Below are 108861 nucleotides of genomic sequence, written 5' to 3' on the forward strand. Positions count from 1 at the left end.
GAAGTAAATCCCTTCCTGCAGCTCTTGAAACAGACCAGAGTTCCTGAAGATGCAAGCGTCATGTACCTTTCCCGGCCATCTTACACTGATGTTGGTGAAACGTCCCTTATGACCCACCAGTGCTTGCAGCACTATTGAAAAGTACCCCTTGCGGCTTGGTGCTCCGGTGCCATGATAGGGTTATGGGTTCCATCTATGGCCCCACCACAGTTAGGGAATCCCATTGCAGTAAAGCCATCACCTATGACCTGCACATTTCCCAGGGTCACTACCCTTGATATCAGCAGAACTTTGATTGCATTGGCTACTTGCATCACAGCAGCCCCCACAGTAGATTTGCCCACTCCAAATTGATTCCCGACTGATCCGTAGCTGTCTGGCGTTGCAAGCTTCCACAGGGCTACTGCCACTCGCTTCTCAACTGTGAGGGCTGCTCTCATCTTGGTATTCTTGCACTTCAGGGCAGGAGGAAAGCAAGTCACAAAGTTCCATGAACTTATGCATGTGAAAGTTTCGGAGCCTCTGAGAATCATCCCAAACCTGCAACACCATGCGGTCCCACCACTCTGTGCTTGTTTCCCAGGCCCAGAATCGGCGTTCCACATCATGAGCCTGCTCCATTAACACCATGATCTCCAAATTTCCGGGGACCGCGGTTTTAGAAAAATCTGTGTCCATGCCCTCATCACTCTTGTCATCACACTGCCGTCACCTCCTCGCCTGTTTTTTCAGGTTCTGGTTCTGCATAAACTGCACGATAATGCACAAGGTGTTTACAATGGTCGTAACTGTTGCGGTGAGCTGAACGGGCTCCATACTTGCTGTGCTATGGCATCTGCTCATGCAATCCAGGGAAAAGGGCATGAAATGATTGTCTGCCATTGCTTTCACGGAGGGAGGGTGACTGACGACATCTACCCATAACCACCCGCGATAAATTTTTGGCCCCATCAGGCATTGGGAGCTCAGCTCAGAATTCCAATGGGCAGCAGGGACTGTGGGATAGCTACCCACAGTGCACCGCTCAGAATGTCGACGCTTGCCACAGTACTATGGATGCACACTGCCAAATTAATGTGCTTAGTGTGGACACATGCACTCGACTTTATACAATCTGTTCCCAATAATCGACTTCTGTAAAATCGGAGTAATTTCATAGTGTAGACAAGGCCTTACTCCCATGCAGAAGATCTCTCGTAAGTGTGGGGCCTTAGGACACGATATTGCTTCTCTTGAAAGATAATTACAAAACTTCAGTGATGGTGGATTGGGTCTTAACAGAGTTAAAATTGTATCTTTTTTTTTTTTTTTTTTAAAGATTAGATCTAGGGATGGTGCAGAGGATTTAATTTGGAACCTAAATGGTGGGTCCTAAACCCATTAACAATGTCCATTTAAAATCATTCCACGTCTGTTTTAACTTTTATAGCCATTTCAGGTTGTCCACTTTCCCGGTACTTGTTCACACAAGTCTTGCTTCTGAGCATGTCTGTGACGAGCTGTGATATGGCACCTTTCCTTTCAAACGATTCCCTCTGAAACACTTCCCACATTTTAGATCTATATTGATCTCCTTCCCACAGAGCCTTGGGGACCAATTCTCCTCCCTTGGTAGCTTGGGTATATTTATTATTATTATTTACCATAGGCTAGCCAACCTGGGGCCCTGTTGTTCTAAGTGCTGCACAAGCATATAGAAAAGGAGGATGGATGCCTCAAGAGCTTTGCTTATGCTCTAGTGGCTGTTTTCAGGACTGTCTTGATTTAAACCATCCGCTTTTAACTGATATGGTATAAAGACTGGTGCTGAAAAACCTATGTTAATAACAGTGGGAATTTTCTGTGTAAATTCACTAGTGTAGACAAGGCTCATGTATTCAAATATCTCCCTCTAGGCTGGAAGATTTTTCTCTGTGTGTGCAGTTGCAGCTTCCGTGGAAGAAAGATCTTGTTCGATGTGGGTTTATTACAAGCTTCTTCCTCTCTAGGGCAGGAGGGTTGTGGGGGAAGGGCAGTTTCTCTCCAGCACAGAAGGCTGGTAGTAGGGGGTATCAAGCAGGGCAATTGTCCAGGGGCCCTGAGAAACTAAGTTATGGGCGGCGGGGCTCAAGGTGGGGACCCACTCCTTAGTTTCTGCCCTGGGTCCCAGTGAATCTAACACTGGCCCTGCTAGCACAGAAAGCGCATGTGTGTCGCAGTCCCTTTTCTCTCTGGGTATGGAGCAGGGCCAGATTAACTCTCCTGTGGGCCTGGGGCTATTAGATTTTCTGGGGCCCCTGGGGGTTTGGAGTGGGTTGGGGCAGGGGATTGGGGGGCAGGCTCTGACAGCGAGGTGCTCACCTCCGAGGGCTCCTGGTCGGCAGCGCAGCAGGGCTAAGGCAGGATCCCTGCCTGCTCTGCTCCCTGAGGTGGTCAGCATGTCTAGCCCTAGGCAGAGGGGCCAGGCCGCTCTGCATAGTGCACGCCGCCTGTGCATGCAGGCACCGCCCTACAGCTCCCATTGGCCGGGGTACCAGTGGAGCCGGCTCTGGGGGCAGCACGCATTGATTCCCTGAATGCCCCTCACCTATGGCCTGCAGGGGCACATTGGCGAGCCAGCGCTTGCAGCTCTAGGCCCGGGGGGAGCACCAACGTTCAGGGACCGGTGTCTTGCCCGTGGCGTGGAGATTTGCTGTGGCCCTGATGAATGGAAGCAGCGGGCCACATCTGGCCCGCAGGGGCCCCCTTAGCCCGAGGCCCTGGGCTGCAGCCCCTACATTAATCCGGCCCTGGGTGGGAGAGAATTGGGAGGGGGGTGTTACAGTCCCTTTTCTCTCAGAGGTGGGAGAGGATTTCGCTGTGTGGATTTCACTAAGGAATAGGGTGAGCTCTTCAGAGGTGAGACTGCCCCTCCCCAGCGTGTATCTCCCCTGTACAGCACACTAGGCCACGGACCTGATTGGGGGTCTCTGGCTGCTACTAGCATATAAATAATTAACAATAACGCTGACGGTTTTTTTTTTTTTTTTTTTTTTTTTTTAAATCTTCCCCAACTCGAATCCTCGCCACAGCGGGTCTCAGAGCAGGGCCCTGCCGCAGCAAAAGCCCGCGCTACCCGCTGCCCCCGCAGGCATCCCGGGAGCTGCTCCGCCTTTGGAGCGCCTCTCTCGTGTGCAGCCTCCCCACCCTTCCGCGGCGGCCTCCGCTTCTCTCTCGCTCTCGAAACGTCAGTGGGAATTTCCAGCCAGGAAGGAAGTGAGAGCAGCGGCAGGGGCGGGAGAGGGGAGGTAACTCGCTGCGAAAGGGCAGCTGCTGACAGGTCTGTGGGACGGAGCCGCCCGGGCCGCTCTCCAGAACACGGGGGAAAATCCCCGCTGCGCTGGGGCTGCAGGGGAGGAGGACAAGGCGGCTGCTCCCGCCGGCCGCTCCGCTTCGCAGCCTGGTTTACATGGCGCCGCGCTGACTCTTGCAAAAGGCGGCGGCAGGCGACGTGCAAGGCTGAGCTGCTGCCCCGAGCGGGGCTCACCCCTGCCGACGCACCGGAGCGCGGCCAGCCTGGAGGAGGAGCGGGGCCGAGCCGGAGTACGCTCCCGCGTGAGGGTGAGCACATATATCGATGTCGGGTCTTTGTCCGCATGGGCTGGAGCCGCCCGGGCGCTTGCTCTGGTGCCTTTTTAAACATTCACCTTCACCAGCTGCTTCACTTCCTCATTCCTGTTCGGGCTGCCCGCCCGTCCGTCCGTCATGCGTGTGAAGGGGGATGAGCTTCACACCCGTCAGCTGCTGCCGGGAGAGTGCTACGCTCCCTTTAACCGGTGCCGCTGCGGAGTAACTCCGGATTGACGCTGGTACAACTGACAGCAGGTTTTGGCCTGGCGGGATTTGTAATGTAAAAGAAACTGATCCGGAGTGGGGGGGGAGGGGTGGACGAGAAGGTGTGAGGATACTTAACATGGGGAAATAGATTAAATTTGTGTAATGACCCAGCCACTCCCAGTCTCTATTTTCAAGACCAAGTTAATGGTATCTAGTTTGCAAATTAATTCAAGTTCAGCAGTTTCTCTTTGGAGCCTATTCTTGAGTTTTTCTGTTGCAAAATTGCCACCTTTAAGTCTGTTACTGAGTGGCCAGACAGGTTGAAGTGTTCTCCTACCAGTTTTTGAGTGTTATGATTCCTGATGTCAGATTTGTGTCCATTTATTCTTTTGCATAGAGACTGTCCGGTTTGGCCAATGTACATGGCAGAGGGGCATTGCTGGCACATGATGGCATATATCACATTGGTAGATGTGCAGGTGAACGAGCCCTTGGTGGCGTGGCTGATGTGATTAGGTCTTATGATGTTGTCACTTGAATAGATAGGTGGACAGAGTTGGACATGTTAAGTATCCTCACAGCTGCTTGTCAACTGTCTGAAATGGGCCATCTTGATTATCTCTACAAAAGTGTTTTTTCTGCTGGTGATAATAGTGCATCTTAATTAATTAGCCTCTTAGAGTTGGTATGGCAACTTCCACCTTTTCATGTTCTCTGTATGTATATAAATCTTCTTACTATATGTTCCATTCTATGCATCTGATGAAGTGGGCTGTAGCCCACAAAAGCTTATGCTCAATAAATTTGTTAGTCTCTAAGGTGCCACAAGTACTCCTATAATGTTTTTAAGTTCTCATCCAAAAGACTGATATACAGTAAACGGCATAGAGCTATTTCTCCAGAGTATATCCAGATTCATTAGTATTAGCTTTAAAAGCAAACAAAGGAGAAAAAAATGGGGAATTATTGTTAAAATAATCTGAGCAGGTCCAAAGCAATAGGTGTCCAGCAGGTGCTGCCTGCTAGGAGCACATATGGCTTGGGACACTCTACAGTAATGTAATGTACTGAACCTTAGGTGAGTTTACAAAATGAGAGCTTAAGTGTGGTGTGTTTCTTATTCTGAAAACCTCATTGCTTGTAAGGGCAGTGTCTTACCTGTATATGAGAACCTGTCAATATGATTGATTTACCCCCTTTCCTATCTCCCTCCTCCATCGATTTATGGAGTCATTGGACCAGAAATTAAGTGTTACTGGTCACTTAACTAGTCTTTCAGTAAATGAATGACTTATTGTGAATGACTGTGTTGTGGATTTTCCTTAAAGGGTGACTGTCCACTTGATTTTTTTTTCCAATTATGCAAATTCAAAAATTCCAGTTTCTGTTAGTGCACACTTTAAATTTCATGCTGTGATATTTCTTCGTAAAGAATACTGCAAATAAAAAATGTATATGGTTTTTCTACTCTTTTGTTAAAGTTTGTAAAGGTTTGTAAGCTAGGGAGAAACTCACTATGCATAAAGTGCTTTCAAGTCCACAAAAGAAACAAACTGAAAAAGGAAAGGGGGAGAATTATTTTTTAACTTTGTAGGGGTTACTTGTAACTAGAGGAGGCACAGAATTTCAGTCTGAAAATACAGTGATTTTTCAAATGTCCCTTTGATTTTACATGTGAAATTCCTACTTCATCTGAAAGAAAAGTCACGGTTTCTACTACGTTGCATCGTTTGGATTCCCTTAAAAACTAGTCACTTACCAATATGACTGGTGTAAGCATTATTTCTGATATTTTCAATAATTCCATTCTAAGTGTAGGGAATACTGCAGCTAATTTAAATAATTTCAAAAGCAGTAAATGGGATCTTCAGTACTAAATAATGAAAATGAAATTATCATGGATGGAAAATAATAGCTATTTAATTGTTTGTTACATTTGACCCTAAAAAATAAGAGGATTCAGCTCTCCATTATTTTTTATTTGAGTGGCATTTGTTGACATGAATGAATGAGCATTTTTAAGTTACTCACTTCACGTGAACAAAAAATAGGAAATAGTTTCTGAAACTTACATACAAAATGGAGTCTGCATTAAGATGAATTACATTATGTGCCCTGATCCCCCAAATGCTTCTGTATATGATCATGTGTTATTCAGACAAGTGAAATTAATTATGCATGTAAGAGTTTGCAGGATTGTGGTTTTATGAATTAAGCATTGCTATTGGTTTAACGATACATTTCAGTTTTCAGTTAAAAATGGTAAATTTTAAAAGGCACTAGTCCTTGCAAAAACTTATACACACTTGCTAAAATGAAGAGTTTGAGAGGAAAATATAGATAACATAAATTGACAAATTTAAGTCCTTTTTTTCCTCTCTTTCTCTTCCGAAGAAGAAAAATCAAAGCAGTAGTAAAGGGTTTGATGCTCCACTCCAGTACACCAGATTTGTAGCAGTGTTACTCCACAAAACTGATGTAATGAGTGAATTATGTGACCAACTGTTTCATTTTGAATTCTGGAACTTATTTGCAGTTTACTGTGAATTTGTTTACTTTTCTAAATATTCTGCTAGCCAAAGAAGGGTTGGGTTTGTTTGTTTTTTTTCTGGTTTAGAGCCTCACTTCTGTCATTTGAAGAAAGGAAACTATTGCTGATTTTTTTTTGGGGGGGGGTTGCAGTATTTTGTCATCTATATCAATTAATGAGCAATAATTGAGTTGCTAAAATGCAAAAACAATATGCTATTTAAAGACTCAAATGTGGTTCTTCAGATGGTGTAAATTGTCATAGTTCTGTGATTCATTGACATTCAAGCTGTGGGGCAAAGGGGGGAGGGGCAGTGCCTTGCCCCGACCTTAGTTTGCCCCCCACCCAGACTTTTCATAGGGCTATATGCTCCATTATGTCTTCTACTTCCTCTCCCCCACTTTCCTGTATTCGCCGCCCCCCCCCCCCCGCGACTTTTCAGGCTACAATATAATAACATATAATGTTATATATACTGAAATACAACTTCCTCCTGCCCCCCCGCCCAAATATTTCTGAAATGGCGCTCCCAGAGCTATGATATGCACACTAGCAAAGGATCTGTCCACAACATTTATACACTTGAATTTTTATTTAGCCTTCTAAGAACTAGCTTTGGTAAAGTGTCTGCAAGAATTGTGAATAATTTCAGACTGTAGTATTGATTTTAACAGGTGGAAAGCTTTTCTTTCCCCTTCCTGCCCAGACCCCTCCCCCCCATATCCCTTTTAATGGAAGAAATTTACATTAACAAAAAAAGTCATCACAAAATTAAATTAGTTTCATTAATAACTAGTCAATAGGTGCTGGAGAGAGTTAACATTATGAAACTGAGAATGATTTGGTTTCATTTTAGTGTGGAGTTGTGTAGGTCTAAAAAATACTGACTTCCTCAGTGAAGTAATTTTGTGACTGACAGGGAACCCTGGGTTATCTCAATCCTTCGGTGAATTTTGAAGCTGTTTTGCACAGTGAAAAATGCCCTGGAAAAAAGTACTTGTGATTGAAAAGGAAAATGAGGAAGGATTGATGAGGGGGAGGGGAGAGGGGAGAATGGAGAGCGCTGGTTAATTTAGTACCATCTTTTAAACATTTCCTACTTCTTACAATTATATATATGTAGTTTCACAATGATTTTAGGTATTTTTCTTTAAGCTTGATTTATTACTCTTATTTGGCTGAAACTATGTGATTTCAGTAATGCTTAGCAATAGATATCTATAGGGAAGCATCACTACATCACAAACTCAACACTTCGTAACTATTGGAATTTTCATGAAAAATCAAGTTCCCCTTTCTAATCAGTGTTGCTTTGTCCTTTTTTGCTTCCCGTATGCTGCTACATATATAATGCTCCATGAGCTAACCCAGAAAATGCCCTTCAATTGTAGGACCCCATGTATGGTGTTTCTTATGTACAGTGGACCTGTTCTAGGAGCATCGGAACCAAATTGGCAGCCCTTTCTGTGTATGAGGGTTATGGAGTATGTTGTTATAATTATTAAAATTCATAAGCTAATTTATGGAACCAAGTTTTCCCTTTTAGTTACACACATATCCTACCCCACTGACTCAGAGGTTGAAAAGATGTAACTGAGAAATGAATGTTTTTATTCATTTATTGTTAGCTTTTTGTGCCGAGAGAGACTATGGCTCAGAAACCTCTGTGATCTTTGGACACACTGTTTTATCAGACGATCATGTTTCGTGAGAGACCACTTGAGAAAAGAAATTAATCTGAACAAAACGTTCCTGCCTTATAGATCACTGTTGTTTCCCAGCTATACATTTACATTTAAAAGTATCTTGAAGGGAGAGAGAATCTTATTTACTCAGTTAGCAAGCAAGAACATTTCCAAACAACTTTCTGTCAATTTACTGATGGATTTATCCTGCAGGGGATTCCTGCTCCAAAGGTGAAAATAGTGGAGTAAATTATTTTTAAAAAATGGAAAAAGAGTTTAGACACTCAACTCTAGGTCACTTTCAGCCCCAGCCCTTAAAGTTCCCATATGATGGCCACTATGTGGACTGTGTGATAGGCTTAGAAAAATTTCTGCCTTGCCAAAATCATAATCACAACAGTCACTAATTATGAAGTTAGTCCAATGTTGGACTTACTTATTGTCCAATATTGTCTCAGTAATTATGTCCTCGTTTCCAAAAGGTACTTAAGCACGTGCCTAGTTTTAAGCACATGAGTAGTTCCATTGAAATCCATGGGACCACCCCATCTTTATTTCAAGCGTGTGGTTAAGTTCCTTGTTAAATCAGGGTCTGTCTTCGTTGACAATTTCATCTGAGAGGCCAAGGACTAAACCGGCGTGTTTCTGAATTATTCTGTCTCTGTCCCATTTTATAAGTAAAATCTCTAGATTAGTATTGAGCTACACTGTCAGACTGAGCACCAGTGAAATCCAGCATCAAATTAATTAAATTTTTCCTGTTGTAAGGCCCAGAATTAGTTAAGGTAAAACACTGTGGGCTAGACTAACAAAGAAATGTACATGTGGTAAGGCTGAGCATTACCATGCCTAATTTTTAGGCACCTAGAAAATTACTAGGTTAGGCACTGAGGTTCCCTGTACAATTAATGGGGAGAGATGTGTGCCTCAGAATGGGATTATGCAGAAGCCAGCACGCTGGGTGGCTCGTTGTCTAATTTACCTAGGGAGAGATGCCACGTCAAGGGGTGTGTGCTAAGCCCTGCTTCTCTCTTGGAGATGGGTGCCTAAAACCAGGCTGCAGGGATATATCTCCCTCTCATTGAGATTCCTAGCTGCTAGTCTTGTCCTCAGGTTAGCCTCCTATGCTGTTTCAGCAAGATGTCAGGGACCAGAGGGAGAGACCTCCCTTTTAACCTTTAGACCAGTGGATAGGGTACTCACGCAAGATGAAGAAGACTTCCCTCCATGCCCCCCATTTCAGATCCCTCGTCCTGATGGGGAGAAAGGTGGCAAATCTCTCTTCAGAACCTCTCTCAAGCGAATGCTCTAACCACTGGGCTAAGGGATATTCTGATGTGGGTCTCCCTTAGTCTCTCCTGTTGAAGCTGTCCCACTTTGAATTAAATAATGAAAGAATCATTGGGCAAGAGAGAGTGTGTGCAAAGGTGAGAAGGACGGTAACCTGGTGATTAGAGCACTCACCTGGGAGAGCCAGGATCCAGTCCCCCTGCTGCAGTGACTTTTTTTATTACTCACAATGGAATAGCTTCAACAGGAGAGATTGAGGGACCCCATCCCCTCAGAATATCCTGTAGCTCAGTGGTTAGGGCAGTTACTTGAGGGTGGCAAAGCCCAGTTCAAATCCCTTCTCCCCTTATGTGGAGGGTGCACTTGAACTGGGGATCTCCCACATCCCACGTGAGTATCCTAACCACTGGGCTAAAAGTTATGAGGGTGGTCCTCTTTCTTACCCTCCCCCTTCCCCATTTTGTGTGAGTTCACCTACTGGGGCCCCGATCCAGTAGACAAGGTCTGAACACGTTCACTGGATGGGGCCCTGCAGGCGAGTTAGGTGGAGGAATGCCTATCTTCATCCAGTTTGTGAATCAATCTGGGCCTGAGGCCTCCATAAGCTGGCATGGAGCTGCAGTGTGCATGCCCAGAGGCTGAAACATAGTTCCTTGGAAACTTTTATTGCACAAATGTAGGCGGTGAGTGATTTTTCTAAGCACTAACAAGGTGTGGGAGGCAGCTGAGTGGGGGTTTTGTGAATCCCAGTGGAGCCTGATTCTGGGATTTAGGCACCTACCATGGCAGTTAGGGATACATTCACAAAAGGATTTAGGCACCTATCAGCTTCAATCCAGCGAGTGACTCCTATTGGTATTTCAAAGATTGAAGAACAGATGAGGCCCTAGGTGGGATGATGTTCTTTAAAATCAGATTTCTTGCCTCTCACAGACCTATGGATAGTTTGAGGCACGTAAATAAAATAAGCAATAGAGGTACTCCAATGATTTTCTAATTTTACTAGTGATGTTTTGAAATATTTTATGTTGTATAATATGAATTATACTACATACAATTGCGGCCTAAGCGACTGTTGTCATGTGTTTTGTTTTATGTGAATTAAATCCCAGACAGCCTGAGTTCTACCTCCCAAATCTCATTTTGAAAACAGGTTTCAGCCTCCCCAAACCCAGACTTTTAAAACTCACGTTTCTGTCCTGAGTGTTACCTGTGTTATTTGCTTATTGACATTGCACCACCGACCAGTCAGAAGGTCAGCACTTCCAATTTTCAGTGTCAGCTTGCAAACAAGGGCCATTGAGAATCCCTGGCCACCACCATCACGAAAAAGAACTGATGGAGCTCTTGCTACCTCCAGAGCCCCCTCTCTCCACAATGTATGTCAGTGTTCTTGTTTAAATGGGAAATCCCACCCTGTCTGTATTACACTCCAGAGCCTGCACTGAAAGTGCAACTGGTGGTGCATGACAATGTGTTGGAGCTTAGAAATGTGTTGGGGGGAGGGGGTTTGTTTTGTTTGTTTGTTCGTTTTTAGTTACTTGAGAAATTATTCATTCGCCGTAAATGATCAAGTTCGACTCTGGATACTCATGTGCAATTCTCATTTAGAAGAAGGGGAAGTACGTATGTTTCCTGGGTTACAATTTGACTGTTTCACAAAAAATTTTAATATCATACAATTACAAACAGGGCCGACCTTAGGGAAAATGGCGCCCTGGGCAAACTTGTATTTTGGTGCCCACTGCCTCCCCCTCCATTGCCCTCAAGCTCAGTTGCCTAGAATTCTGGGCTCCCCACCCAGCTACACATATATCACCTCTGGACCCCAGCCCCCTCTGCCTTCCTGGACTCCCCACCCATCACCCTGTCACCCCTGGCCCCTGCAGGCTCCCACCCCTGTTGCTTCCTCATCCATCGACCCTAGCCCTTGCTATTCCCTGGGCTCCCCGTTGCCCCTGTGCCCCACTGCCTCCCTCCCATTGTCCCAAGCTCCCTTCTGCAATATTGCACCACAGACCTGCCCCCGTCCTTGCCTCTCGACCACGGAGCCCCATGACCACAATGCCCTAGGAAGTCGCACACCCATAAGTCCGGCCCTGATTACAAACATAAAAATTAAGGGTTTTTTAAAAGCCACTCCAAAATTATTGTTTCTTCATTTCTTCTGATATTTTTAAACTTGATTTTTTAACAAAAAATAGATCATCCAAAATCCTGGTGGCTCATACAGAGTCCTCACTCAGATTACTTATTTTTTAGAGGTAGTTCACTGCAGTGGATATACAGCTGTTAAAGCTGAATAGTTTTCTCATCATATTTTATTTGTATTTTGAGAACATATTTTGTAGCAAGTTTGAGAACTGTTTATTTTTTTCAGTTTCATTAGTCTGAATTTGTTTAACAAAACATTGAAACATTTCCAAGAAGTGCACATTGGAAACATAATCCCCAACTATACATATAAAATGATGGGGTCTAAATTAGCTGTTACCACTCAAGAAAGAGATCTTAGAGCCACTGTGGATAGTTCTCTGAAAACATCCACTCGGTGTGCAGTGGCAGTCAAAAAAGCTAACAATTTTGGGAATCATTAGGAAAGGGATAGATATAAGACAGATAATATCATATTGCCTCTATATAAATCCATCGTACACCCACATCTTGAATACGGCATGCAGATTTGGTCGCCCATCTCAAAAAAGATATATTAGAATTGGAAAAGGTTCAGAAAAGGGCAACAAAAATGATTAGGGGTATGGAACAGCTTCCATATGAGGAAAAATTAATAAGACTGGGATTTTTCAGCTTGGAAAAGAGACAACTAAGGAGCAATATGCTAGATCGGGAGTGGCCAACCTGTGGCTCCAGAGCCACATGCAGCTCTTCAGAAGTTAATGTGCAGCTCCTTGTATAGGCACCGACTCTGGGGCTGGAGCTACAGATGCCAACTTTGGCTATGAGCCACGATGGGCAGGGATGGTGTCCCTAGCTTCTGTTTGGCAGAAGCTGGGAGTGGGTGACAGGGGATGGATCACTTGATGATTATCTGTTCTGTTCATTCCCTCTAAAGCACCTGGCATTGGCTACTGTCAGAAGACAGATACTGGGATAGATGGACCTTTGGTCTGATCCGATGTGGCCGTTCTTTTTCTTATTTTACTCAGGATCAATATGCTTGAAGCACAGTTTATGTGTGTAGAGCAAATATTAACATATCGCTATCTGTCATTAGGTCACTACTTCATTTTTTATTCCTTCCCTAAGTGCTAGTCATAATCTAGAAGTCCCCTTAGTAAGGAAAGTCATTAGGTTTCCAGGGATGCTCAGTGAAGTAAGATTAATGAGGGAACACTGCCCATTCTGCAGGAACAAAGCAAAACACAGGTGTAAGTTACAAGAACTACATATTCCTCACTGATTTTCACATTACATTTAGTGCCAGTTATTATTTACAAATTTTATCTTAAACAGTTGGCATCAGTTGCACAGTATCGGGGCAATTAACCTTATTAGGCTCAATGGTGGAGCATATTCTGCAACTTTTATGCAGATTATTCCCAATCTGTCTTAAACCTTAAAGGCAGCAAAAAGTTTGGTTGTATTGTACATGGATTAATTATACAGATAAGACAGCCATTCCCACAGTATTATTACTGTTTGTCTGATAAATTTCCCCATGCTATCAAATGTTTAGCTCAATGAAGTAATTGTTTCTTGTAGAAAATCTGTGGCCATATTTTCAAAAGAGCTCAGTCAGCATCCAGTTGCGCTCATTTAGATTTTTTAAAAAGTATCTACATTTTCATAAGATTTCAGCTCCCATTTCAGGTACGATATTAAGTGGCCATATTTTCAAAAGTGCTCAGCATCCAGAAACTTCTGTTGAGAGTAGTTGTGGGTGTTGAGCACATTTGAAAATGTGTCCCCTAGTCTTTGTTCATCATTTTATTGTCACAAGCACTCACAGACTTTCTGTAGGCTATAATTCTATGCAGATTCTGTGGGTAGACATCCTTGATGGCTGGTAATGCATCCTTTGCTGAAAGAATTTTTAAGATGGAGTGTAAAATTATTGTTTAAAAAGAACTAAAATATTATCTAAGATCCCAAATCAAGAGGAAAAATCATTTTCGTCTGAAATTGTATCAGTTTTAAGATACACAAGGCCAAAACCTCCTGAGTCCCATCAAACAGAAAATCATAATTAGCCACAGCAAATAACAAAGATTGTGTTAGTAGAAAAACCAGCGTACGATGTCATCATTCTGGGTTGACGTAAAAAAAATTAGACGATCTACAGGTTTGTTAGAGGCTGGAGAAATGTAGCAATTTAAATTCTGCAGCCCCTTAACAGCACTGGAGAAGGCTGCCTCTCTGTGATACCCTAATATGCAACTATTTTTAACATGTTTTCTTTTCAATAGCATGTCTAAAACTGTACATTCAGTATAACACTCTTTTAAAAAAATCTCAAACACACCCAGTACTGAAGTCACAGAGGGGGAAAAAGACATTAGTAATATGTAAAAAAGGAAAGGATCTGCTGAGAGATTAAAAGGATGATGTCAAGTTGAGATTTAAGCAGTTTCTGTAATGTAGTTTCACATGTTTCAGCTGCCTCAGAGACCCCCGTCAATTTTTGTAATTTTTATAAACACCTTTCATGTTTTTTAAAATGTTCTTTCCCCTCTTGCTGTATAAAAGATCCAGTCATACGATGAGTGTAACAGTGAAGTTGACTGTATACAAAATGATGTTAAGAGCAAACAAACCTAAAAATTGAGGAAAATAATTTTGCATCTAATCTCTTTCAGTTATAATAATTTAGGGGGTCTCACTTGTAACAGTAGCAGTTAGGTGTACATATAAAATGTGTAATTATGCATGCCATACTGGTGAGTGTGCATGCAACTTTCAAATTCCCAGTATTTCCAAAGCCATTCCTCAGAACAATAGTTTACCTTAATGATCACATCTTATTCTGCCATTACCTAGGTATTAGGTAATACTGCCAGGTATTAGGACTAATACAAACCAAATAGGTAGTGGGATACCTGTGGAAACAAAATGACTGCCACAGTGAACCCTTCTCTGCAACAGACGTTTTTTTTTCCCTGAATAATTTCCCATTAGTGCAGCTCCATCCGTGGTAGCAATGATGGGAGTGCAAGACACAGGTAGCTGCCAGCGATTATACCTCTTCGTTGTAAATACCTGCTTTAAGCAGGTTTAGACAACATGGTCTTTAAAATGCCAGCGACTGCGTGGAGCTCTGCCTGCGCTAGTGTTTCCACTGGTGGTTCCACTCATGGAGCTGCACCAATGTTAGCAAAGGGAATTTTTTCAGCAAAAAGCCTTGTGTAGATACAGTCTAAAAGTTTTACAGTGAACTAAAGGCCAGACATGGTTAAAACTACAAAAAGCAGGTTCCTCTGTGTAGCTGTTGTACATTATGTTGATGACCTATCTTGCCCTATGAGTATCCTCTCCAGGAGTTTAGAAGGCCTGAGGCTTTGTGCATACAATAATATGATGTGCTTCTTATCAGTAGATCTTAAAGCACTTTACAAAGAAGGTTGGTATCATTATCCCTGTTTCACAGATGGGCAAACTGGGGGATCTTAAACAAGTCACTTCACTGCTCTGCGCCACAATCTGCCAGAGGCAGAGCTGGGAATAGAACCCAGGTTTCCTACACTGAAATAAAACAGTTTACTGTATACAGACATGGATTATGTATCAGTAGAGAAAAATTAGGACTAAGGATGATACTGAGGTTACAGAAAATAGGGTGAAGAGGAAGTCCTAGTGGAGGAGGAAGAGATACAGGATGAAGTATTGTGTGAGAATTATGTAGTACAACAATTATCATTTGTATCTGCAGAATTCACCACTAGAATTTCTAAGCCCGCAACACCAATGGGCATATCTCCAAAACCACAGTCATCTATAAGCAAACAGAAAGCCTGCCATATTTTGTAGCTGTGATGTAGTACAACATGATATATATTTCTGGTATCACTCTTGTGAAATAGTGAAATATGACTTCAGTTCAGCTCCCCATTCCCTGTTTTTCCTTATTTTGAGTAAGCAAAAGAAACCTGCTAACAGGATTAGTAATGATGGTTTATCTACAGCAGCTGTTGGTTTACACGTTTTTATTTGGAAAACCTTTTTTATATGTAAATACTAGGGAAGGACAAACACATTTGAATAGAAAATAGAATTGACACACACATGTGGGAGCATCCCTGGCTAGAAAACTTGCAGCAGGAGCTGTTCTTTCAGGATTTCCAGCCAGTTGAGGGTGGGAGTTGTTTGTCATTATGCTGTATTTACTTTCTAGATTCCCCTTTCTGAAAGAAGAGGGTGTTCTTAAACACACCAATATCAGGAGAGAAAAACAAGCTGTTCTGTAAAAGTCTTGGAGGATATAATAGAGGTAGATATCCTTCCTATAGAACTTTTAATAAACCATCTGAATAATTCTGTTGCAGAGGTATTATCTTTTACAAAGTGTATATGAAGGAGACATTCTCTATTCAGTTACATAAATTTTCAGAGTAACCTTTATAGAATTTTACTTAATTTCTAGAGATCCCTATTAGTTTAATCTCTATTAAATTCAATAGGACATATCTATTGGACTGAATTTAAATATCTTGGCCTAGGAGTTTCTAAAATAAAATAGCAAGAAACCCTTCTAAACAGGGAGGGTTGGCATGTATGTTCTCTGAAGAGGCTGTCAGCGTCATGTTAGCTTGTAATTGACTGTTTTAATGTAGTTTAGGTGGCACAGAAAATTTGAGAAGAGAGATCAGTAGCTGTTTAAAATGTTTTCACCAACTATCACTCTTCACGTGACTAGGCTTTAGATGTAAAAGCTCTAGAAGGTATTACAGGGATGTTATTGGCACTGTTTTTCTTTGATCTTTCAAAACTGAGTTCTCAAGAACACTTAGACCATTTGTACTCAAACTGCATAGACTAAAAGCAGAGACCTTTCGACCATATCCCTTCTTGCAGGGTGGGATAAATGAAGCGTATGTTGTCTGGGGTTTTTTTCTGTGGTTTCAGGCCCCATTGAAGTATGAGTCTTACTCATAATTTACGCTTCAAAACATGAATAGGTAGATCTCTGGGAAAAAATCTAAAATTAGTTTTTGTTTTAACTTCTATAAATAACTTTTGGATCAGACTTTTTTTTTCATGTCTTTACTTCCTGTTTGGATTTCCCAATTCATTAGTACATATTTGCTATATACATGTTTCCAGCAAGACCCGTGTCATGCGACCAAAGCTAATAGGTAAACATGAAGTTAAAAAAAATTTTTTTTTGGGAAGGGAATTTTGAAAAGCCCCAGTAGCTGCTTGAGAAGACCTTTGTAAATGTTTGCTGAAATGACTGGTAAACCAGCATCTGCATCATCATCAAGTCTGGTTCCTCCCAGACTAAGAAGTCAATATCAGGTTCTGCTTGTTCTCAAAAGGGTGAATATTTTTTAAAAATCCAATCCTGGTCAGTTTCTATTGTGTATGCCAGTATGGCTACTAATGTAGAGGATAGAAGTGTCTTTGCTCACCTTTTAAAATCCAAACCTAATAATGAGACAGTAACAGTGGCTGGGAAAATAGTAAAAGCGCTTGCTGGCATTGTCTGGAAAGGCATGTCTTGTTTTGTTTTTTAAAAGGCTACATCTTGTCACATATAGTCATCAAATACAGAGAGATATCTAAAATATACTGAACGAGCTACAGCAGCATTCCTCAGGTTTTGGTTATTCTTATTGGCTCGTACTCAAGCATTAGTTCCAAGCTTTAACACCAAGTAATAGTTGACATTATATTCCATACTCTTCCCTCAGTTAGAGCCATGCAATCCTGTTAGCTTCAGTGTACATTGTAGAAACAGATATTTGTTACTTTATTATTTAATACCAACAAAGCCGTAAATGACTTTTCCCTGTGAACTTCCCTGAAAGTGTCTAACCCTTTCCTCTTCCCCAGTCACCTTTTCATACATCTAAAAATAACACTAAAGGGAACATTTTCCCCTCTGCTTCTATGAAATCTTACAGTAGCCAACCTGCTGTGGGGACAAGGACGTAAAGTAGAGACACAGAAATTCAGCATGGGTCTCAGCAGATCAGGGGCCTCCGGCCCGTGCTCTAAGGGAGTAAATGTTCCTCCATCCTCCCAGGGAGCAGTCAGAGGAAAATTCCATGAGTTCAGAACTCCAGTCCCCTATGTGGGAATAACCCAGAAATGATTTTCCCCAAATTGAAAGAGTTCAAATTGTGCCGTCTTTCTCTTTCACTAGACACCTCTCTTTCACGTCAAACCCATTCATTCATCTGCTCTCTACACTGGCTTCCCACAGAATATTGAGTCAAGTTTAAGGTCTCAGTCCTTATCCTAAAGGCACTCAGTGGCCTGGGCTCAGGATACCCAAAAGATCATCTGAGGTTCCAGGATGAGGAACCTCATGAGGACTATGGTTGACAACTCTCCCCCTCAGGCATATTGGAATTTTCTACCACAAAAGTTAAGGCTTGTCTATGCAGGAGACAGAGCTTTCTTAGGGTCCAGTCCCAAACTGTGAAACTGTCCCACAGGAAGTGAGGACCATTACAAATTTCACCATCTTCCACACCGAGTGCAAGGCACGGTTCTCTGATCAGGCTTCTCTAATATAAAAACATAGCAGCATATACATTTACAGACAAATTCCCTAAACAAAAACACTATATTGCACATATAGTTTTCTTTCTAGGGAGAAGTTGAGAGAGTGAATGAATCACACATGACAGATGTTAGTCACATCATTTAATATACATGTGGAAGGTGCTCAGATACTACAGTGAGGAGGGCAGTGTAAAAATTCATTGGGGAGGAGTTATTCTCAAAGTCTCCTATTTTTGGTGATGTTATTGGCTTTGCTCCAATTTCCTGAGTATATAGAAAACCTAAGAGATGGGTTAGAATTTATTTAGAGAACAAAAATCTTGTATACTGGGGAAATGTTCTAAGGGCATTTTCAACATTACTTTGCTTTGAAGATGGATGAAATGCTTTTAGTTTGAAATTGAGAGTCTATTAGTCATTTGGAGGGGATTGTTTTAGACTTCTTGGGGGTGAATTTTTAGCTAGTCCCTGAAAAAGCACCCAATCTATTTACATACATAAAGCAGAATGTTTGCATGCCCAAGTCAGCATGTGTATGTACCACACTGCCTGTGTGTGTGCGAGAGAGATCATGTTGCCTTTTACTGCTACTGAGTACAAAAGAGCTTGAGTGAGAGGCACCTGTGTAGTTGGTGTCAAAGAACTTCTGTATGATGCCTCCTAATGAGCATGGCATCTGTGTATATATAGCCACATTGTAGTCCATGTGCAGTTTGTTCTTGTTAAGCAAAATCTGTATTTTTTTTAAATTATTTGTCTTCCTGGCATCATGTCAGGATCCAAATAGCTACTCATTAGTTTTAATGATAAAGCTATCCATTGAATCATTTCAGAACATCTTTTAATTTTTAATAGCAAAGTACAATAAATGGTAGCTATTTGGAAAATACACTATATTGCCCCTGCTTTTGTTTATGAGTTATGACTGATAAAAGTTCTAATTATGGATTCTACATGAAATACATATTACCATGAATCAGAAAAAGGAATATGAAATAACCTCATTTCCCGCATGAAGTTCTCTTGTGAGAATAGGTGAGTGAGATAATTTCTTTTACTGGGCCAACTTCTGTTGGTGACAGAGACAAGCTGCTGTGTGTTGAACCAGCTGGAGCTTATGTGTGGCCTTTGTCAGCCCCAGGTAGCGAATGATGGTGGAATCAAATCTGTAGGTGATAAATGCATGGAGCTTGTGCATCATAGCTCGATCATCCTCCAGCGGCAATGAGCTCAGTTGCCTAATTAACCAGACTTGGAAGGAGGCATTACATGTCTTTCCACTGTTTCTGTGTACATGTTTAGGAGTAGTGATGAATCCAACAGGACCCAGAGACTACACACTACCTTGACAATTGGCAAGCAAACACCATCGATAGAGAGAGAGGTTCACATTCTAGCCATCCCCTCAAAGTGTTTCCTTCTTCCTATCAACATCATTTCTATTTTGCTTGGCCTTGAAGGACATTTTGATCATCACTTAGCTTAGAAGACTCATGGAATCATAATTTGATTGAGTTAAGTATTCTTCGGCCAAATGGGGGAAAATGGTTTTAGACTTTCAGAAACAATTTTCATTTCACTTCTGTGAGTGGAATCTGGGATTTGTATGTATGGTTACCCACTTTGGGAAATAAGTAATTGTGCTTAATAATAAGCATTTCTGGTGGCTTCCTGAATATTTGGCTTTTTGTGCTCTTCCAGTTTCCACTTTCCACTACTTTGTATCTAAATAGGAAGTCATTACATGGCAAACTAAATATTTGTTTTTAGTAAGTATTTAGTCAGCAGGGTTATATTCCTCTATAATCCAGAACTGTAAAAAACAAAACAAAGCCTACTTAGAATGTCTCATTGTTTGAAGTAGCTGTACTAATTTTGAACACATTTGTTGGAATGATTAATGGTATAAATAAATAAAGTCTATTACACAAAAGGATGTTGCATACAGAGAGGCTACAGATGCTCTGTCTGCCAGGCTTTCTTCATAAAGGGTTATAATGTCAATAGCAAATTATAAAACGTAATAGAAAAGACAAGGCTTATCTTTCTGAGTTTTGTACGGTTATATAGTTGACAAATGATGCTTTGATTACTAACATCTTGCTGTAATAATTGATCAAATACAATTTATTATTGTATCCACTGTTCATCTTTGGCTGAATTCCATTTCCAGTTATTTGATGTATGTCCAATACTGCAACTAGACATTAGGTACACTCCCACTTTAAAAAAATCTCTCCAATGTTTAAGTTAGGGGAAAAGCAAGTTTGTACTTGCTGTGCTAAGATGTAGTTTTACCTTCATGAACTCCTGTTTTCTCAAAGAAGGTTTCTGTTATTCCTGTTTTGATTTTCTCTCCCTTTTACAATGGTGCTGGAAGGCTGAGCCACATCTCCTTTGGACCCTGTCAACACACCAGGTTTACTTTCTGCCCAAAGAAAGTATGTGAATGTTCCAGTTTTTCTTTTCAATGCCTGCCTCTCTAGTGATGTAAAGGTCACTCGGTGACTCAGTTTTCCTTACAGATTCTTAATCATTTCCCACATTTTTGCATGACAGTAGATTTTCATAATTGGTTTTTAGCTCACTGGAAAATATTGTTAATAATATTTGTGATGAAAGGTGAGAGCCATTGACTCCTGTCTATCTTTGTAAGGTTATTGTCCTTTATTTACAACATGTGTTTGCATGTTACAGTCAAATGACTCTTTTAGAGTTAATACATTTCGTTAGCTACATTATACTGTCTACTCACTCATTTCCCTGAGAAGTTTTTTTTTAATATTTTAACATTATAAAGGAAATTTAACTACATTTAACAAAGTTAAAATAAAAAAAAGCAGTCTTTTGTCACAATTAGACTAGAGAACTAGGAGCCAAGATTCCGAGATTCATTTCCTAGCTCATTTCCTAGTGACTTGCTCTATGGCCCTGGGAATATCACTTAGGCCCAAATTTCCGAAGTGTCCACCAATTTTGGGTGCCTCTCTTTGGGAGCGCTCACATTAAGACATCTGGAAAGTTAGTTGTTAGAGGTGCTGAGCACCTGCAGCTCTTATTGGCTACACTTGCAGTTGTGGGTACTCAGCAGAAGTGTTAGTTAGGCCACAGATGTCTCACATTGGGCATCCAGAATCAAAAGCATCCAAAATTAGTCAACACTTTTGAAAATTTGTACTGTACCTTCTTTGGTCCTCATTTATACTGTGCAGGGTTTCTGTGAGACTTAATTCATGAATGTTTGTAAAAAGTTTTGAGATCTTTGGAAAATGGATTCTTTAGATGCACAATGTGTGTTTATTATTGCTTAAAATATGCTAATAGCTTTGCTTAAACTGCCAAAGCTCAGAATATTCAGAGTAAAAACCAGGATAAATTGATTTAAATCATCAAGCAGAAAGCCTTGATTTAACTTGGTGATTTTAATTAGCTTTTCCATTTGTGCTTCAGTTATTTTGATAAAGAAAGATGCATTCTCATTGGTTGATATAACAATTAAAACATGGCTATTCACAACTAAATAGAACCTTTACATTAATCTTTTTGCTATGTAGGAGGGTACACAATATCTGCATACATTTATTTAAGCAATTATGTAGCTTAATATTTTCAGATTCGTATTAATTGTACATATTTAGTATGTTGGAAAATGGTGAATGCTATTGCTTATTTACTAGATAATTAACTTTTTGCTCATGATTTGCATCAAGTTGCATTATGATGATAACTGGAATTTAATTAAAGACACAATAGAGCATATTTATTTTTCATTTTAATATTTTAAGAGAGTATAATAAATTTGGGTCTAAACATATTTTATATTAAATTCAGATTTCATTTTAAACAGGTCTATTTTTAAAAAGAAAAACTTATAATTTAAATACCTCAATCAAAAAATCTGATTTTTTTCAAAAAAATCAATTTAAATTAAAAAAATTGATTTTTATCCACCCTGGGTAAAAAAAAAAAAAAAATTATTCCTGGTTTTAATGACATTACAAGGGGAGATGAATTTTGACCCTAATACTTTGTCCGGGATTTTCAATTCAATGGGAGTTGAAAGCAGGAAACCCCAGTCTTTGTTCTGAGTCCCACCCTTTGGAGGTGCTGAGCAATTTTAAGGGTATCTGGGCAGTGGATGATGTTACTATTGCAGTTGGATAGTTCAGAGATGGGTTGTCAGAGCTTTAACAGTGAATGCATGTGACTTTTCATTTGAAAGCAGACTAATGTTATTTTGATCCAGGTATTATTATTATTGCATACTGAAAAAAATGTGGTGGTCAGTGAACAATCATCCTCTTTGTGCTTTCATCGTTTCAGCTCTTAAAATGGCAGAAGAAGATGCATATATCATGGGAGTATCTGATCATCAAGTAAGTATTAACACACAGTTTATATGCTCTCAATGTGTCAAAAGCATATGAGTTTATGCTGTCTGGCTATCTTAGCTATTTGTCAGGTGCCAATTCCCATAGTATCTAAACTTTCTGTAGTCTGACATCATCAACGAGAAAAATATCAGAATAAACCTGTCTCAATAAGAAGCCCTTATCAGTAAAATGTAAATTTCTCCCACTGTAGGGCCTACCCTTTGACATTGCCTGAACGGTGTAAGTGTGGCTTTAGTAGAATTTCCTACATTTGTTTTTATTTCCTAGCTGCCCGATCCAAACTTACACTGAAATTAATTCAATGATGGCCATGACTGAAGTTAAAATAATATATAAAAATGCTCTGTTGTGTAATTATCTCAGGTTTGTTGATATGATATTGACCTCAGTGTTCCTTCATTCACAGCCATTTTGGTGAGACTCCAGAACTCCCAAACTGTTCACTGATCCAAAATGACTTTAGGTCACTTTGCATATAATTAATTCAAGTGATGAAAACTGTGCTTGATTCAAAGGTTCCAATTAAAAAATACGTTAATCTCCTAAGGCTTAATGTATGTAAATACATGCTAAGTGGATTACGTTTGACATTTGGGTCTGGCTTTGCCCAGGGCAAGAATACAGTATTGCCAGTCCCAAACTTTCAAAACTCAGGAGATTGATTTAAAAATAATGAGATTAAAAAATTACATTTGATGTTTTTATTTGCCTTCTGGTTTTGGAACTATCAGGGTGCATGGGTTACATTTTTGTGCTTTTTTCCCGAGCCATGAGATCTAGAAACATACTTTTTTAAAATAAAAGCTCAGAGTCTCACCTATTCACCTGATTCCAGAGATTTAAGAATAACACCAAATATGGTGAAACTTGCAATAAAATCACTAGGGTTGGTAACACTGAGAGTAGGACAAACTTTTCTTAGAGTACATAAAAAAAGAAACGCGAAATCCTGGTCCAATTAAAGTAAACTCAATGAGTTCAGTGGGCCGGGGTTTCACTATTCAGGTCTATTTTCCCCTTGAAATACTCATGTAACCCATCATGAGTGACAGTGAGGAATATACGTACATATAGGAAGGAGAGAAGAGATCTCATAGTTCATGAAACCTATTGAGTTTAATTCTAAAATCAGGGAGCTGATTTGTGTACATAAATGCACCCCCTGGAGAAACCAGTGTGACTGAAGTCCCCGGTCTTCATTGACGGGCAGTCACCTTCCTTTAAGAAGACAGTGAAAGCCTTCACCTACTTATCATGGGAAGGGCCCTCCCTACTCCTTGTTGACCACAGCTGAGAAGGACGAGGAAACAGTCACTGGCTTGTGATTACAATGCAGTTGACTCCAGTGTTTTCCCCTGCTGAGGTCAGTGGGTCTGGACACTGCTGCGGGGGAGAGGAGAGAGAGGAAGGAGAGAAGAAAAGCAGGGAAGGACCGTTGAAAATTCCCAAACCCTGTCCTTAGAGCTCAGAGCAGAGTTTGCACAGCAAGCTGCCCCTATGGGTACAGAGGGAGCAGCCTGGAACCATGATGCAGTCAGTAGACTTTTGAAGGGAGATCTGTGTATTCACCGCCAGTGAGCTGTCCCTGTGGTCCTGTACTGGCAGAGTCAACCCAACAATTTGCTCCAAACTAGTGGATTAATTGTGATGAAAATAGAGTAAGACTTGCTGCTTCTGTGTTAATTGCTAGACCAATAACAAGTACCACATCATCCAGTCCAGGAAGATTCTCTCTTCTGTCGTATTAAATACCTTCTGAAGCAAATTTGTTTTTTTGTTTTGTGCTTATCGTCCAATTTGAAAAGTGATGAATTGAGATGTGGTGTTACTTACAGTAGATCAAAAAGGCTTTTCTATATTTTTTTAGTATTCAATGAGAACTTTTTAAGTTGAGCCCACAGAAGCTGCTCGTTTGGTACTGTCATTTTAACATGGTGTGTCCCTTTTGAGTATGTTTTAAATGAAGATGGTGGCTAGATGATGGTTAGATAAGGGGGTTGGGAGTTGGAACTTTTTAGCTCTGTCATTGACTCTGAGTATGACCTTGGGCAAGTCATCTGGGGCTAGATTTTCAAGTGCTCAGTGGCCACTATTGGGGCCACATTTTCAAGAGTTCAGCTTCGAAGTGCTTTTGTATATTTGGCCTGTGGTACATGCACACTGCCAGTTTGCACTGCTCAGCAACACCTTTCCATGCTTGCTACAGAGCTACAGGTTACACTGGTCAAAATGCTGAGCCCTGTCTGCACTACCAGGTCCACAGGAGCTAGCACTGGTGGAGTTGCACCATTACAAGAATCATCAAGGAGTGTTAGTGTGGACAAGTCTTTAAACTCTTTGAGCTTTGATTTATCCCACCTGTGAAACATGAATAAGAATGTGTACCTATCTCCGAGGTATATTGGGAGTCCTAATTAATATTTGCAAAGTGCTTTGAAATCCTTCGTTGAAAGATACTGTATGTGTAAAAGTATTTTTGTGTATTAATAATGATTAACTCTGTTCAATACAGATGTTTGCAATGGATCAGTTCATGGGAGTGAATGCATTATTTAATAATACAGGTTTCATTACCTCAGATTTACCACTACGAACAGGTAAGAGCCACTGTTATTTGGTCATGGTGATTTGTCTTCCTAGTGTTTCTTCCAATTGTGTGTGTGTGTGTGAGAGAGAGAGAGAGAGAGATCTTTCAAAGAGAACTGTTTGTTTATATTTATTATGTTCTGTTAGAAAACACCTTGAAGTTTTTAACCTTACTTCCTCATATTGTTGTTAAAATGCCAGATTTTAAAACACCTTTAAGAATCCCCCCAACCTCACTTCACCTGTGAGAAGAATCTGTGACTGTTCTACTACCAAGGATACTTCTATGCCTAAATATAGAAACTAAATGTTTTAACCAGTTAAATGTTCTGATTGACCAAACATCAATAAATGATGTGTTTAATTTTTAAAGGGACAATAGCATTTTTAGATTCCTCCAGTTGTTGTATTTCCTGCATAGTGTAACAGATACATTTTTTTGCATGCTATCTTGTGCTGTGTTTCACTTCTTGCCGTTGTTTTTAAGGGGATATGTTTCTCACTAGTGAAACCTAGAATATATTCAGCTTCCTGTATCATTTTGAATCTGTTTTCCTTCTCAGTGACTTCTGTATTTCCTATAAAGTGTCAGGTTGATATTAAAAGCACTTAACAGTTTCCTGAATATTAACACAAAGTTGAAAATGCAGAGCTAAATTCTGGCATTCCCCCTCCCCTCCCAATCTCTGCAAAAAAAAAAAAAAAAAGAGTATTTTGAGTCAGTATGTGGATCAATTATCCTCAGTGTGGGACTGATTTAGGGGTGTTGAAATGTCTTGGCAGAGATCAGAAGAATAAACATATATTGATTAATATTACCTGGAATTTGTTCTTGGAGGTTTTTTGAAATGTCATTTATCAATATTACTTTTAATTTGAAAGTAGGAGTCCTGAGCCTCCCCTGTCTAGTCTATTGGATTAACAGATTTGGAGAAGAAAAGAACTCTGAGTCCTTATTTATAAATAATGTTGTTAGAATTTTTCTCTGACCTATTATTAATGTCTTTGCTGCCGATTCTCCACTGCAGCTTACATGCTGTCATGTTCTGTTGATGATCCGTTTAAATCCACAATCTGTCAGGATATATCTGGTACTTTTGGCATCACAGGTTGCCTTGTATCACAGAAAACAAAAGTGCAGTTTGTTGTATGCATTTGCAAATTTGACAGCAATAAAGGGCATAAAAGTAATATCCTTGTGCAGAGGGCTGTGTAAATCCCATTTAAACTCAATTTTAAGGGCTTAAGTGATGCTTCTCTGCACAGGGGTAAATTTCACCCCAAAAGAATAATACATATTTTTGAGAATGCCGTAGAGGTTAACAATTTGTTGTTCGTTTAGCATGTCCTATTGTAAATCACTCTACTTTTTCCTAGAATGAGTATGAATACATTAGGGTCAGGAATTGCTTACAGTGCCAGTGATATTGTTTCAAGAGAAATTATTTCTCTGAGCAGCAAATCTCTTAACTCACTAGCATTCAATAAATTGATTTTGCCATCAGTTGGTATAGCAAAAATGTTTTATTAACACAGAATGGAATTTGCCACTAGGATTTAATTGCAAAGCACAGAGGCTTGCTACAGAACATAGCCTCCCCCTGAATTTCCCCAAGTCTCTGTGGTCTCTAGTTTGAAACAGTTTTAAGTAGCAGGTCCTAACTCTGGCATGATCAGTGTTACACATACCTCTGGGTCCTTCTGCCGTGATATGCTTCTCACCGCATGTAGCTTTTTAGTTTACCTGATAATCTTCACTGCTGGAGCAGCCAACCTCACTCCATACAGATGAGTTAACACAACTATTTCAGGATCAGAAAAATGATTTTCAGATATCTGGGCCCTGTTTACACTAGAAAAGGATGTTTTAAAAACCATCTAGACCAGCGTTTCTCAAATTTGGCCACATGCAGCCACCATGGGCTTTTCTTGTGGCCACAGCCTCCTCGGTGGTGATTGGGGCGGGAAGGCAAAGCAGCTGCCCCTCCCCAGGGCCACCAGCAGGGGACTGGTTCTTGCTCCCTTCTGGAGCCACTAACACTGTAGGAGCAGGCGACCAGTGTGGATCCCTACACTCCTGAGGGCTGTAGGGCTCGGGCTTCGGCCCTGGGGTGGTGGGTGACAGGCTCTGGCTGGGTGGCAGCAGGCTCTGTCCCCCAGTCACAGGGCTTCAGGTTCTAGCCCCAGGCTCACCACCCCCCACCCCGCATCGCCCCTGGCCCTCCCCGCCTCCCTCCCCATCTAGGGCTTAATTTGTCCCCCAGCTTGCCTGGGCTGAGTAAATCTGCTGTGAAAAGTGATTTTAACAAATATACAAATATCACTTTTCACTGTAGCAGATTTACTAGCTAGCACGTCTTTTAAAAAAAAATCAACCAAAACCAGCAAAACACGCAAAGCAGCTTGTGTTTCTATTCTGTTTAGGTCCAGTAAAGAATAGAGACAACTGGGCATTATTTTTATTATTGAGTCTGCCAAAAAAAAAAAAAAATTACAATGATTTGGACATGTATATGTGCCTATTTATTTGTTTTTCCTAAAATTAATTATCAGAGTGGTCACCAGCAAGAGTTGGTGGCCACACTCTGAGGCCACCAAAAATTTTGTTGTGAGAACCCCTCATCTAGACAGCTAACACATGTTAAAACTACAACTCATCCTCAAACTGCGAGCAGTTTATTTGGTGACTGCATCCTCCTCTTGCAGTTCTTTTCTTTGTGCTGTCTGTTACTGCAAGATTATTGACAAGTTTGCTATGCTTATGGCAGGGGACTGATTGGGTATTTATCGCAAGCAAACATTTCAACTGAGTTTCAGAAACGCTGCTCACCCGCAGCTTCCACCGAGTCACTCAACTTCTTGAGTAATGTCACCATAACAAATCATGGGACATTAATTTCCTACTGTTCTTTGAATTGTGCTGTTGTCACTGCTGTAAGTCTGCCTTTTAGCCACATTTTAATGTGGTATTGTGAGATGGGGATTGTATTTTAACCACTGAAAACAGAAACTAATGCTCTTCCGTACTCAGTTGAGATTACTTGCAGTTTTGTAGTGGGATTTTCAAAAGTGCTCATCCTTGGTTTAATTCAGCTCTGATTGAAATCTGTAGGGGTTTTACAATTTACTTCAGTCAGAGCAGAGATAAGCCAACACAGAGTGCTTTTGGAAATCCCACCCTATTTTTGTTTGTTTGTGCGTGTGTCCGTCTAAGAAAGCGATCCTCAAACCAGCCTGAGGAGCTTCCTTGGTAGTCTTCAAAATGAAGCACTTTGACAACCAAGTAGGGAGAACTGAGGTGGGAGGTGTCCAAGAGAGAACTTCTCTCTCACAAAGTGGTCTGCCAAATGAAGAAGTTGGAGAGCCAAGGCGTCTAATATCTGCCACTGATGCACCCCAGCACTTAAATCTTTCAGGCAACCATGGACAATGGCTGAGTTACTGATTTGACAAGGAGCAGGTTTAATGTATAACTATGGGTTATAGTGCCATGTGAGTGTCATATAAACAAGTAATAAACAACTAGGGCGTTTAGGGACTTTCTGACAAGTAGTCATGCCTATGTGTGTAAATATAATGCAATGATGTACTGCTGTCCCTCCAGCTTCATTGTGATGTATGGTAGGGTATGCCCTGTATGAATAATACACTGCACTGCTCCATGGGAAGCGTTGGGATGCATTCTGCCTTGGAGACAGGGTCTCCAGCAAATCCTTGTTGTTTAGAGAGTCGAGGGAGTACAGGCTACGACACCCCTGAAAGAAGAATAATTTACTCACCCAATGTGGCAAGCCACTCCAGTCTAGTGTGGGGTGGAGCGGCAGAGCTGTTGCTCGGTTCACTCCTTGGCCCCTTTTTTGGCAAGTTACACACAGAGTGCATGGGCTGCAATTGCGGCTGGTTCCCTACTGCCTCCTCCTCACTGCACAACCATTCGCAACCTTTCCCCCAACATATAGGAAAAAATCAGGTGCAGCAGTGTAACAGTTTGGGGAATGCGTCTGCATCAGCGTAGGGAAAGATGCCATTTTATGACCTCTGTTTAAGACTGTAGTCTTCAGTGCGGATTAAACCTTCCATTGTATGGCAAAAGACAGACCATGCCTGCAGATCTGAAGCGGGGCCATTAACAACTGAATAACCACACCCGGCAGCTGCCAAGGACTATTATCTTACTAATGACTCTTCCCCACTGAACCCTGCTCTGTGCCGAGCAGCCATGGGGCGTGTATGTGTGTGCTGAAGAATGGAAAATCCCCAGGAGAAGGCCAGAAGGAGAAAGGGGTGATAGACTGATTGTAAAAAGAGACATGTTCTCGAAGCAAGGAACCCATATCACCACCAGAAAGAGAAGACACTCTGGAGGAGAGGGGCAGGACAAACTTGTCTTCTTCCAGCAGAATAGCCAAACCTCAAAAGAGTCTCAAGAGTGAGGAAGACTCTGTGGGGGAGAGGGATTGCATGGAGGTTTTGTTGTCTTACCTAGATCTATATCTCTTGTGCTCTCTATGAGTAAAGTGTGTGTGTGTGTGTTTAAGAAGTTCCTTGGCTTTAACTGTCATGTGGTTCCTGAAGAGACAAACTATAAACCAGAGTGCCCACAAGGTTAGACCTCTGGGGAGAGCATTTATAAGCTACAGGGGCAATCTGGAGGGCTGAGGCACTGATTCCAGGGTTTAGGCTGCTGGTTGGTGGGGCCCCACTGCCAGTGGGGCATCAGACAGGAGATGCTCACCTGGGAGTGCACATGAGTGACCCAGAACTGGAGACAGTGATCAGTCACTGCCCAGACCCAAGGAACTTAGCAGCACATGGGATCCAAAGGTTGGGTGCAATACAGCAGCCTGATCACCATCCGGAAGTCAGGGCTATCTCAGGGGCTAAAATTAATTGTTTCAGACATTAACTAGCCAGGCTGTTGGCTAGGAAAATCCACCGGTCCTGCAACTCTGCCAGCCTTGCCTGGGTAGTGCCTGAGTGAAACCCTCCAATCTCACAAACCCCATTCTCCTTGGCATTTCTGTGGTGGGAGGGATTAAGGAAGTGGCCCTATCCTGAAGATTGGTACTCCTCCAGAAAGTGTGTGCAGGATCAGGCTCTGATAGAAAAAGGAGGAGTGTGGCAGTGAGAGGTGGCAAGAAACATGAGGTCTGTGACTCAAGAGTGAGAGGAAGGAAGGAGAGTGAAGAAACACAGCAGTTGAAGGAGATGAGGGAAGTAGGCCTATGACTCAGGCAGGAGGGCAGGTAGCAGGACAGAAGTTAGTCTGAACTGAGTGAGGCGAGAGGAAGGAAAAGGAAGCTAGGTAAATAGCTAGGTTCAAAATGAAAATGTTGCCAGTCTTCCCCAAAATGTATCCATGTTAGGTGGCTGTTAATTTCAAATACAAAGCCCTCCTGTTTGCAGCGGGAGTGTCAGGCAAATCATGAGGAATTGTGACGTTAGAACTTGGCCTTCTGTGGGAGTGAAATTCATCCCTCTGAGAAGGGCTAAAGCACTACTTAAGTGGTGCATTGGCTGCACAGGGGTGAATTTCATCCAAACAGCACAGAATTCTGGGTAATATACACTAACTATAGGTTATGCATTTTGAAAATGTAGGAATGAAAAAAAAAAGATGGAGATGTTTAGTGTTTGATTTGCTGCTGTGCTTTTTTGTGCCCAATTAACATTTATAAATTATTTGTTTGTTAGAATGAAATGTGCAGGAGGCAGAGCTTTCTTGATAGCTGGTACCAAATCGTCAAAAAAAAAATCTCACATGAACTGAAGACCATCACAGGTCTCCACACCTTCTCCTCCAGCACACCTCTTCAGTGTGTGCCTATATTCTCAAAGCAGCTTCTACATATTAAAATAATCAAAACTCAGAAACTCTTTCCTAAACAAAATACTGCACTGCACACATTCTCTCCCCAAGAGAGAACAAGAGAGAAAGAATGACCTACACAGGACAAATGTTAGCCACGTTGTTTGATGCATTTCTGGAAGGAGTTCAGACACTACAATGATAAGCGTGGTTTAAGAACCTGTATAGAATAGAATATAATCCTCTCTAGCATTCAAAATAAAATGACTAGGGCATTAATGTTTGAAAGTCAATTAACATGCTTGCTCTTTATTTTTAAATAACATTTCTAAATACACATAACAGTACTACATCAGAATGACTTATTTCTGCAGGGCTTTTTTTTTCCCTTCAGTTAATCCGGTTCAACAATCTAATTTTTACTGGTGGTAAGAAGGTGCAACTCCAGGCCTACTTTGTTTAAATAAAACTATGATTCATTTAATCTGACTAGGCTATAACAAGCCATTATGCCAACCTTTCTACATTTCCAATAGCTTTTTCTTTTAGCTTTCTCTCAGTATTAATATGTGAGGAGTCCAAAGTCATGTTCTGCCTTGGTATTTTTGTCTACTACTATTAGAACGTAGTTCAAAAAGGGACCCACTGTTACAGACAAAGAGAATAAGCAAAATGGTATATCACTCTGTATCTGTTAAAATTTTTAGTAAGCAAAATGTTCAGTTGTGGTTCTAGAATGCCAGCAAAATGTTTAATTGCATAGGAAGAATATAACCCAATTTTCATATTTGTTACTTTGGCCAACTTAAATATTAGTTTGTTTTATAGTTAGTTGCATGTAAAAGGAGCTTTAGATTCAAGATTGTCATTGCTGATCTTTGTAATATATCTTTGGCATGAAGGCAATTGCTGAGTCAACTGATTTTGACAGATAAGCAATGAGGGCTCCTAATATATCTGCCAGTTAGAGTATTTACCAAGATTCCCTTTTTTATTTTGAGAAGATTGTGTGATATTTTTATGTAAGGAATAAAAAGCTATTTTACTAAAATTGAATGGTCTCAGTGCCACAATCACACTACTACAAATACATGAATCCTATAGTATTTCAACCAGTCAGTGAACATCAGGTTGCAAAAAGATTAATGGTACTATTCTAAGATTCCCCCACTGAAGATGTCAGAACAACGTGCCACTTGTGGTGGATTGTGCAGTTGTTCAGAATGTGGTCATGAATGTTCTGATGAGCTCCTGGATCTTATCATCTCCTCAGTGGAGTATGGAAATACCCATAGGATCTGCTACGTTACTGTGGTTTGGCTCCTTTTGGTGGGGTTCTGGTGTCCTAGCGGGCTCTGTTAGACTTTTTGGACTTGTCTTTCTCTTGGCTGTTGGAAAAAAAAAAAGGAAGATGGTACCCACTTGTGGCACCAAAATGATATACAACTCATTGTAGATTGTGCAGATCTTCCTGAAATTATTCTCTTTTATTACAGACTTTGATAAACAGCTGATTGATAACATTATTAACATTTAAACGTTACCATTGGTCATATGAGTTAACACCTTGTTAAGATGAAGGGGCAGTTTACATCTCTCAGAACTGTTTTTTCAAGCTCTCTGGAAACTCCTGAAGGCATCTCTGCATCAGTAATACTTGGTTCACATTATTAAAATTATCTTCACAGCCATAAGGGCAAGAGATGAACTTTCTCTTTTCATAACTGAGAATCTGAACGAGATGGCAGGCAAGGGGTACTCCTTAGCTCCATGTAACTTCTTCCAATTTAAGCCCTGATTAGACCGAATTCTGCGCTCAGATGCCGTACAATGAATGCCTTCATGGAGAATTTCTCACCTAGGGCCTGCTCCAAGGCCATTGAAGTCAATGGAAAGATTCCTGTTGATTTCAATGGGCTTTGGATCAGGCTTATTAGGGTCAAATTGACCTCTCTTCAGAAGACCAGCACAAGCCAATGCATCGCTTAGGTCCTCCAAACCGGGCTTGGCTTAAGTAGGATTTAAGTGGTGCATAGCCCTTGTGCTGGCCCGGTGCACAGGGTGGATTTAGCCCATTGCATCTGATTATGGACCATTTAAGTCAGTTGGAGTCTGACATTATTAGTGGAGCAGACCCAAATACTTGATGTCAGAAACTGGCTCATGAGTAAAATTTTTGAAAGTGTATACATGAATTAGGCTCCTAAGTCCCATTTTCAGGAGTGAGTTAGGCACTTAGAACAGGATTCATAAGGGGGACATAAGGACCTAAGTCCACTTTAGTAAACTTAAGTTGAAAATTTAGATCCTCAAAAATCTGGCTCAACTGCATCTAACCCTCTAGGTGCCCAAAGTCCCTAGGTACCTATGTTTCCACTGGTAAAGTCCTCACGGTGCTTACATTTCTGGTGGTGGGCAAGTGCACAGCCACCTAAACCCTGACACCACCGAGCAGCTGGGCACCTAACTCACACTCCAGTGGGATTCATAAACTAGGCGTTCCCCAGCCTATCTTGCCTACGGGACCTGTTCTGGTGGACATGCTCAGATGCTGCTTTAGAGGCTGTGCACAGGATCAGGCTCTGCACAAAACACAGCTGTAGGAGGAAGTGGTAAGATATGAAATACTAAAATAGTCATTAGAGCAGAGACTGGAACTTGCGTCTCCTACCTCCCAGGGGAGTGCCCTGTTAGCCAACCTCTCATTTTCTCTGGTGCAATGAATATTTAATTATTTCATACCAAGTAGAATGGCTTCAACAGGAGAGACTGAGAAAGCCCCTCCATAGGATGCCCCATAGCCTGGTGGTTAGGGCAGTCACTTTGTGGGTGAGTGACCTGGTTTTAAATCTCTGCTCCACGTTAGGCAGGGGGGGAATTGAACCAGGGTCTCCCACATCTCTAGTGAGTGCTCTAACCTGTAGGCTAAAGTTTACAAGCAGCCGCCTCTGTTTTTCTTGAAAAGTATTTGACATAGAATATCTGCCTAACTCCAGGAAAGGGTTCACAGCTGTTAATCCCAAATCCAGGGAAATGCCACCCTTTGGCCTGGAGTTGAGATCCTTAACTCCTTCAGGGGCCAGGGCTTCGGCCACCCACCTCTCTTTGGCATTTCCTACTAGCCTGCTTAAGCAGCTTCCTGCTCAGCTTGCTGGCTTCTGTGAATCTCTTTTTAGGCACCTCGCTCTCCCCAAGGCATTGTGTATGCAGCCTGCATGCCTAGCTCAGGATTGTGAATTCCACTTGCTGGCAGGATGCTAAAACATTGCAAGTCTCAGCCTTAGCTCCCTTTGGGAATCCCACCGTTCAAAGCCTAAGGCATTGTCTACACTGCACACCTACCAACGGTGCAGCTGTGCTGCTGCAGCCGTGCCAGTGTAAGGTGCCCTGTGTAGCTGCTCTTTCTCCCCAGGAGAGAGCTCTCCCGGTGACAAAATAAAACCACCTTCAACAAGGGGCGGTAGCTTCATCTATGGGAGCTTGGCTCCCGCTGATGAAGCGCTGTCCATGCTGGCGCTTTTCATCCTTAAAACTTCTGTCATTCAGAGGGGTGTTTTTTCACACCCCGAGGGACAAAAGTTTTAACAACGAAAGTGCCAGTGTAGACAAAGCCTCAGTCTCATTGAAAGTCAATAGGATGTCAGCTCCCAACTCACTTTTCAAAATAAAACTCAGGTTCTTAGGCATATTTGAGAATTTTACCCCATGTCTTTTTCGGAGATCTAATTTAGCCCTCTGACTTCTTATATGTGATGCTGATGTAAATCAGAGGTGTGTTATTATTTTTCTTTTTTTTATTAGCAGATGGACCATATCTTCAAATCATAGAACAGCCTAAACAGGTAAGAGGAATACTGCATTTTGAAAATCTTTTGGGTAGCTGTGGCAGCATATTGTCTGAGTACAGCTGTAATCCAAGATGGAGGGATACTAAATAATGCTGTTATTCACCTCCGTTGATATTCACCTTTTCTTGTCAACTGTTGGGAATGGGCTACATCCACTCTAATTGAATTGGCCTTGTTGGCACCGACCGCCCACTTGGTAAGGCAACTCCAATCTTTTTGTGTGCTGTATATTTATCCCTGCTTACTGTATTTTTTACTCCATGCATCTGATGAAGTGGGTTATAGCCCATGAAAGCTTATGCCCTAATAAATTTGTTAGTCTCTAAGGTGCCACAAGGACTCCTCATTGTTTTTGAATAAAGTATCTCATTGTAAAGCATTTTGAACTAATAAGAATTGTGGTGCATTATTAGCAGGGTTCTGTTTTGTTTTTTACGCTTTTATAGCAAGGTTGTTTCCTGTTTTGTTCTGTTCTTATCTCTTGTCATCTGTCTGGAAGTGTCACAGCACAAAAAAATTCTGAGGGTTATATTAAATGTATTTTATTAAAGGTAGAAAACATTTCCATCTAGGAAAGAGCCTTAAAATAGGTTATGAGAGGAAAATATCCCAATATATGAAACAAATATGAGTCAATGAAATATTTCTGGAAAATTTGTAGGGTTTTTTCATATTTCTTGCTAAAATGAAAAATAAAAATAACATATATAATGGCCCTTTTCCGCACTCTTTTCAAAACCCTTGCAGGAAATTTTAACTCATAATTTGTATAGCCCTGTGGGATTCCTTTTGTCACACGCTTGGTAACGCTGAATATCCCAAGAATAAATTAAGGTAATTTTGGAATGCAATTTTTGTACAAGTGTAACACTGACAGACCCCAGTTGTCAGCAGGTGGGATCAAACCTGGAACCTCAGTGCATGAGTCTCTACTGCATGAGCTAGAAGCCACATGGCTCTTGCTAAGGCTGTAATAGACTCATTAATCTCTAAGTGGTCTCGGTGCCACTAGAGGGGACAGAACACCACATCCAGGAGGTGTATGGGTTACACAAGCACAGAACAGCACTACTTTTCACTCTTCTGTCAGTATGATTTTCATCTCACTGCACTACTTGGGCTTCATGCAGGTAAAGTGTATGGGAATTGCTGGGGATGGAAACCACCTTCCCACCCAGGGCAAAGGTGCAGAGTGCTCACTGTGATTGATACTCCAGCCTCTCTGTTGGAATTGTGGCTTCAGCCCTTCTAAGGCATTTGCACATAATCCTACATCCAGTGATTCCTCCCTTGGCCAATACAATACTGAAACCCTTTTCCTACCCCTCCCACACAGTCACATACAAGGCCAGATTGTGATGCTCTTGGATGGGTGCATAGGGAGATGGAAGTGACCAAAGATTGCTCCACCCCGGGCATACCCCATGTGAAGGCCTGTCACAATACAATCTGTGCACTCGGGAATGCAGTGACTGCTCACTCCATGCACATCTAAAAACATAAATTAGCCCAAAGGAAGTTGGGGGAAGGTGCGTCCCTGACCCCATCCCTAGCTTTGCACCGGGCTGGCCTGGCACACCAGGGGGGTGCATGCTGCACTCAGTGAAGTGTGCATGCTCTGTGCACCAGGAACTCTGGGAGCAGTTCTGCTTCTCATGTGGTTCTGAATCATCCCAAACTCCAGGCTGTGCCTTAAATACATGATTGGGTCTACAGTGTGCAATGGCTGTAAAATGGCCACCCCACCCATGGCTCCCATTGTAGAGAGGCCCCAAGGCGCACCAGACAATTTAAGGTTTGTAGTGTGGCTGTGCAGGGTGAGCCATGGACAGAGCACTGTGCAGGCAGTCTCATCACTGGCCCCACATAGGTCAGTCATGGGGGCAGGACAATGCCGGGTAGGGAGGGTTATACAGGCAATTACATGGATCCAGCGGCCTTGGCAGTTTGCAGTGGCTTCGGTGTGGCTGTTCTGCAGCCCTAGCCCTAGATTCAGGAATGAATTTCAGCCCTGGCTCCCACAACCCCAACCCCCACTTGGGCACTTCACAGGCAGAAAGCCCAATTGCTCTGCCTTAATGTGTTGAAGTGAATTTTAACCTTAGTGTTTCATGAGTATCAGTCTGTTCTGTGGGTATGTGAGTGAAAGTCAAACATTGTATGAGGCACAAGTATTTAAACAGCAAAGTCTTTAGCAGGATAGATATTGCGGAGGCTTTGAGGTTGATTACTCATTTTAAGAGCAATTGTGTGAGCGTTGTGAATAACTGTGGGCTGACAAACACTTACATTCAGATGAACCTGGTGTCAGATGTCTGCAGCCTGATCCTACCATGCAAATGTTGTCTGATTAAGGTTACAACCCAATAGTTGACATTACTGGGCAGGCTGCTGCACTTCCTAGAATCACACTGAACTCAAAAAAGCTCTGTCAATCACAGGATTGGGGCCAAAGAGGAGAAACCTTCCTGACTGAAAGTATAAGAGAGGTAGTGCCATTTGTAATACTACAGTGAAAGGTGTGTTAACATTTCTTTGTAGTAGATCCTGCATGCATCCGATGAAGTGGGCTGTAGCTCACGAAAGCTTATGCTCAAATAAATTTGTCAGTCTCTAGGGTGCCACAAGTCCTCCTTTTCTTTTTGCGGATACAGACTAACACAGCTGCTACTCTGAAACCTGTTATTAAACACTACTCTCTCCCAAATCCCCTCTCCCAGGTGGCTTTCATTTTCAGTAGTTTTTTTCATCCCTGGTATGTCAATGACTATAGCAATGACTTAGAACCATCTTGTTTACATTTCTCTTTGATAGAATAAATCCTTTGAAATCTTATGTTTATTTACTTCACTGGGGTTATGCTGATTTATACATTTTGAGGATCTGACCCATGTGCATAAGCGTAACCTTAGAACCGCAGATAAATTGTGTTATCTTGGTTACGATGGTGTGGTTATTGTTGGTAAAGGCTGACTTTCCGGTGGCAATCACTGTAAGCTGGCAAAAATTTTCAGTGTCCACTCATGTTTTATGTCCAGTGTAAAAGTAATCTAATCATAAAAGTGAATTATTTTGTGCAACTTTCTTAACCTGGACACTTCCTACTCCTTTCCCCCCACTTACAGAAATAAATAAAGGGAAAGTGTTCATAAATACAGCACATCGGATCTCATGGATTTCAGTTCACCAGGGCTTTTTTTATTATTGAAATTGCTTTTGTTCCTATATGGAACAAATTTCTTGGAGAACTGCAGATCCCTGGAAAACTTGTTTTAGAAATACCAAAATATGATGTTCCTGAAATGAAATGTGAAATTGACATTCTTGTTGGTTTCATGGCTGCTATTCTGTAAGAGGGAGAAGAACTCTTTCTTTCCCCGCCCCCTTCACCTTCCCTTCACTGTTGGGGCTCCTATTCTATCTCTCCCCACCTCTTGACTACTACCATGATGAAGAGAGTGTCTTCACTATTCTAAATCTTTCGTCCACCTTTTGACTGGTTTCTGGGGTGAAAAGGGATCTCTGCACCCACGTCCATTTAGTATAATCACATTAGCATTGGGAGAAGAGATTCCTACTGCCACTATGTGTGTGAATAAGAATAAAACTGTTTGCCACCCATTGGAAGTATCCAGAGTGTGTTTCAGGAATTAGCAGCCATAACATTTCAATTTGTCAGTGGATAGTTGTTTTAAAATGATGATTTTCAAAGGTTTTTTTGTTTTTCTTTTTCTTTTCAATTTCCACAGAGAGGGTTTCGTTTCAGATATGTGTGTGAAGGGCCTTCGCATGGTGGACTTCCGGGTGCTTCTAGTGAAAAGAACAAAAAATCATACCCTCAGGTCAAAGTAAGTTCATAAATTATTATATTTAACAATATGATTGTGAGTGCCGTACAAGAAATTCTTACGTAGGATTCATTTGTACATCACCATGAATCTATTTGAAGTTATTGAGATGAACTGTGTATTTCAATGCCAGTTTTTAAATTGAGAGACTGTCGTGCACATAAATAAGGCACTGGCTGGTTTTTTGTTTTTGGCAAGTGAAAATCCATCCTGTGAATTAAAAAGAATCTGCTGAATGTCTCTGGTTCTTCGCAATCCAAGTTTGTGTGTTTGAACTGCTAAGTTTTTAGGAGTGGAAATTAGCACAGGGCTTCTGAAACTACTTTTTTCCCCCTTAAAAGAAGAGGTAGGTAGTTTTTCCAGACGTTTGCTTGTGCTCACTGTTGTGGTAGTGGTTGAAAGCACATAATGCAGCTAGTGCTCCTGGGCCCAGGTTTTTAAAAAATGGCTGCCTAAAGTTAAGCTCCCTGCAAAGACAGATTGACTTCAACAGGAGTTGGATCAGGCTTATAATGCAGTATTTCCTAAGCAGCTTTGTCTTTATTATTAAAAGCCATCAACCAAAGAAAAATACCTATGCTAATGCAATGTTAGGGTTGAGATTATAACAGAACTAAAGTTAGGAAACCTCCAACTTTAGGCTCCCTCAGCAATCATGTTCTCCTTGCACTGCAGAAGAAGGATATACTATATTTTATTTGAGCTTTTTGAGCTCATGAATTAAGAGCCATTGAGGTTAGTGAAGAAAGCATTAATTTGCTCTTCACGAGGTAATATCTAATGCAGTGGTTCCCCAATTATCCTTAGCAGTACCACTCACAAAAGTCTGTATCAATATGGCAGTGTGTACTTTCTGAATTGTTCCATTAGAGATTTCCCCATTAAGAACGAGAATTAATAGCTTTTAATTCATGAGTTCTTTCTCCCTTCCTACTCCTCAGTGTGCTAAAGATGAGTTTCTGTGCTGGACCGTGCTCACCATCCATTCAGGTGCATGTGCTCTGTTCTTCTGTGAATCTTGGGAGAGACTAGGATTTGGAACAACTATATCTCTACCATGAGTTAGAATGAGCATCACTCAACGTAATCAGCTCTGGCTGTTATAGCCTCGGATATTAGTCTGGTAAATTAGAAATCATAGATTTAATGTAGCCTTGCAAAGCTATTTTGAAAAGTTACCAGCCCTGGCAAAGAATCTACTCACTTTCCCTTTCACATGATGATGGTGATGAGACTATGAACAAGGTATCATTTCCTGGTTTAAATATAAAATTACTTATCTCAGTAGTGGGATCTTTTTTTCCTGGTACAAGTCACCACCCAGCAATACCTTGTGGGAGAGGCTGGCAAAGGAACGAAGTCAGTTCCTCCTGGCCGCTGCCTGTTAGCGCATGTTTTTGATTCAAGTTGTGCCAGTAAAGAGAGACGTGTTTCACTCCTTTTCCCATAAGCCTCCTTTGTGTTTTGCCTCCTTTAGTCTTCACAGTTGAGCTGATCTCGATGAACCCAATTGAATATTCAGGAACAATAGTCTATAAAAAATAAAGAGGGAGTGCCAGAACCTTGGGTGTGCTGCTGCGGTAGATGTGAATCACTTCTGATGTGCACAGCTGTCTGAAAAAAGAAAAGGAGTACTTGTGGCACCTTAGAGACTAACCAGTTTATTTGAGCATGAGCTTTCGTGAGCTACAGCTCACTTCATCGGATGCATAGCATATCGTGGAAACTGCAGAAGACATTACCAGGTTACCAGCAGGAGAGTGGGGTGGGAGGAAGTTTTGTTTCATGGTCTCTGTGTGTATATAATGTCTTCTGCAGTTTCCACGATACGCTATGCATCCGATGAAGTGAGCTGTAGCTCACGAAAGCTCATGCTCAAATAAACTGGTTAGTCTCTAAGGTGCCACAAGTACTCCTTTTCTTTTTACGAATACAGACTAACACGGCTGTTACTCTGAAAGCTGTCTGAAAGCATCTGCAAAAGCCTTGGCCAGCTCAGCGCTGGTCCAACTGCAGTAATCTATGCTGACGAGCAATAGCCCCTACAAGCCATTCTGACAGTCAGAAATTGCCAAGACATAGGGGAACCCCTGCAATACCCCCATTTGTAGAATCATAAAATTGTAGATTTTAAGGCCCGAAGAAGGAGCATTACGTTGATATAGTCTGACCTCCTGCACAACATAGGCCACAGATTTCACCCAGTTATTCCTGTATCAAGTGCAAAACTTCCAGCTGAGCTGAAGCATATCTCTTAGTATACAGGGCTGGCCCACAACATTTTGACACCTGAGGCGGGGAGCTCAAATGACGCCCCCATTCCCCCTCGCTGGGGCCAAAATTTTGAAAGGTCTCAATTCTGCCTTCTTCCTGTTCCACTCCTCTCATGGTACTGCTCTGCTACCTACCCCAATAAAAGAGAGCTAACAACTTAAAATGCCTTGTTCAAAAATTTTAAGTTACACTTACATTTGCCGTTCAGGCGTTTGAAAGTTAACTTTTCTTTTCTTCACTGGCATTTTTATCTATTTGAATCATCAAACTGATGCTTTCCGTGCCTTCTTGGTTGCAAAGATTTGAACTGCTTCCTGAAGGTCCCCACTCTGGGCCAGCTCATGCTCTTTTAAGATGGTTGCAAGACTGACCAGCCTCTCCGGTGTCATTGTGGAGCATAGATGTGTTTTTATTAACTTCAGCTTGGAGAAGCTGCGTTCTCCACTGGCAACTGTTACAGGAAGTGTTAGAAGTATGTGCAGAGCAACAAAAGCATTTGGAAAGAGGGTGGTCATCTTATTTGTGCACATATATTCCAGAACAGCCTTTGGAATTGATCCTGCTGAAATGTATCTTGAAAGGGCTTTTAGTTCATCACCTAAATCACTCGCATCAATATCACGCATGTCGTCGGGTGTCAACACTGTCTCTAGTGCCCTGCATTGCTGGTGTAGGTCTTCATACAACATCCCAAATATACTGCTGTGTTCCTTGAGCTGCATGAAACATTCTTCAACTGACTGTACTGCACAATCTAGCACCTGGTTAAAGAATTCAACTTTGAATTGTTGTTTGGGGTCTCTTATGGGATTATCCCGTGCCTCGTAATCAAAATGTCGTCTTCTTTGGTGATTCTTGTATTGTTGAATGGGTGGGAAAATAGCTTCAGTGTGAAGTTCCTCTGTCAACTTCTGTGCATTTTTCAGAACATTTTGAAATCCCTCATCTGACTGGTAAGACTTTTGCTTTTTCCAGTTGTTCCATTGCTCCAGATATATCAAGGTCAACACCTTGGAGTCTCTTGCTTACAACATTTATTTCAAACAGTATGTCATGCCAACACACTAAGCCACACAGAAATTTGAAGTTATGTATGTTTCTGATGATTTCATTTCCCTCTGCCACTGTTCTCCCACGAACAGTTCCTGTCATAGCATTATCCTCCATAATGGCAACTATGGCATCATCTATCTTCCCAATTTGGTGTTTGATAGGCTTTATCTCCTCCACTCGACTTTCCCATCATGTGGCACTCAGTGGTTTCAGTGTCAGAGAGGATGTTCCCAGATGTTGCTTCAAAATTTGCCGTTGATGAGTTGATGCAGAGAAAAATACATAGATGCTTTGAATTACATTAAAAAATTCAGCAGCCTCACTAGAAGCTGATGCTGCATCACTACCACCAAGTTCAATGAATGAGAACTGCATGGGACAAAAAAAGCTCGAGGGTTTAACTCTCGGATCCGTGTCTGCACTCCTCTGTTCTTTCCTCTCATGTTGGCACCATTATCACAGCCCTGTTATACCAATAAAATAAAAACCAGCAGGATCTTATTAAAGGGGATAAGACAAAATCTCACATTTATTGTGAATACAAAAAGAATCATAGTAGGCAGTCAGTTATAGCTATAACATTTCATTCAGTTTCACATTCATTCACACATTCGTTCATACACAGACACAGGTTCTGCAGCTGCTGTATAGTTACCAGTCATGAATGTAGCTTGAGTTCGTGGCTTGGGTTCATAGCTTATGACAGCTAACTGGCCAGGAAAGCTGGGCACAAGGAAGAGCTGGGTCTCTGTTGGGCATGCACCGATGCCCTTCCATGTTGGCAGCAGAATGTTACCCTTCAAAGTCTTCCATCTCACCCATCCTTTTTGTAGGCTTTAGTTTGAATCCAGAGTCTATAGGTCTTGCTGTGTCACGCTGCCTCTGGGTCTGGTGTGATTGATCACCCGTCAATTGCAGACATGACTTTCAGCCTGGGACCTGGCTTTGATGTTTCTTCAATTGTACTTTTCTTCTTTTCTTTTGAGGATGGACTCCTCTTACTTTGTCAGGGCTGTTGTCTGCATCCTCAGCCGTTGGGTGTTTACACTTTATTTCATCAGGACAGGCTGGGGCTGGAGGTTGATTCCATTATCCATAAATACTTCATTCACACATCTAAACTAAACTAATGAGATTACAGGCTGGTTTTTCAAAAATGATGTTTGCAGCAAGCTTTTACAAAATGAAGTGAGCATTTTAAAATGGCGTTTGAATTACAATATGGACAAGTGTAAGGAATGGCAAACAGTGCACAGAAGTTACCATGTTGAAACAGTGTAAGTTTCAGCGATTTAAGCAGCAATTGGATTGAAAGTGAAACTCAATTAGCCAGTTATTGGGGTAACCGGTTTTATGAATGAATGTTGTTTCATTCATAAAACTTTGCTTATGAAGTTATATTAATAAAGTGAACAATTAACAACAATTTCATTGATAAGTTTTACATGACCTCTCATGTCAGCTATCGCAATTCCCATGTCTTCCAGCTTTTTAGGAAGCACATTTATCATACCAGCTCCTGTAGTATCATCCATGTCAATAAATTCTAGAAAATGCTCTCTGACAGTCACCATTTGCAGGGACATTTTCACTAGGTTCTGTTGTTGTTACAAAACGCACCATTAAAGTCATTTATTCTGTATGGCCGATGTCAGGTGTGCAGTCCAGAATAATAGAGTAATATCTTGCTGACTCCAGATCTGCCACAATCTTCTGTTCGACTTTTGTTGCCAGGAACTATATGATCTCATTTTGAATTGTTTTTCCAAAGTAGTGGTGTGTGTACATTTCTTGGGTGGTGACTCTTCTTAGATGCTCCTGGAGTACAGCATCAAACTCAGCCATCAGCTCCACAATTTTAAGGCAGTTTCCATTGTTTGGCACCTACAGCTGATCTGAAGTGCCACGCAGTGCTAGGTTTTGGGTAGCAAGCATTCTCACAATGGCAATGAGCCTTTTCAGAACATTTTGCCAGTAAAGAGACTCCGATGCAATCTTCTCTTGATGCTGATCATCTATGCTGGTCTTTAACCTTAGTCGCATCTCAAGCTCTTTCCACCTATGGAATGCTCTCTGGTGATTTGCTGCCTTCTCATGGCATGCCAGATTTCTAGCCAGATTTTTCCAGTCCTTTGTTCCTGTAGAACCCAGTGTGGCTGGAACACTAGACTGGAAGAGTTTGCAACAAAAACAGTATGCAGCATTCTTGGGTTTTGAGTACATAAGCCATGGCCTCTCCACTTTGTCACCATTGGGGATTTCATGCCAGTAATGTGTTGGATGGACTCTTCTGTTTTCATTGTCTTTGGGGAACATGAAGTTTTTCACTTGTTGTGGCCCATGCAGAACAAGGAAGTCCCTCAGGCTACTGCTCAGTGGGTCCACAGTCCTGGATCATCTAGACTTAAGGAACTAAATTCACCAGCAGCTGTTTCTTGCACCTCCACCACACACTTCTCTGATCTACACTTTTCTTCAGGAATGGTTACATCCATTTGAGATGGAGCTATGGATGCTGCAGTAGCTGCCTGGTCACCTGCACTCTGACTAACTGGAAGATCAGGCATCTCCTCACCACTCACATCCTCACTGGGGCCAGAAGACTCACCGTGAACGTTTGTGTCTGTGTATCTCAGGAGAGCTCCTTCCTGCTTAGATAGAAAAGCTTCCTTTGCTTGCTTTCTTTTTCTGAATGCTGCCCCAGAGGGGCATTTTCTTCTTTCACTCATGACTGCTGTTCTGTGCCAGCTATGGTGGCTCTCAACACTCAATTGAAGGGGACAAATAAGCAGGCTGGTAGTAGGGCCTGAGTGAGGGAAGATATCAGCGTCTTAAGGGCCTAACTGGCTCCTACTACTTCAGTTGACTGCCTGTTCTCCTCAGTTGGGTTCAGGGAAGCAGCAGGAAACAGGAAGCTTCCAGAGAAGCTGGTGTTAATCAGTCCAGGCTCCTGGAGATGCTAGAGAGGTGCTATAAGAGGCTCCTCCTCCTCTCTCTCCCTGGAGCTGCTGCTGCTTTCTGTTATTCCCTCTCACCTTTTCTCCTGCCTGCCTGTTATGTCTCTTGTGCCCTCCTTCCTCCAGCACAGCACTCCACCATCTCTGTGCATCTAGAGCAGAGAGACTACATATGCACCAGCAGCAGACACAATTTTCTACACTCTGGGTCCTAGTGGCGCCCCCCACAGTCTGGCACCTGAGGCGGCCTCCTCTATTTGCCTCATGGTAAGGCCAGCCCTGTTGTTATTTGTCTACACTGCAAAATTAACTTTGGTTAGCTCACCCCCATTAACTAACTCCGGTTAAAATAGCTTTGAATACATAGTGACTTGGTTTTTAACTCTGGTTAATGGCTCAAGTTAAAATCCATTCGTGTGCCTGGGGTTTAACTGGAACTGTTAACTGAGTTAAAAGCCAAGTTGCCATGTCTGCACTGATTTTTTTTGCACAAGTTAGCACTCACGGATCTGGCACTTTAAGTCTATAAGAAATAGAAATCGGTAACATTTGTATTGTAAGACAAAAACTCGTGTGTGTGTAGCCTTACATTGTATGGTATTATATTTTTATGTGTACTGTTATACTTTTAACAACAACAATAATAATAGCACTTACAGAGTATATTACATTTTCAAAGCACAATATAGTTTATTATTTAATTATTTGTGTGTATCTACAGTGTAGGGTATGAATATTAGACATATTACAGTAAAGTTAGATTTCAGAGCTACCTAAAGCTACACTGGAGAGCTACCAGTAATATAATCTAAAAATCTACAATAATTTTAACTTGTGTCCACTTAATACAAAGAATTTAACATAGGAAAACGATGATATATAGAACTCTACCGCTGCCATCCGAAAGCTGTTGAGCTTCATATTCATAATTACAGTTTTGTCATCTGGAGAAAAAAGGAGAGAATACATACTGTGCTGATCACTGAGTGTAAGCGGCTATGCACGCCCTGCAAGGTGTTCTTACAAAGAAATGGTAACCACCACAAGAATGAAACTTGATTGGCTTGTGTCATGACACCTGATTGGCCTATGTTATCATCAGTTCATTGAGACATCTGAATAGCGTTATTCATAATTTTTCTTTACATACTTTATACATTTGGAAGGAAAGACTTTACAAGAATAGTCTACACAAAATGTCCTTCTGCCTTCTTTCATGTTTATTGCTCAGGGAGATCCTGCAACAGAATCCATGCCGATGGACCTGTAAGTTCATGTGGACCTGTGTGTTATTCTTTGAAGAGCCTAACCCAGTTGGGGATGCTATAAGATAATGTGCTGAAAAGTGAAAATACTAGAAAGCTTTCTAATTTTAGTTGTCTGGGATTATTGTAATTTACAGCCTGATTCAGGAAAGCGTTCCTGTGGAAGTCAGTGGGATTTTAGCATGTACTTAATTTTAAGTCTTAGTCGGTGGTTTCCATGGGAATTCACAGAACAATAAAGCTACTCAGGTAATGTGCTTCCCTGATGAGGAAAGGAAAAATATATTGTTTTTCTTTTGGTAGAAATTAAATTCTAGAATGATTGATTACTGATTAATATTAAGAACACATGTTAAAAAATAATTAAAGTTACTCTTTATTCCCCAGTTGCTTTTAAATGAAATGATCAATATTCAAGCATGAACATAACTTGTTATAATAAGTCTTTGTTTCCTTTAAAGCAAAACGCATTGGACCAAATTCATCCAAGGCTGAAATCAATGAGAGTTGCATCCATTATTGCCAGGACTGAATTTGAGCCATTGACTTCCTTTAGGCCAAAATTGCCAAACTTGGTTTCTTCTTCGAGTGCCTGCTCATGTCAATTCCATTCTATGTTTGTGTGCGCCCATGTGCACAGTCAGAGATTTTTGCCTTAGCGGTACCGTAGGATCGGCTATAGCGCCCTCTTGAGTTCCGTGTTCTTGCACTGGTATATTAGGTGCTGCTGACCCGATGCCCTCTCAGTTCCTTCCTACCGCCCATGACGGTTGGTTGGAGCACCTTGTCTGGCATCACAAGAGCATTAGCAGTTCTTACTGTCTATTGTTCTGTCTCCTTTGTTGTTAGTTGATAGGTATTTAGTTAGACCTTTAAGTTAAGTGTTAGAGTAGTTGTTTAGGAGTTAGAGTGATTGGCCCAGCCAGGGACCCATCTCCGACTTCTGGGAGCAGCAGGGGGTTCTGGCCCCTTGTAGGGTCATCCGTGCCCGAAGCAGACCCAGTGGAAAGGCCGATCGGCACTGCAGACATCAAGCCAGGCCCCGGCATCTAAGGGCAAGCCAGTTATGGGGCTGCCCCCTAAAACAGCAGAGCATTCCCAATCCCTGGACGACAGGTGATGGTCCGCATCACCGCAGCTTTGGTCCCTGATTAGAAAACACAGGTCCCTGATGCCAAGGTCTCCGCCTGCAAGGCACAGGACACCTGAGTCACAACGCCAAACCCCGTACCCATGGTACTGTCAGGCATCCCACCAGAGTTCGCCACTTCACAGATCTCCATCACCTAGGCGGTCTCCCAGGCGTCAATCCCCCTTGGTGTGGGATCGTTCCCAGTTGCAACACCAGTCTCCAGCTCCCTGGTACCACTCTTTGTGCAGCACTGGTCCTCGCCCTGTCCTTACCGGTCACCAAAGAGGGGCAGTTGGCAGACTCAGGCATCTATGGCTCCTCCCTGGTCACCAGAAGGGCAGTGGTCCAAGCCTGAAGGGGAGTTCAGCCCCTCATCTATAAAAGGCAAAATGCCACTGACCCACAAGAGCAGTGTGGCTCCTGCAGCGGTGGCATGGAGGTAGGGGCAATGGCCTGCTCAGTGGCAGTACTGGAACCCATGGGGGGTACCTGTTATACCGGTCCTGTACTCCCACCATTCCTCCCAGGCTGCATTGGACGAGCTGCCCCCAGCACAGCTGGCACCCGAGTCAGCACAGTGCCAAATGCAATGCAGGGGCAACACAGTGGGCCCCAATGAGCAAGAGTCAGCTACCCCTCCCCCTGCCATGCAGTCATCTTCTTCGTCTCCGGACAAAGCTGTGGCGGGCCCCTCGCTAATGAGCAGTGCCCCCGACGACTTCCGGGAGCACCAGGCCCTGCTCAAAAGAGTGGTTGCCAACCTGAACTTGGAGGTTGAGGAGTTAGCGGAGGAGTCCAACAACTTCGTTAATGTTATACCCTCCTCCACCCTGGGCCGGATCGCATTGCCCTTCCACCCACAGGTCCTTAAAATTGCCTTGTCGGTGTGGCAGACCCCCTCTTCCATTCTTCTTACCTCCAAGAAAGCGGAAAAGAAGTACTATATCCCCGCAAAGGGGTTTGAGTACCTGTACACCCATCCTCCAGAGGGATCCTGGTCGTATCTGCCATGAATGAAAGGGACAGGAGAGCAACATGCCAAAAAATAAAGACGCCAAGAGGCTGGACTTGGCTGGCCGGAAAATTGATTTGACAGCCAGCCTGCAAGTTTGGGTGTCTAACTATCAGGCCCTGCTAGGCAGGTACAACTTCAAACTGTGGGACTCCATTAGCAAGTTTAAAGAGGGCCTTCACAGGACCGAGCCAAGGAGTGAGCCGCCTTGGTGGACGAGGGCAAAGCGGTGGTGAGAGGCGCCTTCCAGATGACCTGGGATGCAATGGACTCGGCAGCCAGGGTAGTCACCTCTGCGATGGTCATGAGACGCAGCTCTTGGGTATAGTCCTCTGGGCTGTCCCAGGAGATGGAGACTACCCTTCAGGACCTTCCGTTTGAGGGAGCCGTGCTCTGACCGACGCACAGCTCTACGGCCTTAAAGACTCCCATGCCACCCTCCGTTCCTTGGGCCTTCACATCCCTCAGCAGGCTAGAAAGCCTTTCTGTCCGCCTCCGTTGAGGTCCTGGGGTGCCTCCTGGTCCATCTCCTACAGGAAGAAGGACAGAGACAAAGGATTTTAATGGCTTCACCTTTCATCTTCCTGTTCCTCTGCCCAGCTTGGTTCTTCCAGAGGCCAAGGAAGCCAGAAGCAGGCGTTATGAGGATGCACCCGAGGATGGCGCCCCAGTCACTTCCCAGGATCCTCCCCCCTTTCCTCAACCGCCTGCACTCCTTCCGGTCAGCCTGGACGTGGCTGACCTCAGACCGTTGGGTGCTCGACATAATATCTTCACCCTGCAGTTCGTGGCCGACCCTCCCTCCCACTCCCCTTCCCCTTCCCTCTTCAGGTACCCTTCTCACGAGCAACTCCTTGTTCAGGAAGTCAAGAGCCTCCTATGCCTGGGGGCAGTAGAGGAGGTCCCTCCAGACTTGAGGGGAACAGGGTTCTATTCCCTGCTATTTCCTAATCCCAAAAGCAAAAGGGAGCCTCAGACCCATTTTAGACCAGCGCCGCCTCAACAAGTCTCTCAGGAAGTTAAAGTTTCACACGGTCTCTCAGGCCTCCATTATTCCCTCCCTGGATCCAGGAGACTGGTGTGCTGCCTTCCACTTAAAGGACTTATATTTCCATTTTCCTGGGGCACAGGCGTTTCCGCCATTTTGTGTTGGGCCACTGCCATTTTCAATTCACAGCACTGCCCTTCCATCTCTCGTCAGCCCCAAAAGTGTTTACAAAGTGCATAGCGCCAGTGGCTGCTTATCTGAGGCTCTGAGGGATGCAAATGTATCCATTCCTCGACGACTAGCTAATAAAGGGCTGGTCCCGGCATCAGGTGCAGCGGCATCTCAATCTGATTTGCTCCACCTGTCACAACCTGGGGCTGTTGATAAACAAGAAAAAATCAACCTTAATGCCTGTACAATGCATAGAGTTTATTGGAGCGGTCCTTGACTCTACTCAGGCCAGTAGAGTCTTCTTCCCCGAAGCTCAGTTCCAAGCCATGGCGGACCTGATCTCATGCAAACTTACCCTCTCACCACCACTCTCACGTGCCTACGATGATTGGGCCACATGGTGGCCTGCACGTAGGTAGTCCAGCACGCGCAGCTCCACCTAGACCACTACTGTTGTGGCTGGTGTCGGTCTATGTCCCCAATAGACACAGCCTGGACTGTGTGGTCAGGGTCCCAGTCCACATATTATCGTCACTCACATAGTGGTGAAATCCTGCATCAGGGTTGGAAGAAGCCACACACCTCCCCGAGGCCAGGAACGCTTTGGCAGATTGCCCTCAGCAGGACCTTCTCATCCCACCATGACTGGTCCCTCCATCCGGAAGTGGCCAGCTTCATCTTCCATAGGTGCAGAACTCTCCAGGTGGACCTGTTCGTGTCCAGGCAGAACAGGAAATGCCACGTTTTCTGCTCAATTCGGGGGATCGACAGAGGCTCCGAGCCTGTTGGACACTTTTCTGCTCCTGTGGTCGGGGGCTCTGTTGTACGTCTTCCCTCCGGTGTCGCTGATTCACAGAGTCCTCATGAGAATCAACCAGGAGAAGGTGAAGGTAATCCTCATAGCACCGGCTAGGCTGTGCCAGCATTGGTTCAGCATGCTGCTGGACCTCTTAGTGGCTGCTCCATTATGGCTGCTGCTCAGGCTGGACCTGCTATCCCAAAACCACAGCAGTCTTCTGCATCTGAACCTGGCGGCGCTGCACCTGATGGCTTGGCTGCTACATGGTTAAATGCGGAGGAGCTGGAGTGCTCAGGGCCTGTTGGGCAGCAGAAAGCCCTCCACCACAGCGATTTACCTGGCCAAATGGAAGCGGTTCACTTATTGGACCTTGGACAAAGGCAGTCGACCTGAGCGGGTCTCGCTGCAGTTGATCCTGGACTACCTTCTGCATCTCAAGCTGCAAGGCCTGTCCCTTTTCATCTATCAAGGTCCACTTGGCTGCTATTTCGGCCTTCCGGCCACTGCTCGAGGGCAGGTCAGTTTTCGCCCAGGACATAACTGCCATGTTCCTCCAGGGCCTTGAGTGCCTCTACCTGCACATCAGGGACCCCGTTCCACCTTGGGACCTGAATCTTGTGGTGTCACAGCTCACAGGACCCCCTTTGAGCCTTTGGCTTCCTGCTCTCTCCTTCTCTTGTCCTGGAAGGTCACGTTCCTAGTTGCAATAACATCCGCCCGCTGGGTCTCCAAGATGAGGGCGCTTACCCTAAACGGTCTTATGGAACCACCCTAAACGGTCTTCTGAAAAGACCGGGTCCAGCTGCGGCCACACCCGGCTTTCCTGCCCAAGGTGGTCTCGCAGTTTCATACGGGCCAGGACATTTACTTGCCTGTCTTTTTTCCAAAGCCACATAAGGAGGAGGAGGAGGAGCATCTGCAGCATTCCCTAGATGTCAGGAGAGCACTAGCCTTTTACATTGAAAGGACCAAACCATTCTGCAAGTCAATGCAATTGTCATCACAGTGGCCAACAGGATGAAAAGTCATCCAGTGTCCGCTCAGAGAATTTCTTCTTGGATCACTGCCTATATTCACTGCTGCTTTGATTAGGCAAAGATGCCACCTCCAGCAATTGTCACCGCCCACTCAACCAGCACGCAAGCCTCTTTGGCAGCTTTTCAAGCCCAAGTGCCTATCCATCTGTAGGACATCTGTAGGGCGGCCACCTGGTCAGCCATCCATACGTTCATGGCCCATTACGCATTTACCCAACAGACCCAGGGATGATGCAGAGCAGTATTGCAAGCCGCTAAACTGTGGACTTTGAGCCCACTTCCAAAGACACTGCTTGTGAGTCTCCTAGAATGGAATCGACATGAGCAAGCACTCGAAGAAGAAAAAATGGTTACCTACCTTTTTGTAACTGTTGTTCTTTGAGATGTGTCGCTCATGTCCATTCTATTACCTGCCCTCCTACCTGTTGTGGGTTGCCGGCCAGAAGGAACTGAGAGGGCATAGGATCAGCAGCGCCTAATATACCGGCGCTTGAGCGCAGCATTCAAGAGGGCGCTACAGCCGACCCTATGGGTACTGCTAAGGCAAAAATCTCCAACAACTGTGCATGTGGGCATGCACATTCCCAATGGAATGAACATGAGCAACATATCTCGAAGAACAACAGTTACGAAAATGTAGGTAACTTTTTTTTTTTTAAGCTGAGCACCTAACTCTGTAATTTGGCACCCAAATAAATTGCCTGATTTTCAGAGGAGCTGAAGACCTGCAGCTCCCACTGACTTCAATCAAATTAGGAAGTCATTTATATTTAGATGTAGAAGTATGTACGCAGTTGTCTAAATTTTAGGCACCCAAATTTTAGGGACACTGTCAACTGAAAATATCACACTGTGGCCTAAAAATGTTTTACTTCTAAGTAACAGCTAAGGCTGTGCAAATCCTGCAAACACCTACACAAGTGAGTAACTTTACACCCAGAAATAATGGAATTACTCACGTGTGTAAAGTTACTCACATTTTGAAGTTTTTTCAGCGCTTCGGCCAAATGTTGCTATAACTGAAAGAGATTTGAAAGAAGGGGCGGCTTCCCAATTTTTAGTTTATTGACTTCATGCATTTCACAGCACTTTGTATAGTTAGTTTTGCTGTTTGGTCTCTCTAATCAGTAAGTCAGTTTCACTTGCTTGTATGAGGTACAGAAAAACATCTTTAAAATAGGAAAATGTGATTTGTAAACCATAAAAACTGCTGAGCAGACTCATGGAGCTGTGAAGCAGTTGAAACTACTTTCAACTTACGTTTTGAAATTCACTAGCTCTCAAGATGTCCCTTTAATCTCTAAAACAAATCTGTCTCTTAAACAGAAACATCAGATAAATGTGACTGTGCAGCATTTTTAACTTTATCAGATTAGGTAAACTGAACACTGCTTCCCTATGGTGGATGCACAGCAAATTCTGCAACTATACTCTTCCTGGGACTCCTTATTTTCTTTTTCTTGTCTTTGATAGTAATTGGCTCCTTAGAAACCAAATATTTAGTAATTTCCTTGTTAAACAATAGGCTTGGGTTTTTTTAACTGTACATTTAGTGACATTTAGATATTCTTGTAACAGCTGAACACATCCTTCTTGCCACATTTTATTTTATCTTTCTTGTTATGTTGGCACAAATCACTGTAGTATCTGAATGTCTCTAGATGTTCAGCACTGATACATTTTGTATAACTTTCTAGAAATAATGTACTGGACAGTAATTAATGTCTGTGGCTGTTTTTGGAGTTCTTAGTGGAAGAAATTTGACGAATACATATGCAACTGATCTATTACCAGATATAACTTAGAATTAATTGTGAAGGACTGTGAATGGTGTCCACAATTCAAGAAGGATGTTGAAAAATTGGAGAGAGTTCAGAGTAGAACCGTGGGAGTGGTTAAAGGCTCAGAAACCATGCCTTAAAATGAGAAACTCCAGGAGCTCAAGCTGTGTATTTTATGAAAGAGAAGATAATGGAGTGATCTGTTTATTTTATCAAAGAGAAGATTATAGGGTGACTTGCATCGAACTCTGTAAATAGCTACATAGGGAACAAAACTTTTGACAATGGGCTCTTCAATCTAGCAGACAAAGGTATAACATGATCCAGTTGGTGGAAGTTGAAGGTAGACAAATTCAGACTTGAAATAAGGCACACATTTTTACCATTGAGCGTAAATAACCACGGGAATAACTTACTCCGATGTTTGTGGTGGATTCTCCATCATTCGCAATTTTTAAATCAGGAGTGGATGTGTTTCTAAAATGTATGTTCTAGTTCAAACAGGAATTAATTTGGGGAAGTCTATGGCCTGTCTTATGCCAGAGGTCAGACCAGATGATCACATTGCTCCCTTCTGGCTTAATGATCTAACAATCTATATGCAAAGTTACGTTTTAGAGAACTTTGGCTTCTCTCCCGATGCAGATTACAAAGACTGTGTTGAGCTGAGTAAACCATTTGAAGATTACAATCTTGGTACCACGTAGTTAAATGTTCTGCTTTCAGATGTTTTGGAAAGTCCTTAAAACCCAGCAGGGCTAGATACAGTTTCCCTGTGGTTTGAACAGCTGATACAGAACTGTCTTGAGCTATTTTGACACAAATACGGAACATGCACGTTGTTTATTATTTATCATTTATATAGCAATATAGATACACAATGCACCTTATAACAGTGAAAATGCATATGTCAAAAAGAGGAAATGATGTGTCCTAGAGAGTTATTAATCATTATCATCATCATCATCATACTTGGGACATAAGTAGCAATTTTCATTCTCAGATCATTTTGTAAATGTTAATTAATCATCATACCTCTTTGAGGTTGACAAGTAGGTATTATCACACCCATTTAACAAATGAGGAAGATGAGGCAGTGTGACTTGGCCAAGGCTGTAGGTTGATTCACTATCAGAGCTGGGGTTAGTTCATGTGAGCTAGACATATGTTTAGACCACATCACGCTCTCAAACTAGAGGCATTTTTATTGTACGGTACAGGTAAAACAAGTAGCAGACAAGTGGGTTATGAGAGGATTTTCACAGACACATGCTTCCTGGAAACTGGTTAGCTTTAAGTAGTGAGTAGGAGGGAGTCGTGTGGGAGGGCACTTGGCAAATGTTGAGACTGTTCCAAGTGTAATGGACTAAAGAAGAGCTAAAGGAAACAAAAAAAGTAAGCAACACATGTTAGAGTGGTGAAATAATGGTGAGTTCTGATTATCAGTCTTATCAATACAAGAAGCTGAAGTAATTTAGTCATCACTCTTACTGTACAGTAGAACCGACATTTACAAACTCGTTGAGGATTGAGGAATTCATAAAATCAAAAAATTCATAAAATTGAAAATACCAGTGAGTAACATGCATCACTTTCTTCTTGTCTTTCTAACCACTGCAAAGTGATTTCCAGTGCGTTTCAGGCCTGAGAATGTGATGGGATGTCAAGTTGTTCTTCATCAACCTCACTTTCGTTATATGATTGTTATTTTTTCCTTCAGGAAGAATGGTTTGTAGAACTGGTTGTTTGTCTGACTGGTTTTGTAAAATTGAGGTTCTACTGCATTTGTGTATGCTTATCCTTCGATAGCCTGGTTGATTAAATATACAAGTTTCTGTAATGCTAATGACTTCACCTGAGGCTAAATGTGAGAAAAGACTTCTTGATAAACTGGTTAGTTAATTAAGTGAAACTGTGGGAAGGGCGTTTAAGAAACAATGGGTATGGGTTTAAAGATTTTACACTAAGTATAATTTAAAATATGTAGATAACTGATAATCAGCTGGTGAACTCATCTTGTGAGAGAAGCTAGTCAGAGATGTGAATGATGTCATGGATAAAATAAAGCCCTTATAAAATTGCTATTTGAGCAGTGCTTTTTAATTTGTACAATTTCTGTGGCATCACTTATTTTTATAACCATAATTTTTAACATTGTGTCAGAAAAAAAGATGTTGTGAGAAGGTAGGAGACAGAGTTCTGCACAATTCTGCACGAGTGGTCCTGCACACTCAGTTTACCATTATCCCAATCCCGCAGAAACTTATGCATGTGCTTATCTTTTTATCTCATGTGTAGTTCATTGGAACTATGCATGTGAGTAAAAAAAAAACAAACCATGTGCATTCGTATTTTCAGAACCGGGCCTTGTGTGTGAAGTGGAAGATGGTCCGGTTGTTAGGGTGCTATCCTGAAACCCAGATTCAGTTCCCTGCTCTGTCACAGATTTCCTCTGTGATCGTAGGGGAGTCTCTCTGCCCCTCAGTTCCCCATCTGTAAAATGGGGACAGTACTTCCTTGTCTGACAGGGGTGTTGGAAGGATAAATGTGTTGATTGTGAGTACTAAGATACTGTGGTAATGGAGGCTATTGTAAGTGCCTAAGATCGATGCAGTTTTTTGAGCCAATGTAGAATACTTTCTTATGAATATTGAATGAATTCCATGCCAAATGTCTGTCTGTAAAACCTCTGCCAAAGGGGATTATTAGAATGAGAACACAGCATTGTAAAGAAAATGCAGTCATCTGTATAATATTTCAATCTTAACTTTTTGAGAGCACTTTTACATTCAGCAAAACAATGCACTTTCTTAATGCTAAACACATACCATTTCGCTGAACTTCTTAACATGCTTTAATGTCTACTGAGAATGCAATCTACTGAATGAATTTAACCTACTTAGCGCAAAAGGCCAAAGTGAAATATTTACTTTATTTATTTTCTGAAAAATGGGTATAAGTGCCTCTCTTGAACTGTTTTTCTCATTATTTTTGTTTTCACTCCTGCTATTTGTACGTTGAGTTTAATTTATTTTTGTTGCATTTAATTTGAAAAAAAATAAAACAGTTAGTAAATGGATTGATAAAACTCTCCTCTTTGGTGATACGGTACAATCATTTTATCTTGTTTGTATTTTACGAAGGAAGGAATGAAAACATACGTGTTGTATGCAAATTTGTTTGTGCTCAGATATCAAAGTGACAGAAAATACCTACTTAGATTAATGATGATGTTCTGTTTTTTAAAATATTTGTTATGCTTGTTTACAGATCTTCAATTATGTTGGGCCTGCAAAAGTAATTGTCCAGTTAGTTACTAATGGAAAAAGCGTACACCTGCATGCCCACAGCTTGGTGGGTAAATATTGTGAGGAAGGAGTATGCACAGTTAATGCAGGACCGAAGGATATGGTAGTAGGGTGAGTACACTGATACATTTGGCAAAGCTAGTGGGCAGAGAATCGAGTATAAAAACTGTAACTGGTGAGACAAAAATTGTAAAGGTAAACCATTAAATGGAGCATTAGTCCTTCACTTTCTGCTATGTACTTTGCTCATACCTTAAAATGGAAAAATAAATGTGGTCTCAGTTTATCCCTAGTTAGAAGACACTGACATGTAGGAGATAGAGGGTATATTTTGGAATTATAAGAATCTGGAAAAGTTAAAGAGATATAAGCAAATAATTTTTAATATGATTTTGGAGATCTGCAAACAGGCACCTACCAGGTGCAATCCAGATCTGTATTAAAAGTTTATTAAAGAATGTATTTAGAACTGGTCAGAAAATGGGTATGGCAGAATTGTAAAATTTTTCTTGACCTCTTGTTACAGTTTTCATTAGTTTTCCAGTTTCATTTAAATTTGCCAATCATCTCTTATAGTAATCCATCAGAGCAGAAAAAGAATTAAGAAAATAGAAGTTAGTAAAATGGAAATTAAAACAAGACAAGTATAAACATAAGAACATTAAATAACTAAAACTGTTTAATCAATAAAGATCATACTAAAATAACAGTCTGGTCTTGGTTTAAAAGAGAGTAAATGTTAATATCGCTATACGATACTCAGGCTAATGTCTGATTTCAGGTGTGTATCAGGTGTCAAGGAGGCGCTTAGTTGTGAGTTTTACTCCCATGATCTCCTGAATGTCTTTCTTAGTGAAGATGATGAAGTCTAAAAAGTAGAGAGGGAGTGAGACTTCTTTTAAATGCTGTAACTTTTTGATGTTAAAGAGCAGTGTGCTAACTTGGCTTGTTGTGGGCGTTTAAATAGTTTTATCTGAAATAATCCTTTAACATATTTCCTATTAAACTTCTGTGTAGTTTCTCATATGATATTTAGAAACAGCCTTTCTGTCCTCAACTGACCCATATGAAAATTGGAATATCGACTTCATTCCATGCTCGTTCCAGAACTAATTGATCATTTTTAAATGTTCCAACAGCTCTTTTGAAACATAGGTCTTATATTTTGGACATTTTCACTCAACTTGATATCTGGGAAAAAAAACCAGGGGTCCTTGTGGCACCTTAGAGACTAGCAAATTTATTTGGGCATAAGCTTTCGTGGGATTCATTTATACCTGCTTACTGTATTTTCCACTCCATGCATCTGATGAAGTGGGTTATATCCCGCGAAAGCTTATGCCCAAATAAATTTGTTAGTCTCTAAGGTGCCACAAGGACTCCTCATTTTTACTGATACAGACTAACATGGTTATCCCTCTGAAACTTGGTATCTGCAGTGTCTCACTGAATGCCTAATAAAAACCATACTAGTAAATTTCTTATCCTTTGGAAATCGTTGCACTGTTTTTAGCTTGCTCCCATAATCCTCTAGGACTCTGATTTAGCTTCTCTGAATAGGATTTTTGCACAGTAGTTAAAAAATATAGAAGACCACTAGGGGTCTTTAAAATCTAACTCTTCTCCCTACAGAATTCATGAGTTTGAACATCTCTAGTTATGACATTACCAAGATAGAGCACACATAGATAATGAGAGCCAAATTTTCAAATATTGTTTCCTCGGTTCTATCCACAACATGAACACATGCACAAAATCAGTAACTGCTCATGCAAATGGTTACTTGTGTGTCAGGTTACCTGTTTTTTGCACCCACAGGACCACTGGCACACGGTGATTTAGGTTTTGCATATGCAGTGGGTGCCCACACATTTTGTAAGTACTGCTCGATCATCCACATTTGAAAATTTAGTCTTTCCATTGACTTCGGTGGACTTTGGATCAACCCCAAGTGATTATGGTTACAAAGAGAGACTATGGGCAACTTCTGCATAAGGGACTAAGAAAATATTTCTCCAATCATATTGTGTAGGTTTCCAAACCTAGGGATACTTCATGTCACAAAGAAGAAAGTGTTTGAAACTCTGGAAGCACGAATGACAGATGCCTGTAAAAAAGGATACAATCCTGGGCTCCTAGTGCATCCTGAACTCAACTATATACAAGCAGAAGGTGGTGGAGAGAGACAACTAACAGGTGGGTGGGATGTTATTCATTTGATTATCATGGATCTTGAGAACATGTGTTGTTGATAATAGATTTTGCTCCAAGAAACACAGATTCTCAGCCAGGATGATGTCTCAGTAGGCTCCATAGGTAGTCTGCCCCCAGCTGTGCATTTTGAGAGGTCCTTTGCTTTTGGGATCTCCATTTCATCAGGCATGCAGAACCAAACAACCCTCTCTCCTAGATTTCTACAACATTTACTCCTGTGCACGAGTTCCACCAACAGTGCCGCCATCTTCAACCCCTGTTCAGTAGGCTGGGAAACTGAGTCACTTTGTGTTACCGTGGAGAGCTGTTGGACCCTTTAAGTGGTTGTAGGCAGAATAGAGATCCCTCTGGGGCAAGATCATCCCTCCAGCCCCTGCTTGACACAGGTACCTGCAAAACCTGGGGCCGGCATTGCTCCCAGAGAATTAATGAAGGACTGAAGGGCCAATCCAGCTCTGACTACGGCACAGCCAGAAGTTAGAGAATACTTACTTATTTTACTGCTGGTTAGTGCCAGCTTCTACAGGTGAACTTTGCTTAAATAGCTGCTGTGTCTTATCATTGTCCTTCTTTATTGTATTTCCACCCATTGTAAACTCCGCAGGGCCAGGACTGTGCCTGTTTTTGTATGTTTGCGAGGTGCCTGGCACAATTTTGGGTGCAATATAAATAATAATTTGCAGGCAACAAATTGCATGTCACTCCATTTATTACAAGTGCAGAATGCAGTGAATTACCCCTTTACTATTTTCCAAATAAAAATAAGAATTGAAGCTCATGGTTTAAAAAAAAAAAAAAAAAAAAGCAGCTTTTATCAGTGCTTTTTGGAGGTAGAATTATTTTTCCCCTTATTGTGCCAATTTATCTCTGCTATTGATTGGTTCTAGAGCGGGAAAGAGAAATCATCCGTCAGGCAGCCCTTCAGCAGACTAAAGAGATGGACCTCAGTGTGGTGCGACTCATGTTCACAGCCTTCCTCCCCGACAGCACTGGCAGCTTCACAAGAAGACTTGATCCTGTCGTATCAGATGCAATATATGACAGCAGTAAGTACATTTGGCTTTCATGTCCTTTTTAACAGGCATGGTCTTACTTTCTCTTTCTAGGAACGTAGGCCATAGGAATCGCCAGACTGGATCAGACCCAAGGTCTAGTTAGTACCTATCCTGTCTCTGACAGTAGCCAGTGCCACATGCTTGAGGGAGGTGTAAGAACCCCACATTAGGCTGATGTGGGATAATCTGCCCCTCACATTGGGTGTCATCCAGGTCTCTAGTAGTAAGAGAGTGGCCTAAGCCCTGAAGCATGAGGTTTAACATCCTGTAATGGGGTTCTTGGTGGGCTGAGGGGCCTAACGGTTAGCATCCACTCAGTTGTAGGGCAGTGGTAGGAGAGCCCAGGCTCACCCATTCCACTAGGCTCCAACCCAGAGCCCTAGGTAGATCAGCAGTGTTTGGCCTCTGGGAGGAGCCCTCTGAGCAACCTTTTTTGGGTTGCTTCCTACCACCCCTTCCTTCCCTCAGCTTCTGCCCCCAGATAAGGAGAAAAGAACAAGGAAAAAGGAAACTAAATTGCCAGCCCCAGCTGGGCTCTGCATACAGTCCTTTTTTTTCAAGGAGGCTTCTGCAGCCCCTTTTGGCAGGCGTCTTCAGGATAGGTTTCCACTCCTCCCTATCCTCCCCCTTCTGAGCTGGGTTGCTCCCTTTTCAACCCTGTCTCCAGTTGGAGCACGCTCTGCAGGGTTGGAGGGGCAGGGCTACCTGGACCCAGTATAGTCCTTTAACCCCTTCAGCTCCAGTGAGAGGTTTGTATACCCCATCACATATGTCTTCCAAAATAATTTTACTATTATGACAACCTTTGTTATTCTTGTTGTTCATATAAATGTCCAGTTCCTTTCTGAATCTTGATAAGTTCTTGACCTCAACAACTTCCTGTGGCAAAGAGTTCCACAATCTAATGGGTATCCCTAGCTTCTGTTTGCCAGAAGCTGGGAATGGGTGACAGGGGATGGATCACTTGATGATTACCTGTTCTGTTCATTCCCTCTGAAGCACCTGACACAGGCCACTGTTGGAAGACAGGACCCTGGGTTAGATGGACCTTTGGTCTGACCCGGTATGGCTGTTCTTATGTTCTAGTTGTACATTCTGGGAAAAAAGTATTTCCTTGCAGCCCTTTTGAATTTGCCATTTTATAATTTAATTGAATCTCCCCTTGTCCTTGTGTTATGAGATGGGAAGAACAGAAGTTCCTGATCTACCATCTCTAGACCATTCATTATTTTATATACACTTTTATCGTGTCCACTCTGTTCATCTCCTTTCTGAGGGAAACAATCCCAATCTTTTCAATCTCTCTCCATATGAGAGCTTTTCCCATTCCATTGCCCTTCTCTGAACCCCCTCTAATTCTGCAATTCTCCTACCTGCTACTTATGACTACCAATTTAGCAATATTCATGCAATAATAATCCAGAAAAAGTATATGCTATTTTTTGCATTATATTACTTGCATTTTCTGGAAGAGTAAAAGCCCCAGACTCTTCATCTGGAGGGTGATGTGAACTACCAAGTGGTGTCTTTGAGAAATGTTGTTGGTTTACTTTAGTATCTGTTATAATTCCAATATGCTTTCATTACGGTAACACATATCTGCATAGTGATACAATAAGCAGAGGGGGGAAGTTACAATACAGACTGAGGTATAGTGTATGCCAAGCCACATTGAAAGGAAGTTGAATGTTGCTTTATGCTTTTTGTTGTTGTTTTTAAGTCTGAGCATCAAAGTCTATCTTCCATTTGTGGGGAAGGTGGAGGAAATAGATGCACCTATCTCTCTCACTGTCTAGGTTTTCATGCCGCTGCCAGTGACCAGAGTATCTGAGACCACCAATTGAATTCATTTATTTCAAAAGAAACAGGGACTTTTTTTTTCTTTTAATATGTTTTTAAGTGAATCTGGTGCACCGCAGTACGGGTGCAGCATGTGGCAGTGCAGCCATGCTGTCCTGCCGTTGTGTCTCACACCTCACCTGAAGCTGCTATTTGGAATGGTGTGAGGACAGTTCTGTGTCCAGGGCCCTTTTAATTCTTGACATATCTACTGAGACTGCAAATAATCGCCAGTTTTGATGGTGGCGATGTGGACCCCAGTCCACTGTGAACTGGACAGGGACTAACAAACTCTTTTTAGGTAGGCCACAGAGCAGTAAAGAAACAGGAGATGTAAAAGTATATAGTGATGTACACACAAACACACACCATATCAAGCAGTTAATGGTGCCACACTAACCGATTTCAAGAGCGCAAGAGAGAAAATGTGATGCAGTTCTCACATGGCTTTTTTTTTTTAACCTAATTAGTAACAATGGAGGGTCTTGAGTCCTGATTCCCCACTGCACTACTTGACTGTATAGTGCTCATACAGGACTAACACAGTAGTGAACAAAGAACAGGAGGACTTGTGGCACCTTAGAGACTAGCACATTTATTTGAGCATAAGCTTTTGTGAGCTACAGCTCACTTCATTGGATGCATCCCTTATTTGTAGTCCATAGTCAGGCAAAATTTCTACAGAAGTCAATGGGAGTTTTGCCTGCATAAGAAGTACAAAATCAGGCCCTTACGTTGAAAAATTATTGGTTCATCCTTCACTTTCACAAGACAAGGAATCCAGTCAGTACCATGTGATTCTTGTTTGAGGTTTGCCTTTTATCCCATTTCTGTGCTTTCTTGTTCACTAGGCGTGGCAGAATTTTATATTTTTTTCTAATTTTGATGGTTTTTCTCCATTTCTGTTTTTAAGATTTTATTTTCTGTTTTTAACTATGTTTAGGGTTACAGCTGGGATGGCAGGGTTGGGGTTAGAGTCAGGGCAGTGCTGACAGTGGGGTTGCAGGGGGCTCTCTGTGCGGCTGACGGGCCAAAGACACCAGAGTGCAAGGCGGGGGAGGAGGCTCTGGTCGTCCTGGCCCTGTGAAGCAGAGAACCCCCTGGCCAGGGAGGCCGAGCCCTTGGCCACAGGGCGCTGCTGAACGTGTTGCTGCCTGGGGACAGCTCCCACATTCCTGGCTGGTGTGCAAATCGGGCCGTGACAATAGAGCTGAACAGGGCTCCCTGCACAGCTGCAGGGCCAGTGGCACCCAGTCCCTGCAGGCATGCCAACCGTTACCCATTGATACGTTTTTCCTCGATTTCAGTGCATCAGCCCAAAGTAACGTTTACTGACCATTATGGATTAAAACCAAACCCTGACAAACCAATTTTTAGCCTACAGCTGTCAGCAGAGTCAGTACTGCTGTCAGCGGAATAACGTCTTGTTTCAACTCTTCCCTTTTGACAGAAGCCCCCAATGCATCCAATTTAAAGATTGTAAGAATGGACAGAACAGCAGGGTGTGTGACAGGAGGAGAGGAGATTTACCTTCTTTGTGACAAGGTTCAGAAAGGTAAGAGCCCCAAACTGTCTGGTGTTCTGAATCGGCCCCTTTGATTGGGATTATAAAGTAGCTTTGCTGTGTTTCTCATGGTGGCCTAGCAGTCAAAGGTCCTGTGCCAACACCACTCCCATTAACTTTGGCAGAATTTGTGAGTTCTCAGCATTTCTGAAAATCAGGCCAGCAGTGATTAGGGCAGCGATTAGTGATCTTACACAGCTCACCCACAAGTAATTTGTAGGGGGAACAGCCTGGAGAGTTGGGGGAAAGAAATTCACATACCCTTTTCCCTCTCCCCCAACCAGCAGACTGATCAGGACGCCACCCCAGCCCCTCTGAAGTTTCTGTTCTAGCCCCCCAGGCTGTCAGGGTTTGTGAACACTGGATATGTGCAATTGTGGACCCATGACCACACCCCTATGGTGCCTCCAACCCCTTGTATAATGTGTAGTGGGAGCTGCAGGTGCTCAGTACTGCCAGTAATCAGGCCATATTTATGTAGATGTCAAAGGGAATGAACCTGTAAATAGTTACTACCAGGTGTCAGGCTTGTGCAGTGTGAGGCATCCTGTGGACTCACAGTTGTAAACATTATTCCTGGAATGCAGTGTTTGCGGGATCAGGCTCTAAGTATGGATTTGGATGCTTAATTTAAGATGCTCAAATTTGAACATATTGGCCTTTGTTTATAATATTCTGGTTTCCTATTCATAGATGGAAGTAAACAGAAAAGAAAAAGGGGGCTTGGAGTGTTTCAATCTGTAGATTAAAACAAGGACCTACAGATATACTTTATCGCTACAACAGCATGTACGGTTCTCTACCTGACTGTAGAGTAGAGTTGTTAAATGATTCAGGCATTTTCTGTTATTCCACGCTGCAGCAGAGAAGGGTGTGGGAGAAGACAGCATACTATGTAGTTCTGTAGGGAAGAGATAAACTGGTTGAGTTTGGGGAAATGTTTTTTTCTCCTTAACACTGTAAATCCACAGCCTTTCCAGGGGATTAAGTAAAATGTAATTTTTTTAAAAAAAAAGTCTGAATAAATGGAAACTCCGAAGTGGGGTTTCCCCTTAGTCTGAGCGGGGTTTCCCCTGACACCGTCACTCTCTCAAACCTCTGTGCTCTCGGAAACTTGAATGCACACGGCAGCAGAGTTGGAAGGAGTGTTTCTAAATCTGAGTGCTGCCAGATTGGGGATCAGGAGGAAGCAGCCCACCTACCCCAAGGCCCCTTCCCGTTGATTAGGAAGATAAAGAGTTCCTTGCCATTAGCCAAAGGCAGAAAATGGGCGTTTCATATCTCCCCTCCCCAGGATGCCGAGGAAAGAGTCCTCAGGGTGGCCTGTTTTCCCCACCTCTCCAAAGAGGTCTATGCAGAGGGCCCCCAGCCTGACAGAAACGTCTCTACCCCTCGCACTGCTTTGTGAAGGGGAGAGGAAATGCGTTGCTGGAGAGCACTTAGCTCAGGACTGCTGCTGAAAGTAGCTGCTGCCACTCTAAGCAGTAGCTGAGAAGTGGCTTTTTGCCAGCAGTAAATAGAACTTGAACCTGAACAATTCAAGTTTCATTCAGTTTTCAGAATTCAGACTGGTGGGCTGGGGGTCCTATATTTCACACCATAAGTTATCCCATCTCTACAGTTATTCTGTATCGAGCTACTGCACTAATCCTGTTTAACCATAGAACAGGAAGAAGAAGTGAACCTGATTCTCCACTCACACCAGTTTAAAACATGAGTAACTCCACTGAAATCACAAGAATTACATCAGCGTAAAACTGGTGGAAATAATGTTCATATAAATCTTCCTAAATGTATCATACTTGAGAGGGGTAAAGTTCTTGATGTTTAATGTATTCTTCTAAATGTGACACATTACCACAGAAAACAAATACTGGGTGAAATTCAGCATCAGAGAGAATTATTTTCCTTTACCAAAAATCATTTATTGTTGTTTATAGTATACAGTATGAATCAGTGCTAGGAAAAGTATAATCTCCCAAAATCCAGTGTTAGAACTGCCATCCACCATATTATTTTTTATTCGAAATTGATTTAACCAAAAGCTTTAAAAAAACCCTAGAGGAATTAACACTCTCACACTGTTTGCAGATGATATTCAAATTCGTTTTTATGAAGAGGATGAAAATGGTGGTGTATGGGAAGGCTTTGGAGATTTTTCTCCTACAGATGTACATAGGCAGGTAAGTGACCAAATAACTGTCATTTGCTAACAGCTTTCAATTCTTTAGCTAGTAGGGCCCCATTTGAACCAATGGCTTAGTCGTGAAAGGCTCTAAATCCCAATACTAATTTTCACAGTCACCATCTTCCTTCTGTTACTTCAGAAGAATAAATATGGCCCGGATTTAATTTAATCTGTAAATCATAGTGCCGATGAAAGTTAGAAACACACTAAAAGGAAATTTGAAAACTATGGTGCGAAAGTAATGGTAAGGGAGAGATGTAAGGCACGTCTGTGGAAAAATAATACGGGGTAAAATGTCTCCAGAGTTCCTACAGGAATACTAAGGACACCATGAAAAAAAGATAAAGCAAGAGAGAAAAATACAATACCTACATGTATTAGATAAAAGGCAGTTAAACTGTAATTAGCTCCAAACTAGAAGTGAAAAATAAAACGGGAACGTATAGTTGTGGTAGCCTTCACGCAAGTGAGATTTTCCTCTCAGCTGTAACTAACTAAAATGCCCCCAAATACAAAAAGTTAGATGTAAAGCACTATCTTATTTCAGAAAACTCTATTCCTGACAACCTGCCGGTCAATGTTTTTCACAGTTTGCTATTGTATTCAAAACCCCGAAGTACAGAGATGTCAATATCACAAAACCAGCATCTGTGTTTGTCCAACTACGGCGGAAATCTGATCTGGAAACAAGTGAGCCAAAGCCATTTCTGTACTACCCTGAAATCAAAGGTAATTCATTGAACCTGTTCCATGCATTACAAAGGGAAATATCCTGTTTGTGAAACAGCAGAGTCCTCACCTATTTCCTAATGTTGGGTAATGTCCTTGTTCTATGGTTTTTTACCTCTAGAAAATACTATACTTGACTGCTCATATTGGGCAGAACTAATGGAAAAACTGGTCGGGGCAGAACTAGTCAGGGCAGAATGTGTTTACTTCGATATTTTATGTTGGACTGTTGTGCAGGAAACACACAGGTCCCTACAAGGGATTAGTGTCAACTGGTATCTTATACACATAGAATGTATATATGCAGTAGGTGGCACTTTTTTCCCAAGTCACTTCGGAAACAATACTCGAGGTTATTGTACTGCCCGTGCTGCCTTTCAGATGAAACATAAAACCAGGGTCCTGACTAGAGCTGGTGAGAAAATAGAAAATATATTTTGTATTTCTCTTTCATTGACCAGCTCTAGTCCTAAGCACTTGTGTTCATTAAATAACCCCCTGACACCCTTTGCAAGAGGAAGGGTGTTGTGATTGGTGTGGTTTTTTTCCATGACAATATTGTAAATCTTTTAGGTGAAGTGTAACAGTTGGAATCAGACCTGGTGACTATGTTGTTCAGTGTCAGGAAGCTTACCCAGTGGATGAATACTTTTTAAATCACTATGCTGTGAATTAATCTGACTGAATTATAAGGTTGTTCTTCGTGTTCGTGTTAGCATTAATAATAAATAGTAATAAAAATATTTGTATGATGGCCGAGCTCAGGGGTCCCGATCAGGGATCAGGGCCCTGTTCTGCTCGGCACCATACTACGCAGATGTAATAAAAGGCAGTAGCTTATGATCTTAAGCCCTGATCCAGTAGCATATGCATGTGTGCTTAACTTTAAGCGCAGGAGTAGTCTTGTTGAAGTCAATGACTACTCGTGTGCTTTAAAGCATATACATAAGCATTTGCAGGATTGAGGATTTAGCTTGTGACAAGAGAAAACAGGTGGACAAAACAAAGACATGTGCGGGGATAGTGAGTTATTTATATTTTGGTATAATAAGCAGCAGAAAGTGATGTTTGCTGAGAAATTTCCATGTTTGCAGGTGGATATTTGAATTTAGGTGAACTCTATTTTTTAATATCCAGGAACTCGTTGCCCAAATTGTATAGAAACATTTCACACTGCTCCAGATATAGCCCACCAATTTTGAGGCTGACTTTTTTGTGGTTTTTAGAGGGGTGAAAATAATTGAATGATGATTTCTGTAAATGCCTTTTCATAAACTCTATCCAACATATTATGAAGGCTGGCATTCTAGCAACTGTATGGTATTCTAGCAACTGTACTGTGCTATTTCCCTGTTGAATAGTGCTCACATGAGCTCAGAAATGTGTGTCTTTTTTTGTTTCCTGGGCCAGATTCATTAGCTGCTTTTTAGGGTTTTCTCTCTTCTTGGGTGTGAGTATATTTGATGCAGGTACACTTATCTATGTACTGTATATGTCTGTAACTGCATTCATATTCCAATCCAATTCATTATATTGGTTCATATGTTAAGCGCTTGGGTTTGATGCATTGATTGATACTGTTCTGCATGCAGTTTCCTTACCACGTTTGGCATATGCCTGTCAGGAATTATTACATTGTTTGTTGGGGGATATTTTGTTCTTTCCTCAACAGTGTTGCTGGGCTTCCTCTTTGTTAGAATTTTTGTGTCACTTTTTGATAGCTCCTCTTTTCATGACTGTTTCATTTTCTGTATGTTTAACTTTAGAGTGCTGTTTTTTTCCACAGAGTCTTCGGGATTTTTTTGATGGAGCTAGGGACTCTGTTCTACCTTTATTTGTTGTACTTTGTATAAGGCTAGTTCTCCTTCTACTGACCTGCATGAGTTTTTTATGTCTTGCTTTAGACTCATTTTTCTTTATGGCCTTTCTGGTACAAAAGTATGCTTCATTTCAGTTGGGCACTGATTCATCGTTTTTGAGCACCTCCATCCCCTCTTTCTAAAGTGTATTTGCTTGGGAGAGAAAATTGCCCTTTTGTTCCCAATGGGTAAAATTTTCAAAAGCATATAAGTGACTTAGGCTCCTAAGTCCCATTTTCAAAAGTGATTTAGGCACTTAGGCGTGTCTGCCATGTCCTGTCCTAGTCATCTTTATTTGGGTATTGTGGCACCAGATACAGTATTAGAGAAGCCATATGGACTTATGTGCGTGATTGTGTCTTTGGTTCAGTGGTCTGTCTGAGAATGTCGCTCTGATTGTTACTTACTGGAAGGGTTCAGCAATTTTTGCTGTACAAAAATAGTTTGTTGTTTGGAGCTGAAAAAGTTTACCCTACTTACAGCACTTCTGATTTCCCCTTAAACTATTGTTTTTCAGTAATCCAGTCAGTACCAATGCTCTTTTCTGTCCCCAGCTGGTGATAGAAGTGACTCATCCTCTCCTTTTGCTGTTTCTCTTTCATTCTCTCCCTCACCCCAAAACACAGATAAAGAAGAAGTTCAGAGGAAGCGACAGAAGCTTATGCCTAATTTTTCTGATGGTTATGGTGGAGGCAGTGGTGCTGGAGGTGGAGGGAGTGGAATGTATGGAGGCGGAGGAAGTGGTGCTGGCTCAGGTAAAGAGAAAAGATCATTGATCTGAAGCATAAGATTTAAACTGTAACATGTGTGGTTTGTCCCTCTAGGCCATGGAGAAAGGACATGTGTTCTTTATTATTGAAACTGACATGGCGAATCTCTGTATTTCTATAGGTATAGAAGACCTGAATCTCATTTCACTTACTCTGATATGGAACCAGTGTAACTCCATTGACTTCAGTGAAGTTACTCCTCATTCTTACTGGTGTGAAATGAGAATCAAAGCTGTAATATTTTCAGTAAATCTTCTTCTTTCCTGTGGGACACCACATAACCCCCTCATTATTTTTCTTCCTTGAGGTTGTGTGTCACAGATAGCTTCCTTCTGGCCAAGGAAGACTGGGCAGAAATCCTTCACAACCCATCATTGTCAATGCCAATTAGTTAATGGCAGTCACTGTTGAGAAATTCGAGGTGTTAGGTGCTCAGTGAAATGTCTCTGCACTGCTGCCATTTCTGCTCCAGTTCCAGCTGGCCCACAGAGCAAGGGACCAGAATCTGATTCTATATCTACTGTATGGCATTGCGGAGCAGTATGATATGTTATCATATGATGATCATTTTTGTTTCTTGCAGGAAGGTGGTATACTGTAGAGTAGCTAGGCATCATTTGAACAGTGACATCCTGGAAGTCATTATCAGCATAGCTTTTCTACTAGAGAAAGGGAGAGAGCAGCTGTTCTCCAACTGTGGAACATGTACCACTGGGGGTAGAAGAGTTAGTCTAAACCAGTGGTTTTCAAACTTTTTTTCTGGGGACCCAGTCAAAGAAAATTGTTGATGCCCGCCACCCAACAGAGCTGGGGAGGAGGGGTTTAGGGTGTGGGAGGGGCTCAGGGCTGGGGCAGAGGGTTGGGGGGGGGATGAGAGCTGGGGGGTGGGGCCAGTAATGAGGGGTTCACGGTGTGGGAGGGGGGTCTGGACTGAGGCAGAGGGTTGGGGTGCAGGAAGGGGTCAGGGCTCTAAGCTGGGGGTACAGGCTCTGGGGTGGGGCGGGGGATGAGGGGTTTGAGGTGCAGGAATGGGTTCCAGGTTGCTCAGGGCTGGGGCAGGGGATTGGGGCATGGGGTTGGGGCACGGACTTACCTCCGGCAGCATCCAGTCAGCGGTGCAGCCAGGGTGCAGAGGCAGGTTTCCCGCTTGTCCTGGCACCGCGGACCGCGCTGCGCCCTGGAAGCACCCAGCAGCAGGTCCGGCTCCTAAGCGGAGGCGCGCAAGCAAGTGCAAGTGCGGAGCTGGTGCTCCGGGCAGGAGCAGTGCGCAAGCCCCGTGGCCCCCCTGCCTAGAAGCTGGACCTGCTGCTGGCCGCTTCCGGGGCGCAGCATTGTGTCGGAACAGGTAGGCACTATCCTGTCTTATCTGGGCAGCACTGCCAACGGGACTTCTAACGTCCCGGTCGGTGGTGCTGACCAGAGCGACCCAGTGCCTGACATGCCACGGCAACCCAGTACTGGGTCGCGACCTGAAGTTTGAAAAACGCTGGTCTAAAGAACGGTATCAGAATAAAAATCCATTATAACTACACTAATTACAATTATTCAGGCAGCATGCCAAGACCTTTTTTGAGCAGTAGAAGTGGTATGCTACCTCTTAAATTTTGAGAACTGCAGAGATAGAGGATGCTGCTAGCCAGACGTCTAGACTTTCCTTTGATTGACATAAAGATGGGAGGTGGGGCTTTCATCCGGAACATGTTATTTTAGTAGGGCGGAAAATCCATAGGACAAAATACTAAAGGAGCTGCATGTGAAATAGTGCTTTTGTCTGAGCATGTGATTTTCATTGTATTGCTTGTTTTTGTTCTGGAGAATAATTCCAGTGATTCTTTTTCCTTTTACATTGCTGTTGTTTTTAGGGTACGGTTACCCTTCCTATGGGTATTCTGCTTATGGAGGCATGCCTTTCCACCCAGGCCCCACGAAGTCTAGTGCTGGAATGAAACATGGTAAGAAACAAAATAGCGTGGTTGCAACAGTAATCTTTAGTTTACCATCTTTGCTTCACTAATCAGCAATTACTGTTAATGACTACCAGAGTTTTGGTCTAAACTGGACTCAAACAGGATTAAAATAGGTGTGTAAACACTCACATGTGTTTACAGTGATCACTAAACATCAGCATTAGCCAACAGAACCCCTCACTGCTGTCCCAAATACCACAGTTTCCCTCTATGGTTAGAATAGAAAATAATTAGATGGCTAATGCTGACATCTTAATGGTGAACTATATATGCGATTGACTGGATTTAATGTTTATAAGCAGCAAAAACTATTTTCCCCCAAGGACTTAAAAATTGACCAATGGACTGTGGCTTTTGTCATTATAGCCCACTGGAGGCCACTTTTTTAACCTGCAGAATATTCATTTTCCCTGAAAATGAAAAATTCCAGTCTTCAGAAAAACTGTATTATGTGATATCACATGACGTACATATTACATGAGTACAAATGCACAGCAAGACATATTTGTACATTGGGTAAGCACAATCAGTGGGGTAGACGGTGTTAAAGTGACAGAACCACAGAGACAGGGCTGGCCCACAACATTTTGGCACCTGAGGCGGGGAGCTTAAGTGACGCCCCCATTCCCCCTCGCTTGGGCCAAAACTTTGAAAGGTCTCAGTTCTGCCTTCTTCCTGTTCTATTCCTCTCATGGTACTGCTCTGCTACCTACCCCAATAAAGGAGAACTAACAGCTTAAAATGCCTTGCTCAAAAATTTTAAGTAACACTTACATTTGCTGTTCAGGCGTTTGAAAGTTAACTTTTCTTTTCTTCACTGGCATTTTTATCTGTTTGAATAATCAAAGTGGTCCTTTCCGTACCTTCTCGGTTGCAAAGATTTGAACTGCTTCCTGAAGGTCCACACTCTGGGCTAGCTCATGCTCTTTTAAGATGGTTGCAAGGCCAACCAGCCTCTCCTGTGTCATTGTGGAGCGTAGATGTGTTTTTATTAACTTCAGCTTGGAGAAGCTGAGTTCTCCACTGGCAACTGTTACAGGAAGTGTTGGAAGTATGCGCAGAGCAACAAAAGCATTTGGAAAGAAGATGGTCATCTTATTTGTGCACATATATTCCGGAACAGCCTTTAGAGTTGATCTTGCTGAAATGTATTTTGAAAGGGCTTTCATTCATCACCTAAATCACTCGCATCAATATCACGCATGTCATCGGGTGTCAACACTGTCTCTAGTGCCCTGCATTGCTGGTGTAGGTCTTCATACAACATCCCAAATATACTGCTGTGTTCCTTGAGCTGCATGAAACATTCTTCAACTGACTGTACTGCACAATCTAGCACCTGGTTAAAGAATTCAACTTTGAATTGTTGTTTGGGGTCTCTTATGGGATTATCCCGTGCCTTGTAACCAAAATGTCTTCTTCTTTGGTGACTCTTGTATTGTTGAATGGGTGGGAAAATAGCTTCAGTGTGAAGTTCCTCTGTCAACTTCTGTGCATTTTTCAGAACGTTTTGAAATCCCTCATCTGACCGGTAAGACTGTAGGTATGACTTTGCTTTTTCCAGTTGTTCCATTGCTCCAGATATATCAAGGTCAACACCCTGGAGTCTCTTGCTTACAACATTTACAGTAACTCCTCACGTAACATTGTAGTTATGTTCCTGAAAAATGTGACTTTAAGTGAAACGATGTTAAGCAAATCCAGTTTCCCCATAAGAATGAATGTAAATGGGGGGTTTAGGTTCCAGGGAATTTTTTTTTTTTGCCATACAGTACAGTACTATAGTTGGGAGGTGCCCCTGCCTTACCCTACACAGGCACAGCCCACTGGCACTGGAGACAATGAGGCAGGCAAGGATGCTGAAGGTGCTGTAGGCTAGGAAAAGCACATTGCACAGCAGCAGCGGCAGCTTCCCCTACTCTGCAAGCACCAGGGGCGGGGGGCTCAACTGTCAGCCCGCCCACTCCACCCCTTCCCCCAAGCCCCCACCCTTAACCCACCTCTTCTTTCCCCCCCTCCTCCCCCTTTACTCTGCACGCAGCGTCCTTGCTCCTCCCCCCTTCCTCCCCTGCCTCCTGCCCACAGCAATCAGCTGGCTTGCGGCGTTCTGGAGGGAGGAGCAAGGACACGGCACGCACGCTCCCCCTCCCTTCCCTGCCTCCTAAACACTGCAAGCCAGCTGATGGCAGAAAGGAGGGGAGGAAGGGGGGAGGAGCGCTGCGTCCTCGCTCCTTCCTCTTGCCCTCGGCAATCAGCTGACTTGTGACGTTCAGGGAGCAGGAGGGTGTGGGGAGGAGCGAGGACTCAGCGGACAGCCTCCCCCCTCCCTCCCCTGCCTCCTGCCTGCGGCAATCAGTTGGTTTGCGGCATTCGGGAGGCAGGAGAGGGAGGAGGAGCCTGCGTGCCGAGTCCTCGCTCCTCCCCGCTCCCTCCAGAATGCCTCAAGCCAGCTGATTGACACGGGCAGGAGGCGGGGGGAGGAGAGGGAAGACGCTGATCCACGGGGTCTGCCAGCGGGCGGGAGGCACTGTTGGGGAGGTGGGGTGAAGGGGAGCTGATAGGGGGCTGCCAGCTGTGGACAAAGCAGGCAGCCAAACGACATTATAGCGAAGCATTGCACAATTTTTAATGGAGCATGTTCTGTAATTGAGCAGGGACGTAAGATTGAAACAGCATTAAGCGAGAGGACGTTAACTGGGGAGTTACTGTATTTCAAACAGTATGTCATGCCACAACACTAAGCCACCCAGAAATTTGAAGTTATGTATGTTTCTGGTGATTCCATTTCCCTCTGCCACTATTCTCCCACGAACAGTTCTTGTCATAGCATTAGCCTCCATAATGGCAACTATGGCATCATCTGTCTTCCCAATTTGGTGTTTGATAGGCTTTATCGCCTCCACTCGACTTTCCCATCTTGTGGCACTCCGTGGTTTCAGTGTCAGAGAGGATATTCCCAGATGTTGCTTCAAAATTTGCCGTTGATGAGTTGATGCAGAGAAAAATACATAGATGCTTTGAATTACATTAAAAAATTCAGCAGCTTCACTAGAAGCTGGTGCTGCATCACTGACCACCAAGTTCAATGAATGAGAACTGCATGGGACAAAAAAAACTCGAGGGTTTAACTCTCGGATCTGTGTCTGCACTCCTCTGTTCTTTCCTATCATGTTGGCACCATTATCATAGCCCTGACCTCTCATGTCAGCTATCGCAATTCCCATATCTTCCAGCTTTTTAAGAAGCACATTTGTCATACCAGCTCCTGTAGTATCATCAATGTCAATATATTCTAGAAAATGCTCTCTGACAGTCACCATTGCAGAGACATTTTCACTAGGTTCTGTTGTTGTTACAAAACGCACCATTAAAGTCATTTGTTCTGTATGGCTGATGTCAGGCGTGCAGTCCAGAGTAACAGAGTAATATCTTGCTGACTTCAGATCTGCTACAATCTTCTGTTTGACTTTTGTTGCCAGGAACTGTATGATCTTATTTTGAATGGTTTTTCCAAAGTAGTGGTGTGTGTACATTTCTTGGGTGGTGACTCTTCTTAGATGCTCCTGGAGTACAGCATCAAACTCAGCCATCAGCTCCACAATTTTAAGGAAGTTTCCATTGTTTGGCACCTACAGCTGATCTGAAGTGCCACGCAGTGCTAGGTTTTGGGTAGCAAGCATTCTCACAATGGCAAAGAGCCTTTTCAGAACATTTTGCCAGTAAAGAGACTCTGATGCAATCTTCTCTTGATGCTGATCATCTATGCTGGCCTTTAACCTTAGTCTCATCTCAAGCTCTTTCCACCTATGGAATGCTGTCTGGTGATTTGCTGCCTTCTCATGGCATGCCAGATTTCTAGCCAGATTTTTCCAGTCCTTTGTTCCTGTAGAGCCCAATGTGGCTGGAACGTTAGACTGGAAGAGTCTGCAACAAAAACAGTATGCAGCATTCTGGGTTTTTGAGTACATAAGCCATGGCCTCTCCACTCTGTCACCAATAGGGATTTCATGCCAGTAATATATTGGACGGAAACTTCTCTTTTCATTGTCTTTGGGGAACATGAAGTTTTTCACTTGCTGTGGCCCATGCAGTACAAGGAAGTCCCTCAGGCTACTGCTCAAGTGGGTCCACAGTCCTGGATCATCTAGACTTAAGGAACTAAACTTACCAGCAGCTGTTTCTTGCACCTCCACCACACTCTTCTCTGATCAACATTTTTCTTCAGGAATGGTTACATCCATTTGAGATGGAGCTATGGATGCTGCAGTAGCTGCCAGGTCACCTGCACTCTGACTAACTGGAAGATCAGGCATCTCCTCACCACTCACATCCTCACTGGGGCCAGAAGACTCACCGTGAACATTTGTGTCTGTGTATCTCAGGAGAGCTCCTTCCTGCTTAGATAGAAAAGCTTCCTTTGCTTGCTTTCTTTTTCTGAATGCTGCCCCAGAGGGGCATTTTCTTCTTTCACTCATGACTGCTGTTTTGTGCCAGCTATGGTGGCTCTCAACACTCAATTGAAGGGGACAAATAAGCAGGCTGGTAGCAGGTCCTGAGTGAGGGAAGATATCAGCGTCTTAAGGGTCTAACTGGCTCCTACTACTTCAGGTGACTGCCTGTTCTCCTCAGTTGGGTTCAGGGAAGCAGCAGGAAACAGGAAGCTCCCGGAGAAGCTGGTGTTAATCAGTCCAGACTCCTGGGGGTGCTAGAGAGGTACATAAGAGCTCCTCCTCCTCTCTCTCCCTGCAGCTGCTGCTGCTTTCTGTTATTCCCTCTCACCTTTTCTCCTGCCTGCCTGTTATGTCTCTTGTGCCCTCCTTCCTCCAGCACAGCACTCCACCATCTCTGTGCATCTAGAGCAGAGAGACTACATATGCACCAGCAGCAGACACAATTTTCTACACTCTGGGTCCTAGTGGCGCCCCCCACAGTCTGGCACCTGAGGCGGCCGCCTCAGTTTGCTTCATGGTAAAGTCAGCCCTGTCCAGAGAAAGCACTGAGAAGCATCCTGTTTCTGTGAAGCAAAATGCCTCTTAGAGGTGCCTTATTGCTCTGCGGAGAGAGTGATCTGCAATAGCTCTTGAAAAGATACTGCATGGTCCTTGCTATTCCCCTTCCCTTTCCAGTGAGTTGCTCCCAGCTGGCCCTTCCTCTCCCTATTGTCTGGCTGGGTTAAGGGAGAGCCACAGTCTGGCCCAATGTGATAAACATGCATGGCCACCTGAAAAATTAAGTTAACAGTAAGGACACACTCATTCTTTGTGCCCAAAACCAGGGGAAATCACTTCAAACCCAAAAGCCCCAGAGCTTTGGTGAAAAAGACAGGTGGGGCCATTTATTTCCAACATCTGCTGGATAAATTGTACGGTCTGTTACACCAATATCAGTCTGGAATAATCCTGTTGGCTTTGGTGGAGATACTGCAGATTTGTAACATTGCAATTGAGATCAGAATTCATCCCTACATTTATTGTTAGACAATTGGTTTGTTTAATTTCATACTTTAATATGGGTGTCAGTAAAGTGAAAATCTTAAATAACTTGAGAACAAGTTACATTTCTCTCTGGGTAATGAACTTAAGTGCAGTGACTCTGTAGCATTTAATGATATAGGTCCTGATGCAGTGCCAATTGAAGTAAATGGGCATCTTTCCATTGATTTCATTGGGGTGTGAATGAGACCCATAGAGCATTATCATTTGTACAAAAGAATCACAGTATCAAAAGACTAATGCTTTTCATTTGTGTTGTAAGGAATTGCAAATGACATGGCTGAACAGGATGGGGAAAGCTGCAATAAGCACGATGACAAACCAGATATGAAACATAACAAGAAAGTGGAAATCACAGAGAGGAGTGAGTCCAGAGTTTGTAGCGGTGATAATAAGGAGGAGGATGTTACTTTGTCATGTACAGCTGAAGTAGCTGAAGCAGATTGTAGGTTACAGGGTAAGTGAACCAATCAGTTTATTTAGGGCCATTCATAGAGCCAATCTCGCCGTGGGAGAAGTCTGCATTAAGGACTGGAAATGTCAAAAGTTCCCGCTCACAGAGTTTCCATCTTTGCAAGGGTGGGAGGGTTTAATTTGCTCCTACTTGGAAATGGCAGGAGATCAGTCTCCTAAACCTGGGATCTCCCAAGATCCACGTATGCCAGGGCTCTCTATGCAGAAGCTTTTGTCCCTCTGCACTGTCTCCCAGTGACTCTGTGATCCCATTGAAGTCCGTAGAATTAAACAGGTTGTAAATCAGCAAAAGGTTTGGTCCTTAATATTTAACAGGCTTCATTATATGTGTGGAAAGGTGTTATTTCCAGGTATGTAATTGTTGCATCATTGTTCCATGCAATCAATCAATGCAAATCTATTTCTAAATTGCATGCGGAGCAGTTTATTAAATGTTAAATTTAATATAAACTGCATCCATTGCCAAATAAAGAATAACTTCAACAATCAAATCAGCACTGCTTCACAGCAAAGTCTTTATACAAAAAAAAAAAAACAGAAAAGAAGGAATGGTTGAAGGAAGTCTTTGTACTAGGATATTAGCCCTCTGGAGATTACAAATTTACACCTTTGCCTTGTCAAGTTTCCTTTTATTGACAGTCTGATCAGTCCATATTTTGAGGGTTAGATAGCCAGATTTTTAGAGGTCTTGAGTGCCCATAACTCCCATCATAGTCAACATCTATCAAAACCAGGCCATATGTGTCTTGGATGATTCACTGGAGACATGCTATTGGTTGTTTGTTATAGTAGAAATGACAGAGAAGGAACTTGCTTTCCCTGTCCCATGTATAATGCGATATGTAGCTCTTTCATGCAGAACACTCCTCCTTTCTGGAATGGAAAAAGGGACATATTATGTTGTGTGCTGGTTTTGTTATGTGTCATTTACTATAACAATTCGACAGGCATTGGATTGGGAAAACAAGTTCACACAGTAATAGAGTTTCAGTATTGAAGCCTTCCCTAAGTCGCTTCTTGGCACTTGAGAGATCATGTGGTGCCCTGGAGAGAAATTGCTGCTTGCTGGCTCTGAGAGTCAACTCCTGGATTAGTTCAGAAAACAAAACTAGCAATTGATGGGTGTGCACTTGTGTGAGGGCGTGATGTTGTCTGTCTGTTTCCAATGAAAGGAAGGGCTTGGATTGTTGAATCTAATGGGTGAGTAAGAGACAGCACATCAGGAAGCTGACGATTATTTCTTTATCAATTATACAAAAAGAAAAAGGAGAGAAACAGGGACTCCAATTTGTGTGAAGAATATATGCAGAAGAATTGGGTCTGTGAAGTGCACCCATTTAATGTAATCTGCACAGTTTTGACAACTGGATTTAAGGGAAATGTATCTTCTCTTATTCCAGTGACAATGTAGTAGGCCTTTTTCCAGAGCTCATTATGACATTTAGTGTCCTGCTTATACAAAAGTCTGGAACAGAGTTTGACGAGAAAGAGACCATGTTGCCTCTGGTGTCCTATCTTGACACACAAGTAGTGTGTTGATTGCATTAGCATTAGACTCTAAATCTGTTATTTAGTGCTGAGAGGTAATAATAAGTTATAATTGTCAGGCTAATCATGTGTCTACAGGAGCCACTGTCCTGTGCAAGTTGCAATGTCAGCCTGACGTGGGTATAATTATGTAACCCTTAGTGAGTGGCCTAAAAAAAGAACACAGGCATTAATACTGACCACAGTTGAAGAGTCTCTTTTATCCCAAGTGTTACAGTGTTATTTTTTACATAGCAAAAGATCCTGAATTCCTTTCCTCAGTGTACACATGTGTGTTTTAGCTCGCAAGTGCTGTTTTCCTTGCTTGCTCATACTAATTTGTTACAAGGTCCCATGAAATCTCACTTTGGAATCGTTAGGAATATAGACTGTCTGGTACAATTCACAGTCCTCTCCAGAATGGTAAATGTGGTTTGAAACTTTGTCTCGCCTCACCCTCTTCACCATATTCCCACTCATTTGGAGCTGTGGATTTTATTTGGTCAGCAGTTTGTGACTTGGTTCCACCGATGACATGCACAAATCTTTCTTTCCTTTTTTTTTTCCTGTAGTGTATTTGGTAATTGAAATTGCTGTGGTTATGTTGCTTTGACACTAATCTGAAGCTGTCGTTTAATTTTAAAATTCTCTTTGATGTATTTATGAAAGGAGGAAAGATGGTATAATCTTGCGGTTAAGGTACAGGACTGGCTGTTGAGACCTGAGCTCGATTCTTGGCTCTACCACAGATTTTCTGTGTGACCTTCGACGTCAGTTAACCTTCCTTTTCCTCATCTGTAAATTATGAAGGTGATGTGTCGCGAGGCTGTTTGTAGAGCAATTTGAGATGCTGAGAATGAGCCAAAGAAACATGAAGTATTTCAAAGTTCTGTGAGCAGGTTCTCTTCCCAAACTGCTCTCAAATATAATCCACTATTATGCATAGTCCAAATTTACCCCCTTCACAGAGTGCAGCTCAAGTCTTCTCCTCAGATGTGGTTGCTCCTAGGATTTCTCTTCCCTGACTATTCAGCCCATGCACTAGTTCATCTTTCTAGAGAGCCACTACCTCCATCTGTATGTGGTAATTAGCTGTAGGCGCCTCTGTGAGTCAGCAGAATGTACTTAACAGTATGCATTCCCCAGGCAGAATCAACACCTGCTGAATGGTGTGAAGTGCCTCAGGAAAACACTGCCAGCCTGTTACAAGCTCCACACCTGCTGTGTTATGTCTGGACATTGCACTGAGATAATTTGTAACTCTGATGAACGCAATGATTTGTGTTGCAGATGGTCTGTTCCTGGAGAAGGCAATGCAGCTGGCTAAACATCATGCCAATGCTCTTTTTGACTATGCTGTAACTGGTGATGTGAAGATGCTACTAGCTGTTCAGCGACATCTTACTGCCGTCCAGGATGAAAATGGTGACAAGTAAGTAGCGAGAAATCTACTTTTTCAAAACTAAATCCAGGAGATGTAACTCTCAGTACAGGTCAAGAGCAAAGCTATTGAATAAGAAGTTACCATGTTTGCACTGCAGCTTTTCAAAGGATGACTGTGTTTTAAATGACATGGAGGGCTTGGGCTAGAGATTTCCTCTAAATTGAAGCATAACATACGGTAGAAGCTGTTCAGAGCTGACAGTCTGTAGCTGCCACATGAGAAATTATGCATGACTAACACATACTATCAAGTGTTTTGATAACCTAGTGGGAGGCTGCTATTCTTGTTCCAGTTTCTGTGGAAATGGATTTCAGATTACTGAAAAAGCAAGGAACATTAAATGTTTCAAAATGTTCGCTAATTTATTGTTAGAGACAGTGGTTATTTTAAAGCACTTTGCTTGCCCAATTTTGGGCAATCCAATGTCTGCTTTGAAAACAACAGGAATAAGAATGAGCAGGAACTAGCAATAAAATTGTTAGAACTTTTGGTGATGAATTTTCTGGGTGAAATGAGTTGTTATTCTCAGTCCGGTTCCCAGTTAATTTATTGATAGTTTCAGCAAAGGCGAAGAACTGAATGATCCGTGGAAAATAAACTACCTAGAGGCAGTCCCTCCGGATCAAGGTTGTGATCCATGGCGTGGGAGCTTACACTGCGGCCCCCAGACAGCTATTTATCCCCAGACATGCTGTAGCTGTCATGGGGATAAATGGTAGATTTCAGTCTCCAGGATCTTGAGACCTAGTTCCTTTCCTGAGCGCTCAGTTCCTATACACACTTCAGAAATACCAAGTAAAATAGCAAACTCTTGATGATTGTGGCTGCTAGCTTTCCTGCAAGAGTTGTTTTACAGCACAGAACTGCAGACTCTAGGATCAATACCCATAGTTTTTCTACTGAAATCTACTGTTTACAAATCTGATTGCCTTTAATAAAAATATGTAACTGATGAAAGTATCTTTAAATGACCCTAAAAAAATTTTAAATATGTTGAATTTGAATTCTGAGATAAAAAATAAAAACAACTTATTTAATAAATTCAGTAACATACTTCAAGAAAGACAATTCTACTGGATACCCACAATTCCCTGGATGCCTGGCGGCCTTGTGACCTTGTGCCTTTCACTGTAGTGCCAAAAGATACATTGTTAAAGCTGCCCACCTTATTAGACCATTCGATGAATTAATGGATTTTTCATGGAATGTATATTCAACTATTCTTTACAGAGTTAAATACAGTTACAGGGTAGAATAATAATATTAGGAGAAGGAAAGAGAAATAAGGAATGATGGGCAAAGGAGAATCAGTATCTTTGAGATATGAATATAGGCAGACTGTCAGCGTTATAAGAAGTCTGTTCCATTTGGCAAGAGCTGCAGAGGAGGCAGCTCTTCTATAGGAGTGGTGAGACAGTAAGAGGAGGCCAGTGCTAGACAAGTGGAGAAAGAAAGGGAAGAAGTAGCACAGTATTGCCAACCCCAAATGTTCAAAATTAATGAGCCACCCTCCCACACCTCCCAAAATCATGAGATTGGCTTTAAATAGTACATCTGGGGAGGGGGCGTCATAAATATAAAGGGAAGGGTAAACACCTTTAAATCTCTCCTGGCCAGAGGAAAAACCCTTTCACCTGTAAAGGGTTAAGAAGCTAAGACAACCTCGCTGGCACCTGACCAAAATGACCAATGAGGAGACAAGATACTTTCAAAGCTGGAGGGGGAAAAACAAAGGGTTCTCTCTGTCTGTGTGTTGCTTTTGCCCGGACCAGAGCAGGAATGCAGGTCAGAACTACTGTAAAAAGTCAGTAAGCAATCTAGTTAGATTCTGTTTTGTTTAAATGGCTGATAAAATAAGCTGTGCTGTATGGAATGTGTATTCCTGTTTTTGTGTCTTTTTGTAACTTAAGGTTTAGCCTAGAGGGATTCTCTATGTTTTGAATCTGATTACCCTGTAAGGTATTTACCATCCTGATTTTACAGAGGTGATTCTTTTACTTTTTCTTTAATTAAAATTCTTCTTTTAAGAACCTGATTGCTTTTTCATTGGTCTTAAGATCCAAGGGTTTGGATCTGTATTCACCTATGCAAATTGGTGAGGATTTTTACCAAGCCTTCCCCAGGAAAGGGGGTGTAGGGCTTGGGGGGATTTTGCAGGGAAAGACATTTCCAAGTGGGCTCTTTCCCTGTTATATTTGTTAGACGCTTGGTGGTGGCAGCAACAAAGTCCAGGGACAAAAGGTAAAATAGTTTGTACCTTGGGGAATTTTTAACCTAAGCTGGTAAAAATAAGCTTAGGGGGGTTTTCATGCAGGTCCCCACATTTGTACCCTAGAGTTCAGAGTGGGGAAGGAACCTTGGCAGGAGGTGTTTACCTTCTGGTTTCTGAACTTTTTGGGTGCGCTACATTAACTGTTTCAAGCTTTCCTCCACAACCATGAGGGCAAGAAACTTTGTTTTTTAATTAAAGCTCAGATTTTCCCTTATTAGAATAACTCCAGGAGCTGGAGGCTTAAGAAATTTTATATATTGCAAGAGACACAGTAAAACATGAGAGCCACAGAAGAGAGGTTCAGAAATTAGACCAGAGCAAGTCCAGGCAGGGGTTCAAAACAAGCAGGACAGTTTTGAACTGAATCTGGAAATGAACGGAGGGGCTATTAAGGCATTTTATGGTTTGGGTGATAGGATTGTACTTCTTAGATGCTGTTACAATGTTGAGAGACCTGGGACTTGGGAAGAAAGTAGAAAATGGAGTTATAATAGTCTGAGTGGTCTTGTCTTGTGTGGTCACTTATATATTAAAGGGTTTTTCCCTTGGGCGTGACATCTTCAGCTAACTTTGAGTCTGGGGGTCCTTAGTCACCTTCTTTTTGAAAATGAAGACAAGAAGAAATGACAAAGTTGGGGAAATCCCCATGGGAAAATCTGCTTTAGTTACACAGAATCCTGTGGAAATTCTGTATGCAGGTTCTGAAAGTGTGAAACTTTTCATGTGCTTTATGCTTCTAAAACAGTGGTGGGCAACCTCCAGCCCGTGAGCCGCAGGTTGCCCACCACTGCTCTAAAATATTCCAGGCTTTTTAACACTCAGCATCTCTGTGATACAAAGCTTGTTATAAATAATACTAGATTTGGAGTAAGAGTCTTCTTTATACAATACACTGTCTTTTTAATAACACTCTATTTTGTGCACTAAGGCAGGTATTTAAGTCTTGGATTTCAGATGTGAAACCCCATTTCCACTGAAATCAATGGGAATTAGGTACCTAAATACCTTTGAGGATCTGGACCTTAGAGCCCAGTTGAGCTGTCATGACAATAAATGGAAAAACACCTGTTGTCGTCAATGGGATTTCGATCAGAACCTTATTGGAAATTATTTGATTTTTGCAATTAGAGTGAACTTGGTTTTGTTTGGTTTCATTTCAGTGTCCTTCACTTAGCAATTATCCACCTTCATTCTGAGCTGGTGAGAAACCTCTTAGAAGTGGTGCTGGATTTTAATTCTGATGACATCATCAATATGAGAAATGACCTTTATCAGGTACGCCAGAATGCAGTGATAAGTGATACTAATCATCCAACTGGTAACAGAAATTTTCTGCAACTTATTTTTCCCTTTTATCCATCACACAAAACCCAAGTAAAACTATAATGCAAGCAGTTCAGAAGTTCATAGATGGTGGGACACAATGACAGACTGAAAGGTGGTAACAGAGGTTGCACACTCTCATTGGTGCATATGTGTAACTTCAGTCATTGTTACAGAATATGTGTTTATTGTAGAACAGAACCCATATTTTATACCATGTATCTTGTTTTCTGTTCAGTCCCTTTTTACCAGGCTTCTCTGTTACTAAACTACTGGTATCAATCGCCGTGTGCCAACCTTGTCAACATGTTTTGAACTTTCATATGCCATACTCCTTCAGGCTGGCGGATCAGTTGCTGGGTCACATATAGGTATTTGTAACAAATAATGCCCTTTACAGTAGCCACTTCAAGTCAGTATCAGCACACAGAAATTGAGCTCAGAGATTCCCCTTTCCTTTCGTCGTTCACATGTGCAAAAAAAGAGATGATTAACCCCATGCTCCCTTCATTTAGAGAAGAATTGTTAGGTCCTGGAAGCATGAGCCTGAGATTTTCACGTCCCCAGCCCAGACATGTTCTAGAAAGCGCTGTGGAAATCCTCCTATAAAGTGTCTCTTTCCGTATCCCCTACTATAAACACTAAAGGTCTAGGCCTGCTAGGAAAACACATCATACTCCCTGGGAGAGGTGCACCCATGATAGGAAGAAAGAAAAGCAGACATGGTTCGGGCAGTGTTCCTGTTTTATTGAACTCCGCTCAGAGCTGCACCAGGAAAGCGTTTCAGGTCTGATTTTTCTCCTGCGTAGATAAACCCAAAGGGCTTGATTTTTTCACTTTCTTGCACCTTTTGTAGTTATTTTCACTGGTGTAAAATGAATCTAACAATGGTGTAAATGAGTGGAGAACTCTGGTTTGGTAGTGTTTTACACCCACTCCCTTTCTACAGGTAGAATGGCGATACAAGGAACAAGGCAGTAGTAGGTATCAGGTTCTCAGCATCTACTACAATCCCTCTGTAAGCCTTCAAAGTGTCCGTAGAGTGGGTATTTTGTAAACCAAAGGCTGGAGAGGGTATAATACTTTAAATCTACAGTATGGGCTGGGACTTCATGACAATACAAATATAGTGGAAATGGATTTATACATGTGCTCCAAAATAATTAACAACTCTAGACGTGTTTCTGTACTTACGATTCTGGTGACATTCACAAACAATTCTAGCCTCACCCCCATAGTTTACATTATCACTAGACTCTTGGGATGGAATTAATCATTTTTTGTGTATAGTTGAGTATACACTATTCCTTAATATGTAATCAGAATATGAAGTTGGGTTTGGGCTTGATTTTGCTATTATATTATATTATATTATATTATATTATATTATATTATATTATATTATATTATATTATATTATATTATATTATATTATATTATATATTTTTTAAAGGCTAAGAGTCTGATTTCCCTCACAGTAAGAAAGCTCGCTGTACAAATACAATAATATTTGTATAAAAGGTTCAGCATGATGCTGCTTACCCACCAGAATGTCACTGCTGCAGTATACAGTCCCTCCTGTTGAAGTATGAACACAAATCTTAGTTACAGGTTTCAGAGTAGCAGCCGTGTTAGTCTGTATCCGCAAAAAGAACAGGAGGACTTGTGGTACCTTAGAGACTAACAAATTTATTTGAGCATAAGCTTTCGTGAGCTATAGCTCAGTTCATCGGATGCATCACAAAACCTTATGCTCAAATAAATTTGTTAGTCTCTAAGGTGCCACAAGTCCTCCTTTTCTTTTTGCAAATCTTAGTTAGAGGCAGTAAAAGCCTTGAAGTCTAATGTTGGTGTTGCAGCTGATAGCATTGTTATGCTAATGGAGAACATGCAAATTACATCACCTACCTAGACAGACATTATATAAATGCAACGTTCTTCTGTGCTTTGTCAGGTTTTAAAAAGAAAACAGCAGATTTACATTTAATGTACCCTAGTCATTTTAAAGGATTTAGGGGACATAGCCATGGAGTTTTTCCTAGGAATGGAATCAGCGGAGTGGCTCAGCTGCAGATGGGAAGGCTGGATTTGGGTTTATACTCCCTGTGTGACACAGAACTCAGGTCCTTTTGGGTCCAGGCAAGCATAGGGACTGATTTTAGGCCAGAGAATCCACTTCCACGTGGATCCTTTCACTTCCTCAGTCCTCCACCCTGTTCAACTCCATAAAAGCTTGACTACTTGGTCTCGACGATAGAGAGTGGATTTGCCTCTTAGAACCCAGTCCTTGCACACCTAAAGCTCCCATTGACTTCACTGGGAGTTTTGAGAGCCTGAGGAACGAATGATCAGTTCCTTAATCTGAATGCTGATACTGGGCTATGGAGATTTTATGACCTTTAAGTACAAGTATGAATCGTGTTCACAGTTCAGTGGAAGGAAATATATACTAGTTTGCATCGAGCATTTCAATTATCGTAGTACCTTTTTTTGTGTAAGAATAAAACATTAAAATTGTGGATCACTGTGAGTAATTTTTAAGAGGCTTCTGTGAAAATGACATATATGTTGCTCACTTTCTTGTGGTTACTTTTCCCTGCCTTTTCTAGACACCATTGCACTTGGCAGTTGTCACAAAGCAGGCAGATGTGGTAGAGGACTTGCTGAGGGCTGGAGCTGATGTCAGCCTTCTGGATCGACATGGCAATTCTATCTTGCATCTAGCTGCCAAAGAAGGAGATGACAAGATTTTAAATATACTCCTTAAGCATGAGAGGACATCTCCAATGATCAACAATTCAAATGGGGAAGGTATGGAAGGATCACAGCGATTTTTCATATTATTTCTTGGACAAGCATATTACCATATATACTTGTTCATAAGTCGAATTTTTTTTGTAAAAAAGGGAAGCATCAGAGAAGGGGGTCGGCTTATGAACGGGTATAAAGAGGGGAGAGGTGGGACATGGCCCCTCCCTCCAACAGAGGGGGCAAGGAGAGGCAGCACAGCCAGCAGAGCCAGAAGGGAAGAGGCGGGGCCAGAGTCTCTCCATTTCTGGCCACGCTGCTCTCCCCACCAGCCTCCAGAGCAGCTGCAGCTCTGGGGCTGGCAGGCTGCAGCCATGCCGCTCAGCCCTTCCCCCCAGAGCAGGCTGTGGCCGCACCGCCCGGCCCGCTGGAACATGATGTGGCCGCGCCCCCCGGTCTGGCCTGCTGGAGCAGCTCTGGCCAGGCCAGAGACATCCTCCCCTTGCCCTCCCCAGCTAAGGTGGGAAGGGATGGGATGGGGAGAGTGTGGGGGTCACAGGCTAGTGGTGGGGTCATGTGGGGGGTGGTCACAGGGGTTACTCCCCTGACCCCCAGCATCTCCCCCTCAAAAAAATTTCCCCACCGGTTGCTGTCCCGGCCCGTCTGGGTAAGCAGCTGGCGCACAGGGACACTTTGTTTACTTAGATTTACCTCCGTGCCCTCGGACGCTCGAGATAAACAAACCATCTTGGCCCGCCAGCAGCTTATCCTGATGGTCCGGGAGCCAAAGTTGCTGACCCCTGAATTATAGGGTTGGCTTATGAATGGGTCATTAAAAATTTTCCATTCTTACTTATCCATCTTGCGGGGGTCGGCTTATAAACGAACCGGCTTATGATCGAGTATATACGGTAATTATGCTTCCAGTTCCACAGGCAGGGCCAGTTAGACAGAATTGCAGGGTCTCAATGTTTGGGGAGATGATGGTGTTTTAGGAGGGATTTAGGTTTAGTAGGAACTGGAGAACCCTTTGGGAAGGAAGGATGGGCTCCACCTAAACCAAAACAGAACCAGATTGCTGGCATGTAAAATTTAAAAAGTCATAGAGGAGCTTTTAAACTAAGAGGTGGGGGAAAGCCGACAGGTATGAAGGAGCACACAATTGAGACAGACACATCCCTTAGGGAAGGATTTATTAATCCTGTAATCTCTGTATCCTAGTAAAGAGGAGGTGATAGAAGTTGATAAAGTATAGGTAGGAACTGAAGAGAAACAGTCAAACAAAAAAAAGTCCCATTCAGTTACATCACATGAAGGCAGAAAATTAAATGTTGACAAATTTTTTAAGTTCTTCTATACAAATTCAAGAAGTCTAAATAATAAGATGGGTGAACTTGAATGCCTGTTATTAAATGAGAATATTTATATAATAGGCATTACAGAAACTTGGTAGAATGATGGGACATAGTAATATCAGGGTACAAAATATATAGGAATGACAGAGTAGGTTGCATTGGAAGGGAGCCGGGGCACTCTATGTGGAAGAAAGCATAGTCAAAAAGAGTAAAAATCTGAAATAAATCAAACTGTACCATAGAATCTCTGGATAGAAATTCCAAGTTTGAATAATAAGAGTATATCAGTAGGAATATACTACCAACCGTCTGACCAGAATGGTGACTGTGATTGTGAAATGCTCAGGGAGAATAGAGAGGTTACAAAAACAGAAAACCTAGTAATAATGGGGGGTTTCAACTGTCCCCATATTGACTTGGAACATTTAACCTCAGGATGGGATGTAGATATAAAATTTTTAGACACCATTAATGACTGCTTCTTGGAACAGCTAGTTTTGGAACCCATAAGTGGGGAGAGACAATTCTTGATTTAGTTCTAAGTGGCGCACAGGACCTGGTCAAGAGGTGACTATAACTGAACCTCTCTGTAGTGACAACCATAGTGTAGTTAAGTGCAACATCCTTGCAGGGGGGAAAACCCACCACAGTAGCATTTAACTTCAAAAAGGGCAATTAAACAGAAATTAAAAGGAACAGTCATAAGAGTGAAATGCCTGCAAGCTGCATGGGAACTTTTAAAAAACATCATAATAGAGGCTCAAACTATAGGTATACCCCAAATTAAATAAAACAGTAAGTGGACCAAAAAAATGCCACCACGGCTAAACAACAGAGTAAAAGAGGCAGTTGGAGAAAGAAAGGCATCTTTTGAACATTGGAAGTCAAATCCTGTTGAGGAAAATATAAAGGTACATAAACTCTGGATAGTTAAATGTAACATTATAATTCGGCAAGCCAAAAAAGAATTTGAAGAGCAACTAACAGAAGACACAAAAATTTATAGCAAACATTTTGTTTAAGTACCTCAGAAACAGAAAGTCTGCCAAACAGTCAGGAGGGCCACTGGACTATCAAGGTGCTAAAAGAGCACTCAAGGAAGACAAGGCCATTGAATCATAGAATATCAAGGTTGGAAGAGACCTCAGGAGGTCATCTAGTCCAACCCCCTGCTCAAAGCAGGACCAATCCCCAATTTTTGCCCCAGATCCCTAAATGGCCCCCTCAAGGATTGAACTCACAACCCTGGGTTTAGCAGGTCAATGTGCAAACCACTGAGCTATCCCTCCCCCAAAACCACTGAGCTTTGCATCAGTCTTCGCTGCAGAGGACGTGATGGAGATTCCCACACCTGAGCCATTCTTTTTTTCAGTGACAGATCTAAAGAACTGCCCAAGATTAAGATGTCAATACAGGAGGTTTTGGAAGAAATTGATAAATTTAACAGTAATAAATCACCAGGGCCAGATGGTATTCACCCAAAAGTTCTGAAGAAACTCAAACATGCAATTACAGAACTACTAACTCTGGTATATAATCTATCGCTTAAATCACCCTTTGTACCAGATGACTGGAGAATAGCTAATGTAATGCCGATTTTTTTAAAAAGTCTCTAGATGCAATCTTGGTAATTACAGGCTGGTAAGCCTAACTTCAGTACCAGGCAAATTGTTTGAAGCTATAGTAAAGAAAAGAATTATCAGATACATAGATGAGAATCGTATGTGGAGAAGAGTCAACTTGGCTTTGGTATAGGGAAATCATGCAACATCAATCTATTAGAATTCTTTGAGGGGGTCACTAAACATGTGAAGAAGGGTGATTGAGTGTGTCCTGTACTTGGACTTTCAGAAAGGCTTTGACAAAGTCCCTCAGCAAAGTAGGCAGCCATGGGATAAGAGAAAAGGTCCTCTCATGGATCAGTAACTGGTTAAAAGATAGGAAACATTGGGTAAGAATAAACAGTTTTCCTGGTGGAGAGAGGTAAATAGTGGGGACCCCAAAGGTCTGTACTGGAACCAGTACTGTTCAACATATTCATAAACGATCTGGAAAAAGGGGTAAACAGTGAAATGCCAAAGATTGTTGATGATACAAAATTACTCAAGATAGTTAAGTCCAAAGCAGACGGTGAAGAGATACAAAGGGATCTCACAAAGCTGAGTGACTGGACAACAAAATGGCAGATGAAATTCAGTGTTGATAAATGCAAAGTAATGTACATTGGAAAACATAATCCCAAGTAAACATACAAAGTTATGAAGTCTAAATTAGCTGTTACCACTCAAGAAAGAGATCTTGGAGTCATTTTGGATAGTTCTCTGAAAACATCTGCTTAGCTAACAGAATGTTAGGAACCATTAGGAAAGGGATAGATAGAAAGACAGCAGATATCATAATGCCATGATATGCCCACGCCTTGAATACTTCATGCAATTCTAGTCACTCAATGTCTAAAAAGATTTATTAGAATTTCAAGAAGTGCAGAAAGGGACAATAAAATGATTAGGAGTATGGAACAGCTTCCATGTGAGGAGAGATTAATAAGACTGGGACTTTTCAGCTTGGAAAAGAGACAGCTAAGAGGGGATATGATAGAGGTCTATAAAATCGTGATGAGTGTGGAGAAAGTGAATAAGGAAGTGTTGTATACTCCTTCACATAGCACAGGAACAAGGGTCACCCAGTGAAATTAATAAGCAGCAGGTTTAAAATGAACAGAAGGAAGTACTTTTCACACAGCGCACAGTCAACTTGTGGAATTCCTTGCCGTGGGATGTTGTGAAAGCCAAAAATATAACTGGGTTCAAAAAAGAATTAGATAAGTTCATGGAGGATAGTTCCATCAATGGCTATTAGCCAAGATGGTTTGGAACACAACCCCATGCTTTGGGTGTCCCTAAGCCTCTGATTGCCAGAAGCGGGGGCTGAATGACAGGGGATGGATCACTCAATAACTTGCCCTGTTACGTTCATTCCATTTGAAGAATCTGGCAGACAGGATACTGGGCAAGATGAACCATTGGTCTGATCCAATATGGCCATTCTTATGTTCTTACATTCTAATTTTTAATACATATTACAAAGATGGATAAACTTTATACTGGTGCTGTTCATAGCTATCTTCACTGCTCACAATTTTCCACTCTTGCTTTCTCTTTCACACACTCACAGGGGAGAGAGAGAGAAAATAACAAAACAGATTTGTATATATTCATTTTATATGTATTCGGATGAAGTGTTATAAAAACTTATTACCACAATGTTTCCATATTTGTCAGTGTTCGTGTGTATTTTGTTTTGTAGGTCTCAATGTGATTCACATGGCAGTGATGGCAAATAGCATGCCTTGTCTCAGACAGATGATTGCTGCTGGAGCTGACGTCAATGCTCAGGAACAAAAGTCTGGGCGAACTGCGTTGCATCTGGCTGTCGAACAAGAGAACATCTCTTTGGCGGGCTCCCTTCTCCTTGAGGTGAGTGCTGTGCTGGCATAATTGTTTTTTGTAGTTCATTTCTCTTTGCTATTTAAGAAAGCTTTATGATAAATTCCTAACAGCTTATGATTTTGTTGCTTACCCTGGCTGGTAGAATGGCAAACAAATGCTGTAATAATGAACAATAATAGTGATAGTTTATTTGTTTAGCACTGATAGTGAGCTTGGTTTAGTGCCTGAGGAATTTACAGTCCAAGACCCTGATCCTGCAAAGACGTGCACATGCTTAACGTATACTGTGAATAATCCTCTTGAATCTAATGGAATTACTCACTAGTGTAAAGTTAAGCACATCATCTTTGTAGGGTTGGGGCATAAGCAGACAAAGAAGACAGAGAATATACTTTGTGCGTGTACACCCATGCACATATACTCAATCATATCCTCCTCCCATTCAAGAGCAAAATTCTGGTTGATTTCAGTAGACACTGGTTTGGACCCATAATAGAAATATCATAGAATCATAGAAGATTAGGGTTGGAAGAGACCTCAGGAGTCATCTAGTCCAACCCCCTGCTCAAAGCCGGACAAACCCCAACTAAATCATCCCAGCCAGGGCTTTGTCAAGCCGGGCCTTAAAAACCTCTAAGGATGGAGGTTCCACCACCTCCCTAAGTGACCCATTCCAGAGCTTCACCAGTAATATCACATTGGGTGCAAAGTTTAAGCTTTTTAATAACCTATAATATCTATCTGATCCTTCTTGGATTATATACTGTGCCTAATATCTGAGTACATAAACACCATCTCTTCATGTATACAGAGAAGTAATTTGTTCATTATATTTTCCAACTCCTTTTGTTCAGGGTATGATTAAAGGTTTTATGTGCATAGGGATAGAGGTGCTTATTTGCATGGTTACAGTGTTTATGCAGACATGAGGCTCCAGCTGTATTCTCTGCCAGGTAGCGTTACTTTTTTATTTCCTCCCTCAATAAAATTTTAGGGTGATGCAGATGTTGACAGTACTACATATGATGGAACAACTCCACTTCACATAGCAGCTGGAAGGGGGTCTACAAAACTGACAGCTCTTCTCAAAGCAGCAGGTATGAGGGGTTGGAAGTATTGTGGAGAGTACATTTCTACTTGAATGAAAATGTCACTTATTGCTAATTAAGAATTTAGATTTGAAGCTTGGAGCCTTCTCTGTTGGGCACAAGGGATTCATTAATGAGTGTGACCCTCTCCCACCCTTTCAGCCAGTAGAAATGAGATGTGTTAGAGATATGAGGAACTAATTCTATGGGGTAGAAGGGGAGTTTGTTGTTAACTGTGCGGCTCTTTACCTCTATCTACTGGCTAAATTATGATGATGTTAGTACTTGGGATGGGAAATGGGCTGAATCTCACAAGCAAATAATCTCATATGAGGTTCTGAGCTGTGTTTTGTTTGTAGCTTCCTGTAGCTGAGGAGATTTTTCCCTGAATGGTTCAGTGTTACATTAGTTTGCTGCTGGAATGCTTTAAGAAAAAAAAGAGAGAGATCACTGAAATTTTACCACCATCTCTTATCCTCTGAACAGCCTGGAGAATGGCACACTTTTGGTGATGAGGATTCTTATCCAGTTTTGATTTTTGCACCTTTCGTCTTAAACTATGATGTTTAGTGAGACAGTCTCTATTTCTCTCTGCCTCATCTCAGATCTCTAGCAATGCTAGTGTTACAGCTGTATCTGTCTTTTGGAATAAAAATCCAAACCTCCCTATTAATTCAAGAGCAAGACAGAACTCTCTGCTTACCATCCTTTGATTTTTCTGTCTGATGGTCTATCGTGAGACATCCCATATCACAATTCAGCATAGACACATTTATTTTTCATGATCTGAGCTCATGATTTGGAAGCCAGGAACTTCCAAGTTCCTGTCTCAGTTCTGATGTGATCATGACTCCTTCTGTGGCCTTGGACAAAGTGTTTAACCTTTCTGCCTCCATTTTTCCCCTCTGTGTAGCTGGGATAATTCTTACCTCACAGGTCTGTTGTGAGGCTTCACTTTTTAGCTCATATTTGCAAAAACATTTTGAAGGTGCAGAATGCTCTTTGGTGTTATATGCTTGATTAAAATATATGTATTTATTTTGCTTATATCAATTCATCAACAGTGTATGAAATAGCACATTTTCTATTTAAAATCTGGAGACAAATTGTCTAAGTAAAATGAACCCATGCTAATGTCTTTTGTACAAGGATGTGTAATGAGACCTCTTTCCACCCCCCACCTCCCCAAATAAGACATAAGTTTGCATAGTTGAGTATGATCCAATGTAGTGAAGTCTTAGGAAAACCTTTAGTTGTTGTAACTGCGCTCTGTAATTCTCCAGGTGCAGATCCTCACATTGAGAACTTTGAGCCATTGTTTGACCTAGAAGACATGCGAGACAAAGACAGTGAAGATGAAGGAATCGTACCTGGAACGACACCTTTGGATATGGCCTCCAGTTGGGAGGCAAGTGATCTGTGTGGTTTATCAGTTATTTGGACAAACACAAAAAACCCACAAACCCTATCTTTTAGTTTAATCTGAAGAGGAAAGTACATGACAGTGGCACGTTTCTGCAGTCATTCATTCGTTAAAGACCTTGTTCGCTATGAAAATCTAGGGAACTGCACTGTTTTCACAAATCACAGCTCTTGGCACAACTCACTGAGTGCGTCCACCCCTGCAATGCTTTTGGTTCTGTTTTTTGAAGAGCATTGCTTCATTAGGAGTCTTGGGTAATTTGTCACTGCTGAACTGATGCAGGCAGCTGTGCACTCACTGTGGCTGGAGCAATCTCTGTTGTCTCGGAAGGGGTTAGGAAAAGGACAAATTAGGTTAATGTGGGCTTCAACGAGTACGAATATTAATAGACTGCAAACTCTTGAAATGTCACACTTGAGACTTCAGGAGGAAAAACAGAATATAAAGTTTGGCTGAAAGGATTGCGTATTCCAATTCACCATGAATCCTTTTCAGGGCATCAGTCCATCAGGATCTATCTCTAGTATCTGTATGGGGCACCTTTCATGGGTATTTTTGTCATGAGTTCTTAATGTCACACTTTATAGTATCCCATTTAAAAACTTTAGATAACCCCCAGATTTTCAAACTTGGCTCCCTTAAATTAGGTCCCTAAATCTGTATTTTGGCAATTGCATGAGTGGACCTTATTTTTCAGATGTGATGAACACCTGTAGTTCTCTTTGGGTGTTCCTACAGCACAGTCAGAGGGTGTGATTATATACAAAGCAGTCAGACCTCCTGATTGCATTTAGACAGACCCTGTGACCTCAGTGGGAGGTGTAGATACTCAGCACCTCTGATAATCTAGCCACCTTGTTCAGGTGCTTAAATATGGGTTTAGAAGCCTAACTTTAGGCAGCCACGTTTGAAAATTTATGCACAATTTTTGTTTTAAATTTTTAGTTTTCTCGGGTGCAGGTTACTGTGCTTGGAGGATTTTCCATCTCCCTTAAAGAATCTCTGGACCTTGGGGAGGGTTGCTATTTGCCAGATGAGCTACTTAAAGGGCAACAGAAGGCAATCTCTCCATTTCCCACTTGGGCAGAGGCACCATTCCTCTGCAGCACTTTTAGTTCTGTTGACCCTACAACAAGAAAGAAATGTGGCTGTTGATCTATTAATACATAAAGTATGGAGAATATAGAGCAGTGTAAACATGAGGGTTGGATTTGATGAAATGCAGGATAAAGACCAAGTTTCTTCCAAACATTGATATTAATGACTAATTCTTTTCCCACACTACAGGTATTTGACATATTAAATGGCAAACCCTATGAATCAAAGTTGACTTCTGATGACTTACTGATGCAAGGTAGAGTATTTAAAAAAGAAAAGCTGCAATAATACCCATTTATTAATTGAGGAGTACTGACAATATGCTCAGAACATAGAGGAGAAACAGCTTGCAATATAAATAATAGAACAGGGATAGCCATGTCATGCTGTCTGGAGTGCCTGATGACCTTGAGTGCCAACCTCAGGGCAGATTGTCAAGAAGCAGGACAGAGACTCCAAACTGGCTGCATGTTGTAGAATTAGATTTCACCAACCTAGTAACAGATGTAAACTCTTGAAAGACTATAACCGTCTTATCGGGCAAGCTGAACTTAGTGATAGTTGGTTGCTATACACTGACGATCACAAAATATTCAGGTTGCTTACAGTTGCAAGAGACCTGTCTCTTTGACCCAGGTCAAATTGTATCTTAGATCTCTCACCAAAGACAGTGTTTGTATCCAACCCTGTGATAAATTAACTAAAGATATATTAACTAGGAAAAAGAAGTGAGAGAGTTAATACAAGGTTAAAAAAGGCAAACGTATATACGCAAATGAGTTACAGTCTATGGTTTTAAAAGACGATGGAGTTGTCTTAATCTGTCAGCTCTGAATGTCTTTCAGGGCTAACCCAGGTTGACCCTGGGGATCTCTGCTTTTGTTTCATAGCTCCAGCTCTGTGAGAGTCCAAACAGCAAAAGAGAGATGAAAATTTTTCTTGTCAGCTATTTTTATTTCCTTCTTCCAGAATTCAAGCTGATGGGATGAGTCCTTTTGTACGTAGCCTTTTCTTGGGTGAGAAGGGGCAATTAACAAAGTCTTTGTATTGTGATGTCCCACAATGGCCCATATAGTTTTGATAGGCCTTCTTGATTGTTAGAAGACAGTCCCTCCTGACTGGGTTCATAGTTGCAGAGCAAACATTTTTTACAGTCACAAAGCAAAAAATTAAATATTTCTTTGTAGCATGTGATAAGGATGTTATAAGCGAGATTAGTGCATTCAGCACCTTACAGGCAATTCATAAAATCTACTCACATTGTTATAAATGCAATACCCATCTTAACCATACTAACACAAAGGTGAAGCAGACTGGTTTCCGGTGCTCAGCTGATGCCTAAACTGCTGGCAAGAGCTGGCACCTGGTCTGCCAGCGTCACAAGCCATACATCGGAAGCGCCACTGCTAGTAGAATAAATATGGTTCTTTTTATAGTCGTATGTTATTTCTGACTTTGGAATTACGACACGACATAGTCCACATGCTCGCTGTTATGCTACAGTGTGAGTACATATATTGAGTAAATACTTTCATGTCTACCAATCACTTTTTAATTAAACAGTTTGCCTCTGCTTCGGGGCAAAAAATGTGACTGTGACTGTGATTGCATAAATAGGTGCAGGGTTTATGTATATAATAAACTTGGTTTATTTCTCTGTTTCACCAGGAGATATGAAAAAATTGAATGAAGACTCCAAGCAGCAGCTTTACAAGTTACTAGAAGTACCAGATATAAACAAAAACTGGTGTACACTGGCACAAAAATTGGGTCTGGGCATACTTAGTAATGCCTTCAGGTTGAGTCCTACCCCAGCCAAAACTCTGCTGGATAACTATGAGGTAACTCTTTTTTAAAAGATGTTCTAAAGGACCAAGGGAACACAAGGTCATTTGCAACTGCCCTCGATAATGTTCTCCCCTTGCGTGGATAGATGGTGCCACACTTTGTTTTGTAACAAATCTGCCACAGTGATATGTATATTATTTTCCTTTCTGTTTTGTCATAGGTTTCTGGTGGTACGGTGAAAGAGTTGGTTGATGCCTTGAGACTAATGGAGTACACAGAAGCAATTGAAATCATTCAGAAAGTGCTCTCCATCCCATTAAACCAGTCTAGCAATGAGGATCATGCTGTGAAGGCTCCACCATCACCAGCATCTGCCTTCTCCAACAAAGAAGAGATGGGTAAAATAGATAGGCATAGATAATGTGTTTTGAAAAGTGTTTTCCAGCAAGATTCATGTGATTCTGATACATTTCAATCCAGCTACCTTTGCACAGAACAACCCTACTCAGTTGCCTGTCTGGGAAGTACTAAAATATGTAAGGATTTCTCATTTTAGACTTGCCAGGCCTAAGAGTGAGGGGAGATGAAGCAATGACTCAGGGCAAGGGTTATTTTAGTCTGTTTTCTAAAAATAGATATTTGCCATGTCATCGGTATTGATTCATCCTTGCCCGCAGCAAGGGACTAATGAATCTCCTTTGCCCATGATTCTACATCATTGTCCAGACTTCCCGGGGTTTGTACAATACCCCTCAGTTTTCTTTTACTAGTTTTTTCCTATGATCTTGATTGAACTTAAGTGTTTTGGCCTCATTAACTGCTCCTCAAAGTAGTTAGGCTATACAGCTTGATATTACAATTAAAATAGTTGCCAATTCTACGGATTTCAAATGCTACATAGAGATGGGTAATGCCGTCCTTTAGCCCCATCTTACCAATAGGGAAACAGACGTTTGGAGGTAAAATGAATTGTCTACGGTCACATAGTGAGTCAGTTTCAGAACAAGGAATAAAACCCAAGTTTTCTGACACCCAGTCTCGTGCCTTATTCATTGACCGACACTGCCTCTGTAGCCCATGTACAGTATATACTGAGACGCAAGATAAACCAGTCAGGTTTCACTTCCATCACCTTTGCTAGTTTAAATTTTATAGGGCCATTCAGTTTAAACTGCATGCCTATGTATATGCTATATAAGAGCAAGGTATTATTCTCTCTATGTTCCTGAAGAATACAAATATCAAATCTAAATTGGCAGCACCACCAGTGAAAGAGCTTTGCCACTTAGTCACATTAATAAGCCACTCCTTATTCATTGATTTGAAAATGTGTTTTAAAGAGTTAGTAATTTAAGATCTTAAAAATTCCAAAATATGCTGAATGATCTGTTTCAATTGCATCAAGCCCTTTGTTGCAAGTGATGATGGGTCTCTGTGCCATTAGCACCTTCAACTGAGGAGACATAACTCACATAACAATCAGTTATTCCTTTGTAGCTCTTGCATGGATGGCAGCTGTCGCTGAACTTTTCAGATTTCATACTCACCTTAACTAGATGCAAATTATTTAAGTACTTTGACAATCCATCCTTTGTTCTTTCATGTAAAGATGTCTTAATAGCAGAGAGGCCTCAATCTGGACACTATAGTTCAGCAACAGTTTATACTTCTGAGATCCAGATTGCCTTTATCCTGGTACTGAGAACACTCCTTTGGGCAGGACCAGCATGAGGATAGTAGTAACTTTTATGGATCAATATGGCTGCTAGTTATTCGGCATGGAATCACGCTTAAATACCAGGCGTCTAACCCTATCCATCCTCCCACCATTGATACCCATTTCTGGCCACTAAACAACCCTGCAGATTCAATCAGCATAATGTGATAGAAGGGCAGCAAAGTAAGTAGGCTTTGGTCAGTTCCTAAGCAAAAACAACCAACATCTTCCTACTGCAGTACCGAACCCAAAAATTGCAGTATTTTGATTGTGCTTTACAAGTGCCTTTGTCTATTGGACTTTATTTCTCGTGGCTCTTGAGGACATTAAACTAGCTTACAATGTTTTTAGTGCAGGATGAAAAACAAATGTGTATTCTTTTCTGTTTTCTTTCTCAGGTGAACTTCGTAATGTAAAATTACAAGACAATGAAAGCATGTGCGATAGCGGCGTGGAGACCTCCTTCCGCAGACTTAGCTTCACTTATTCTGAGTCCCTTAACAGCAAGTCATCAATAACATTTAGCAAAATGGCCCTGGGATATGGACAAGAAGGCTCAGTTCAAGGCAAAATGTAACCAGTTAGCAACATGCAATTATATGAACCAAAATGACAGTTAAAATTATGCCTGTATAATTCTCTTCAGCAGAAGTGATCTTACAACCAAAAGTGCACTGGAAAATACTTGTCTGAAGTGTTCAAGATTTGAAAACATGACTCATGAACATTGCTTCTTTCTTTGTTTCTTAAGTACCTTTATTTTTATTCATTTACAAGCTGTATAGTGTTACCAGAACCAGTAACCAGTGCCGCATAGTACATAGAACTGGATGACGTGACTGATTGAGCTTTTCTGGTTGCCAGCATTTTCTGTATGGATGGACGTTGCTACTTCTTGATAATGTTGAACACCAACTCACCTTTCATAAAAGATGTACTGCACACAGACCAATCAGAGGATGCATCTTCTAGCAACCTATTCCCCAGTTTTAGCACAGCTACATGGAATGGGAGCTCATAAACCAGTTAAAAGGATTTCCCTGATGTTAAAGACAAATTGTGGTTTTCTCAAAGTAGTCATGGTTGCAGTTTAAAAAAAACTACAGAAAAGAGATCATGTATATTTCAGTGAATGTATTTAAATTTAACTCTGGTGCCTATAATCATTCAAAGCTTTAAAAAGTTTGACATTTTACTATTGTAAATATTCTTTTTAGATCAATTCCTTTTACAGAGGAAATTTGTGCTTTTTAAATGCTTATTTTTATTTTACTTTTATAATAAAAACAAAATTAAATTAAATCCTTCATCTTCATTAACCATTTTGACTTCCCTTTGTAGAGTCATAGGAAGATTTGTGTCTTTTTATTTTTTCCCTCTGTTCACCATTTCAATTATAGGATCTGAGAGCAGATAATACAAGATTAACGTGATGAGGGTTTTTTTGCGTTAAAAATACCTATGAGGCTGAAAAGAATTCTTCTTCAAGCATTGCCCATTTTTACTTGAGAAGTCAGGGGCCTGAGGTATAGCTGAGCAGAGGTGCCGTGTGCAGGCTGTGGTTTGTGGTTTTGGAACTATGACCTCTAATGCTAATCCTCTTTAATCCCATTTGTGTGTCTGTCCTGTTGATTAATAACAGTGAAGGAGAGTGCTCCACAGGAGGATGTGCACACACTACAAAGTAGGGCTCACATCTGCGCAGAGCCATGCCTCGTGCTTTGAATGAGGGGGATATAGGGAGGTGCAAGCCTGCAGTCACTCAGTTCCATCTGGGCTGCAAAGCCAGCGACACCACAGCAGAAGAGAAGGAAATGGGGAAGTAGAGCCCCAGTAGGGACAAAACATAGAATCATAGAATATCGGGGTTGGAAGAGACCTCAGGAGGTCATCTAGTTCAACCCCCTGCACAAAGCAGGTCGTATCCCCAACTAAATCATCCCAGTAAGGGCTTTGTCAAGCCGGGCCTTAAAAACCTCTGAGGATGGAGATTCCACCACCTCCCTAGGTAACCCATTCCAATGCTTCACCACCCTCCTAGTTTCAGAGTAGCAGCCATGTTAGTCTGTATCCGTAAAAAGACAAGGAGTACTTGTGGCACCTTAGAGACTAACAAATTTATTAGAGCATAAGCTTTCATGAGCTACAGCTCACTTCATCGGATGCATACAGTGGAAAATATAGTGGGGAGATTTTATATACACAGAGAACATGAAACAATGGGTGTTACCATAGAGACTGTAACAAGAGTGATCAGGAAAAGTGAGCTATTACCAGCAGGAGAGCCGGGGGTGGGAGGGGACCTTTTGTAGTGATAATCAAGATGGGCCATTTCCAGCAGTTGACAAGAACAGTAGGAGGGGAAATAAACAAGGGGAAATAGTTTTACTTTGTGTAATGACACATCCACTCCCAGTCTTTATTCAAGCCTAAGTTAATAGTATCCAGTTTTCAAATTAATTCCAATTCAGCAGTCTCTCGTTGGAGTCTGTTTTTGAAGTTTTTTCATTGAAGAATTGCCACTTTTAGGTAATCGAGTGGCCAAAGAGATTGAAGTGTTCTCCGACTGGTTTTTGAATGTTATAATTCTTGACATCTGATTTGTGTCCATTTCTTCTTTTACGTAGAGACTGTCCAGTTTGACCAATGTACATGGCAGAGGGGCATTGCTGGCTCATGATGGCATACATCACATTGGTAGATGTGCAGGTGAACGAGCCTCTGATAGTGTGGCTGATGTGATTAGGCCCTATGATGGTGTCCCCTGAATAGATATGTGGACACAGTTGGCAATGGGCTTTGTTGCAAGGATAGGTTTCTGGGATGGTGCTTTTGTTGTGTGGTGTGTGGTTGCTGGTGAGTATTTGCTTCAGGTCGGGGAGCTGTCTGTAAGCAAGGACTGGCCTGTCTCCCAAGATCTGTGAGAGTGATGGGTCGTCCTTCAGGATAGGTTGTAGATCCTTGATGATGCGTTGGAGAGGTTTTAGTTGGGGGCTGACGGTGATGGCTAATGGCATTCTATTATTTTCTTTGTTGGGCCTGTCCTGTAATAGGTAACTTCTGGGTACTCTTCTGGCTCTGTCAATCTGTTTCTTCACTTCAGCAGGTGGGTATTATAGTTGTAAGAACACTTGATAGAAACCCTGTAGGTGTTTTCTCTGAGGGGTTGGAGCAAATGCGGCTGTATCGTAGAGCTTGGCTTTAGACAATGGATCGTGTGGTGTGGTCTGGATGAAAGCTGGAGGCATGTAGGTAGGAATAGCGGTCAGTAGGTTTCCGGTATAGGGTGGTATTTATGTGACCATCGCTTATTAGCACTGTAGTGTCCAGGAAGTGGATCTCTTGTGTGGACTGGTCGAGGCTGAGGTTGATGGTAGGATGGAAATTGTTGAAATCATGGTGGAATTCCTCAAGGGCTTCTTTTCCATGGGTCCAGATGATGAAGATGTCATCAATGTAGTGCAAGTAGAGTAGGGGCATTAGGGGACGAGAGCTGAGGAAGCGTTGTTCTAAGTCAGCCATAAAAATGTTGGCATATTGTGGGGCCATGCGGGTACCCATAGCAGTGCCGCTGATTTGAAGGTATACATTGTCCCCAAATGTGAAATAGTTATGGGTGAGGACAAAGTCACAAAGTTCAGCCACCAGGTTTGCCGTGACATTATCGGGGATACTGTTCCTGACAGCCTGTAGTCCATCTTTGTGTGGAATGTTGGTGTAGAGGGCTTCTCCATCCATAGTGGCCAGGATGGTGTTTTCAGGAAAATCACCGATGGATTGTAATTTCCTCAGGAAGTCAGTGGTGTCTCGAAGATAGCTGGGAGTGCTGGTAGCGTAGGGCCTGAGGAGGGAGTCTACATAGCCAGACAATCCTGCTGTCAGGGTGCCAATGCCTGAGATGATGGGGCATCCAGGATTTCCAGGTTTATGGATCTTGGGTAGCAGATAGAATACCCCTGGTCGGAATTCTAGGGGTGTGTCTGTGCGGATTTGTTCTTGTGCTTTTTCAGGGAGTTTCTTGAGCAGATGGTGTAGTTTCTTTTGGTAACCCTCAATGGGATCATAGGGTAACGGCTTGTAGAAAGTGGTGTTGGAGAGCTGCCTAGCAGCCTCTTGTTCATATTCCGACCTATTCATGACGACGACAGCACCTCCTTTGTCAGCCTTTTTGATTATGATGTCCGAGTTGTTTCTGAGGCTGTGGATGGTATTGTGTTCTGCACAGCTGAGGTTATGGGGCAAGTGATGCTGCTTTTCCACAATTTCAGCCCGTGCACGTCGGTGGAAGCACTCTATGTAGAAGTCCAGTCTGTTGTTTCGACCTTCAGGAGGAGTCCACCTAGAATCCTTCTTTTTGTAGTCTTGGTAGGAAGGTCTCTGTGGGTTAGTATGTTGTTCAGAGGTGTGTTGGAAATATTCCTTGAGTCACAGACGTCGAAAATAGGATTCTAGGTCACCACAGAACTGTATCATGTTCGTGGGGGTAGAGGGGCAGAAGGAGAGGCCCCGAGATAGGACAGATTCTTCTGCTGGGCTAAGAGTATAGTTGGATAGATTGACAATATTGATGGGTGGGTTAAGGGAAGCACTGTTGTGGCCCCTTGTGGCATATAGTAGTTTAGATAGTTTAGTGTCCTTTTTCGTTTGTAGAGAAGCAAAGTGTATGTTGTAAATGGCTTGTCTAGTTTTTGTAAAGTCCAGCCACGGGGAAGCTTGTGTGGAAAGTTGTTTTTTTATGAGAGTATCCAGTTTTGAGAGCTCATTCTTAATCTTTCCCTGTTTGCTGTAGAGGATGTTGATCAGGTGGTTCCGCAGTTTCTTTGAGAGCGTGTGGCACAAGCTGTCAGCAGAGTCTGTGTGGTATGTAGATTGTAATGGATTTTTTACCTTCAGTCCTTTTGGTATGGTGTCCATCTGTTTGCATTTGGAAAGGAAGATGATGTCTGTCTGTATCTGTTTTTTCATGAAGTTGATAGATTTCCACTCCATACAGCTAAGTTCAGTGCCTTGCATAATGACAGGTTTCAGAGTAGCAGCCATGTTAGTCTGTATCCGTAAAAAGACAAGGAGTACTTGTGGCACCTTAGAGACTAACAAATTTATTAGAGCATAAGCTTTTGTGAGCTACAGCTCACTTCATCGGATGCATACAGTGGAAAATATAGTGGGGAGATTTTATGTACACAGAGAACATGAAACAATGGGTGTTACCATACAGACTGTAAAAAGAGTGATCAGGAAAGGTGAGCTATTACCAGCAGGAGAGCAGGAGGGTGAGGTAGGGGGGAATTAATTTGCAAACTGGATACAATTAATTTAGGCTTGAATAAAGACTGGGAGGGGATATGTCATTACACAAAGTAAAACTATTTCCCCACGTTTATTTCCCCTCCTACTGTTCTTGTAAACTGCTGGAAATGGCCCACCTTGATTATCACTACAAAAGGTTTCCCCCCACCCCCACCCCCCCTCTCCTGCTGGTAATAGCTCACCTTTCCTGATCACTCTAGTTACAGTCTGTATGGTAACACCCACTGTTTCATGTTCTCTGTGTATATAAAATCTCCCCACTATATTTTCCACTGTATGCATCCGATGAAGTGAGCTGTAGCTCACGAAAGCTTATGCTCCAAATAATGTTGTTAGTCTCTAAACTGCCACAAGTACTCCTTTTCTTTTCACCCTCCTAGTGAAATAGTGTTTCCTAATATCCAACCTAGACCTTCCCCACTGCAACTTGAGACAATTGCTCCTTGTTCTGTCATCTGCCACCACTGAGAACAGCCAAGCTCCATCCTCTTTGGAACCTCCCTTCAGGTAGTTGAAGGCTGCTATCAAATCCCCCTTCACTCTTCTCTTCTGCAGACTAAATAAACCCAATTCCCTCAGCCTCTCCTCGTAAGTCATACGCCCAAGCCCCCTAATCATTTTCGTTGCCCTCTGCTGGACTGTCTCCAATTTGTCCACATCCTTTCTATAGTCGGGGGCCCAAAACTGGGCACAATACTCCAGATGTGGCCTCACCAGAGCCGAATAGAGGGGAATAATCACTTCCCTCGATCTGCTGGCAATGCACCTACTAATGCAGCCCAATATGCCGTTAGCCTTCTTGGCAACAAGGGCACACTGCTGACTCATATCCAGCTTCTCCTCCACTGTAATCCCCAAGTCCTTTTCTGCAGAACTGCTGCTTAGCCAGTCGGTCCCCAGCCTGTAGCGGTGCATGGGATTCTTCCATCCTAAGTGCAGGACTCTGCACTTGTCCTTTTTGAACCTCATCAGATTTCTTTTGGCCCAATCCTCCTATTTGTCTAAGTCACTCTGGCCCATATCCCTACCCTCTAGTGTATCTACCTCTCCCCCCAGCTTAGTGTCATCTGCCCACTTGCTGAGGGTGCAATCCATCCCATCATCCAGATCATTAATGAAGATGTTGAACAAAACCAGTCCCAGGACTGACCCCTGAGGCATTACACTTGATACCAGCTGCCAACTAGACATCAAGCTGTAGATCACTACCCATTGAGGCCGACGATCTAGCCAGTTTTCTATCCACCTTATAGTCCATTCATCCAGTCCATATTTCCTTAACTTGCTGGCAATCATACTGTGGGACACTGTATCAAAAGCTTTGCTAAAGTCAAGATATACCACTTTCCCTGTATCCACATAGCCAGTTATCTCATCACAGAAGGCAATCAGGTTGGTCAGGCATGACTTGCCGTTGGTGAATCCATGCTGACTGTTCCTGATCACTTTCCTCTCCTCCAGGTGCTTCAAAATGGATTCCTTGAAAACCTGCTCCATGATTTTTCCAGGGACTAACAAAGAGTTACAGGAATCTCACAGGGATAAAACTCCCACCCCCAGGTGACAGCACATTCCACCAGATTTTTTTATTTAAATTAAATGCATTTTCCTTTTTAAAGATAAACTTGTTTAAAAGTACATTTGAACCTGTGACAACATATGTAAAATAATTTACATTAAATAAATTAATATTAAGCACTACATGTTTGCTGCTGAAGTTTCAAAGAAAGTCAAACCAAGAAAATGGTGCAAGTCACTGGCTAAGCATCTGCAACCAAAGTGTTTTCAACTGCTAACCCAGTTTTTGACAACAGTAACCTCTTCTGCAGGTGCAAGGATTATATAACGTTTCATGTGAGTTTATTCAACTAGTTCAGTTCAATGACTAGTTCGTTCAAGGTTAAGAAATGATTGGGGAGTTGAAAAAGTAGAAAAGTTTATTTTCCTCTTCCTATCTATGAATAAAAACTCAGTGTGAGAGGATGAGATTCTACTAGTCCTAAAATCTTGAAGGATATGGTGACTAGAAAGAATCGCTTCAATTCATTAATCGTAGATCATACCTTCTTAGTTTAATAAATCAGTTTTAAATGCAAAATGTGTTTGGATAACTTTTTTTCTTATAAAAAAATTAAATGCTGTTTCTGCACATTTATATTTTGAATTCCAGTTTCCATCCAAACAGAGATTGACATAAATCACAAGTTAAAAAAAATTAATAATCCAACAAATAAAAGATACATCGTTCACCATTTTCTAACATAAAAATTTAAAAATTAAGAATCTGAATAAATGTATGTTAAGGTAAATGAGTGAGTATAGCTTTTGTGTATCCTCCTGGTTAGCAAAAAGTAGTACCAAATTTAGTATAAAGGCTCTATTTAGTTGCAAATCAATTTGTTTTAATGTTTACCAACCACGGAGTATCAACTATTGTTTAGCAAAATAACAAAAAAATACAAATGAAAACAAGATTAAAATTCATTATTTCAATCCAGGTTTCCTGCTTGCTCATTTAAATCATAATTAAAACCCTTGATTGAAATCATTTTGCTTGAAATGGTATGGAAACACTGGTGCTGCTGGTCTCAGTAGCAAGAGTTTTGGAAACAAAACCCCAAGGGGCAAACTGAGTCCCCGTACTCAGTCCTGTGAGCTCATTACAGCTCCCAGAGTTGAGCCCAACACACCAATGCGCTACACTTCCTTGTCAAGTAGAATTAATTCTTATTTTAAACACATCTGCAGCTAAAGCCATCTTCATCCTATAAACTTGATTTTTTCTTCCCCTTCCATCTTTGCAGATGGGTATCATGCATGTCACATTGTACAAAATGTTCTCTTGTTTACATTGCCGTATGGTATACGGATAGGGCACTGGTTGTTTTTTATTATTTTTTTTTGAAAGAGTGAAAGTTGAAAAACTCTCTCCCTCAGCTGGTGTCTGATGACATGAACAAGAAAAGCAATGCAGACGCATTAATAACCCACACTTTGCCTTTTGATCAAATCAGTTAAGGATTTGAACTGCAGCAGGGATGAAGAGGTGAGATATTTTATTTACTCATCTGAATAATTTTGTGACTTAGTCTGATGTAGGAATTTTCAGAGAAAGATTCTGCCATTTCTTTACCAGATAAGATAAGAGATGGATTCAAAATGGAAATTGGTTCAGGCCCCTTTTTTCCACAAACTTTCAGAACGTTTGTGTCTGGATCTGAACAGTGAAGCTTGTCTCTGTCTCTATAAGGAGTTTAAACAAGAATCCTGAATCCAATCACTCCTGAAACTTGAAGAAACCTGAGATCAAGAGCTGAAGCTCATGACTCAGGTCTATCTGTCCTATATAGGGCCCTACCAAATTTGCAGCCATGAAAAATGGGTCATGGACAGTGAAATCTGGTCTCCAGCCATGAAATCTGGTCTTTTGTGTGCTTTTACCCTATACTATACAGATTTCACACAGGAGACCAGTGTTTCTCAAATTAGGTGTCCTGAGCCAAAAAGGAGTTGTAGGAGGGTCATAAGGTTATTTCAGGGGGATCACAGTATTGCCACCCTTACTTCTGCACTGCTTACAGAGCTCGGTGGCCAGAGAGCGGTGGCTGTTGGCCGGGTGCCCAGCTCTGAAGGCAGCTCCCCTCCAGCAGCAGCGCAGAAGTAAGCGTGGCAATACCATACCATGCCATCCTTCCTTCTGCGCTGCTGACTTCAGAGCTGGGTGGCCGGAGAGTGCGGTGGCTGACTGAGGGCCCAGCTCTGCAGGCAGCAATGCAGGAGTAAGGGTGGCAATACCATACCATGCCATGCTGCTGCCGGTGGTGACTCTGCCTTCAAAGCTGGGCTCCCGTCCAGCAGCTGCCGCTCTCCAGCCACCCAAAGCAGAAGGAAGCACCGCCATCAGCAGCAGCACAGAAGTAAGGGTAGCAGTACCGCAACCCTCCTTACAGTAATGTTGTGCCGCCCCCCCCCCGCCCACAACTCCTTTTTGAGTCAGAACCCCTACAATTACAACACTGTGAAATTTCAGGTTTAAATAGCTGAAATCATGTAATTTACTGTTTTTAAAATCCTATGACCATGAAATTGACAAAAATGGACCACGAATTTGGTAAGACCCTAGTCATATAAATGGTAGAAATAGAAAGACAGTGGTCTGCCACTGTGAGAATTATGAGTGCTCGGAAATTCTGAAAATCAGGCCACTTAGTTAAGAATCTAAATACTTAATTTAGGTGCCTAGCTTTAGGTAAATTTAACAGTACAGCCCACATGAAAATTGAGGAGAAATGATCCTTATTCTCTGGACAAGGGTTACTTCTCTGTCTGCGGTCAGTTTACAAGTTGCACAACCAACAGTGGAATTGTGAAAATAATTGAAAGAGGAGAATGGGCTTTTTGTAAGGGATATCCAATGTCAGCGCACGGACGATTGTTCTCTCTGGAAATAGGGGGCATGATTTATGTGTACGAAGTACATCTTGATGTGCGTGGAGCATTGTTTGGCAAACATGTTAATTCTTCCATTTTCTGTTTCAGTATTCGGAGCATCCTGTTGTTTTAAGCGCCTGAGTGATGAGGAATGGGGTGTTAGCAGCACAGCGCTTCTCCTCCAGAATCACCTGTTCTTCCCCTTAGTCAAAACTTTTATTAGTGTGTTGGTTTTACAATATTTGCTTCTAGAGCTGTGTAAATTGGGCCTATCTGAACCTGGAAACATCTGAATATATTGAGGAATCATTTTTGTTTTGGACTAAGAATTCAAACCTCCATCCATAGCTTTGAGGTGTGTGAAAGAGAGCAGAGCATGTAGGAAGGAGGTTATCCTGGAGATGGGTTCTCCTCCAAGTTATTCAGAATTAAACTAAATTAACCATTCCATCAAGTAATTGCACTGGGTCTCATGGAACCTCTCCCAGTATGCTTCTCAGCTCCATTGTCTGCCTTCTTAAAGTTGCTTTTTAATCAAGACTCCTCTGCCTCTTTCTGGAATCCACAATTTGGTGAAGAGCAATTCTCAACCAAGCTGCAACCAACAGCACATAACTTCTGTGTGTATCTCACTCGGCTTCTCCTGAACCACAGATGTAATCTGAGAAGACATTTATCAGCTGGAAAGAGTAACATTTTTGTTAGCTTGGGTTTCCCATTCAAACTGAATAATGACCTTCTGTTACTGTAACATTTCATTAAATGCATGAAACTAGTTTTCTAATTGCTTCTTGCTTTGCTTTGCATGTTCTCTTGTGATCTTTACTGCAAAGTTTGTGTAAATGTATCAGGGTTGAAAGTAAAGTTAACTAATTCATACTTTGTGTTTTTCCCTCCTAAACAGGTGGAGAGATCAAGAATATTGATCTGTACTTGTTTAGGTCAGAGTGTACTGACACTACTGTAAGGTGACTATCTATGCAGAAGGACCACCACCTCCTTTTGCCTGTTGACATAATGCTACTATTCACTCTCAGAATATGGAGTTCTACATCTGATCTCTAGTTTCAGATGTAGACTCCTCCCCGCCCCGTGTGACCTAATCTGCCCTTCCTGTATAGATTATACCCAGGTCTGACGGGATCCCATTGATCACTGTCATCGCACCATAGTTCAGCAATGCAGGTTTATAGAGTCATAGTCATAGAAACGTAGGGCTGGAAGGCACCTCAGCAGGTAACCTAGTCCAGCCCCTGAGCCACGAGAGGAGGTTGGCAGGGTGGGGTGCAGGCCCTTTGATCTTTCTGTTTAGAAGCTGTTGTCAGCCAGGGGCTGAGCATCTCCAGTAACCCTTTTCCTCACTTGGCCTCCCAAGCCATAGTGAGGGTGAAAGCTGCTCGGCTCTGGCCCTTGTTCGCCATGCAACAGCGGTCGCTGGCTGAGAGTCTGGGGAATTAGCTCCAGTGGTTGAACGCTCACTTTGCAAG

The 108861-nt window shown here is 42.1% G+C and overlaps 1 protein-coding gene across 5 annotated transcripts; it reads left to right on the plus strand.

The window, feature by feature from the left end:
- Positions 1-3056: 3056 nt before the first annotated feature.
- Positions 3057-98935, plus strand: NFKB1 (nuclear factor kappa B subunit 1). 5 transcript variants are annotated; one of them, XM_027833492.3, is made up of 24 exons: positions 3057-3579; positions 22312-22364; positions 24895-24979; positions 34579-34619; positions 38375-38473; positions 56213-56361; positions 58283-58446; positions 59352-59510; positions 62809-62913; positions 65014-65105; positions 65701-65839; positions 68325-68453; positions 70331-70420; positions 76190-76384; positions 79219-79360; positions 82805-82919; positions 85577-85778; positions 90377-90546; positions 91514-91616; positions 92891-93015; positions 94318-94384; positions 95797-95969; positions 96137-96314; positions 98032-98935. In XM_027833492.3, the coding sequence occupies exons 2-24, from the start codon at positions 22320-22322 to the stop codon at positions 98208-98210; spliced, it is 2946 nt and encodes a 981-aa protein (XP_027689293.2). In that variant the 5' UTR covers positions 3057-3579; positions 22312-22319; the 3' UTR covers positions 98211-98935. The 5 variants fall into 5 exon arrangements, with proteins under 5 accessions (XP_027689293.2, XP_007054444.2, XP_037752900.1 ...); XM_007054382.4 differs by having other exon boundaries at positions 3249-3579; positions 34582-34619; XM_027833498.3 differs by lacking the exon at positions 3057-3579 and adding an exon at positions 3731-3827.
- Positions 98936-108861: the final 9926 nt, after the last annotated feature.

Source organism: Chelonia mydas, chromosome 4 (genome assembly GCF_015237465.2).
Source record: "Chelonia mydas isolate rCheMyd1 chromosome 4, rCheMyd1.pri.v2, whole genome shotgun sequence".
Classification (NCBI taxonomy): domain Eukaryota; kingdom Metazoa; phylum Chordata; order Testudines; family Cheloniidae; genus Chelonia; species Chelonia mydas.

What these genes read in the sequence shown, in the direction of transcription:
- NFKB1 (XM_027833492.3), top strand. Translation starts at nt 22,320, where the DNA reads ATGGCAGAAGAAGATGCATATATCATGGGAGTATCTGATCATCAA. An exon ending in AGATTTACCACTACGAACAG is followed by an intron (nt 24,980 to 34,578) that starts GTAAGAGCCACT and finishes TTTTTTTATTAG; the next exon opens with CAGATGGACCATATCTTCAA. An exon ending in CTACAGATGTACATAGGCAG is followed by an intron (nt 65,106 to 65,700) that starts GTAAGTGACCAA and finishes TGTTTTTCACAG; the next exon opens with TTTGCTATTGTATTCAAAAC.